Source organism: Misgurnus anguillicaudatus, chromosome 22, assembly GCF_027580225.2.
Source record: "Misgurnus anguillicaudatus chromosome 22, ASM2758022v2, whole genome shotgun sequence".
NCBI lineage: Eukaryota > Metazoa > Chordata > Actinopteri > Cypriniformes > Cobitidae > Misgurnus > Misgurnus anguillicaudatus.
The window spans coordinates 12,518,853-12,640,748 of record NC_073358.2 but is presented as its reverse complement, the minus strand read 5'-3'; the positions used below and the strand labels follow the sequence as shown (position 1 = coordinate 12,640,748).

The 121,896-nt window shown below is 38.6% G+C and overlaps 3 protein-coding genes across 4 annotated transcripts; 2 read left to right on the top strand and 1 right to left on the bottom strand.

Annotated features, from left to right (window-relative positions):
- Positions 1–305: 305 nt before the first annotated feature.
- npr2 (natriuretic peptide receptor 2) lies at positions 306–80,300 on the top strand. Its single transcript, XM_073861019.1, is given in 23 exon segments — positions 306–1,246; positions 17,085–17,269; positions 20,243–20,356; positions 31,201–31,336; positions 32,088–32,182; positions 32,798–32,921; positions 37,365–37,449; positions 45,049–45,169; positions 46,735–46,809; positions 53,324–53,409; positions 55,389–55,485; positions 55,684–55,755; positions 57,709–57,868; positions 57,985–58,140; positions 58,965–59,133; positions 60,243–60,389; positions 60,801–60,924; positions 68,593–68,661; positions 68,766–68,940; positions 74,520–74,618; positions 76,579–76,670; positions 79,791–79,838; positions 79,840–80,300. Coding segments are annotated over 23 exon segments (3,165 nt in total). The 5' UTR covers positions 306–549; the 3' UTR covers positions 79,879–80,300.
- Positions 80,301–85,280: 4,980 nt separating this feature from the next.
- spag8 (sperm associated antigen 8) lies at positions 85,281–96,925 on the bottom strand. 2 transcript variants are annotated; one of them, XM_055200992.2, is made up of 6 exons: positions 96,360–96,925; positions 96,096–96,255; positions 95,414–95,459; positions 88,864–88,978; positions 85,590–85,652; positions 85,281–85,504 (listed from the first exon to the last, which is right to left on the bottom strand). In XM_055200992.2, exons 1-6 carry the CDS (start codon positions 96,471–96,473, stop codon positions 85,373–85,375), a joined length of 630 nt encoding a protein of 209 aa, XP_055056967.2. In that variant the 5' UTR covers positions 96,474–96,925; the 3' UTR covers positions 85,281–85,372. The 2 variants fall into 2 exon arrangements, with proteins under 2 accessions (XP_055056967.2, XP_055056968.2); XM_055200993.2 differs by having other exon boundaries at positions 96,396–96,913.
- A 14,791-nt stretch (positions 96,926–111,716) lies between these two features.
- On the top strand, positions 111,717–112,596 carry pmchl (pro-melanin-concentrating hormone, like). The gene has a single exon (XM_055200994.2). It carries the CDS (start codon positions 112,076–112,078, stop codon positions 112,448–112,450), a length of 375 nt encoding a protein of 124 aa, XP_055056969.1. The 5' UTR covers positions 111,717–112,075; the 3' UTR covers positions 112,451–112,596.
- Positions 112,597–121,896: the final 9,300 nt, after the last annotated feature.

Genomic DNA, 121,896 nt, shown 5'->3' with positions numbered 1-121,896 from the left:
TTTGATATATTATGTTGACTGTATTAAAGAATATTTCTCAAAGAATATTCTCTTCAATTATTTTGAAAAACCTTGTTAATTGGACTATCAAGAAGTAGACCTTCGTAGCTCCTTTGGAATTAAATTGGACATTTGACAAACCATACCTTGCAAATCAAAGCTCTTCTGGTAATGATATAAAACGAATTATACGGAGAAGTAATTGTCCTGACAGACAGAGGGAGCCGTTAACTAGTCTATCGCTTAGTAGCTGTCATGACGTGTTGTGGGCCGTACTGAGGGCTGCACTCCGTTAAGTTGAACTCATCTGGATGGATATTATCACATAGACTGGAGTCTCTCACTAGGGAGTCGGACTCAATAAGTCCATTAATTCAAGCACAAGGGGACTCCATCAGAGGGATTCAATTAAGAAAGACGTTACGAATGGATTGTTTCTTTCACTTAAATAAGGATTTGTCTGACTGAAAAAAAAATCTTGAGTTTGATCTGAGAAGAATAGCCTCTTACCTGGTGTGCGTCCACTTGGAATTGTTTGTTTCACCTAAGATGGGATCAGGATTTAGGATGGGCTATAGATTCATTGTGTTGTTTATCTACGTACTCATACCAGGATGCAGAAGTGAGAAAGGAAATATAACAGTAGCCGTAATGTTGCCAGACAATTTAAAGTATCCGTGGGCAATGCCGCGCGTCCTCCCTGCTATTCGGATGGCGCAAGAGAAAATTCACACAAGCGCACTTTTACGGGGACAAACCATAAACCTGTTAAATTTCAGCACAGAGGACTCGTCAGGTTCTTGTTCCGAAAACGTGGCTCAAATCATCGCCGTGGACACGAAACTTTACAATAAACCAGATGCGTTCATCGGACCTGGCTGCGCGTATTCGGTCGCGTCGGTGGGAAGGTTCGCATCTCATTGGAAACTCCCGCTGATAACTGCTGGAGGACTCGCGTATGGTTTTGATACGGGGGAAGAGTTTAAAACTATTGTCAGAACGGGTCCGACCACAACGAAACTCGGAGACTTTATCAGTTACCTTCACGCACATTTTAACTGGACCAGTCGCGCGCTAATGATTTTTCACGACCTTAAACAGGACGATCGTCCGCATTACTTCCTCTCCGAGGGCATTTACATCACTCTGCGGGGTGAAAACATCACTGTGGATGCCTATCCTTACGAAGATCACCAGTCTTACAATTATAAAAATATCATCACGTTTATTAAGGACAGCGGAAGAAGTAAGTTTAGATTCAATTCAACAAGTCAACAAATCCAGTGAAGCTTACTGTAAATACACTATGCGAATTAAATAACCAAAAGGTACAAACACTGTAGTGAAATATAGACTACACTGTTAAATGATGTGGTGTCTAACAAATTTACATTGCATAAAGATTATATCGAATGAAGCATCTTTTTATGCGCCTTCACATCTCAAATGACTGTATGCTAGCTCTAATGCTATTGACATCCTTTCCATATTAAAGTTATAAGGAATAAACCTTTGATTAGGGGTGACACCACCTGTGTTTCCCCAGGCTGTATTTTTGGCCCTCTTGTGCCCTCTGAGAGTTATTTACAGCACCACCAATTCGGATTCCTTAGGAAAGCATGCACCTTTATCCTATAAAAAAAGACACATATCATCAATCAAGGAATTTTTGTTTTTTAGATACCTACAAAACACATATTTATATGATGCTTTAAAAGTGTTGAGGTTGTAACTAGGTCAGAAATAGCAAGCATTCAATTCAGTAGACTCTTTTCCCATTAAAGTAAAAAATGGTTTAACAGTCTGATGCCATTTTAAAACCTTTCTAAATTTCAATAAGTATTTGTTTTTCTCCTCAAGTACAGGTATGAAAACTCATAAACTAACACCATACACTTTAAATAATAATGGTTCTAAAAGGGTTCTTAACAGCTCTGCCATAGTTCTGGTTCTCCAAAATAACTTTTTTAAAGTTCTTTCTAACCCTAGTCAGTAGAGTCATTCACTACGAAGAACATATTTTGCAACAGAAAGGTTTTATGGATGTTTAAGGTTCTTTATGGAACCATACATGCAGGCATAGACCATCTTTGGAACCATTATTTTTAAGAGTGTATGGCTCGTGACAAAACAATGGTTCTTTGTTGATCTTAAGGGGCTGCAAAGAACCTTTAACCTTTTTTTTAATGAGTCTTTGTTACAGTGCTTTACATTCTTGTAACCTGTCAAAAACAATTATAGTTGCAGGACTGAAAAAATACAATGGATGGAGAGAACACACAAAGTAGTGTATGTCACTCAGACAAAGATTCCTTGAGTCCATAAGCAGTATAGGGATTGAGTCAAAGATAATTAATTTGTTTATTTTTATTTAATTTGGGAAATTTTCCATTCATTTTACAGCAAACAAGAACACATTGAGCTGAGTTTATTATAAATCAATGATGACTGCATAATATTCTAAGGATTTGATGTAGGGATGCATAACGATTAATCGCGATTAATCTATAGCAGAATTAAAGTTTCATCATGTGTGTGAACTGTGTATAATAACTTTGTATAGATAAATGCACACATGCATGTATATATTTAAGAAATATTTACATGTGTATATACATTTGTATATTTATGTATAAATATAAATACTTAATATATAAATATATATTTTTTCTTAAAATTACACATGCATGTGTGTAGATTTATATATAAATAATTATTATACACAGTTCACACACATATATGATGTAAACAAGCACTTTTATTCTGCTATAGATTAATCACGTTTAATCGTTGCGCATCTCTAATTTGATGTAATAAACCCAAATTTCAGATGTCATATGATTTTTCAGAAATCAGAAAACATGTTTTTGTCTCTCATCAAATATACTCCAACTATTTGGAACGCATGATGTAGGCCTATCTTTTGAACAGAGGAAGGAATGCTTTCTAAGAAGTGTTGCAACAAATCAGCAGTTCTGATCAGAAGTTATATATCAGCATCTTTACGAAAATCATTAAATGTTTGTCATAGTTTAAAGGGATACACCCATAGATAAAAAAAATTTCTCTCTCTCTCATGTTTTTACAAACTTGTATGAATTTCTTTTTTCTGATGAACACAAAGGAAGATATTTTGAGGAATGTTTGTAACCAAACCGATCATGAGCCCCATTCACTTCCATAGTAGGGAACAGAATATTATGGTAGTGAATGGGGCTCATTATTGATTTGGTTACAAACATTCCTCAAAATATCTTTCTTTATGTTCATCAAAACAAATAAATGTATACAGGTTTGTATGTAACAACATAAAGGTGAGTAAATTATGAAATATTTTTAAATTATGGGTGAACTTTTAACATGTATCTAACAAAAAAGGCTTTCTCTGAGATGCCTGTAAGCTATTTAGTCTTTATATTTTTTTGTTTGTAAAAACAAATTAACTGTTGAAGAAGGGAAAATTTTAAGACACAAACACTAAAAAACATACGCCACATTTTTTTTTACCTAATAAGTTTATTATCTCTGCAGTGCCCGTCCGTGTTCAGCTCTTTTGGTTTTAGTGAAACAGAGAAAAAAATCAATAGAAGATTTTGTCTCATAAGAGGCTGAAAACAGCTGCAACTGGCAGCCAGGATGCAGCCTATTGAATACAATCTGATAGCATTAATTGGGTAGATGGTTGTCCTGTTCCTGATTTTGTTATGTTTAATGATCGATTCTGTCAGATTTGTCAGGGATCCATCGTTTTCGAAAAATTATCAGATGTGGGTCTAATAAATGCATGTATTTCCGTGATCCCCTGATTTATATCTCATCATATTTTGGGAACATAAATAACATTGTGTAGTTGTGTAAACTTTGTCGTGCTCATAAAACAAAAATGTTCAGTGGTTTTATGCACAAGTTATAACTTCATCAGAAGTCTAGTATTTCTGTGTCTGGTAAGGTAGTCATGCCAAAGTCCTAATGAGTTTCAGATCGATGGCTTTCGTTGCTATGTTCATACTGCCATGGCAACATGCATCCATATCTCTCCCAGTCTCTCCTTTGAACACAAAATGCGTAGGAAAGCCCCATGTTGCTTTTCGCTTTTTAAATACTTTAATTGTCATTTGCCATTTTTCGAAAAATAATATTTATTCTCCCATAAAGAATAAGGTTTAAACAATTATTTTGTGCTGTTATTTGCCTGCCATCAGATTTATGTTCTTATCAGAAACTTACTCAGTTTAACTTGGTTCATAAAGTGCCACAATCTGCCGTCCTACAGTATGTTTACTCAATAAATACGTCACTGAAACAAGTGATAGAATCGCCACATGACATTTATCCGATAATATTTACCTTATCATTTATAGTCTTTGGGAGCCGTTCAATATGTCTAGATTGTTCTGACATTTAACTACCCTATTATAATGTGAGAACATTTCGAGCACTTTTATGGCTAATTGCTTGCAGTTGTCGTTTTACTGTTGGAGCTTGATTGTCCGCTCGCAGTTCCTGATCAGCTATTCGCTTGTAAGGTTCATTTAGTATGCGAGTAAAGCAGCATGTACAACCCTTTGAGCTAGGTTTACTATCATCTAATTTTAAATAAGCATTTCAAACATGCTGCATTTAAAGAACCCTTGCTTAATGTCAGCTTTGGCACAGCAGGTAATGCATGTGTTTATGTTTCAGAAATAGCCGTGTACATGGAATTTATGTTCAAATTGTATTGGTATTAACTAGCGCAGTGGATCTCAAAATTTTTCCGCATGCGGCCCCACTTTGTGTACGGTGCATTCCTTCATGGCCCCCCCAAAGAAAATGTATGACAAAAAAACTGTCCTAGAATGTAACATTTTAATTAAACAAAACATATCAAGTTATACAAAGTAGTGCTGTTGGTTAGTAGCCTTATTTTTTAGGTTTAATTACACAGAATTAATGATAAATGAATGTATTTTTATAAATTTCATAAAACTGGGGCCCCCCTGGCACCATCTTGAGGCCCCCAGTTTGAGAACCACTGAACTAGCGTTAAAGTGCCCATATTATGACTGATGTTATATAGGTGTATGAGTTCCATAAAGCATGTTTCAAAAGTTGTTTGCTCGAAATAGCTTGTAGGAAAAGATTGTTACCCATCTCTAGTAGCCTCTGTTTCAGTGCATTTCAGATTGTGCCGTTTTGAGCTGTCATTACATATTTATGAGCTGCTGCTCCTTTGATCACACCCCACTACTAACGTCATGTGCCCGTGCGCATGCTCAGTGGTATCGTGAGCAGTACAGACCATACTGTGTTATTATTTTTATATATTATTATTATTATTAACGGTTTATGTTGCCAACAGACAGATCAAGCAGAAAAGTATCACTAATAAGTACACTCCAGGAGAAGAAACTCATGGCACACAATGATTCCAGAGTAAATTGTGATGTAGCAGTCTCAACAATACACTCGTTTTCCCTGGACAATACTAACATATTCCCGTTATAAAACATTTTCAAACGCATTATTTTCGCAAATGACAGAAATTTAGACCCGGCGGGGGATGTATACTGCTTTTGGACCGCATGCTAATTGCTAGAAGCTAGCGGGAGGTCCAGACCGTAAAGTTATAAGAGACTCGGGGGTACGTTGGCCTCGTCAGAAAAGCCGGATCGGTAAGGCCTGGTCTTGGTTAGTTTGGCAAAACACTTTTAGTTTGGCAAAGCACTATAACTTAGTTCAAAGCCGGATCGGTAAGGCCCGGTCTCGGTTAGTTTGGCAAAGCACTATTACTTAGTTCATGTAGAATTATAAAATAAAGCCGTTTAATTTTTTTTAAATTTCGAAACCACGCTGCAAACTATCTAGCCTGCAAAAAATATATATATAGCTACTGTCTACAAACAATAACATGTACATTTAAAATGTATAATTTACGGCATTAGCATCAATGTATGATCTCTGTTTTGAGATACAGATGCTCTAGCATCATAAATGTAGTTTGTGACTGAAGATGACAACATGCAAAATATAACGTGACTTCTTACCTTTTGTGTTGATATAAAGATCGCGAATCGAATCAAGTCTGTTTCAGATGTGTGAATAATCCATGAAAGTCCAATAAAATCCAATGACCATTTTTGTCCACAAATGCGTATAATCCATGAAATATAGATACATAGTCTGTTGTTTACATCAGATTTCGCATGAACGTCTTATCGCCTACAATCTGAGTACAATTTGCGTCGTAACACATTGTATATGAGATCACATTTTAGGTTTAAATATAATATAAGTATAATCCATAATATTCAAATAGCGCTGTTATTTCCGTGAGACATGATAACAGCATAGAGGTATCAGCGAAGTGAGTGACTGCTCTGTGCTCTCTCTAGCTCCCTGGTGGGTGGAGACCTGCGAGTGGGGTGGTGGGCGGGAAAATTCAAACGGAATGTGACGAAACGGCTAGTTACGTTACTTCAGAGCTGAGTTTGAACGCGCGCAATCTGAGACTCAAGGCAGAGGACATTCAGAAACCTGTATCTCACTCAAAACAGCATGGATGGATTTTTTTCCAAGTTTGTATGCGTGTGGAAGCATCAGAGACACAAAATAACACCCCAAAACCCAGAAAAAGTGAGTTTTTCATAATATGGGCACGAGCGTTAACAAAGATTCAATGCTTTTACTAATTTTAACAAATACAGCCTTATTGTAGTGTTACAGTTAAGTTTAAAAATCCAGCCTGGTCTCACTGTTAAAGGTAGGGTAACAGATTTGATCCTGAAACATTTTTAATTATGCTGGTTAAAAGTCTCCTCACATCCTGATAGCAATCACTGTGTTAAGTTGTTTAAATGTATTTGTAGAAATTTATGTCATCTGTGAAAGGCGTAGGATCAAAAAATGTTCAACCAATCATAGATTTCGATCCGAACAGACGTTTCCTTTTTTGTCCCTCATACGTAAGCATAATTTGAATGCCCACCGTGCAGCGAGTCCACTCAGACACCATACGTTATCGGCACGTTCACGTGCACTCACCTCCTGTCTGTAAACAGTTAGAATAGCAAACTTTTCTGCTGAATTGACAACCTACACAGGAGGCACAAAACGAAAGGCATCTTTTATAACAACAACAGCAAAAACTGCCTGGATCAGCAAAGAGCAAAAACCCAAATGAACATTGGTAACTTTACTGCTTTACCACGAGATGCAAACAGCTGCAGGAGGCAAAGGGTCTGAAAGGGTCATTGCACTGTTTATTTTGCCAAGGTAGTTACTCGATATGTTTGTATTGAGATGGATTCAGATATTCTACTTTGATGAAAAATTGTGTTGCTTATGAAATTTGTGTTCGTTTACGGATTAGCGTAACGAAATAGTTACTACGTCTACACAACCGAAAGTGTGCTTAAATTAATTCTGATGTAAACCAGTTGGTTATGTTGGTTATTTTGGAAATGTTATTCACTTTGTACTGCAAACTTTTCTCACTGGTGAATGAGACATGAGATGTGACCGTCTGATCTGTGCGTGTTCATGTGTTTTGAAAGAGGCGTGACTTTGGATGGCGATTTGACTGGAGGGTGGGATCGTGATTTCATTGCTAGGTGGCAACCGTTAGCATTTTTCAAAATGTGAAACCCTACCTTTAATAATTAGTATTTACACGTAACTTTTAAAAACAAAAAAACATATTTTTTGTACGTTTAAATAGATGCTAAAACGTACAATGTAGACGTATTTACATAATTTAAACGTAGCATTATTACGCTTTTATAGCTAAAAAAAACGTAAAATATTTACCTATCTTTCATTCCATAAAAATTGCTGTATAATTTCCCTTTAACCATTTTAGCGATATGTTACCACCTTAACCCTACCCCAAACCTTACCCAAACCCTTTTTATACAAAATGTTTAATACGTGATGTTTTTTTATATTATGCAACATAACGGACAGATATTTTTAGGAACATTTTAGTAACAATAGTAACAATATAGCATTCAAAAGATATTTTAAGTCACTACAGTTTTATGCAAACAGTTTATTAAAATCATTTCACGTTACTGTTACAAAAAGCATAACAGACAGACAAGTGTAATCACAACAACTTATTTGTTGCGAATATTAAAATCAGTACCAAAAGTAGTTACAATGACGATGTGCTGCGGCCAAGGTCCTCTCTGGGGTATATGAAGTAAAGTAAAAAGAAGTATTAAAGCAACACTAAAGAGTTTTTTTTTACCTTAAAATAACGTTTCCAAAAAAGTTTCAGTCGTTCATCCACTCAAAACAAGGTGAACGACACTTTCACATTCGCTTTGCAGCCCTCTATCGGCCAAAACCGCACTAAAGAAGTTTCCAACCGTCGGGTCGCGGTCCTGTAGTTCGAGTGAAAACTACAAAAACTTGCCTTACGGCAGCTCTACAATCGAATCAGAGCCAGCTTTGCTGCAGTAGGCTAAATTATTTATGACAGTGGTAATGGACATTTCCACTTCCAATCTGTAGGGGGAGCAAAAAGCAAAAACTCTTTAGTGTTGCTTTAAAGTTATTAATCCAAAAGAAAGTAGATCTGGCTTCCCTCTGTCACGGCGCATTCTTTTAAATTTCAAACATACACCAACGGAAATGACGCAAATATGTCAAGTGCAAACAAAGAGCCAATGAGCTATTGATATAATTGCCGTAAAGCAATGTGCCGTAAAGCTTCTTGAGGCGCGCTATTTGAATTCAAATTTATAACGAACAAATACCACACCAGCTAACCGGTGCATCATACAATGATCATAAACAAAATAGAAGAATCATAGCAAAGCGCTCTAAAGAAACGCTGCCAAGTGTCAACAGTCGGTATTAGCCTGGCATTTCGAGACAAGTTCAAAGGCTTTTGTGGACACAGGGCATTAGTGTATTTTAAAATAATTTAAAACAAATAGTTTTAAATGAAACTATTCTGATTGGATAAATGTTACACCTGCGATGTTCACATTCTTTATAAATAAAGCTATGTGTTACCTGGCAACTGCAAATTTACTTATTAACTACTTTTATTAAAATACTATCACTACTGTTATTACGGCTAATATTACCTTTTAACTACTATAAATGACTACTTTTAATTAGTCTTTGCTTCTTGTATTGTCTGCAATTGGTAAAATCGCACAGTGTTATCAATAGTCTTGTGTTCTTAGTGTTGCTTTATCTTGTTTATATATATTTAAAATCTTATACATACATGCCAAAAAAGTGGTGTTATAATTCAGTAGGGTTAGGGTTCAGATATTAATTATCCAGCGTTGTCTCAAAATTCAGGATGTTTCTTACTATTTTGTGCATGAGTTCTGTTCCTCTGACCCTGAGGTCAGATTCATTAATGTCTTTAGTTGTTGTTGTTTGGGCTTGTTCCGTCTGTGAACTCAAATTCCAAACATCAATGAGATAATGATCAGCCCTTAAGGTTTGTCATCATAGCCCTGCTCTTCATTTCAAAAATACTTTTTACTTGTTCACCGGTCTGTTCACTCATTTGTTGGATAGACACACAGTCAAGGGTGAGGAAATGATGAACTTAATTAAAAAATCTTGCAAACTCAAGCTGCCCAGATGTGCACAATAACTCTACATCTTTTTCCTTTTGCTTTTTACAATACATGTGGAAAAAAAGCAAGAAAACATTTTAATTAATAATAGTGTTTATTACAGCTAAATGTTTTCACTTTTTAAACCACGTATGTCCATTTTGCAGATTTTGAGATTTTTCGACGGATTGAATGTCCAGGTTCATTTCCGTATACAGTATGCGTCACATACCTAAATGGCCAATGAAAAGTTGTGAAATCATGTCATCTGATTTTCACGTATATCCATTTGGTGTCAAAGCTGTCAATCACACCACGTATCTCCCGCCTGTGAAGCGTCTCGCCGGTCTCATAAAGTTTCATAGAAGCTCAGCATTGGATATAGCTGAATAAACATAGCCTGTGAGACAATATCTTTCCTTCATCGAGGTAAACGTTTCCCCCTGATGCCAGACGTACGTCTAGGAGTGACTAAATTACGGTAGGACTGTGCAAACAAAGTATCTGTCTAGCATAGTGCTATTTACGCTGGGGACATCCCACCGCTTTTTGAAGGCGTTTGGTTAAAATGTTCTGAAAAATCAAGCGATGCTTAAGATGGTTTTGTGGTCCAGGGTCACATATGTTGCGTTGTGCTTATGGTGTGTTTTCTTGTACATATGTAATGAAATTCATTGCAATCATTGACTAAACGCGCTGCTGTTTTCTACGGTATGGTGCTTTGGCACTGTTCGGTTAAGCTGGTGTTGCAGGGACTGTTACATGTGTGCAGTCGACATTGTTGAGGGTTTTATGCTGCTGAGTATTTTCTTGTTGTTGACTGGCCAACGCTATGCCCATGTTTGATGCGCCGTTATTCAATATTTTCCCCGTCCTGCAATAATGTTTTTTATCTGATCTTTTGTCCCCACCACTTTTCAACACAAACTGACGCCCCTGCTGTCTAGTATTACCATGTCAGTGTATTGATTCATTGTCCCTTCATAGCTTGCAAGAGACATTTAATACACTTATAATTAATATTAAATAAAGTAAGCGTATTTAACTAAGACATAGGCTATTTAATAAACTGAGCGTATTCATCTGTCAATATGAAATGCGACTTGGGCATTCTAATTAATGATCGGAAGAACGCGTATCGACCACAGTTACTGTAAAATATGCACGTATGTCCATTTAAACTCAATTTTGGTCAAATGTGGATTATATCATTACACTGGCAAGAATATGGTTACATGTAAAGATGCCGTACCAAGTATGACAACGCTACATTTAACTGCTTTTGATATACAGAGTTTCATCGGGCAGCGACGATAAGCTACATAAAAAAATGCTGGGTTATTTATAAATAGGGATCACTTATCAAGTCTAGTTCTTGTCGATACTGTTATTGATACTACTCTCTATAATTTGTGTGTGTGAAATCTGACATAATTCATCTTAGCCGTGGTTGGGAGGATTTTGGATATCATTCAGGAAAGCAAAATGATAAGCATCAGCTTCTAATTCGCTAAATTGAAGCCCCCCCAACCTAAAAAATGCACTTTTAAATTTGTTTCTAGCTGAAAATGAGTCGCCAGTGTTGTTGTGCAGAAACATCCTGTTATTATACAAATCCATATATTTTTCTTTGTGTAATCTCCTTTAAATTTCAACAGTCATACAAAACAGGCTGTTGGGGATTCCCTATCAATGTGATGTCACATTGATTACACCCCAACCGTAACCGCTCACAGACTCCACCTTATGAGCTAGTAGTTCAACCTTTTGCCAGAGACACATGTTTTGATGTAGTCCAAAGCACATGTGTTAGCATTCTACCCCCTACTTTAGATACGGGGAGGGGAACAGAAGCTTTCTTCAACATAATATAATAAAAGATCTGTGATGTATTTTGAGCTGAAACTTTACAGATGCATTACCAGAGGCTATTTTTAAACACCTAGGTCAGGAGCACTGTAACACCAAAGTATACAAAGAAAAAACAATGCAAGTATTGTTAACAGTATCATTTGTCCTGAAGCTTATCAATAGTCTGGTACCCAATTTCTACCCTTTTTTACAGTGTAGATTTTTAGGTTGTCTGGTGGGTGCTACTTGCCCATGTAAAACTCACAACCCCAATGGTTGGTAGGGTGTTGCTTAGGGATACAACGAGTATTCGGCCACTGAAAATTTTCAACCAAAAATGCCCCAAAAGAGCATTTCCGTTTTTCAGCCGAAAGACTTTTATCACCGAATCAATACGGCCGAAATGTTGTGATGAGACAAATAGAAACCGTGACCTGGAGTGCGTTTCCCGAAAGCATCGTTAGCCAACTACTGTTGTAAGTTTCGTCTTTACTAACAAAGTTCAACGATTTGTGTTTCCCAAAACCACAGTTCAAACCAACATTCGCAAGTTGCATCGCAAACTTGTGTGGTTTGAACGACAGCTTTTCACCTGTCGTTAGAAGCATCGTTCCTTGTTATTATCATATGTAGACTTACCTCGATCATGCTTTTGAACAAAATAAGCAAAAAACATGTAGTACAATGTATATCCATTATTCTAAATGTATAAAAAATTTATTTTACGTCTTTAGGTTGGTAAACTATGAGCTTTAAGACCCTGGGGAATCCCTTGGAAGAGTGATGTAAGAGGGAACTAAATGAATTAAATTAAATATCTTGAAAATAAACAACAGATAACTAAATCACGATAACAAATGCAATGTCTTCCGATGCAATATATGTTATTTACAGCAATAATCTGACATTAAATCTATTTGCACAGATTAATTAGTACTTCACCTCCCACGTGACATCATCAACTATGTTGTTAAACCAAGATGGTTCAAACAACGAATGTGCGACAAAGTTACTATGCTTTTGGGAAACAGTAGTGAAAAGGTAGTTAGTTTCTCCAACTATGCATCGTACTATGTTGGTTCAGCAGCGAGTTGCGTCGTTGTTCGGGAAACGCACCCCTGCACATGCTTGTCTGGAGCATGTCTGCGGTGTGGACATATTTCAGTAGGCTATCCCTGTGTCTCTATTTTGTTCCCTAGCTCCTGAGGTCGTGAATCAGTACAGATCGACTCGTATGCAATTCGTGGATTAATACGCAAATTTAAGTAGGGAAAGTTTATCATTTGCATGGGTTTCAAAGGCTTGCAAATGTTAACATTCAAGTAATTTTAAACAATTTAATCACAAAAGGGCACTAAAGTGAGCAGCTTTTTGTACACACAGACGCACATGCCGGTCCAGCTTCAGTCAGATGTGATCATTACTATGCCCTTCAAAAATCAGAACTCTTGATCTGTAAACTTTAGATTGAGTTGCGCTATTATGTCTGTAGTCCATTAACATACATTTGGCGAATAGAGCAATGAAAAACAACGTAATGTTTTTATGTGGAGTAACTGTTTATGCTGCACCGTTTGGAATTCGTCCTCCGTGTGTGTGCGTGTTTAAGGGCACTCAGTAGTGCATACATGGAGAGACGCGTTTCAAAAAGCAAGCAAACATAAAATCTTTCTATTCTTGACAGGGCACATACAAACAAAATGATCTCCACAGTATTCTTTTTCTAATAAAAGCATTTGTTTATATCTTAAATGTATGTATAGATTACAGAAACCAGTCTGTGCTTATTTGCTCTAAAAGAGACAGTGACTTCAATTAACCAACTTAAGTCTGTGTCATTAATGTTAATCAAACAACCCAAGACAAATAGAAAATCACTTCTGTAGCTCTAAAAAATAATAAAGACAGTGTTATGATTCATTTAATTTGATTTCTGTACCTAATGCTAATTTCAGACCTTATAATGTGCAACTTTGTTCTTTTTTTATAAATATTTGTAATTTCTTTATTTGTTATAAGATTTTTCCCACCCCTTTTTTGCTCATCCGAAAAATAATCAGATCCGTTCCTCAAAAACTGTGTGATCTGAACTCTGACTTTTGTGATCCGTCACATCCCTAGTAAAGTACACAGTAATAGCCATGGTACTAATAATTGGCATAATTTATTTTGGTGTTTCGGTTTTCGGTCTTGGTTTCAACTCTTTCTGTTTTCGGTTTCATCCAAGAATTTTCATTTCGGTGCATGCTGTGTGGTTGCTTAGGTCTTTAAAATGTTAGTCGCTATGCTGTTCATAGAGTGTTCTGCTGTAGGTGGTCGTATTCATCTGTAGCACAAATGGTGCTCTGCACCACCAAAATTTAATACTTACCGGTAAGTGATTTTTAAAATGATAGTTTATGAAAAGGTTATTCGCCACCAGTTGCAACAGTTTCGAAAAAAAAAACGTACGTTGCTCGCAAAATGAACTATTAATTTGGCAGCAAAAGAACAGCTGAGCGCAGTCGCACAACAAATCACGCAAACTGCGAGTCTATTTCGGCGCATCGGCGTGCACTGTGGACTCTTGTGTAACAAAATGTTCTCAGGCAGTTTTCATGGACTTTGTATAAGCCAGACTCAGGCAGACCCTTAAAAAATTATATAACACCACGAACATTTTCCTTGCCTTCTTGTATATTTTCTTTGGAGTTTGTCCAGGAGACGGCAGGACGGCTTGGCTTAAGTTTGTCTGCAGGCTGGAGGAGCCTGAGAGGCTTGGTCTAACACTTAAAGAAATGTCTGCTGACTGCAAGCCCGGGCCCCTGATCTGGCGGGCAGCAATGCTGAGAGACACTGCAAATGGAAATAATGCCCATAGAGTAGACCCCAGGGAAAACACACACACAGACACAGATGCTTTGGCACGTGCATCAATACGGTGCTATGCAGAGAGGAAGAGAGCAGTATACTGTGCCTCAATCCGAGTCAGGTACAGCCCACAAATCATGTGAACATCTAGCAGTTATTATTAGTGGTGTTTGCTAAGGCACGCATCACTACTATTATATAAGTACTAAACCCCAAGTATTATATTTCAACATGAAACTTGTCCTGCACCATTTGTGCTGTGTTTATTCAATTCAATTTTATTTATATAGGGCTTTTCACAATTGGTAATTGTTTCAAAGCAGCTTTACATTAATAGAAGCAGGGAAAAGCACAGAAAAATCGACAGATAGCACAACATAATACAGATAGCATAAGCAGCTAAATTTGCTGCGGCTATGAATCAACATTATAAGCGAGCGTATTAATAATATAACGTATAGAAGAGGGTGCTAAGTAAAGCCAATGACTGCTGACTCCCCGGGTTAATAAAACCCCCAAGCAGGGCTTAAAAACGAAAAAAATTAGCAATCGTTTCACTCCGAGCAGAATCGATATTTTAACGTTTCCGTTTTTGCGTTTCTCATTGAACATTTACGTTCCGAAAACGGTTTACCTAGAAAAAATACCGGTTAATAACGTTATTTTAATTCAGGCTATACTTTAACAAATGCATGCATACAGACTAATTTTCACACAAAAATAATAACATAACATGATATAACTAAACTTCAACATTTCATTAATTGTTAAAACCACAAAAGAAATACCTGCATTAATTTTAAGTATAAACAGCTGAAAAAAACGACCCGTTTTATGCCGGTCTTTTACTGGTTGAAACCGCAGCATACTCTGCTGGATGTTTACGTTAAATATGCCTCTGTAAGTTACTTCAGTGAATCCCGGCTACTGTACTTCTCCCCCACATCCTTTAATATTGCAGACAGACAGCTTGTCGTAAGAAAAATAATAACGAAAAGGAATTTCTTGGTGGCGACCCATCTAAAAAGTAATTGACAGTGGTATAAGTCCCCTGGCTTTTTTGAGTTACAGTTTGCATCTTCATATTTCCAAGCAAGTTTTAACTTAAACATACCTCTGAACATTTGATGGGTAGCTTTGTCTTAAATATTAAAGAAAACGATAAAATAACGTTATTAACCGGTTAATGGTAATTTTAAATAAACGTTTCTGTTCAGAACAATTAAAATTGATTTCGTTTTCGTTTTTGTTCCTGTTAAAATTTCGTTCGTTTCCGGTTTTCGTTTTCGTTCCTTGAACCGGTTCAGAGCCCTGCCCCCAAGTAGAACTTTTTAGCCAGCGGAAAAGTCCTAGGAGGAAAATATGTGTGTGTAAACTAAAAAGGAGATTAAGCGGGTTCTGCCAGTGGTTGTTGGACAGGCATCAGGTGGGTATCACGTTGAAGGATGGCCAGTAGATCCAAAGTGTGCCGACTTTCACATTTACAGGAACTGGGTCCGTTTGTCTCATTGTCCTCGGGGTCGAGGACGAGACAGGGAGAGAGAAACAAAATCCTATTAGCGTAGGGGCCATTCACATGTAATGCAAGTGTCACACAGAGATGTGGTTTAAATCAGCTTGGTTCCAGACAGGCTAACTATTGCGGCATAAGTATGTTACCCACAGTTGAGGATTTAGCAAATTGGGGGCCCAAGGTGAAGGTATCTATGGTATCTATGGGGTCCCCATCCGATCTTTAAAAGAGAATGAAACACGCCAACCTGTTTGGCATGTTTTATGAATGATTCCTCAAATCCCGAGGCTTGCCGATAAGTGTTCGCATCACAAATGAGATTTCTCAACTTCATTGATTGTTTCTTAATAATGATAAATGGAGAGCAGATAAACTGTCAGAAAAAATGGTGCTGTCACCCAAGCTGTCACTGTGGCAGTACCCTTTAAAGGGATGATTCACCCAAAAATTAAAAGGAAGATATTTTGAGGAATGTTTGTAACCAAACTGATCATGAGCCCTTTTTTACTTTCATACAGGAAAAACAATACTATGGAAGTGAATAGGGCTAATGAACGGTTTGGTTACAAACATTCCTCAAAATATCTTCCTTCATGTTCATCAGAACAAAGACATTAATACAGGTTTAAAACAACTTGAGGCGGAGAAAATTATGACAAAATTTTCATTTTTGGGGGAACTATCCCTTTAAATAAAGGGTTCCTAATATGTACAGGTATATGTATACATTACATTTGGTATAAGTATGTTTCTTTGAGGTACTAATATGAACTCTGTAGGTGCAACAGTGTACTTTTTGAAAGAGTACTCCCCCAGTGACACCTAGGGTCCATTTTTCTGACGGTGTAGAGACTTTTGCAGTCCTCATGAGAAAGCACCTCAGTAAATGTACGCATCTCTACAAGAGTTTCAGAGAAAATGTCAACTCTGTAACTGTCTAATCCCTGGTTATAATAGAATTACCAATAAAACATTTCAATATTAACCCAATTGTGCCAAAATCTCATAAAAAATCTACACTGTAAAAAAATGCTGTAGAAATTACAGTATTATTGGGTATTGCTGGCAACTAGCTGTCAGTAACTTACTGTAGATTTTACATTTATGTTATTTACTGGCAACAGTTTGTTTAAAGTTAAATGAACATAAAACATTTTCAGTCTTGATCTTCTACAGTAAGTTACTGGCAACCAGCTGCATAATTACAGCAAATTTTTTACAGTGTTAGTGTCTATCTGGATGTTCAATAAACCTATGGTGCTTTCTGTCACAGTTTCCATGTATCTCTTGTTGTTGTTTTGCAGTCGTGTATATATGCGGCCCACTACAAACGTTCCTCCATATAATGAAGCTCTTTGAGGACGAGATAAACAATCCAGAGGACTACGCCATTTTTTACCTTGACGTGTTTGCTGAGAGTCTAAGTGGTGTTCTGGTGCCCTGGCAGAGCTCAGAGATGCAGTGGAATGACCCCATAAAGTTATTTCAGGTATCAGTTTTATTACCCATAAATACTTCATCTTTAAATCACCAACATCAGCAGATGGTTTCTATTGGAATTTGTTGCTGTTGAGGGATCAGTTCAGAATTTACTTTTAAACAGTTTGAATTGTCTGCTGCATTATGTTGTTTTTCACTATTGTGGTTTATGTGAATGTACGTCTACATGCTGAATTTTATTTGAGGGTTCTAGCAAGCTTGTTTTGACAGCTTTTATTCATTAAACTAATACTAGTATTCATATTAAGCTAAAACTAATATTCATTTGGCTAAAAGCCTTCCTGGTTGCACTGATTTAGAAACGTCCATTAGGCTACCATTTATTCAAATTAGCATTTTTGTAGTCATTTCTTTTAAGACGGTTTATTGCAGCTGGCCTTAAGAAACAGGGCAGAACAGGATTCATTTGCTTTTTAATTAATATAAAAACAGCTTTATGTAATAAGATTACCTTTTTGAAGTAACTAAGATTTATTTTTGTTTTCAGTGGATACCTTAGTTACTTTTTTATTTAACATTTCCAAAAGTTTACTGTCAAACTGCTCAGAACACTCTAAAAAATAAAAGCAGAGAAGCTGTCATTGAGGTGGTACCCTTTAAAAAAGTACACTGTAGTGAAAAAGAATGTGTAAATCTGTATTCTTGATGCTTAAAGGGATAGTTCACCCAAAACTTTAAATTCTGTCATCATTTAGTCGCCCTCAAAGAAGATATGATGACGGTAAGCACACAATTGAAGGTACTCGTTGACTTAGGATGGTAGGATACACACAAATAATATACTATGGATGTCAATAGGTAACGTCAACTGTGTAGTTAACATTATTTGTATAAGCCATTAAAAACTTTTGTAAACCACCTTAATTTCTTTGGGGAAACAAAAGTACCCAGTCATTTCATGTTTAAATTCACTCGTTAAAAATATTTGTATTGACAGATCATTAAATCAAATTACTTTAATGTTAAGAGAAGGCCTTTTAAGCATTACCTTGGAGCTTTTCCTTTTGGCAGTTAAATATGCATTACATAACATCCTAATGTTGCAACGGGTTCTTGGATAGAACATTTAGACATTTTCTATGGAGCATTTTCTTGCTTTAAAAAGTCTTAAGGCTTTGAGTGAGTGATGTTGCACAGTCGACGGGTTTAATGTCAATAAATTAACATTAAAGTAAACAAACACTTTAAATGATCAGAGTGAAAAAAGCAACTTTTTTACTAAAGGATCATTGAATTTGCCTACATATATAATTCAAATACTACATACACTCACCTAAAGGATTATTAGGAACACCTGTTCAATTTCTCATTAATGCAATTATCTAATCAACCAATCACATGGGACTTCAATGCATCTAGGGGTGTGGTCCTGGTCAAGAGAATCTCCTGAACTCCAAACTAAATGTCAGAATGGGATTTTAAGCGTGGCATGGTTGTTGGTGCCAGACCGCCGCTCTGAGTATTTCACAATCTGCTCAGTTACTGGGATTTTCACGCACAACCATTTCTAGGGTTTACAAAGAATGATGTTAAAAGGGAAAAACATCCAGTATGTGGCAGTCCTGTGGGCGAAAATGCCTTGTTGATGCTAGAGGTCAGAGGAGAATGGGCCAACTGACTCAAGCTGATAAAAGAGCAACTTTGACTGAAACAACCACTTGTTACAACCGAGGTATGCAGCAAAGCATTTGTGAAGCCACAACACGCACAACCTTGAGGCGGATGGGCTACAACAGCAGAAGACCCCACCGGGTACCATTCATCTTCACTACAAATAGGAAAAAGAGGCTACAATTTGCTCAAGCTCAATAAATTTGGACAGTTGAAGACTGGAAAAATGTTTCCTGGTCTGATGAGTCTCGATTTCTGTTGAGACATTCAGATGGTAGAGTCAGAATTTGGCGTAAACAGAATGAGAACATGGATCCATCATGCCTTGTTACCACTGTCCAGGCTGGTGGTGGTGGTGTTATGGTGTGGGGGATGTTTTCTTTGCACACTGTAGGCCCCTTAGTGCCAATTAGGCAACGTTTAAATGCCACTGCCTACCTGAGCATTGTTTCTGACCATGTCCATCCCTTTATGACCACCATGTACCCATCCTCTGATGGCTACTTCCAGCAGGATAACGCACCATGTCACAAAGCTCGAATCATACCAAATTGGTTTCTTGAACATGACATTGTGTTCACTGTACTAAAATGGCCCCCACAGTCTCCAGATCTCAACCCAATAGAGCATCTTTGGGATGTGGTGGAACGGGAGCTTCGTGCCCTGGATGTGCATCCCACAAATCTCCATCAACTGCAAGATGCTATCCTATTAATATGGGCCAACATTTTTAAAAAGAGTGCTTTCAGCACCTTGTTGAATCAATGCCATGTAGAATTAAGGCAGTTCTGAAGGCGATAGGGGGACAAACACAGTATTAGTAAGGTGTTCCTAATAATCCTTTAGGTGGTGTATATGTTAACATGGGATTCTTTAGGTTTTCATGACTGTACTGGGGTTATTAACAACGATAATAAAATTCATTTTAAATATGGCTTTAAAGGTAACCAAAAGATACGCTTTAAATGCCAGATCTGGAATAACCGTTTTTACAATTCAATATCACTACATACAAAATACAAAAGATTTGAAAGGTTTATATTAGGTAGAAATAAACTTATCAATAGACCTTTTTACTGTACACTAGTATGCTAGTCAACATTTGAAGGGGATCAAAGCTTTTCATAAAACTTGTCTTAATACGAATACCCAAATACTCGTTCTTGTCTTAGGACAACTTTGATTAACTTTTTTGATCCACATTTAATTTTGACGTGTATGATACTACTGTGCTGCAAGTGAAAAATAAATGTATGCACCTGCCAAACAACAAAAAATTGCCTACAGGCCAGATCACTTTGTTTTTTTAAATGAATCTTAGCTGTTTTTCTCTTATTTTTTGTCTCTGTAGTCTGTGTTTATTGTAACATACCGGGAGCCAGACAGCTCGGAGTATGCAGATTTTCGAAAAGATCTCCACAAGAGAGCAACACAGGACTTTAATCTAAAATTGGAACCCTCAATGGTGAGTTTACAAGATCAGTTTTGTTGGCATAAAAGCACGGCCATCTGTCACATCAAATTTAATCAAAACATTTGTCCAGCATAGCATAGTTCACTTTTGGCACTGTATCTCTGTCTTGAAAGCACTGAACACACCATTCAACATTGCATTCTGTGAGGCAACTAAAGTGTGTTTGCTTCGGCTGTAAGATCAGATGTGACACTTAAAAGCGCTTCAATCGAAAGTTTGGCTTCCTCATGTCAGCCTCATTTTCTGAATCAGCTGTATGTCGGACAAAAGTAGGAAACCACTTCTTTAACCCTGGATCATGTGCCAACTGAATCATCCATCCGTCATTAAAAGTAAAGGGATAGTTCATCCATCAATTAAAATCAATGGTTACCAACCTTCATGTCGGTCCAAAACTGCACGATTTTGGAACACCATGAAAGGATCCTTAAATTAATACATGTGACCTGTTTGCTTTATTCAGACACTTCTAAAGACATTTCCATACAATAACTTTGAGACAAAGTTGAAGTCATAATTCTCTAAAATCTTTGCAATGCATGGCACTCTGAAGAATTTATAAACAATTATTTCTTTTGAGTCAGATCTTTTTCATTTAGTTAATCCTGTTGCTCAGACTGAAGCTGTTCTTAGATGCAGTTAACAAACTTAATGATCCAGACACACTGGTTAACAGCTAATTGGAAGGGAAGTTCACTAAGGCTACATTCACACTGCAAACCTTAAAGAGCACATATTTAGCAATTTGAAAGGTTCATATTTGCTTTTGGGAAAGGTCAAAAACACTTTTATTTTTAATAAATATGCATTTGAATTTTACTTACCCTGCTGAAAAAAACAGCATACCAGCAAGACCAGCATATGTTGTGTTTTAGTGCTGGTTTGCTAGTGAACACCAGCTAAACCAGCATCAGCACCAGCATTAGCATCAGCTAAACCAGCACAAAACCAGCATTTGCAACAGCTAAACCAGCACCAAAGCAGCATAAGAACCAGCATCCCATGCTGGTCATACCAGCAAGACCAGTATATTTTGTGTTTTGGTGCTGGTATGCTGGTGACCACCAGCTAAACCAGCATCAAACCAGCATAGACCAGCATCATTTTCATGCTGGTCCATGCTAGTTTGATGCTGTTTTTTTCAGCAGGGTATTGACCCAACGACTCTCAAATGAATCATTTTAAAGATAAATCTCTCTTTGCGTGACGCTACTCTACTCTGATTGGTCACAGTTGCACATTATTCTGTGTCTACTGTGTAAAGGGAGTTAGCAAACCAGGCCCACAGCTTGGAAGTAAACACCTAAACAATAATGTTATATGCATTAGCTGAACAGACACAGAGTAGCCTACTGATAAAGCACAGCAGTTTGTAAACCAACTTCTTGATTTATCTTTCATCGTGACTCCCAAGTAATAAAAAAACGCCAAATATTCTATATTTATCAACACATTTGTAGACAATAGCAGGCCGACAGCAGATTAGCATGGTTATAAACGTGAGTTAGCCACTTAGCTTGAGGCTGAGTTAGCCAGTTAGCTTGTGTGCACACAACACAATGTAAAAAACTACGTATTTAGCACGCCCAACAGAACAATTTTTAATCACCCTTACGAAAATTAACCATGGTTTTACTACAGTTAAGACCAAAAAACCATGGTTACTGTAGTAAAACCATGGTTAGTGTAGTAAAACCATGGTTTTGCTCATAGTAATAAATTGACCAAAAAACCATGGTTCCGTTTCAGTCGGTCACTACGACGTCACGTCGTGACCGACGAATTGGGAGCTCGCTTAGAGAGACCAATCTGCTTCGAATACTACTAAAACGCCAATGAACTTGGCATTGAGATATTTGCATAATGCTGGCGCCGCCCCGCCAGGTGCGTATATAAGGCGCACGTGCAAATAGGGAAATCAGCTTTTTATCGCTTCGAAAGCCGGCAGTATCTGCTACTGAGAAGCTACTTCACTCTGTTGGGATCGATTGCGGAAGTTGGTTGGACTGGCAGTACCACAGCGGACGCTTCGCAGTATTCCACAGGCTCTGCATCTTTTTTGTTTTGAGTTTAGTGTGTGCGTTGCCTTCCCTGTGCGCATCATCAACTGAGCATCTGAGTGAATTTCCCTAAAAGAGTGATACGAGAGAGCTTTGTGCCTTGTTAAAGGCAGCCACTCTCTCGTATATCCGGAGATTAGCGTCCTTTTCAGGATGGCTTTTCGTCCGTGCGATCTTGGATGCGGGAAGTATATGGGTCCGAAGGACGGTCACGAGCGTTGTCTTTCGTGCTTGGGCATCGAGCACGCTGAGGCAGCGTTCGCTGGGGGTAAGTGTTCTCACTGCGAGAACATGTCCCTTGTGGATTTGCGGAGACGGTTGTCTTTCCTCCGGGAAAAACGCAACCCACGTCCGACGAGCTCTGATCGCCGCCACGGTGCGGCTGTGAAGCTCTCGAAGGATGATCTCCGCATCACTGTGCTGAACCGGGCAGGGGATTCGTCCTCTGCCTCTCAGCCTCCTCATCCACAGCCGGTTGATGCGCCGATGGAAACTTCAGAGTCGTGTTCTACGATGTCTGTTGGATCTGTCGTGCCTCCCTCCGGGTCCACGGAGACCGCAGCATCCGAGGGTGGGCCCTCTACCTCTGAGGATCTGGATGTCCTCCCCCCTTCCGGACGGGTCGTGACGCCGGATTTCGATCCAGAGATGGTGGCCGTGCTCTCTCGAGCGGCGGAGACCGTCGGGTTGGAGTGGGTTCACCCCCCACAGCCCGAACCGTCCCGCCTGGATGATTGGTTCTTTGGAGCTGCCCGGGTTTCACAACCCTCTCCGCCGGTACCTTTCTTCCCCGAGGTGCACGAGGAGCTGACCAGGACCTGGAGGTCGCCGTATTCTACCCGTTTACGGCCGTTTCAGCCCTCCCCCCTCACCTCCCTCACCGATGGAGCCGCTAAGGGCTATACGGGAATCCCCCCCGTGGAGCGTGCGGTTGTGATGCAATTGTGTCCGGCCACCGCTTCCACCTGGAAGGATCGCCCAGCCCTCCCCTCCCGTGCTTGCAGACAGTCTTCCGGTTTAACGGGGGCTGCCTATCATGCATGTGGAGAGGCGGCTTCAGCCCTGCACGCTATGGCGTTGCTGCAGGTCCACCAGGCCAAGGCCTTGAGAGATCTGCACGAGGGAGGACACGACTCGCCTGTGCTTTCGGAGCTCCGGGCCGCTACGGATCTGGCCCTCCGTGCTACGAAGGTCACGGCACAGGCGATCGGTCGTGCGATGTCCACGATGGTGGTCCAGGAACGCCATCTGTGGCTCCGTCTGGCCGACATGACGGATGCAGAAAAGAACAAGTTCTTGGATGCGCCCGTATCCCAGGCAGGCCTGTTCGGCGAGTCGGTGGAGTCGTTTGCCCAGCAGTTCTCCGCCACCCAGAAGCAGACGGAAGCGATCGCTCAGATCATGCCCCGGCGCAAGCGACCTGCATCTCGCCCCCCAGCGCCGGCGGCCCCGTCTGCTCCTCGCCGAGGGCGCCCTCCGGCGGCTGCCTCCGCCCCCCCCGCTAGAACGTCTTCTAGACCACGGAGAGGGAACAGCCGTCGGCAGCCCGCCCCGCCCGCACCACCCGCTTCCCGTGGCAAACGGAAATCGAAGCGGCCCTGAGACGGGCGACCTGGAGTTGGATGGGATCACTCTACGGGAGACGGTGACGGCACCGCTCCTTCCACCGGTAGAGGGCCGGGTGGAAAATCTTTTGTTTCGTTTTGTTTCTGTTCCGCCGGCTTCTCAGCCGGCACCCACAAAACCACAAAAAGAGTGCATTCCTATTCCTTCTCCAGGTCTCCAGAGGATCGAGAGAGATGTGAGCGGGCAGTCAGATGCTCTTCCTCCCTCTCCTCTGTCGCCAGTGGGTGTTCTGAGGAGTTCGAGCTCTCCCCTTCGGAGACCGGACCACCAGCAACCCCTTCGGAGTCTGCGTCTTCAGCTGAGGAGACCGGACGACCGTTTACCTCAGCGGGCTCAGGTCAGTGTCACACACACACATACTGTAGATGCTTATGCTGTCACGGCAGACGCACCGGCAGTCCCGCCTGTCCCGCCTCGCTGCCCAGCCGCGGGTACACCGGTAGTGCCGTTAATTCCTCTCGTACGGTCCCTGGGGGCTTGGCTTCAGCTTCCCAGTCCGTCTCGTTGGGTTTTACGCACGATCCGCCTCGGTTACGAAATTCAATTCAATCAGCACACTCCCAAATTTGCGGGCATACGTTTCACCACGGTGAAAGCGTCCGTTGCACATGTACTGCGTGCAGAGGTCGAAGTCCTGCTGGCGAAGGACGCGATCGAGCCGATCCCTCTTACCGAGATGAGATCGGGTTTCTACAGCCCGTATTTCATAGTACCCAAGAAAGGCGGCGGGTTACGACCGATTTTGGACTTGCGTGTCCTGAACAAATCTCTTCAGAAGAGGTCTTTCAGGATGATTACACCGAAACAAATTTTCAGTGCAATACGCCCCCAAGATTGGTTTGCAGCGATAGACCTGAAAGACGCGTACTTTCATGTGTCCATTCTCCCTCGTCACCGACCGTTTCTCCGGTTTGCGTTCGAGGGGCGGGCATACCAATACAAAGTACTACCGTTCGGGCTGTCTCTCTCTCCCCGTGTGTTCACGAAAGTGGTAGAGGCGGCGTTAAAGCCCCTCAGAGAGAGCGGTGTTCGCATTCTGGCTTACCTCGACGATTGGCTTATAATAGCGCATTCTCGGCGGACGCTGTGCGAACACAGAGATCTAACACTTCAACATCTCGCCCGTTTGGGTCTTCGGGTCAACTGGGAAAAGAGCAAACTCTGCCCCACGCAGAGGATCTCTTTTCTCGGGATGGAACTGGACTCGATCGATTTATCGGCGCGTTTAACAGAAGAGCGCGTCCAATCAATTCTGACTTGCCTCGGTTCATTCCGAGGGAAGAATGCGGTCCCTCTGAAACAATTTCAGAGACTCCTGGGGCGTATGGCAGCAGCTGCGGCCGTGACACCGCTCGGGCTGCTCCATATGAGACCGCTTCAGCGTTGGCTTCACGATCGAGTCCCGAGGAGAGCGTGGCGCGCTGGCATCCATCGTGTAACCATTACACCTGCGTGTCGCCTAACATTCCCCCCGTGGTCAGACCCCGCGTTTCTCAGGGCCGGCGTGTCCATGAGACAGGTCTCCCGGCATGCTGTTGTGCACACAGATGCCTCCGACACGGGCTGGGGAGCCACGTACGACGAGCTCACGGCTTCGGGGGTGTGGACAGCACCCCAGTTGCATTGGCATATCAATTGCCGCGAGTTATGGGCAGTATATCTGGGACTCGTACGCTTCGCTCAGGAGCTGCGAGGGAATGATGTACTAGTACGCTCAGACAACACTGCGACCGTAGCGTATATCAACCGTCAAGGCGGTTTGCGCTCTCGTCACCTGTCGCATCTCGCTCGTCATCTCCTCATTTGGAGTCAGAAGCATCTGAGGTCCCTTCGTGCCATTTACATACCGGGCTCGCTCAATACAGCGGCAGACGCGCTTTCCCGAGCAGCGCGCCCCGGCGAATGGCGACTCCACCCCCAGACGGTCCAGCTGATTTGGAGGAAATTCGGTCGAGCGCAGATAGACCTATTTGCGTCACCGAACAATATCCATTGTCGCCTGTTTTATTCACTAACCGAGGGCAGCCTCGGCGTGGATGCGTTGGCACACAGCTGGCCGCGGGGCATGCGCAAATATGCGTTCCCCCCAGTGAGTTTAATAGCACAGATACTGTGCAAAGTCAGGCAGGACGAGGAGAGCCTTTTAATGATCGCCCCATATTGGACGACCAGGAATTGGTTTCCGGAACTAATGCTCCTCGCGACAGCCCCTCCCTGGCGGATTCCCCTGAGGAAGGACCTTCTTTCTCAGGGAGGGGGCACATTATGGCACCCGCGCCCCGACCTGTGGAATCTCCACGTTTGGTCGTTGAGCGCGCGCAAGGTTTAAGTGATTTGCCCCAGGCGGTATCTAACACTATTGACGCGGCACGAGCTTCGTCTACGAGACGGGCTTACGCGTTAAAATGGAACCTTTTCGTCACCTGGTGCTCTTCGCAACGCGAGGACCCCAGAGAATGCCCTATTAACATTGTGCTTTTATATCTTCAACAAAGGTTAGATGGTAGGCTGTCACCGTCCACTATTAAAGTTGATATCGCCGCTATATCTGCGCATCACTCACTTATTAACGGCAGATCAGTGGGCCAGCATGATTTGGTTATTAGATTCCTGAGAGGCGCTCGCAGGCTAAACCCCTCGCGCCCTCCTTCTATTCCTCCCTGGGACCTGTCCATGGTGCTGAAAGCGCTACAGAGTCCTCCGTTCGAGCCTTTGCAGTCTGCGAGTCTGAAGCTTCTATCCATGAAGGCTCTGACCCTACTAGCATTGGCCTCGGTGAAGAGAATAGGGGATTTACATGCATTCTCTGTTGACGATTCGTGCCTTCAGTTTGGTCCTTCTGTCTCGAGCGTGACCTTGAGACCCAGACCAGGCTACGTGCCCAAAGTTCCCACTACTCCCTTTAGAGATCAAGTGGTGAGCTTGCAAGCATTGCCTTTGGAGCAGGCAAACCCAACCGAGGCTTTGTTGTGCCCCGTACGCGCACTGCGATTCTACGTGGACCGCACGCAAAGCTTCAGGACCTCAGACCAGCTCTTTGTTTGTTATGGTGGCCAGCAGAAAGGGAAAGCTGTCACTAAGCAGAGGATGTCTCATTGGATAGTTGATACTATCGCCCTGGCTTACAATTTGCAGGGCATTCCTTGCCCCTTTAATTTGAGAGCGCACTCCACTCGGAGTGTTGCCTCATCTTGGGCATTAGCTCGTGGTTCCTCGCTAACAGACATCCGTAGAGCTGCTGGTTGGGCGACACCTAATACGTTCATTAGATTCTACAATGTTCGTATCGAGCCTGTATCCTCTCGTGTTCTGTCCTCACCAGGGAGGACACAGAGAGCAGACTCGCAAGTCGGCTTGCAGCCTCCGACTGAGGCTCCAAATTGAGTTTCAGTATGGAAGGCTAACAGAGCAAAAATGCGTAATGGTTTGATTTGCTCTCTCCACTGCCTTGACAGCCTTTGTTGCGGAGCATTGGCTGTCAGCCTTTCACTAGTTGTATTCTCACGAACCTACGTGTTTGGCCAGGGCCCCACATTGTGTCCCAACGGGTTCCTTTGTGAGTATTATTCCGTGGGGTTAATCCTACCAGCCCACGTTTCCCTTAGCAGAGCACTGCTTTCCTTACACAGCCACGGCTGTCATTTATACCTCAACTACGGTTGACTTTCGTCCACCATTAGCCCTTAACGGGGCGGTGGCTTCCGCAGCGTCCCTATACCGCTCAGTTAGGGCGCTTCCCAGTCGCTGGCACTACTGTGGGGTTAAAGGAACATCTAGTGCCCGGCCTTCTGCCTTGAAACCTAATTCTCCTATCCTTAAGTGGAACCGGAGGGCTTTAAGCAGACACTGGAAGAGGTCAGCCCCTAGCGGCGTTTTAGTAGGGTTTCCCAATTCGTCGGTCACGACGTGACGTCGTAGTGACCGACTGAAAGGGAACGTCTCGGTTACGGATGTAACCCTCGTTCCCTGAAGGAGGGAACGGAGACGTCACGTCCCGTCGCCACAGGTGCTGCCACCTGCTGTTTAGGCCGGTCACCTTCCGGCTTTCTCAGCGAACAGAAGCTGATTTCCCTATTTGCACGTGCGCCTTATATACGCACCTGGCGGGGCGGCGCCAGCATTATGCAAATATCTCAATGCCAAGTTCATTGGCGTTTTAGTAGTATTCGAAGCAGATTGGTCTCTCTAAGCGAGCTCCCAATTCGTCGGTCACGACGTGACGTCTCCGTTCCCTCCTTCAGGGAACGAGGGTTACATCCGTAACCGAGACGTTACTACACTTTTACCACAATAAAACCATTGTTAATTTTCGTAAGGGTATACTTGCAGTTTGTCAGCCTACTCCTTTGGAGGTGAAAATAAACCAAATTTGCATTCATAGCATAGAGAGAGAGAGAGAGAGAGAGGGAGAGAGAGAGAGAGCGAGAGAGAGAGCGAGAGAGAGAGAGAGAGAGAGAGAGAGAGAGAGAGAGAGAGAGAGAGAGAGAGAGAGAGAGAGAGAGCACAGTGTCTTCTCGACATGATGTTATCCACAGGGTTTGTGTATTCTCGGTAGAATCTACATAGAAAGCATAAGGCAAGATGTAGCAACTTTTTGGAAAAGGGATTCGAACTCTGGATGACACGTTCCAGCGACTCTGAGTCAACTCTTTCTTTTGAAAGCCAATAACTTGAGTTATAGTTCACAGCTTTGCAGACTGTTTCCATTTACTTACAAACACATAACACTGCATGAAAGGTAATTTTGGCGATAGCATAATACATGCTCCATGATCTTTAATGCTCAATTTGGATTTATTGCTCAGATCCATTTTTTTTGTTTGGCTGTTCATATTATGTGGCTGATATCAGGTTCAAGCGTAAACTGGTCATGGTCCTGAACTAGATCGCGTGCACAAAAAAACAATAGCTATCATTTGCAGCATGCTGTCATACAGAAATAAACATGGAGACTACTCAAGTCAGTAGGTATGTTCGAATTTGTATAGCGCAGGTGCGCAGGCGGTCAATGTGCGATCGCGGTTCAGCAGGAGCAAGCGTACAGAGTGCCAGTCCGTCTGCGCGGTGCTGCATGCAGTCGAACACACCTACTGTGTATGTGGGTTTGTATGTGCATAAAGTGATGCACATTATGCAATATTTAATTTTCATTAGTGTTTTTTACGGGGTTTTGCAAACCAGCTGTCGGTGCATATTTCCGCAACTAGGGTGCATACCAATCAAGATTGACGTACAAGTTACATGAATTCCCATTTCGCTATTTAGACTGAGCCACATTGCAAAACATCTGACCTGTATCTGATTTAGGACCACATATGAAATACCTTGTTTACACTGTCAGTCCAAATCCATTTTTGGTGCATGTCCGATTGGAATCCAATCACATTTAGAATGTGTGAATGGCCATAAACCATATGAAATTCGTTTTTTTCTAATCCGTTTTAAGCTACATCCAAAGGTGGTTTGAAATTCTTTTTAAATTGCATTTCCGGATATCCATTTCATCTCTGATCACATTTGTGTAGCTTTTCGGTTAGGTCATGCTGTCGCATCACGTAAAACGTCTCCCTGTACATAATTACAACGCAAATGTCCTAAGCATGTAAATAGTTTTTATTGAAAGATTTTACTTTTTAAACAATAGGTTACTATACATTCATCTTCATTACAGTATGAGATCAGTGGACAGAACGCAGTATTATTAATGACAAATGTGCTCATTCTGAAATCTAAATAAATAATCATGCTTTAAGTATCATATGTGCATGTAATAATTTGCTGGTTTTGTAATTATGTTATACAGTATTGTTTTTGTTCGTACAGTAAAATGCATTAACAAGGTTAATGGCATTTATTTTGAAACTGTTAAGATAACATTGTTAATCTAACACTTGATTCAGCAATATGAAAACAACACCCAATTTCAATGGCGCTGTGCTTATGAAAAGCCATAGAATATACATTTTATTTACTTTACAACTAAGCTTTAAACTTATTCAAAGAACTGACCGTGTACCTGTCAAAAAACAGAATGCAGCAAACACACTCACCTTAATGTTTTCTATAAATCCCTTATCCTGCCCAATTAAAACATAAACATTGCAAATAACATCAGAAGTAACAATTAAATTTTATGTACACATATCCTAAAAATTAATTGTGTGTGACTGATACGCTCCAAACCAGGTAAATTTTGATAATGATTTTGAATGTCAATGATGCCCTTTGCCGGTTGTGCATAGCAGGATGGCGGCTCAAACTCTGTGGTGAGTCTGTCAAATCGGATATGCACTTAGACTGAAAGTGTGAACAAGGTCAAAGTGGCTCAAATCTGATTTTATATACAAAGCAGAGGAACAGGAATAAATTTATATGTAACTTTTAAGCACTAGGATGCTTTAGATAAAAGTTTCTGGGAAATATTTAATTATCAAAGCAAATTATTAGCACCACAGGAGTTGAGAAAAAAATTTGGGTTAGATCACATTTCCCCTGACCAAAAAATATATATCATACATGTTTATTATTTGCCAGTATAAAATTAAAAATTAATCTAAGTAATAATGATAATCTGAAACGCCTCTTTTGCTGTTAAAAAGTGACAGGCGCTAAATTTATGGCAGGAGATTATTTAAAGGGGCCATGGCACAAGACTTTAAGATGTCAAATAAATCTTTGGTGTCCCCAGAGCACATATGGGAAGTTTTAGCTCAAAATACCCCACAGATCATTTATTATAGCATGTTAAAATTGCCACTTTGTAGTGTGTGCAAAAATGTGCCGGTTTGGGTGTGTCCTTTTAAATGCAAATGAGCAGTTTGTTGCAATTGAAACTCAATTGTGCTGTGAATTATTTTCTCTCTCTCCTTTTCTCTGCACTAAATGGCAGTGCTGTGATTGGATAGTGCAGATTAAGGGGCTGTATTATTATAATAAGAGCTCCTTATGACATCATAAGGAGAGCCAAATTTCAACGACCTATTTTCTCATGTGCTTGTAGAGAATGGTTATCCAAAACTAAGTGACTGGGTTGATCTTTTCACATTTTCTAGGTTGATAAAAGCACTGGGGACCTAATCATAGCACTTAAACACTGCCATGGCCCCTTTAAAATACACACTGTATTAAATCTCTTTTGCCTTTTCTTAGATGGATTTTATTGCTGGCTGTTTCCATGACGGTTTTCTGCTATATGCACAAGCCCTCAGTGAAGCGTTAGCAGACGGCGTGTCACAGAACGATGGAATCAACATCACCACGAGAATGCAAAACCGCAGGATCTGGGGTGCGTTGAATGCAATTACTGCAATTATAATTAATGCAATTACTAATGCAATTCACATCTTTGTGATATAAACATTCACAATATGACCCTATGATGCTTTGACGTTGATATTAATAGAGTGATCGTAGATTACATTTGAAGCCTTCACTGACTGAGAAAGTGATGGCGAGTATCCGGTGTTTAGCAACGGTGTCAAGATGAGTTTTGGCAGCTCTTCATAGATTCTTTGTAAAGCGAGCTTGTAAGAGCTCTTGTGAGGTTGATGTTAGTAAACTAGCCGCCTCACTCGCAGGGAGTGTAGAGGTCAGAGCTCTTGATCGAGAGCATGTCCCAGCCAGCTTGTGGATGGAAAATCTGTTTCTAATACACAGCCCATCTGCTGAGCTTTCTCCCACGAGAAGACTACACACAGTGTGCCAAACACACACAGAAACAGGGCAGAACATTGCCTGCTGGGTTCACAGAGGAGAAATGGGGAGTTTGTTGTATATCCTGTCAATAAAAAAGCACCTCATTGGATGTAGAGGGACAGTTCACCAAAATATGAAAAGTATTCACTCCATCCCAGATGTATATGACTTCATTTTCTAAGTTGAACGAGAAACATCGGAGACAAAGTTGAAACTTAACTGAGTAATTTCACAAATGTTCCATTAAAGAGCTAATTTTCTGTTTCTGGCTACAAAAAGGAGCCATGTGAGCTTTGAAAGCTTGTTTGTTTGATCCCTGTGCTGATGTTGTTTTATCTAAGGGGTGACTGGCCTTGTTAGCACAGACCGGAACAATGCCAGATACACAGACTTTAGTCTTTGGGCAATGACTAACCTGAATACTGGACAATACGCAGTAAGTAAAGTGTCATTACCTCGTCATACATTATGTGTCTAAAGCACAAACAATGGGGAACAGGGTATTAAGGTTTATTACTTTAAAATCTTGTTATTGGATATAGTGACAATAAATGGCAATGCTAGAGTCAAACGTTTGTAGAACAACAGTTTACAACAGTCTCCACAGTTATTGTCTGTGGCCTTGCATAGCTTAACACACCAAAATAATGTTGCATGAAAATCAAATCCTTTAATATCCTGTTTGTCTTAATTGAAAGCATATGCCCATTATGCTTATAAGCATTTTGTTAATTTTTCGGTTTGTCCTGTTCATTCGTAACTCTACAGGGAGCCTTGTTAAATTTATAGAGGTTTGTTTGCCATAAAAGAGAAAGAATATAATAGTTATCAAACTGTTTACAGAGAGCTTTATTTATAGTTGTTGCCATAGTTACCCTATAAGAGTGTTAAACCCACAATTTTTGAAATCCCTGATTTTATTTTCATAAAAGACCATAAACTACAATAAAAATGTCTCTATACCTTATTGGCAGACATTAACTGAATTTTGCAGGAAAATGCTTTTTGTTAGATACATCTAACGTGGTTATGCATATTTCCTGTTGTACAGATTGTTGGTCACTATAATGGGACCAGTAAAGAAATCTTGTGGTCACCGACAGAGAGGATTCAGTGGCCAAAAGGTTCTCCACCTTTGGACAACCCACCATGTGCATTTGTACCATGCAAGGAAGGTAACAACATTTCTCAACAGAATGGTTAAAGCATCCATAACATTATCTGTTTCTGCTTATCTCATGTTAAAGGGACGCTTCACTTTTTTTTGAAAATGGGCTAATTTTCCAGCTCCCCTAGAGTGAAACATTTGAGTTTTACCGTTTGGGAATCCATTCAGCGATCTCCGAGTCTGGCGGTACCACTTTTAGCATACCTTTGTATAATCCATTGACTCTGATTAGACCATTAGCATCACGCTCAAAAATGAGCAGTAATATTATGCAGCACCTGAAAATAGTCCCCTTGTTAACTTTCAATAGCTAAGGACTATTTTTGTGCACTGCGTAATATCATTGTGCCTGCTGCAGCCATGGTACGGCAGCAAAGTCCTTGATTATTACGCCGGAATAAGAGTATATTTCCTACCCATATCGGCCTAGAAAGTACACAATGTAACTACAGGAGAGTCAAGTTTTAATAGAAAAAATATCGAGACTTTTTGGTCCTTTTTGAGCGCGATGCTAATGGTCTAATCGGATTCAATGGATTATGCTAAGCTATGCTAAAAGTGGAACCGCCAGAGCCGGAGATCAGCTGAATGGATTCCAAAACGGTAAAACTAAAATGTTTAACTCTAGGGGAGCTGGGAAATGAGCCTATTTTCAAAAAAAGTGGAGTGTCCCTTTAATCTTGAGTACCTATAAAGTAGTATTACATCCTTCATATCTCAGAAGAGTTTTTAGTTTTATCAAATTTATAAAAGACAGATTAGCTCTAGAGAATGTTCCCGAAAAAACACGACCCACCTTGGGCGTGCCGCGGGAGGAGTGAGTCAGGAGCTAGCAACACACACAAACCCACTATCTCTGGATAACTTATGATTCACTACATGTTTGTGTCACCTACATTATCTGCATTATATGCATTTACATGCCGATTTCGAACATAACAAAGAAGTCTTATGCTGCGTTTACACCAGCCACGGTAGAGGCGTCAAGCGCGTGTGATTTTAATGTTAAGTCAATGTAAAGACGCGTTGACTCGCGTCTGGAGGTCTCGCGGATGAGGCGTTTGGTGTGGTGCAGTAAATGCAATTCCGCCTCATTCTCGTGTCTAGTTTGTGGAAATGGAGCGAATTGAGCGTCTGCCGCGGTATGCGTGAATGGTGCTTTTTGTACATTTTGCGTTTGAAGCGAATTTGCGGCTGATGCCCTAGATGAAAAATTTTAACTTTGGCGGAGTTTCGCGCCGCGTTAACCAGTCAGGAGCCTGCCTGCTGCTGTGGCGGCAGCCCCGCCCGGAGTCACTCATTCAACATGAAGGAACGCTTGATATTATCCGTAAGCAGTCAGAGACAGGAATAAAAAGGACCTCGCTTGGAAGAGTGTCAGTGAGGACATTGGGCAACCTGGTAAGTTGTTAATACACATTTCACTTTTGAGTCATGTGACGTTTATCGACCTGTGCCGTTTATTTTCCCCCTATAGTAAGGTGACCAAATACAAACCGGTAACTCTCTCGATAAATGCACAATCAACATCAGCCATTTTGCAAACCGCATAGCACTTGCCCCTCCCACAAGAAGCGGATTTTGCCTCTGACGCGTGTCAAATGCTTGCTTTTTCTGCGCGTCTACTTTGCTCTAGACACGTGAATGCATTCAAACTGTTCAAGCGACAAACTAGGCGCGGTAGACGCGATTTTGACACCTCAAACACGGTTGGTGTGAACGCAGCATTACCGCCTGCAACCCATGAGTCGGTTGGGACTTTTCAACGAAATCCAGCATTAAACAAATAAACACGCAAAACTCCACTGCTACTCCGGATTAACAAACTATATCCGTTGTATCAATAAGGCTGGCTTACTTGGAAAGTTAAACAAGGCTTTCTTCTCCTTACATCCAAAAATACACTTCTTCTTACGTGCTATTGTTAAGACTTAATATAAAAGAAGATGTACTCATGTTGAAAAAAAAACTTTCCGAAACTTCTACGAACCCTGGCAAAGTGCATTTGGCACAGAAACACTTTGTCATATGTCCAACTGCTTTTTTGACACTTTGCCTATGTTTAGCATGAGGAATCCAACTCTTTAAACTGTGTTAATAAGTCAGAATGCATGAAATACCATTAATCTCCCACCTCCCTTTAAACCTCACAACTGTCTGCCCGGCAGCAAGGAATGCGCCACGTTTTTGCTACTTTCATATTACTTGTGGTACCTGTTGTATTTGTAGAATTATGTAGTCTGCAACAGGTAAACTTGCATTAAACATGTTGTATCAGGTATCATTAAGCTCCCTAACATCATCTTTAAACCATTTATTAAAATAATATTGATTAGATTTCATCTTTACGGAGGAGATTTACCCTACAGTTGTGCCCGATTTGTGTGAAGGATTTCAGTGTAAAATGTTTTTCACCGACCACCTGATATCTAGTTATAGTATGCGATAAATAAGCTGAAATACCAGATGCTAAAGTTTTAAATTTAAAGAAATATGATATTGTCTTGTCTCTTTTGAACTGCATTGTCCAAGCTTCAAAGGGATGCCAATAAGCAATGTTGTGAAGCAGCATTTTTTACTGATTTTTCTTAATATAACAACAGATGTTAAATCAAATAATGCCAATAAAAGTTTTATTCTAAATTTTATTCTTACATCACTTCATCTCTTTCCTGCTATCTCTGTATCTGGCTTGTGGCTGAGTGAAGTGATAACTCACAACAGAGTTGAATTTTTCCACATTTCCTGGCTAAAAGAGAGATCTAGTGAGACCCAGAGTGGGAGATATCTAGGTCTAAAATCTAAACCTTGGATCTTTATGATTTGCAACATTACCTTTAGTGAATCTGAATGGTACTAAATGGCATGGAAATAAACAGTGCTATCAATTAGCTTTGCACCTAAAGAGTTCAAATTAGTAACTTACCTACTGGTACAATAAAGAGCTTATTAATACCTCAAAAGAGCTTTTCACACTGCACTTAACCCTATCTTCATTCTAAACCCCGCTTTTAAGGATCGTTTCACAGTTGTAATTTAGAAACGGGGTTATTCCTGAAATTAACCTAGGGTTATGAAACGTGCTTTGAACCCTGCATTGCTGTGCCAAATGCATGCAGTGTGAAACGAAGCAGGGTTAGAATGTTATGACCCCAATTAAACACAGCTGAAGCAGCTAATCAAGGTGTTTAGGGTTGCTTAACAATTACAGACAGGTGTGTTGGAGCTGGGTTGAAACTGAAGTCTGCAGGATGGTAGCTCACCAGGAGCAGGTTTGGAGAAACCTGACCTAGGGTTTAGGAATGCACAGTGTGAAACGTCAGATTATAAATACCCAGGTTTATCTCTTAACCCCTGGTTTAAGGATGAACAGTGTGACACATGAAACAGAAAACCCATGATTTCTTTAACCTGGGGTTTAGAATAACACGGGGTTAACTATTCCAAGTGTGAAAAGTCCTAAATTTACATATTGGTACCAAATGTATACATATCTGTACCTTATAGTACATATTAGGATCTTATTGAAGGGTACTGCCACACTGACAGCTGGGGTAACAATTTTGACGATTTTTTTCTTATTTTTTTCTTTCACTGTGTAGAGGGTATGCATTGCCGTCACTTTTCCACTTGGCCACGTTCAACAAAATGGCCGGTTTTCATAGCGGCTGCTGCGAAAATGCCAGTAAAACGGACTATTATCAGCTTAAATTGAATTTAGTTGGACTTGATAGCAGAGGTGGATAATACTAGTTACATTAGTTACATTTTCCAAGCATCTGTGCTTTATTAGGGTGCTTGTGTTGGGAAAAAATTTACATCACTACGTTCTAAAGCATAGAATCATACTGTGTATTCTTTAATATTGCATATTAAAATGTATTTAATACCTAATTACATTAAAATTGTGTACTTTTACTTGAGTAAAGGTATGTTAATGTACTTAAATATTAAATGTAAAAACAAAAACTTGTATTTATGAAATGTAATAGAGTAAAAATTATGACGTATGTTTTTCTAAGAAATACACTGATAAAATACATTTACTTAAAAAATACTTTTAAGTATATAGTAAATCCTCTGCTTGATAGTGACCCTAGCAACTTGTCAACCCACCTGTGGTCTGTGGACGTTGGCATGAACGATCTATTTACTTATTCTTTCTGTGGTTTTTGGCAGTCTGTAAAACGATAGCTCCGAATTCTTGTTAATCTGTTAGATCAGTCTATCGCACAACAGCTTTTTCCCATTTAGACGTGTTTTCCCCATGTTTTCGCTGATTTCACACTTTATACAAATTCTGCCGCTCTGTCTTTTGCCACTCAGTGGGCGTAACCGTAGTCACTTTCGCCGAAGGTGACGTCATGCATAAAATCTGTTAGATCTGTGGTGAAGCTTGTTCATTAACATTAAGAGTTTAGTTTTATATCATTTTTACTTTATTTTTCAGATCACCTTCCTGTCCTTGGAATAGTAGCAGTTGGGTCTGGACTGGCCCTTATAATATTTGGAATATCCAGTTTTCTCATCTACAGGTAATTTTTAATTTTACTTGTAAATTTATTTTAGGAATCATAGATAGGAGACATGTTGAAACTTGCTGGAACTTGCAGCTGTTTCTTCAGAGATTTTACGGGAAGAGCTTCTATAGGTGCCAAAGTGGAATTTACACGATTGTTGCCAGAGCAACCGCATGGCAGCTGCTCGTGAGAAAGCGGGAAAATGTGACTTCTTTCAGACACAGATGCAAATAGTCTAAATACTGTATTTCACTGCTCATTTCACACGGACAGCAGATATTCTCAACATTTTTTTGGCAGGGCATTTGGCCTCATTGCCTCATTTATAACTTTGTAAGACAATGGAGCCAATTAGAAATTAGTATTGGTTAACACTGTTATTAATTTTAAATAATTCTACTATTAAAATGTCATACTAGTATTATTACTTTTACTACAGTTTTACTAATATTATTAATAATATTACTACAAAAGAAAAAATAAAAAGGGATGTGACATTGCATTTTAGGTCTCTCATCTATCTCTCCAAGTTTTGTATAAAATATACAGCCGTGGAAAAAATAAGAGACAACTTCAAGATTATTTTCCTATTTATAGGTATGTTTAGGTAAAATTATCATTTTTGTTTCATTCTGCAAACTACTGCAAAGTTACTAATAAAAAAAAGTATGTTTTTATTTGGATTTATTTACTGAAATTGAAATGGTGAAAACATGGTCCAAATAACAAAACAAAAAAGATACAGTGTTTTCCGATCTTAAACAAGTTCAAATTCATTTCTCAAGAACAAAAAGCTAATGTTTTTACATGTATTTTTGGAAAATTTCAGAAATATAAATTTAATGGATTAACCCTGAATTTAATCACATCTTTAATGTCTTTGTATCCACTCTTTTACATTGCTGTTAGGTGACTTTATGCCGCTCCTGAGGTTTGCTTTTGTTGGAATTCAACAAACACTGGACAGAAATGGTCATTATATAGAAATGCTGATTAAAGACAAAACCTGTGTTGGGGTCTCTTATTTTTTTCCGCGGCTGTAGATTACACGCAGAAAAGCAGACAGACATATTTTTTCGACTTTTTCACTAAATTTATAAGCAAATTTAATGATACTTTTTAAGTTCTGGTAAAAGTTTAGTGTTTAGTGCATTTTTCTAAAAAAAGAGAGAATCCTACTGAATAGTTTGGAACGATGCCCTGTAGAAAAGTGAACCGTAAAAGCTGACTCATGGGTTATATAAATGGGCTTATGCCCAGTATAGTCAACATTTTGAGACAAATATTGATGTTAGCTTCTCATGGCTACTAGAATAAATATTGCAGTTGCAGCATACGTAGACTTATTCTTGGACTTGTCATTCACTCATGTGAACTCAGTTTCAGAAAGTGTCCCTAAAATGGAAACTTGCACCCACACGCATGCAAAAATGAAAAGTACATTGAGTAGCGAAAGTATATTCTCATCAGAATTATACTGCTATGATTAAGCTTTTCAGCAAGAGCAATTGAACTTTTATGCTGCTGCTGCTTTGAAATGAATGACCTGTTTGGTTCTTGAATAGATGTATTCACTGTTCTAGTTGAAAAAAATATATGAACCCTTTGGATGTGTCTGGATTTCAGCATGTTAGAAAGTTGTTGGATCTACATAATTCAATCAGGTTCAACATGATTAAATCAAATTTTCCTTAAAATAAAATGTCTGGTAATTAATGCTCATTTCATTTTAAGGAAAACTTAATTCAATCATGTGAAACTGGTGTCCACAACTTTTTAGTGTACAGCATTGAGATTTGTAATTTGCCATAATTATGATTTACAATAATATTTCCGTTCATGAAATTTAAAAAAATCTGGTTTGAATCGTTCATTTGAACCCTTTTCTCACAGAGATTACGGAAGATACACAGAAAATGCTTTCGGGATTTGTCCAGGATCGTATGATTTTTGGTTTATTCACACTGCCAGTGATTGTCCGGAATCTTTGCGTGTATTCACACACATACCGTAAAGATCCCGTAAAGACAAGTGGCGTATTTTTTCCACAAAGTCTGAGGTTTGCTTGTTATCCGTGTTTCTCTCACGAGAAACCACATGGTGCATTTTAGTTTATGACAAGATCATAAGGAGCGCGTGATGCGCTGTTCTGTCACTGTGAATGATTGGATAGTGACAAGCTCTTTGATCTCTGCTTCAGTCCAGTTTGCCGACATTTCTTGATGTAAATGTTAAAGGAGATTTTTTTTTTTTAATATGTCAAATAGATCTTTGGTGTCCTCAGAGTACATATGTGAAGTTTTAGCTCAAAATACCATATAAGCAATTTATTGTGACATGTTAAAATAGGCACTTTATGGGTCTGAGCAAAAATGCACCGTTTTGTGTGTATCCCTTTAAATCCAAATGAGCTGCTCAGGTGGGCGGAGTCTCAAGCACTTGCGCTATAGACAAGAAAGAGCATCAAGATGGAGATTCCCTCACAAAAGAAGTTAGTAAGAGATGTTCAGCATTATATATTTGAACAAGTTTAAAAAGTCAATCATCTGTTTTATGCATACTGAATACAATCAGCAGATGGGGAACATTGTGGAATAAAAATAAAGACTTTTAGGTCTCATGCTGCTGCCAGTGTTTTAAACAGGCACAATGATTTTCAGCATGTTACAATAAAATACACTTCCACAAACACTCAGAAGTTTACTTTTTGACCAAACCACACGAGCAAATTTAAATGATCTGTAATAAAACAACACTTTTAATGCTTAAACTTTAGAGAAACAGATCAAATGACATGTTTGAGTTTATTATCTCTCTCGTTCGTTCGCTCACTCGCTCCCTCTCACTCTCTTGCACTAAGGTAACGTTAATCCTCATCTTCAACCTTTAGAAAGACCATTAAAACTCTGTATAAAAGAGCTGAACCATAACTTCTGGTTTCGATGATACGCGTGTCCTCACCCCTTCCGGCATTGTTTTCGGCATCTTGGTCACACAGAATGCTTTCCGTTTATGTTACAGCAATGTTATTAGGTCTTCTTTACGGGAGCGATCCCAGAACATATACGGGACATGTTTGTTTTCACACAGAAGCCTTTCTGCCAATTTTACAGACATTTCTGGGACCATAGTGCTGTGTGAATAGGGTTTTAAGGTAAAGCCAGGGTTAGTACATGACACTGTAGAAAGTGTTTGTTATTTTCTACTGTGCTTTGGTTTGTGTTCCTGTTACATCACAACAACTTTTGTTGCTCTTCAGCTGGTGGACAGGTGACCTCACATTCTTTTGCAAAACTTGTGAATTTTTTCAATAACTGGCATTGTGAAGTATCATGATGGCCTTCTCACCATACCTTACAGTTTGGATGAGGATTTTGTGTTCGTTTGACGTGCCTTTTTCTCTATAAAATAAAGCGCTCTTTAGCAAGCTTTAGACATGCAGTTGAACTTTTTCCGGACCACGTGACATCCTTACAGTGGTGTAGAATCAAGAACACGTAGATGTTTATTTAGTGTATTGGGTATCATTAGAACATCAAAATTTGTGATTTCAAGTCTCAAGTTTACACTATAATTTATTAAGTGGTCTGTTATGTGGGTTTGCAGTCATATTTGAAGACCTGCCAAGCTTTCTCCATTTATACATGATTTTTCTTAAAAACAATTTGATGAACATTATAGCTTTAGAGCAGGGATGCACCGATATAACATTTTCCCACCAATACCGATTATTCAGACTGATATCTGTCAATATCAATGACGATACTGGTAGTTTGGTGATTGTATTAACTTGCATTAACTAAATTATAAAAATTAATTTTTCTGAATTTAAAGCAACACTATGTAGTTTTTTACCTTTAAATAATGTCTCTAAAATTATTTCAGTGATAGAACAACTCTTAACTGGATGAATTCTACTGTTGCTGCAACCTGAGCAGCCTCCTAGCTGCTACAAGCACATTCTGAAAGTGGCGGTGGAGGGTAGGAAACACAGCCCCGCCCCTCCCCCTGCCTGCAGAAGAGTGTCTGATACCAGGCACTGTTGCGCTTTTCAACCACATGGGGGAGCTGTAAGTCATTTTTACATGGAAACTACATAGTGTTGCTTTAATATTAAACATTAAACTACAGGAGTGATGTTTCTTTACATTTTTTATATGCAAAGCTCAATTTCGTTGCATTTTCCTGTTCTCTTTTGATTGACAGTCCATGTCCAGTCCATGACTATTGTCTGTTTTTAAAGCTGACATAACACAAGATGTTTTTGCCAATCTAATGTTAATCTTGCTTACGAGTAGTATTTCATCAGTCATATGTCCAAAGAGTTCTGTGTTGTCAGATTTATACCAGAAAGAAACAGTCTTTCCGATTTTTGGCGGAAAAGGATCAACATTTTTTAAATAACAAGCCTTACATTATACATAACAGGAACAACAGCAGCAATGATTACAGCAGGACGTCTCTATCTGGTAATTAATCCTTGTTTGTTTATTCGCTATTTTAATAAAAAAAGCAACGTAATCCAGTTTTTTATACTGCATTTGCCTGTTTTAAAAGGTGCAAAGGTTGTAAATGCAGTACAATGCCAACTGAGGCGAAAAATGTTTGTTGTTGTTGGTGTTGTTTACATTACATGCACGTATGCGCGATTGCAAACAAAACACGTGAGATTTTGATTTACTTACGCCTGTGGTTATGACTAGGGCTGTCACTTTTCGTTCGAAAATTGATTGCACAATCGATCGGACCAACCAAAAAACGTTTCGAAAACGAAAATAGGCAATCGATTTTAACCAAATATGTACACTATTAATTTAAAAGAATTAAACAGTTAAAAATATAGATGTAACAAAACTCACAAACAAGCAGAAAAAGAAAATAAAGAATTCCGAAAGTGCAGTAGGTGTGCGAAAGCTAGACAGAAAATACCCAGCAATTTTACGCACCTATAGTTTCACGCTTTCAATCGCTGCATCTAGTGTTTTGCAAAGAAAATGGAGGACAACGTCAATAAACCTGTGCAACACGAGACAGCGTCGAAATTGTGACCTTACAGGAGATGATGAGTTATGACAAGGAGCCACCCTTGCGAGCTGACAGCAACCCGCTTTTGAGATGGAAGATTGGCAGTACGAAATACGCAGCTGGCAACAAAGTACCCGAGTTTCCCTGGGACATCAGTGCGGTCGGAGTGCGTCTTCTCAACAGATGGACATATAGTGAATGAAAAGCGCTCTGCTCTTGACCCCTAATATGTTGATCGACTTGTTTTTTTCTGACCAATAATTTGTAATGGCCCTAGTCTTTTTGCGCATTTCATTATGCCTGCTTAGTGCCGCCTAAGTATCGGTTACGTTTAATAAAAAAATACACAACATGTTCTCAACTTCAAGTAAGTCTATTTAAAGTTTCATTTTTGAACAGTTGTTTGAAATGGATCGAATCATTATTTAAAATAATTTTTGAATTGCCTAAATCATAAAAGCAGCCGGTTGAACCTGCAGTAATGTTTTTCATTTATGGCAGCAGTCCACTCTGCATATTTTTTTAGAGAATGTTTCACTACTGTTGCTGTTTTTTATTCTGCACGAAACTTAATGACAATGAATAAGAAATATTGCTGACTTGTGCGTTTCAGGCGCTCTCTTTACATTTGTCTGTTATTTGGCGTTAAATGGAAACGTCTTTTTTAGACATGGAAAATCGATTTTACAATCGATTCAATGAACACTTATTTATTAAAAATCGAAAATGATTTTTTCACAAAAGTGACAGCCCTAGTTATGACCATAGATATGTATAAAGGCTAGATGTCTTACGGCCGAGTCCCTAACGGCATCACCAGGCGTCCATCTTACCACAGGGTGCTCGCTCACTCGTAGCATTGAGTTTAATGGTGCAGGTACTTTTAAATTACCATAACTTGCTAAATTTTCTACCGATTTTCAAACGGTTTGGTTTTTTAGAAACGTTATTAACGTGGCTATAATTCTGGATGCTTTAACATGTTTCATGAATTTTTTATTTATGTTTAGTATAGGTATGCAGTGTCATAGGTACATCTTTGACATTTATAACAAACCAAACCGTTTGAAAATCAGACACCCCTCCTCCATAATTTCTAAGTGGGAGAACTTGCAAAAGAGCAGGGTGTTCAAATACTTATTTTCCTCACTGTAAGAGCACCTTGGACTCTCTGCTAATAATAAATGAATTATTATTTTGTGTAAATCCCCATTTAATGGAAAAAATACACAATATACAGTATACACACAAAATACGGCACTTTGGTAAGACTTTGGCTACTGTCAGTTAAATTGTAACAGCTACTTCAAATCCTACAGTACATAGCAGTGCTAACAAGCTTTCAGAATAAAAACGAGCCGTTTGGGTCCTTTTTCTATTTTTTGATTAGTGTGTTATATGGTTTTTCAGCTTAGACGTATTGCTGTGGTCAGACTATCCCCTGTAAGTCAAGCAATTCTCTTCAGTCAATGCTTCATGGAATTTAGACATTTTAGAACCAGGATTTTCCCTTTGGCAAAGAGCTGAGCATAAATTTTTGAACCTGGCTCTTTAATATAAAAACCCCACCGAGGATTTTTCCACCTATCAGCCTCCAAATTCTGGTCTGCAAAAACAAATAATAGTGCTTGTTTTGGGGCTAACCAGGGCGGCTGTAAGAGCGAGTTAAAACCCTGTTGAAATGCAGACGTTGCATTACTTACACTCTGCCATCTGGAAGTGTTTTACACCTTTTAGATTGTAATGGAATGTTTGGGGGTTGTTCTTTTTCGTTCTTTTTCGTTTCGGTTTGGGCGCATTGAAGCTTAATTGCGATTCTTCTAATTATCCTTCTTTCATAATGCTCAGACATCGCTCAGACGTTCAGAGATTGTAATTTGTAAAAAAGTTTTCACTGCAAATGGAAACTGTTGGGAAATAGCAGGTCCATAGAGAGATCCACCAGATGTGTTGATTCGCTTGGAAGTTGCTCACGTATTTATCCACATGGCTGGCTGGACTGCTTGGTTTACTTGCTGTTAAAAATAATATACTGGAAAGCTGCGCAACATCAGTGACCCTAAGATTGGCTTGCGTTTTATCTTCCCATCGGACTTCAACTTGGTCTGCTGCAAAAATTGTTTCCACCTTAGTTTAATCTCACACTTAAACCTTTTGTGTAAGGGCTATTTAAACTAATTGTGCGAAATGAAATAGTATTGCCAAAAAACAATTACTAGTGCTTATGCTTTTGCTTAGTCTGTTTATAGAATGGTACTTCGTAACGTGTGGCTTGTTGACAAATTGGTGGTACAAATTTCTGTAACAGACGTCTAGAGAATAATGAAATGGGAGGGGACCCAATTCATACCTTTGAGGGATACAGTTTTAACCTGGGCTAAAAAGTGGTAACATAAAGTACCTAAAACACCCTAATAACCACTCTAAACTCCCTAGCAACCAAATAGCAGTCTTATACTTAGATCCACTTACCAGCCATATGTGTCCTGGCAACTACCCATCAAGTCTTTATTAAGTACTCTAGTATTTATTGTTGCCAACTAATTTTTTTTGTTGTGATTGTCTTTAATGTGATCTGTTGTCTTGTAGAAAACTGAAGTTGGAGAAGGAGTTAGCCGGGATGCTTTGGAGGATACGCTGGGAGGAACTGCAGTTTGAAAGTCCTAACAAATTTCACAAACGTGCAGGAAGCCGTCTCACTCTCTCCCAGGTAAAAGCCATTCCGCTCTGGAATTCTCATATCTGGGATAAGGCTGCGTTTTCCATTTGGCAACATATAAACCAGATCTAAAATACATTTCGAACGTGCATTAATTTTAAGGTGTAATATCTTTAAGTTTGTGTTCTTATAAACAGTGTTAAAAGAGGTTTCCTCATGTTTCAAACAATATTCATCTGCTTTTAATTTATATAATAGAAATGCATTTTGGCTGTAATACCTGGAACTGTTTTACCAGTTAAAATGGAATTCCTTGGATTTTACAATGATGGCTTAGTCTGTTATAGTCGGCCGCAAAAGGTAGCTACATTAGCTAAACTGATTTCCAACAGCAGAATTCACCATGTATTGAGACTATATGGATACACAACGGCATTGAAATATAAGCAAAGAGCTTTTTCTAATTTGGTCCAAGGCTCCCCGTAGGAATTTTCAGAGGTTATATAAAAATATATAACTTTTTGAGAATTTCTGTATCTTTCCAGTTCACACATTCTTGACTTAAGTCCAGTTGGTTTGTTGAAGGTAGGTTGAGTTTGAAGTAGCTGACTCAAATTAACTGATTGTTCAAAGCAGTCTGGCCGCCTGCCCTCCAACAAAAAATCAAACCCTGTGCTCCCATATCAGGTTCTGCTTCGGATTATTAACACATTTATTCTTTTCCAACATAAAGCATATGGGTAAATACACACAATATTTTTGAGTAGGCTTTTTTGGCCAATGAATTTTCCACACTTCAGTATTACACATTTTAGGATCTGTTTCTATGTGTTCCACATCAATGGACAAAATGTATGATTCATTCTGCTGCTCTCATATTAGTTTAATGAAGCTATTTATTTTATTTAAATTAACTTTATTTAAATGTGAAAAATACACTGTAAAAAATTGCAGCATGAAGTTAAACAACTTTTTTCAAATCAACCTACTATTTTAAGTTTTGACGTGTGATATGTTGACATAATTTGACATAAGTTTTTACAGTGTATGTTTTTTGCCAGTTTTAATAAGTGGTTCATTGCACTGTGAATTAATCAATTATTTTGAATAGGCTTTAAAAATGATCTGTTTTGTATTTAAATGTTGGTTTAATGTTCCGTGGAGTCCAAAATACAAAAAACATTTATCATATGGGAATGTTTTATTTATGTCGGAAAAAAAACGTTCTAGGTCACTCATCTAATGTAAGCAGATTTGTGACATTGACATTGTTAACTGCTTTGTGCAAAAGGTCAGTCCTTGATTTTGTTGAAGCATAAGAGATGCTCTCCAGAATTTTCTCACAGTATGCTGGGATAACATGGATCATCAGGCTTGACACAAGTTTGTGGACTCTATTCCAGCTTGAGTACATGCTGTCATTAAAAAGCAAAATTCTGGGATTCATAATTTTTATAGTAATGCTGACACTATCATTTGTAACGAAAATCTGAATGTCAAATAGAAGCACTTTTATATTCAATTTGGATCCCATCATCTATCGGATGGGTGCAAGAAACCTGCTTCGCCATGAATGATCATGTAAGTGTAACATTCTCTTTTTCTTGCTTTTCCAGAGAGGTTCCAGCTATGGCTCCTTGATAACAGCTCATGGAAAATATCAGCTATTTGCAAAAACAGGCTATTTTAAGGTGAGGCTGAGTTCTTTTGACACCCCCCCACCCTTTGCTGCACACCCACACACATGTGAATTCACTGGAGGAATGGAGAGTGGGTGCACTACCAATGTGTTGCTTTAAGACCAGACCATAATGCGGAATTGCAGCAGTCGATTGACACTGCCATGTATGCTTTGCCATGATAATTGGATCACAAATCTCAGTATTTCAATCTTATAAACTAGAGCTGTGCTTAATAATCTTGGGAATCCACAGAATTGCACAAGTAAACCTTATTTAAAGTACCTCATTCACAGAAATACACCTCATTTGTTATTAGCAACAATGATGAACTGAACTGGGTGTGTCAGATAAAATGTCAGATACAAAATGTAAAGTTTTGTACAAAAATGAAGAAAAACTAAGCTAAAAGGAAGATTTTGTGGTGTGTGTTTTTATTTTATTAAACTGTTTAAAATGTTTTTTTTTTTTGTTATGCTTCATGACACCTTTGTTGACTCCCTGGCTCTGCACCAAACTCTAATGAGCTTCCTTACTGTTTACTGCCTACAAAGGCAGCTATCTTCTGAAACAGTACTCTGAAGCCTTGTATGCAACCGGATTAAAGCTTTCTTCATAAGAAGCAAATTTATAAGCATTAGCACTCCTCACACATGACTAATGCACTTGACTAATGCAGACACTCGCAGATCATTCTTGTAGTGTTGGATGTTAGCATGTTGCCAAGCTAGCAACTCTAATGCTGCGTTTACACCAGCCGCGGTAGAGGCGTGAAGCGCGAGTGATTTCAATGTTAAGTCAATGTGAAGACGCATTGACGCACGTCTGGAGGTGTCGCGGCACGGATAAGGCGTTTGGCGTGGAAGACGCGATTGCGCCTCATACGCGCGAATGGCGCAGTACACACGAATGGTGCTTTTTGTACATTTTGCTTTTGACGCGAATTGGCGGCTGACACCCGAGTTGAAAAATTTTAACTTTGCCGGAATTTCGCGCTGCCTTAACCATTCAGGAGCCTGCTTGCTGCTGTGGCGGCAGCTTCACTCATTCATCCTGAAGGAATGCTTGATATTGTCCGTAATCAGTCACCTGGAGCTATACGACACAAGTTCTTATTTCTATAGAGACAGGAATAAAAAGGACCTCGCTTGGAAGAGTGTCAGTGAGGACATCGGGCAACCTGGTAAGTTGTAATACAAAATACGAAAAACATTTATTATATGGGAATGTTTTATTTATGTCGGAAAAAACATTTGAATGAAAAACATTCAAACTGTTCAAGCGGCAAACTATGCGCGGTAGACACGATTTTGACGCCTGAAACGCAGTTGGTGTAAACGCAGCATAAGGCTAAGAAATTCTTGTTACACAAAATACTTCAGGTTGAAATACTTTCATCCAAAACTTAACATTCTGTTAAAATGTACTTTACTCTCATGCCATCCCAGATGTAGGACTTCATTTTGTTAGCTAAACACAAGCTTTAAACTTTTTTGAATAAAATATGTATATGTGAATTCCTAAAAAGAAAAAAAATACACGTCTATAAAAAATTGTCTAAAAATATGTAAAATATGTCTATCATAAAAGTAATCCTAATGACAGAAAGTTTAACTCCCATTGTGGATGTGCACTATAAGCGACAGCGCGCTTTAAAACACGTACAGTCAAAGCACGAGCTTGATAACATTAAGCAGCTTTTGCTATCATTTTAGCGATTAGCGTTGTGTCGTCCTCTCACTTGTTTTCAGTCAGAATGTATGCTCGTATGGCTCTCTGGTATCTCTTGACATTTGATGTTTAAACATGAGATGATATGAGGGAACTTGTGACGGCGCTGTCACAAGTTACATTTTACATCTGACTGACTGTTTTTTCGTCCTACCGAAGTGAATCCCAAAATCACGACATCCTTTAAACCATAGTGCCTCAGTGATGTGAAGTGTGTTCGGCTCCACATTGCGCGGCCGGCGGTTTGCTGCAACGCGGGTGAGCGGACTTTATGTGTTTGTTTTTGAATCATGCATGTTAACGTTACTGATGTCATATGCAGTGTTGGGAACGTTACTTTAAAAAAGTAATTAGTTATAGTTACTAATTACTTCTCACAAATAGTAACTGAGTTAGTAACTGCGTTACATTATTATAAAAGTAACTAATTACCAGGAAAAGTAATTACTCCGTTACTTTAAAAATTTTTACTATTTCAAATAACTTGAATGCCCCTTACAAAATTAAATATGGTAAATGACTAAAATGGATACTAAAGAGAAATCACTAATTTTGTGGCAGCATGTGATGATGTGAGGTGCTTTATTAGATCAGAATTACTTGCCACAGACGTGGAGAGACTTTTTCTTCATGGGCATAAGTTGCACATTACACAAACATTCTTTCCTTTCACCTCAACAATGGAAAAGTAGTGCTTTATACTTCGTGTTTGCTACTGCTACCTTTGAGCTTGTTGTACTTGCCATCGCCCTGTCGCCAGTGCTTTGAGATGGGGCACAGCAGCAGCACCGCTGCTCGTTGAGAAGAGAAAACGATGCGTATATTCATGTCAGTCTACAAAAGTCTCCAACCATGCCAAAAAAGATGGCTAGATTTTTCCTATAAAGTCGCTAAAGTGATAGAAAGTTGCTAGATCTAGCGACAAAGTGACCAACACACACACACCAATCATCATCAGTTATGTTTCTGCCAACACACACACACATACACACACCAATCATCATCAGCATTTTAAAGTCAGTAACGATAATGGCGTTATAACGGGGGAAACTAATTTATTTAAAGTAATTTATTTGATTACTCGTTACTGAAAAAAATAACGCAGTTACTAACGCAGATTACTTATAACCACAAATAAATAAATAAATAAATACACATGATCATCGTTTTCGTGATCGATCATCGATGCCACGTTCGAGTACTCAAGCAATCCAGTACTCGTGCCCATCCCTAATGTAAATCACTCGCACTTAACGCTTTTTTCGTGTCTGGTGTGAAAGCACCATTATGAAGACATAGTGCAAGAAAAACTATGGTGTTTTTCTTTAAACTACTTCAAATCTTAAAAACCCTTATGTGAAAAAATGTGATTTATAGTACTGTGTTCATTACATAAACAAAGGAGTGACTGACACATCTTTGTCTTTGTGTAAGCTGAAAAGGACACTCGAGCATCAGATGTCCACTGAGCCAGCTAAATATTTCTGCTATCGTTGTGGTCACAGACAAGGACAAAACAAATGTCGTAATTTTTGGTTTCATTTTAGCATGTCAAAAACAACATTATTTCACTGTTTACCTCAACCTTAAATATTGCCAGATGAAGATTTTATTGCAAGATTGCTTTATCATAGGTCTGAAAAGTCCTGCTATTTATGTTTCCTTAACGTATTAACTCATGCCTTAGATCATATTTCTCCTAAAATTACCAGGGGAAATTAAACTAGACACAAATTAGACAATTGTTAACATAGGCTACAGACTAGTTTCCATTTTCACCATTGTCACAAAATGTGACACTCAGATATGTCATGACATCAAATCTGCCATCAAAATGTAAACTCTTATTGAACTCAATATTCACTTTTTCTTATCAAATTCCTTTTCTGCTGTTAAGGTACATTGGTGCTCATGGACATAAATGTTTGGTCACATTGGCTTTAAATGTAGGTGTCAGACCTGTGCTCTGCTAGCCTGGCGTTGCCATACTCAATTCTAGTCAGAATTTGAGTCTGATACCGCTCCATTGAGCTCTAATTATGAGGCGTGTCTCAACCGAAAAATGCCTCTGCACTCAATTGGATAGACCTACGACCAATCAGAGCAACGGAGTGTGTGACGTATGATGAAATTACGTCTTTGCAGCCTGACCGAACTGCTAGTTATTTCGCTACAATGACACTAACATTGTGATTATACTGAGTTAGCGAATGTACATCAACACCTATTATGTTTACAACATTTCGTTTATATCACAACATGAAGTATTTACTAAGTCATAGAGTAAGACTATCTCTTACCATTTGTACGTTAGGTGAACTTCATCCACGACGATACCCATTACGTTTGCTTGAAAATATTGGAGCCTAGCATGTCCCTCCACTTATTCAGCAACCACGATTCCGGGCTTCCGAAAAGAAGCTGGCAACGTTCGCTAATTATATCCATCTCGTCGTGCACGCTGAGTTGCATCGCCGTGATAATGTTAGCCATTTAAGTTGCGACCAACTTTTGCCGAATAGGAAGGACGGCAAAAACATCAACAAATGCCCTGCTCGCGTTTCTCTGTTCCTCTTTTAAAATCAATGCTCTGTCGATATCTTTTAGAACAGACTCAATTTCAGAATCCACACATCTGAACTCTACAGCGGCAGCCATTCAACACACGCACTCTTTGGTGACGTGGTTCATTACGTTACTGTTGATTATCTGTCCATCATTGTATAAAGCCCGCCCTGACAATTTGATTGGTTCGACCAGCATTTGTCCTAGCATAGTAGCTCCTCAACGCAGAAACCCCAGACCCATCTTCCCGTTTACAAAATCTTGTGGGCGTGGCTAAGATCGGCTGGCACCCAGGCTAGTGCTCTGCCAAAATGTTTCCAAATCAGCTGAACTGACTGTGGGTGGAGTCGCCACTCGCCGGGGCGCGCTGCTCGTGAAAGCGCTTCTGCCGCTGTGTTGAGCAAACCCAGAATGTGAATGGCATGAAGAGACTTCAGGTTCTTGTGACTCTAGATGAGGAGGCGACGGGCGAGTTGCAACAGGTGACAAGAGCGTAAACCGTCTTGGTGATTGATATATGCAACAGTTGCAATGTTTGTCAGTACGAACTAGTACATCTTTGTCTTGAAGCGCGCTGCTGAAGCGGAGAGAGCAAGATATACGACCAACAACTCGAGGCATTTTATGTGCCAACACATCTGGAGTGCTGTCCAAACATCCGAAACTGCAAGCCCGTCGTACGTGGCTCCCCACCCCGTGTTGGAGGCATTTGTGCACACAATGGCATGCCTGGAGTCCTGCCTTAGTGATAGCCCTGCTCTGAGGAATGACGGGTCTGACCACGGAGTGAAATTCAGATGGCACGTCGGTGTGATTGTTACATGATGCGCACAGGTGAGCCACGCTCTCCTCTGGACTCGGTCGTGAAGCCAAGTCTCATATGGAGCAGGCCGAGCTGTGTCACCCGACGAGAGGGACTAACGGCACAATCGGTGTAACCGCGACTGGCAGAGCGGTGGTGGTTGCCGATGCGCTCTGTGTGAGCACAGCGACATTGGAACTGTTTGAAAAAGCCGGTGGAACAGACAATTAAGGAAAACCAAGGATACCCCACGCAGCCCTCCACCCGGGGCGAGTGGTGTCTTTACCATCTCCGAGAGCGATCCCCTCCATCTCTAGGTCGCCTGACCCAGGGCCGCGTAGGTTTCGTTTTCCACCTCACATAGTGGGCTGAGCGGGCAGGGCGGAGTGCTTATGGCGGGTTCCTGGACCTGTCGCTTGAGTGGTTGGAGAAACGAGAAGTACCATAGCGGAATACACTCAGCGAGGAGCAGAACGGTCGGTTCCGGAAGGAAAAGTTTTTCCATGACTGCGTCAAACATCATGAACCTCGGGAAAGAAAGGTACAGGTGGCTGGGACTGCGCTGTTCTGGCAGTCGCGAAGTACCAGTCATTGAGGCAGGACGGTTCGGGGGGAGATAGTTGTTGGCACTCCAGTCCGACTGCCGTCCGAGCGAACATGGCCCTTTGAACAAACTGTTGCCAGTTAATAACATAAACTTAAATCTACTGTAAGTTACTGGCAAACAGCTCCGAGTAGCCTAATACTGAAATTTCTAAAAAAAAATGTAACAGTGTATATTAGATGCAACCAGCATAACAGGCAGCCAATAGAAATTGTTATCCAGCCAATAGACATCCACGTTTATCCTTTTCTGTCCAATCATCTTTTAGTCTAATTATTCATCTCTATTTCATCAGCCAGTCGGAGACGCATAGCCTTGCTTCATATAAAATAAATAGAAAATAACGAAACCTGAAGGAATTTTCTTAATATTTTAAGTTTATTTCAGTCTTGTAAACAAACAGTACAGTTTCAATTAGTTATCTTTTTGTAAAGCTTAATTTTTAAACCTTGCAATGAATACCAAAAATAAACTGAGGGGGACAATTCAGATCTGAGGGGGCAATGTCCCCTTTCGTCCCCCCGTGTGCACCAGGCCTGGTCAGATCGACTAAAACTCATATTAATATGTGATGTAAACAGGACCTAAACTCTTCTGTCCACTTCAATTTATAGATGTATAAATGAAATGTAACCAATAAAATCTTTGTCTCCTAAAAAAGCAACCTCTGAGAAATGAAATGTTCCTCCATTTGGTCACGAGTATGTAACATTCCGATCCAAGGAGCCAAACTACACTGATTTCTCATGTCATGTCAGCCGTGTTTGAGTCAACATTGCTATTCAGATCAGAATCATTGTAACATGTGTTTTTATTTACAACAGGGCAACCTGGTGGCAATCAAACATGTGAACAAGAAACGGATTGAGTTGACCAGACAAGTGCTGTTTGAACTAAAGCATATGAGAGAATATATTTAATCATAAAGGACATGTTCTGCATGTGTGTGCGTGCGTGTGTGTGGGCGTGCATCTATCAGTGTCTGTCTTTCAGAGAAAAAGGTAAGGTATGTGTGTTATGTGTGTTAAGACCACCGTTTATGACTCAACTGGACAACCCAAAGGTGGTTAAAACATCCTCCCCCTCTTCCTGCACACATATAAACACACATTCTTATGAGGGAGTGGGGGGTGCCATTACAAGGCTTTCGAAAAGGTGGTGTGGAGGGAAGTGGTTGGATTTTTACAGGGAAGGTGTTTTTATAGAGAATACTGATTATGTTTACATGTATTGCAGAAGAGAAAGCGACATGTTGCGCTTTTAATATAGTGTGTTGTTTGGTATTTGCACTCTGTTGTCTGTAATTTTTGTATGAGTATCTTCGTATTTGTTATCCTACAAATTCGTCACACACACAAACCTTGCACACTGTATCCAATGCGTATTAATTCATCCGTTACAAAAAATTTGCAAAGCAATACAAAATTAAGTGTTTCGTATTGCATTTTCTGAAAACACAAACTTTTAAAAATGGTTTTCAGCGTTTTTGAAAATGATATCGTTTTCATCACCTTTATCATCTCAAAACGGTAACATGATGCGGACGCATGTGTGTTCAGACATTGTGTGACATCGCCAACTACTGGCCTAGCATGCATAATACAGCGTTTTAATTCGTTTTTGCAGATTCGTATGAACGAAACCTTTCGCTAATGCAAAGGAAAAACATTTCAATTTATTAATTTAGCAGACACTTTGTTTCTATTGTTGTCATACGACCTCATTACACTTCATGTTTAATTCAGTAAGTGGCATCCAGTTATCATCTTAGAAATAATGGTGCTTCAGTGTTTCTGTAACTCAACTGGTGGAGCATTGTTTAAGCAGCGTAATTGGTCATCATGGGTTTGATTTCCAGGAAACGCACAGAATGTATAGCTTATAAAGCACTGTAAATTGCTTTGGATAAAAGTTTCTGCCAAATGTATAAATGTACATGTAGTGTTGGTTATTTAGAATACAAGTTTGTGAAAAAAAATCCCTTAACTTTTGGCTGCCTAAGTCACATGAGTCAAGAAAAAATTGAGTGCATCGCGTTATGGTAACAGGTGCAATACACATTATTATTAGGTCATCTGGGTATTGCATGGATATAGAAAATGATCAAACTATGCACAATATACACACTGCATGCTACAGAAATAGAAACGGTAGAGGATTGTACGTTTATTGGAGTATTACATTGCAAACATAGCTCTTTTCAGCTCTTTAGCTCTTTCATTTTCATCTCTTTTTATCATTTTGAGTCCATTGTGATTAAGGTTCATCCCTGAAAACCCTTACATGCTCAAGATGTCCAGGAGCTTTATACAGTAGTCTTACATGAAGCCCAAGTTTGTTTTGATGGTGTTATCCCGTGGAAATGCACATAAGTCCAGCTACTTTTGCCAGTGCTAACTTGCCAGCTTGGATTGGAAATGTACTGTAAGGGCCTGCCTGGCAGAGGCCCTGTAGATGTGTCCCTGATTAGCTATTAGGGCAGAGCAGATTAAAGGTCCAGACAGATGGGTAGGGGTTGGGGTTATGCATTGCCAGTAGAAACTTGTCTTACTCTTTCCAAATAACTTATGCCTTAAGTGCTATGTAGGTCAAAGGTTATGCTAAGTAAAGTTTACATGGCCTCATACAAAGAATTTTCCACTTGTCTGTGAGTTATGGTAGACGTCTTTGACTCCCTGTAAAGAAAAGAAGTCCCTGTGTAGACTTCTTTGACTTCCTGTAAAGAAAAGCAACACTGATGTCACTATATGTACCCTGTGCGTCATTATGATCAAAGTGAGCTCAGTAATACTGTGCTGAAAAATAAAGGGTTGTTTCAATCTGTTTTGGGGTAACATATGGGGTTGGGTTTAAATTAACCTCGTCTTGTTGCTTTTTGTAGATGAGAGATGTACAGTTCAACCACCTGACAAGGTTTATTGGTGCCTGTATTGATCCACCAAACATCTGCATTATCACAGAGTATTGTCCCAGGGGCAGTCTGCAGGTAAACAACACTCCATACTTTAAGTCCATATGCTAACCAAAACATTGTTTTTAACCATTTATTTTATATTATTATATGATCGGCGTAAAATTTTATGTCTTTGATTATTTGTATTTTGGCACTGTTAGGGCTGTTGGTTGTAAACACAAGCCAAAGTAAGAGATTTCTCAGTGTTAAATTCCAGTTCATATTTTGTAGGACATACTGGAAAATGAGAGCATCAACCTGGACTGGATGTTCCGATATTCACTGATCAATGACGTTGTGAAGGTTTGTACGAAAACTGAAAACCCTATAAAAATGATTCTGGACCATCTGCCTGCCCTATTCAAATGCATCCATTTTAATATTATATTTATGCAAATTTCTTCAGTCATGTTACTTGTAAAGTATTCAATACAAACATAAAAAATATCATAAGCCCTGGTATAAAGATGCATTTTGGGTAATCGGACCACAAGTGAACAAGAAAGACGCACCAGGGCTCAGATTCACAAAACATACTTAAGAAGAAAATTAACTGCCATTTTTTGGATGCTCTTAAGAGTGCCCTTAAAAAAAACTTTTCAAATTCTCATTCAAATTCTCAAATAGGAAACATAACATCTTAAAAGTTCTGATAACCTGACAGTAGTCTTATTGTGGGTTCACACCAGCCGCGTTTGAGGCGTCAAATTCGTGTCTACCGCGTCTAGTTTGCCGCTTGAACGTTTTGAGTTTACTCGCTTCATTCACACGTGAAAGCTGCACGTGAAATTCTAGTCATCGAGACATCATTCGCGCAAACTAGACGTGCGAATGAGGCGGAATCGCGTCTACCGCGCCATGCTAAATACCTCATTCACGCCGCGAGACCTCCAGACTCGCGTTAGCGCGTTTTCACATTGACTTAACATTGAAATCACTCGCGCTTGACGCCTTTACCGCGGCTGGTGTGAACGCAGCATTAAATCTCAAAATATAAGATACTTTTTTAATTAATTTGATTGTTTTAAATGTGACATGTTGTATTGTGTTGTGTTGTAAAATGTTTACTTCACAAAGGATTAGTTTAAAGAGGAATTGTACACAAGAATTAAAAATGTCGAAATAAAGGGAGGTGCTCGTTGGTCGCTGGAGACATCGGTCGGGCATCACAATGATGGGTGGCCAGTAGATCAGTGGTTTGAAGTGCTTTAGTGGTTTGAAGTGCTGTTAGTCTTATTAGTCTCCTCGGGTTCGAGGATGAGACAGGGAGAGTGAAATAAGTAGGGGGAGAGTTGGCTGTCCTTTTTGCCTAAAGCAATTAAAGCAATGTGGTTCGACGACTACCTCTGAATGTGGTCAAAAGTGGACGAGCACAAAACGTTTAACACCCCGTTTACACCTGTATACAACTAAAATGCATCTTAATACCATGTGTAAACAGAGAGTACCTGAGGTCATAGAGTCCTTTAATACTGACCAATTTGTGATGGCTAATGAAGGCAGGTAAATACAGGGTGAGGGTTTATTGTTAAAATAGTCACATGGGAAACAGAATAATAAAGCAGGGCCGGTTTGATTATTTGCATTTCTTAGACGAGCCCCATTAGTCAGAGTAAATGGACTGGCACCAAAGATACCATGACATTGTTTTTGAAAAAGATGTATGAAAGTAATTTCACTCTAAATTCCCCCTCCATTAATGTAAACCAATCTTCTGTTCTATGGCACAAGTTCTTGAGTGCCAAAGGACTATTTCGGGCTAAATTGGACTGCAGTGGCCTGAATATCAAAGTGAAATGCTTTTCAAATACACAGAACCTCATTTTGCTTTTAAGATGGCAAATTGCTGACAGATATTCTGACAATAGGGTTCATCTGTAAAAAAGAATTTTGTATGGCGAGGCATTTATTATGGACAGACCAAATCGCCTTGATGCCCGATTTGATGCTCCTGACAGAATATCAGGTAGCTGTTTTTTGGGAATACAATCACTTTTAATCATAATTTTAGTTTTGTGCCTTCCAAAGTAATCATAAAGTCAGTTCTTTGGCTTCTCCGAACCTAGCAATTTTCTTATTGCTTTCAGCATGCAGGGAAGTATTATTAGTAGGAATTACAATACCCGAATTAACTATGGAAGACACACATTTACCACTCATGTCCAGCAAGAGAACAGTGTTTTTGGCTCCATTTGGTAATTGCTCCATAAACTAAAGACAAAGACATAATGTTCTGTTTAATGTTTGTGCCGCCAGGGAATGAATTGTCTGCACAACAGTTACATCGGCTCCCATGGCAATCTGAAATCATCCAATTGCGTGGTGGATAGCCGCTTCGTTTTGAAAATCACCGATTATGGTCTGGCAAGCTTCCGTTCATCCTGTGAAAACGAAGACTCGCATGCGCTGTATGCAAGTAGGAGTGATTTTCAGTTTCCAGATTTTCATCCATTTATTACTGGGTACAGACTGCTATGGAAGTGTTGATTAAGTATTTATTTTTTGACTGCTTATCGAACTGGATTTTTTCAGAAAAGTTGTGGACAGCTCCAGAATTGCTGATATATGATAGGCATCCGCCCCAGGGAACGCAGAAGGGAGATGTGTACAGTTTTGGGATCATACTTCAGGAGATAGCTCTCAGGAATGGCCCATTTTATGTTGAAGGCATGGATCTCAGTCCCAAAGGTAAGCCTTAAATGTTGATTTAAATTTATTTAAAGGGGGAAATTGTTTTATTTGTATACATTTATTTTCATTTATACCACGGGCCTGTTGAATGCTTTATTCTGATTGGTTAATGCCAATATTAGTTAATGCCAATAGTTGTAATTGTTCATGTTAGTTCAGTGTGAATTAACTAATGTTAACAGTTACAGTTTTTTTATTTTAGAAATGTATAAATAAATGCTAAAATAAACATAAACTAAGATTAATAAACGCTTTATTGGTAAATCGTTTTAGCTAATCCATTAACTAATGTTAACATATATAACATATTTGTAAAGTGCTACTTATAGCTTTCAATTTGTATTAGAACAGAGCACAAACTTTAAGATCATAAACTAAACAGCTATATAATGCTTACACTAAGTGAATTGGATTTATTTGGCCTGTCAATGGCATTTGTATCTTAAATCAAACCTAATGTCCAAGATGCTTTTCTCAAACAACAAGTAAAGGTTTAATACAGTTTTTATGGGCTTGATAAAAGCCTGAACTGCAAAACACTATATGAAAAAATTGCACTATACTGCCTTTTCAACACACACAATGCAAACTCTGCTTGTTCATGCCGCACTGCCTAAACATCTAAATCATTACAATCCCCTTACATATACAACGTAAAGCAGGCCTGTTTATCCATCTCATAAACATTGTTAGTAATTTATTATATATTTACATGCAATTGCAAACAAGTCTCCTTATTTAGAAGCTACGCAAAAGCAACATCCACTCATCTCTTTACAGTACATGATAACCATGTTAATGTATGTGGGTATGCATTACAGAGATAATTCAGAAGGTGCGGAATGGTCAGAAACCATACTTTAGGCCTACCACAGATAACACCCGGCACTGCGAGGAGCTGACCATCCTAATGGAAGGTTGTTGGGCTGAAGACCCCACAGATCGGCCGGACTTCAGCCATATTAAGATCTTCATTGCAAAACTTAACAAGTAAGTACAGCCTACTACCAGATAAAGGTTGTTTGAGGAGATGTTCTTAGAGCATTTAGAGATGTTAAAAGTATACAAAAACAAAAAGATACACAAAAACAAATGATCTTTGTGCAAAATTAAAAGATTACTTTTAATAGAAATCCTTTTTGACACAATAACTTGTGGTTTACTGAAAGTAGCAGTTGTGTAAGGCTCGCTTCTATTTTGCTCTTGACAGCTCATTGATAAACTGCTTGCACTGATGTAAGTAAAGGCTTTGTGATTAATTCCCCAAAGGGGCACTTAAGTCATATGTTACAAACACTGACAAAGTTCTACTAAAATGCCTGATGTAAAAGAGACCTTAAAGCACAGACTTCATTACATAAATGCATCTTAGTGACATTTGTAGACTTAGTGATTGGTGCAAGTTTGGATCAGGTTTACAACCAGGCAAATAGATCTGATGCAAACATTTATTATTACTCTACTTCTTGCTTGCATATTTTTCTATTTTAATCAATGTCAGGGAATAATTTAACAAATGAGCACTCAAACACTCTATCTTCAAACATTTCATGAGAAAGATGAATATAGGTCTCCATGAGTGTACTGGATGTAGGAGTGAGATCTGACCTCTAAAAGTATATGATTCAGCAAACCACACACCAACAGTACATAATTCAACCAAAAGCTACTAGACTCAACATAAACCAATTCATAAAATGACAATACACTGAAAATTTTTTTTATTCAATTTACTCAATTTTTTAAGGTAAGTGGTCGCAATCAATTTATTTAAGCTAAATTTAAACAAAAAAAATTAGAAATACAAAACAAAACAAAAGACTTTTGTTTAAATGTAGCTTAAATAAATTGATTGCAACCACCTACCTTAATCAAAGGTGAATGAATCATTTTTTTCAGTGTATATATGTTGTGACATGGCTGCAGAACTAATTACTATTGAGTATATGCACTGTTTTCTGTTCTTAATACGATTAGCTAACACTCAAACAATCAGTCATTAAATTACTATTTATTCTATTCAGCTTGTTAAATAAATTCACATTTGTCTCAGTTTTAATATTTCACCTCTGATGTATGTCCATTGATTTGTTTGGCAGAGAAGGCAGCACCAGTATCCTCAATAACCTGCTGTCCAGAATGGAACAATATGCCAATAACCTGGAGAATTTGGTAGAGGAGAGAACTCAAGCCTACCTCGAGGAGAAACGGAAAGCCGAAAATCTTCTTTATCAAATCCTTCCACAGTAAGAACCATGCTTTGTAATGTTGACTAATTGTAACTAATGAAGCTAATTATAAAACAACTTAATCAAATAAAAGCTAGAAATAATCTAGATAGAAAATCTCTTTTCTTCATTAGTGAAAATAATTATCACTATTGATCTTTGCATTTATTGATCTCAAAATGATTTATGTTGTTATTAACAGTAAATCTGAAAATGCTTGCTGAGACAATATACAGTATGTAGATTCTTTGGAATAATTCCCTACCTTGATTTACTATGTAGATTAGTTGTTTTTTTTTGAGATAAGGATTTATTAAATGAAATTATATTTTGTTGCTATATTTATACTTGTTTGCTTATGCATGTCTACTATTGTGCTTGGAAATAATTTGATGGTTTAGCTCATCGTAAACCAAATTCCTCCCACAGTTCAGTGGCGGATCAGCTCAAGCGAGGAGAGACTGTACAGGCAGAGGCCTTTGACAGCGTCACCATTTATTTCAGTGACATTGTGGGCTTTACATCAATGTCTGCTGAGAGTACACCATTACAGGTTTGTGTGTTCTTGATACAAAAATGTATGATAGTTAGACTGTAAATAATGTTGTAATGTAATGTAGGACAGCTATTTAAAGAAAAACACCTCGTTTTTTTAATATATTGCTTTGTTCATACCTTAACTTAGACAAATTAATACATACCTGTCTTTAATAAATGCGTGCACTAGAGGTCTTCTTGGGTCCAAAGAAATGTACCCGACCTCAAATGACCGGAATCACCTTATACCTGAACCCGACGTGCATGAATAATTTTTTTTAAAGAAAGACCCGACCCGAGACAAACCCGAGAAAATTAAACCAGAGTCCGACCTGAACTAGTGGCAATTTTTTTACCCCGACTGGACCCGAATGTAAACGGCACTGACGTGTGTGCATTCTGCAGACCCACACACAGCTGTCAGACAGAAAGAAACTCCGGTGGCCTCGCAACCATTTGTTTTACTTTGTTATCTGACGACGACACCAAGTTAACCGCTAAAATGTACATTTAAAATTGACTGACATGTCTCTCTCAATGAGAATTAACCTACCGTCAGTTACACAATGTCGCAAGCGCTCTTGGCAAACATATGAGAGGTTTGAAAAGGACATTGACGCACGCGAGAGAGTTTGGGTCTTCTCGGATCCGTTCAGCAAAAACACATTCATTTTAAATTACCCGAGACCCGATGACACTATTATGGTACACGACCCGTGTTCAAGGCGCACATGAAACTTTTAGACCCAACCCGATCGGGTCTCGGGTCGGTCCTCTGGTTTTCGGATCTAAGTGGACCCGTGAAGACCTCTAGCGTGCACTTAATCTTTGTACAGCATGTCGTGAATGTGTTAGCATTTAGCCTAGCCCCATTCATTCCTTAGGATCCAAACAGGGATGAATTTAGAAGACACCAACCACTTTATGTTTTCAAAGACGATGTTGTTACATGAGTAGTTACACGAGTAATTATGGTGGCACAAACCAAAACATTGAAAAAACTGTGGTGTTTTACATAAAAATATGTTTCATAAAATAAAACAAACATAAAGTATATCCTTTTAAGGAAATTAAAAAGAATATGCATATAGTACCTGTTAAAAATACTTCATTTTTTTGCATTTTTTTATCTGTGGTAGGGGTACTTATAACCATATTTAGTATTCCCTGTCAATTTTTAAAATAACACAACTGCTATGCATCATTATTTTTAAGCAACATATTTGCCCTTCCCAATGTCAGATAGAAATATAGGCTGCCACAGAAAGCATACAAATCTCTCCCTGGGTTTGGATCATCACGACATTAAGATTTCTTTTTGATGCCCTAAAATGGTCTTGTGTTCTGACTTCAAAGAAATGGTCAGAAATTCCACGAAGGAGCATTTAGTAAATGGGAACTTCAACGCTCATCAGGACAATGTCTCCGAACAGCAGTGCAGTGTGCTGTCAACTCTGTCTATACAGCCTCATACAATATATTTACCTTTAAAGTCCCTGTAAAGTCAATCTTGAAAATTGTTTCTAAACACATTATAAATGTTAGAAATGCATTTCTTAAACACACCAAAAAGACTGTAAACTATGTAGTACTGAATTGCAGAGTTAGTTTTTCACCATTTTACTAACGCGATTGCGAGCATCCATTCAGATTGTAGTGGTATTTGAAAGTTGTGAGAGAGACGGCAAATTTCCTTTGAGTGAGCGTGGTTTCAACGCAGATAGCAGACACGCCTACACTGCTTGAGAGCAGAGAATGCTGCCTATTTTTCCAAGATTTGATAACTTATATTATTTACTTGGTAATTTTCCATCATTCAAATTTGGTTGAGTGGTTAATAAAAGTTTTTCTGTGGTGTGACAAACGTCTCGGTTACGCATGTAACCACGGTTCCCTGATGGAGAGAATAAGACGTTGTGTCGATGACGACAGTATGGGGTGTGTTCTTGGAAGCCAATCTGGTCTGACTTGTGTGTAAAATGCCAATGAAATTGCACGAATGATATTTGCATATCTCCACCCACACTTACGTGTATAAAAGGAGACAGCGTGCACCATTCAGATGCTTGTGTCTGGATAGACGTCTCGTTCCCTCCATCAGGGAACCATGGTTACATATGAGGAGGAGGAACAGACCTCTCACCAGTAACACCAGTGGGGTGTTTTAAAGCAGATAGCATTGACTTAGGTGCAGGGTACTGAAGTATACTGAGAATGTGCCAGAAATAAAGGGTATAGCAAAAGGAGGCACTACAGAGACCATACCTTACCCACTGGGGGAGCTTGTATGGAGATAGACAATGGTCTCCCCTGTTGGGGAGATAACATGTCAAAACTGTGTCGAGAACTCACAATGTGGAGGAGACAAAGAGCGGGTATACCACTGGGGAACACTATCTATGTGGGGTATTGGAGAAAAAATTGACTGGAAATGAATGACAGTATTGGCAAATTCAGACGAAAATACTAAACCGATAAAGACCACTCTGCTATATCCGAAAAGCCGATGATGGAAAAGGTACCAACCCATTCACTAGAAGAGCATGTTGGTATAGGACCCTACTCACTTAGAAAGGGGAGAGCGCACTATGCAAGCAAGATGCCTAGTCAGTCACCGGGCTAAGTGTTGTTACCCTGGAGGACCCGGGCCGACACTGGTTCCACCCGAAGATTGTAAAATCGGGTGAATGGGTTTGGCATTGCCCAACCAGCAGCTCTACATATACGAAGGTGGCATCATGCACCATTGCCAAAAAGGAGGCAACACCTCAAGTGGAGTAAAAGGAGACAGCTCCAAATGGGCACGGCAGCTCCTGGAAGCAGTGCTAAAGTGATGGTGTCCACTATCCAGTGCGCCAACCTCTGTTTGAAGACAGCATTCCCCCTCTGCTGTCCTCCAAAACAGACAAAGAGCTGGTTGGAAGATCTTATGTTCTGCGTGTGATCCTGGTAAAGGTGCAGTGCGTGTACCGGACACAACAATGACAGGGTTGGGTCATCTCCCCCGGAGGAGAGCACTTGCAGGCTCACTACCTGATCCCTGAAGGGAGTAGTGGGAACCTTGGGCATGTAGACGAATTCTAGGCACTCAGGAGAAACAGAGAGTGCCTGTAGGTCCCCCACCCTCTTAAAAGAGGCGAGCACCACTAAGAGAGCGGTCTTCATCGTGAGATGAGAAAGAACAGTTTCTCCTAGGGCCTCGAAGGGAGCCCTCTTGAGGCCCAAAGGGACCACTGAGAGGTCCCAAGAGGGGAAGAGGTGTGGTCTGTGTGGATTTAACCTCCTTGGGCCTCTCAGGAACCAACAAATCAGCTTGTGCTGTCCTAACAATCTACCCCCTACATTGAAGTGATGGGCTGCCAAAGCAGCCACATACACTTTAAGGGTAGACAGAGAGAGTTGTTTCTCTAAACCTTCCTGAAGAAAGGACAACACCACACTGATGGCACATCTCTGTGGGTCCTCTCCTCGAGAGGAACACCAATATGAAAAAAGACGCCACTTGAACGCATAAAGCCACCTGGTAGAGAGGGCTCTAGCCTGAGCAATGGTTTCAGCCACAGCAGGCGGAAGCCCCGCTAGAGCGTCTTCGTCCCGTCCAGAAGCCAGACATGGAGGTTACAGAGTTCCGGCCTCGGGTGCCAGATCGTGAGAAGGTCTTGTCTCAGGGGAATCAACCAAGGAGGGGCAGTTGCTAATTGCGAGAGCTCCAAGTACCAGGTCTGGTTGGGCCACAGGGGCGGTTCCAGGAGAACCTGATGCTCTTCCTCCCTGACCTTGCTCAGCACCTGAGCAATGAGGCTTACTGGGGGGAAGGCGTACTTCCTCAGATGACGTGGCCACGGATGAGCTAAGGTATCCATGCCGAGGGAACCCTCGGTCAGGGCAAACCAAAGCGGGCAATGAGTGTTGTCCGTTGAAGCAAACAGGTCGATCTGGGCTTCAGCGAGCATTTCTTAAATGCCCCAGACCACATTGGGCTGGAGTCTCCACTCTACATGGGGCGTGACCTGTCATGAAAGCGTGTTGGCCGCATGAGTGAGGTCGCCCGTGATGTACACCCCAGCCCAGTTTTGCGATGTCAGTAGTGACCACCATATGTCTTAAAAACCTGTCCCATAGGCACACCTGCCATGAGGAACGAAATGTTTTTCCAAGGGCTGAGGGTGCGTAGGCCCTACTGTGTCAAAAAGACACGTTGAGTGCTCGTGTGCCAAGCCCACCTGGGGACCCGGGGGTACAGCCATGTTGAAGCTGTCTCATGTGCATCAACCCAAGGGGAATAACCATCAACAAGGATGCCATGTGCCCCAGGAGCCTCTGAAAGAGTTTGAGCGGGACCGCTGTACTGCGTCTGATAGAATTCAGACATGTCAACATTGACTGAGCACATTCATTGGTGAGACACGCTGTCATTGATACAGAGTCCAATCTGATCCCGAGAAAAGAGATGCTTTGCACAGGGGAAGCTTGCTCTTTTCCCAGTTGACCCAAAGACCCAGACGGTCTAGATTTTGTAACACCAGGTCCTTGTGAGTGCAAACCAACTCCCGCGAGTGAGCTAGGATAATCCAGTCGTCAAGATAATTGAGAATGCGAACCGCCTGCTGCCTGAGAGGTGCTAGGGCTCTCTCCGCGACCTTGGTAAAGGCACGGGGGGACAGGGACAGACCAAAGGGGAGGACCCTGTACTCATATGCCTTCTCCTTGAAAGCAAACCGAAGAAAGTGTCAAGGAAAAATAGAAACATGAAAAAATGCGTCAACCAGGTCGATTGCTACGAACCAATCCTGGTACTGAACCTTCGCCAGGATGCGTCTCTGTGGTAACATCTTGAATGGCATGCCATGAATATATCTGTTCAGAGCACTCAGATCCAAGATGGGACACAGTCCCCCTCCCTTCTTCAGCAATATGAAGTATGGCCTGTAAAAAACCCGAAGACATCTCGGTTGAGGGGACGGGTTCTATTGCATGTTTAGAGTCACGGCCGGAGCCCAGAAACCATTCATCCAGCCTCGAGCGCTTGGGCGAAGGCGGTGCATTGCCTTCTGAATGGTGCACGTAAATGTGTGCAGAGACTAATATGCAAATACCATTTGCGCAATTTGCGCAATTTCATCGACACAACGGCGAGTGAACGTCAGAAAGGGAACTCAGAACACATTTAATATCTGACTTTACAGAGACTTTAAGCACCGATATATTTCTTATAATTAATTTAAATATGTTGGTTACACTTTTTTCTGTGCACTGTGCAGACCAATCTGCATATGGCATCAAAATATGATGGCTTTAAGCCGACTTGGACTTGTGTGACTGTTTATGCTTTTAAACAGCACTGAAAATACTGTTCATTTCTTTTTCCATTCGCAGTGGAAAAAGTTACATGCACTTTAAAATGATGAGACATTTGAGGCTTTTGTTGCTTAAAATTTTTGACTTATCTGTGCTTGTAGACCAACTGAGTTTGGAAAGTTACATTGAAATTAGAGCATATGCAGACAACAAATCTGATCTGTCCTGCGGATTTCAATGGTGTTTGGATCACAGCCCGGTTCGCAACAGCTGTTCAGAGACATACATTTAAAATCCCGCAGTTTTGTCTGTATGTAGCTGTGATTAGGTTTCTAGTATGACAATCTCATAATGAAGTTGGCCTCTGTGTTTAATTCATCATCCTTTTGTTTTCTATGTATGCAAATGTAGTTTGCTGTAAGGCCTCATTCTGGGCAAACATCCAATGGGATGGGATTGGGGAATGGGCAGAAAGTATTTTAATTTAAGCGAGCCTTTGGGAGTTCATGCAGAAATACATCACAGCAGTCATTTCTTTCTAAACCTCTATTGAAATGCTTAAAGTAGAGATGAAAAATATTTTTGAGGGGACTATTTATGACAGGATCTCATCACACCTGCATTAAAGGGCAAAAAAGCCTCAAGTTAAGCTAATGTTGTCATGTAATCACACTTGTAATAATTTAGATGTATTTGTTAAACATTGATGTATTTGGTAACACTTTATTTTACAGTGGTTTTATTACACATGTTACTGTAGTAATAACAGTAAATTATGCATAATTACATGCAGCTAACCCTAAGCCAAACTAATCCTAAACCCTATAATAAGTACATGTTGTTAATCATTATTACTCAGTACGTAAACATATAATTACACTGTAACAAGGATACTTTAAAAATAAAGTGTAACCACGTGTTTTATTGCATTGGACCTGGCACCACTGTAGAAAAAAGGCACTAACATGATGTGTAAAGCCTTTTCCACACACACATAACGGAAAATACACAGAAAATGTGTCCAGAATTTGATTTTGCTTCATTCACACTGCCAATGATTTCCTGGAATCTGTGTGTGCATTCACACACATCCCATAAAAATCCAGTTAAGACATGTAACTTGTGGTGTAATGAATTTGTAATCATGCAGTTCTTTTCAGTTTGCAGACATTTTTCGTGGTGAATGTTGATCTGTATATAAAAACCCATTGTCAAACAGCCGAACAATGTTCAACACATGTGTCCTCACTACGACATGCGGCATTGTTCCTGCCTTTTGTTCAAACAGAACGCATTCCAAAAATGTTTTGACAATGTTACTAGGTCCCCATCCTGGGAGCGATCCCAGAATTAATTCAAGGACGTGTTTGCATTAAAGGACAAGTTCGGTATTTTACACTTAAAGCCCTGTTTTCAGATTGTTTGTGATGAAGTGGAGCGGTTTTGACTGGGGTTTCGACATATGCGGCTGCCCACGAGAGTTTTCGGGTGTTTGTGTTTCACCTCCCACCTCTGCAATGGGTTTGTGGGTGCACTGGCACAGTCCTTCCTAAAATGCATTAAACTTTCGTTTACAAAGACATGAAACTCACCGAGTGGTCAGGGGTGTTCACTGATATGCTCACACAACAATCGCTGCAAAATACGCATTCCAACAGGTTTTATCGTAGTTTTTGTCAACTCCATTGACTTGCATTAGATGTGCTGTGAGGTACGGTATTACTCCGCGCCGGGAACTTTGTTTCTATTCTTGCAATTGGATTAGCACCACCACCTGGGCTGGAGTGTCTATTATTCAAGCTCTCGTCAGAAGAATGTACGGGTGTGAGGCGTTTGGAAAAATAGCTCCACAAGTTAACAACGAATGCTAAAACACCTGTTGGAAAGCATATTTTGCAGCTATTTTTGTGTGAGCATACCAGTGAACACCCCTGACCACTGGGTGAGTTTCGCGTCTTTGTAAACGAAAGTTTAATGCATTTTAGGAAGAATTGTTCCAGTGCAACATACACCCATTGTAGAGGTGGGAGGTGAAACACACACACCCGAAAATTCTTGGGGCAGCCGCATATGTCGAAATTTCAGTCAAAACCGTTCTATTTCACCATAAACAATCTGAAAACAGGGCTTTAAGTGTAAAATACCGAACTTGTCCTTTAACACAGAAGGCACACTGGCATTTTTTTTTGTTGAAAATTTTTGTGAATCAACACGCTATGTGAAAGAAGTTATTAAGACCAAATGTATGTGTTTAGAAAGTCACATTTACTATAACTGATGAAATCATAGTGTCCTGCCAATGTTTTTTTTAACGTCTTACATAGAGTGAATGGCATGATTCAACATATGAATGTGAAATGTGCTTCTAATGATCTTATCTGTTCAGGTGGTGACATTGCTGAATGATCTCTACACTTGTTTCGATGCCATCATTGATAATTTTGATGTATATAAGGTAAGTAAACTATGATTTAGTTGTGCTTTAGTTGCTATTTCTTCACCAGTCATAATAGAAACTGATTTTTACAAGCTTAAAAAAATTTGTTCTTTCAATTTAAGGTGGAGACGATAGGTGATGCATACATGGTGGTGTCCGGTTTACCTGTGCGGAATGGGAAACTACACGCGCGTGAGATAGCTGGCATGTCACTGGCTTTACTGGAACAGGTTAAAACCTTCAAAATCAGACACAGACCAAATGATCAACTACGATTACGGATAGGCATCCACACAGGTATTGTTACTGCAGTGTCAGTGGTAGCAAACTTGCAAAATTGATAGGACAGCTGTGTATGCTCTCATCAATAAAATGTGTAGTATCACTGATATTACGAAAATCTTCACACAGAGATTACAAAAAAATACACGGAAAATGCAGATTTGTCCGGGATTGTTTGATTTTTGGTTCATTCACACTGCCAATCATTTTCCGGAATCTGTGCGTGCTTTCACACACATACCGTAAAAATCCCGTTAAAAAACATGTGACGTATTTAAAGTCCTGCACATTTATCCAGGTTTTTTCCAAAGCGTCTGAAGTTTGCTAATAATTCGGGTTTCTCTCTCTAGATACAACGCACGTGCTTGTTTGTTTATGACAAGATCACGAGGAGTGCGCGATGCGCTGTTCTCTCATGCTGTTGAATGATCTCAGCTTTAGCGTGGATAGTGACAAGCTCCCAGATCTCTATTTCAGTCCAGTTTGCCGACATTTCTCCTTGTGAATGTTGATCTGTGTGTAAATCCCTGTGTCAAAGAGCTGTACCATAACTTCTGGTTGCAATGACACACGCGTCCTCACTACAGCACGCCTCTTTCGGCATTCTACGGTTTCAGCGTCTTGTTTATAGCAATGCTTTCCGTGTATGTTACGGCAATGGTACTAGTTCCTCTTTCCGGGAGCGATCCCAGAACATTTACGGAACGTGTCTGAGTTCACACAGATGCTTCTCTGCCAATTTTACGGATATTTTCTGGTACCAAAGGGCTGTGTAAATGAGGGTTTTAAGTATCAAGCTTATGTGTCAGATGTTATTTTAAATTCCTCTTGGCATTTTCCTGAAGTGAAGAAATTAAAATAGACAATAGAGGAGCTCAATTGCAGACAGGGGCGTTGCACAAGATCTCGGGCCCTATGCATAGGCAGTCCTGATGGGCCCCCATGCCCTACCCCATAATATATTTCCGACTTTTCAAGGGCCCTCTCTTCCTTTGGGGCCCTGGTAATCAGTACTGGTTTTACCCCCAGTCCGACGCCCCTGATTGCAGAAGTCTCAAAATGTCATCTCGTCAAAATGTTCATATTTAATAGATTTTAAACAGTGGTTCTGGACCAAAAAAAGTATTCATTGGATTAACTCAATTAAATTGTGGGCAGGATTTCCATCCAATATGAATATGTACCTCTAACTCATTAAAAAAATGCTTTTACACATTAAAATTATGTTGAGTGTGTCCAACTCAATTTAAAGTAAATGGCAGTACTTAATTAAGTGTAGTCACCTCGACTCAATTTAGTGTACTTTGAATAACTCAATTTAGAGTAGTCTGAAGGTCTGAATATTTTCTATATTATACTAATTAGCATAAGCACATGTTAGCATGCTAATAATAATAACACATGATACATTGGATGAGCATGTGAGAAGAGCCTGATTAGTTAGTGCTCACAGTTAGTGCTCATTGAGAGAAGTACATCACATCCACAACTTAACCAAAAGCACCACTCTTCTGCACGATGGTAACCAAACAATTTGAAAAAAAAAACATAACACAAACTCTTCTAAATCAATAAGATAAACAAAAATTAAACACTATGGGGCGGTTTCCCGGACCAGGATTAGCTTAATCCAGGACTAGGCCTTAGTTTAATTAGGAAATATAACTAGTTTTAAACAACATGCCTTACTAAAAACATTACCTGTGTGCATCTTGAAGTAAAACAAAGGGCCTTGATGTATTTTAAGATCTGTAAGTGAAAGTTGTTTTCAGTTTGGAGAGCTCTTAAAAGTGTTTAAGTCTAGGACTGGTCTAATCCCTGTCCGGGAAACCGCCCCTAAAAAGTCTTTCTCTTTACCTAAAAATGCATAAAACAACACTTAATTTTAAAAATGACTCTCCAAAGGCAGTTGTATGCAAAGCATGCTGGGAATAAATTAGTGGATTGAACATGATAAAATTAGGTTGAGATAAAAAATGTGTTGTATTAACTTTTTTCATTTAACTAAATTAGACAAGGTGCAAAAATAGTTTTTTTGAGTGTATATTTAATTCATATGTATGATATACAAATTCTCTGATAGTGGAAATAATCGAATACTCACCAATATTACATCCAAAAACTAGATAATCCTCCTAACCACAACACCAGGGACGTTCACAGACATTTTAAGGGGCAGGGGCTCAAGTGAAATAAAGGGCACTTCTCATAATTATGTTTTTTTTTCTTTTTTTAAACAAAACAGTATATATATTAATGCAATTCTGACTTCTTATTTAAAAAATTAATTAAAAAAGTTAATTAATTTTATCTTCCTCAAACTCACGCAATTGTTTCATTTTCAAAAGATGTCTACAAAATATTCAGTTCACACAGAAACCATGGTCTCCTTAGTCTTCTAGGTTTATAGAGCAGCAAAGGAAACCATTGAACAATGTGCATGTTTTGAAAACATTAAATTACACATTAATTACAAATTTGTTAAAATGCTAAAAACAAAGTTGTGACTGCTGAGTTAGCGCTACATGCAAATAAATGATATATGCTAGCGTTAAGCTGAAGTTCTACTAGTTAACAATTAGTTGTTACTCAAAATCTGTCTGATAAGGGCTCAAAATATAAGGTCTGTTTACTAATGTGAGCTTCTGGCATGAGCCTCAAAGCAGAGCAATCAGAGCAGAGCGCAACATTATTATTTATGAATCTTTCAAATAGGGCAAAAATACACCATTTAATTCAAATGACAAATTCTAGGGTTGTAAATGGACATGTAAAAACGTTTCTGGATAATTTTTGCACTTAATAAAGCCACAAACCTTCTATGTAATTATCAAAGAACAATTTAACATATTATGTCAATGCATTCTTTGGCACCTTTAATCTTAGGTTTCATATTTATTAGGGTTGCACATGTCAGAAACAACAAATATAGACCTATTTTATTTGTATTTTATATTTTACTTTTTTGTGATGTCAGTGAAAATTCTGACTGGGCAAGTAAAATACTGAACCATCAGATTTCTTCCCAATCTACTCCAGCACTCCAGTATAACACATTATAGGCTACTTATTTAACTCAGCATTTTTCATGATTTTCACAAAAGTTTAATGCCTTCCAGAAAATGCTCCTTTTTAAATATATAAACATATAATATATGAAATAAAAGAACAGACCATCTGCTTTCAAACAAAAAAATCAGTTTCATCCTACCTTCATGTGTTCTGTTTTTATCACCTCTCAAACATGTGTAGGTTTCATCCAAAACACCAAATTTTGAGTAAAAAGCTGAGATAATTCCATTTTTGTGAAGGACTTTTGATATAGATCAGATGCAGAGCGATCTTTAAAACATACACGGACATACAGCTGTTTGCCCTAGAGCAATACTTCCGGTTATTATAAGCCACCTGGTGGATAATAGCGGTATTGCAGATTGATGAGATAACTCGTCAATGGCGGGGAAAGAGTTAACAGCCATTACAAAAAAACGCAAACAAAATAATCTTACTACTGTAGTCAGCAAGGATATTATTGTTTGTGCTTTATTATTTTATGAGCAGTCTGTTTAAACTACATACACTACACTGTTACAAGTTTGCAACTCCTCAGGTTAATATGGGATTGCCGCGGAAAACAATGTCCCTGAATCGTTATGTGTACAACGTGTCCAATATTTTGTGCATAAAACTGTTAATAAGAATGCTTTCTTCCTCACACACTTACTGGGTAGCCTGCCTGTATAATCATGCACATCGCGTCTCATTCAGGCTGAGCTTTGGCGCTTCTTACAAGCGCAAATACAGCCTAAATTACACGAGTAAAGACAAAACCAATCATAAAGCGAAGTAGGTTAGAGAGGCGGGACCTAGGAAAGGGAAAGCCAATCATATAAGCAATGTGAGTTTTGGAGGCGGGACTCACCGGTTAACCGTTTGTGTACCACAAATAGTGCTATTTTTATTTTTATAAGAGTTTAAATCTCATTTAAATGATTCCTGAATAAATTAATGTTAAATTTAATAAGTAATAAGTAAAAAACACAAGAAACAGACAGACATCAGTTCAAGATCATATTATTTAAAAAAAATAAAAAAGCACCCCCAAAAAAAAGGGCACCTTCTCTCCAGGAATTAAAAGGGCAGGTGCTGAAGCCCCCTTTGATCTCTATGTGTGCACGTGCCTGCACAACACAGATGTTAAATTTAAAGAATCGTTAGAAAATTAACCTGGAATAACATTTATTCATGTTGTATATTTTATTTATTTTAAGAAATACAGAGTCTATGATAGAGCAACAATATTATCCTATAACGATTTTAAAAGCAGGATAACATGTTTTAAACACATTACAATCCAGCTTGAGAAAATGGCGGTCCGCGCTCTGGGCTTTTTTCCTAGAACCCAAACTCAAACTATTTGTCTTAATGCAATTAAAAAGAAATCAATAAATTATAGTACTATATACAATTTGTGTTAGACTAATTAAAGGTCACATTCTTTCTGACCCCATTAGTTAGTCACATTCCCTAGTTAGTGTGTAATGTTGCTATAAAAGCATAAATAATACCTGCAAAATGATAAAGCTCAAAGTTCACTGCAAGGCGATATATTTTCTTTAACAGAAGTCCCCTTTCAAAGCCTACAGCGAACAGCTGGTTTGGACTACAGTCCTTCCGGCTTTAATGACGTCACTAGAACAGTTTTTTGACTTACCTCCGCCCACAGGAATACGTCAGTCGCAAGCAAAGCTAACGGCAAGCAAAGCTGCTATCAAATCACAACACACTAAACAAACTACACAATTAGAACTCAATACGTATTTCTGAAGGAGGGACTTCATAAGGAAGACATCAGCAATTTGAGGATAGTGAAAACAGCGATATTCAGATAAGTAAATTGTGTGAAAAATACTGTGGTTTTTTACACGTGAAACATGAACACACGTAATAATATAATATGCACACTGTAAACACAATCAAATCTTCAAAAACACAGAAAGAACGGGACCTTTAAATATATATATTTATATATATATATATATATATTAAAGGTCCCGTTCTTTTGGAAACTCCTGGTTTAGAAGATTTGGCATTGGAAGAATTTAATGGGAAATACTTGAAAGTTATATTGCCTAGATGAGAGATTACTGAGATGTTTTCCTAAAAGAACAATTAAAGAAGCACAATACTTAATTAAACTTAATTATAATTTCTGTTTATTCTCATTGCTGCCTTTGTAGAGATTTTTATTGGATGTGATTTCCCCCCCTGTTTCTTATACAAGGTCCTGGTGACTATAAATCTATTTTGCTTGAATACCTTTTCCTCTATGCAAAGCCGATGTTTACAGAATTAATATTTTCTGCATCTGGAAAACATCTTTTACTGTATCCTGCAATTTTCCACTGTAGGATCTGTATATTTTTTCTGAAGTTTCTGTATACACAAGTAGATGTACAACTGAGACCATTGTAAAAAGCTTCAGTCAAATATGATCTAATTGCAGCCTGATGTTCTTATTCTGCTGATTTTCACAAGTCAGAAAGCATTAGAGCTTACTGGATATTAATACGCTACATGTGTGTGTTTCACAGGACCTGTCTGTGCTGGTGTAGTGGGTCTGAAGATGCCTCGGTACTGTTTATTTGGAGATACTGTCAACACAGCATCCCGCATGGAGTCTACGGGAGAAGGTAACAGATTTTTGAAAGTTTTGTTCTTTGCTCAAGATGGCAGTAATTTACTCGCTGTTTTCACTGTCCTAGGTTTAGGGTTAGATTTCCATAAAATGACATCCCTACCCAAACCCAACTCTAACCCTAATGCCAGGCGACATATAAATAAATAAATCAGAAAAAATATATAAGCCAATACATAAAGTGACATTCTAATGCAAGCACCAAATCTAACCCTAAACCGAAGCGACAATGGTTTAAAAATAGGAAAAATGATTGGCTTATATGATTGGTGGTTAGGGGTTGTAATTTGTGAAAATAATTACATTTCGATGAAAGATTATGGAGGGAAACATTTTATTTTTGTGATAATACACACTGATCACAATAAGACCCAAAGCATGTATTAAAGTAGGCATCAGTAATATATATATATATATATATATATATATATATATATATATATATATATATATATATTACTGAGGCCTAATTTAATATATTTTATATACACACACATATATACAGTTTCACCCATCCACAGATGTTGTTCATGCTACTTACCACATGTATCAACTTACATTCTACTTTTTGAACTGTGCTTTATGTACTCATTAATAATTAATAACTTGTGACTGGGACACTTAAACTCTATCCTTCATGATTTATAGCATGGGTTACTAATGCTTATAGCTTTCTATTTCACAAACAGCAGATCTCAACCTACATCTTCACAGTATAGACAGTGTGCCCTCCGTTTTTGACAGCAGTATGTTGTTATTTAATATGGGACAGATTGTCTATTAGATGGGGTCCATATGTGTAGTGTTTGTACAATGAATCATCAATATTTCATCAAGCTGAGTGTATTCTGTCATTCACAGATGTGCACTTAGTCTGTCCTCTTGTTTTATATATCCTTACTGTAGTATGTTTAGGTACAGTAGATCTAAACACAATAATAGCAATTATTATAAGAAATAAAAATGTTGATGAATCAACCAACATTTTGGCGTTAAATTACAACTGTCGGGATTTACAAAAGACGCGCAGTGGATAAAAGGTGCTGGAAAGGTGTGGTGTAGTTATTTTTGCGACTGAACTTATTGCATTTGCATTTCTAAGAGTTTCCCTTTCAGACCCAAATTTTTTGGGAGGAGATTATTTATCTGATTCACACAACGCGATTTACTATTGTTTGCACGTGTATTATGAGTGGTATTTGCACCATTTTTTAACACCAAAAAGCATGTCTTAAATTACTTTGCGCTTGAAATGGCTGCAATTATTGCTAAGGAAAGAGGCATCACAGAGAGCAGAGAACATAATATTAAAAAATATTGTTTGCCAAGCCATGTTATTTTTTATTTGCTGAAGTAAATAAAATAGGAGTCAATAGGAGAAGTCACACAATACCAGACGTTTCAAAACATCTTGTAAACCTTCATTTTTTTGTCCTCCAGTTTGTGTACTATGGCTTCGTTAGCATGGAATGTCCGTGGTGCTGAACTCAAGATTAGCTTTGCTTATTTGCAACCCTGAACTAATTTGCGCTGCTCTTAGTAAATTGCGCTGATCATTATGATAATCAGCTGTTGTGCCTGTGTTATTTAATTTGCGGCTGTTTAGTAAATAACCCACAGATATTACCACTCCCATCTGCGCTTTCTTGGAACTGCGTGCTCGCACTAATTTGCCCCTTTTAGTAAATCTGGTCCTAAGACTCTTATGGTATATTAAATGTCACGCACTAAATATTTAAGATATTTTTTATTAATAAAAAGCTCTTACATATTATCTCTTTAATTATATTTAGACTAGCAACACGTTGTAACAGGTTTACATCAATTAAGCCAAAATTGTATTTGTTGTCATGTCTCACAGCTGACAACAATGCACTATAAAAAAATATATGATTCTGTTCTAAGTCACAACTCATAAATACAGATTTGTAACATTATGATAATTTTGTCCACAGCTCTGAAGATACATATGTCCTCAGCAACCAAAGAGGTGCTTGATGAATTTGGCTACTTCGACCTCCAGCTGCGAGGAGATGTAGAAATGAAGGTATAAAGTTTTCTTTGTTCATGCTTTAAGATATCGAAAATTATTAACATAATATATTATTTTTATTCATTTTAAACATTCCAAAGAAACATGTCCTAATTAATACTGACTACAATACTAAGGGGTATTAATTGAACATTTTATAAAGGTTTTCAACATGATACAAAATATAAAACTGAACTTATTACACACCACTGAAAAAACGTTATGTTGAATTTACTTAATTTTATTATGGCAAGAAAATGCATACAATAAATTTATTTAACTCCAGATATATTTTTTAAGTTGAGTGTACTTATAATTTATCAATTGAGTGTACTTATTTTTATAAGTAATTTCAGATTAATTATATTCATAATTGTAGCTAAACTATTTTCAGTAGAATTTACTAAAATTAATTATGTGCAACCAGATCAATTTAATAGTTTAATTTCTACATACTAAAATGAATTTAATCCAATCTTTTTTAATCTCTTATTCTATCTTAACCTTCCACATTTAACTGCCACATTATGAAGAAGTAAAGTAAGAAGAAACTCAGTAGGTCTCAGTACTGGAATAAGCACAGTTACTGCTTACATAATGATTTTCATCGTGATACCTATTGTCTATATACTGAAAAAACAACTTAAACAATTTACTTAAAAAATCCTCGTACCAATTTGCACAAACTTTTTTAAAGTAAAATTTACTGCTTTTTAAGTACAACTTACATACTAAAATCCAATAAAATACTATTATTACTACTTAATAATGCATGAAAAACATATTTTTTTAGACGTTAGATTTATTTTAATCGTTTAGGTAAAGTCTATTAGTTGTTGTTTTTTTAAATTGAAGCATTGCTGTCCTAAAAATATTAAATAAATCGTATTTACTGTGTTATTTTCTTTAACATAGTTCTATGGACTTAGTTATTTTTAGTGTTATAAATGGCATTATAACACAAAATTCTAAAAGTCAGCCATTGAATAAATTTAATTCTGAACAGAAACGCACAAAAACTGCGTTTTTGACATGCATTGTCAGCACTGTGGAGAGAAATACAATATGTTCCGAACAGGGTTCATGTAAAGAAACACTGATCACCTGAACGGTGACTTCACAAAATTATAATTTACAACAAAACAAGATCAATAATTTAAGAGCCTAAACCTTTATGACATATTATTAACAAATATTTAAGTAGTTAAATTCCTATCAGTTCTTATTCTGTGATAAAGCTTAAAAATAAAAATATTTAGGCGCAAATGATTGTGGGTATTCCTTTCAACATGTGCAAATAAATTTAAGTTAATTTTACTTGATTTTTTGTTTGTTTGATGGATTTCATATTCTTAAGTTACTTGAATCTGCTAAAGATTTTGATTAAAATGTACTTAATTATTTTATGACTATGTGCAGTGACTATAAAACAGTTAAATAATACAAGAAAATGTCTAATATGACTTACTATTCCCACATAGTTCATTTAATCAATTAATTGTGTATTTATCATCATTTTACTTAGGAAAACTAGTTCTCAATAAATGTTAATATTATTATGTAGAAATTATGATAGTTAATCTAATGTCTATTACTACACCAAAAAGTTAGTTTTTTCAGTGTAAACAAGCACCACTCTTCTGAATGATGGTAACCTCAAAACAGAAACTATTCTAAATCTCAAATATAATTTAACCTGAAACACTAACAAGTCTTTATTTTTGGTTAAAAACACGAAAACTAGCGCTTAATTTCAAATTTTACTCTCCGAATGCAGTCCCATGCAAAGCATGCTGGGCAGTACAAGTCCACTGCCTAGTTAGTTATATTTACTTAAATAATTCAAGTAGTTTCAACACAAAATTATTAAGTTAATTTCCTTCTTACAATTTTGTGTGGATTTTACATTATACAATTAAGTGAAATGTACTCACTAATTTGTTAATTTAGAATTACTTAAATGTTTTGTGTTATTTTTACTTTTTACATTTTTTTATAGAATTTAATCACTTTTTAAAGTTAAATTTACTAAGGCACAGAATAATTTTTTTCAGTTCCAAATAGGGTTATTATGTATTCCTTAAAATAAAGGTTCTTAAAAGGTTCTTTGTTGGGCTTTTAAGTAATAAAGGTGCTACATGAACCATTTTAGGCCAAAGAAATTGTTTCTTTTATTAGGTTCTTTGTAGTGGAAAACAGACTATAAAAAGTAAGATTTTTCTTTTTAACTAAATGGGGAACCAAAAAATTGTTCTTCTGTGATGACTATAAACATTTTGTAGTATATTTTTTTAAGTGTGTATGGTTTAACAGGAATAAAAAACTCCTGTAATTGCTGTTTTTTTTTCTCTATAGGATATAATTAGGGGCAATGTTTAAATCATAAAAACGCATTAAATGCCAGTCTGATTCTGTATTATGGGTGAGAATAATCTATTTGCTTTGAGCATCTTAAATTATACATTGTCTGCTATTACAAGGAACTGTCTGTAATAAAAATGAGTCCTGTGAAATCCGATCTTTTGACTATGATTGCATTATGTTGATGTCAGCAAGTAAGACTGAATTAAGTCTATAATGACATCCTAAGCATTGGCATAAGAAAAACCATTTTGCTATCTGTTAAACATATAGGATTAATCCAGGACTAGGCCTTAGTTACATTATGACAGACAAAAACAATACTGGTGTACATCTTGAGACAAAACAATGGCAGTGATATATGTTAAGATACGTCAATGCAAGATGTTTTTAAATGAAGGCAGCTCAAACATGCATTTTAGTCTGGAACTAGGATAAGCCCTGTCCGGGAAAGCGCCCCTTAGGCATTTTAAATTAGTAGATGGCATAATAAATTTTGAGTGAATGACTGCTTGGTGACATCACCGACCAACAGCCTCAGTCACTGTTTACACTAATAGACAGCAACATCAGCATTCTTCAATGCGTTTTCTCTTCATGTGTTTGAAATATCATGACGGTTAGGGTTGCCATAGAATGAATGATGACAGAATTTAAATTTTTGGGTAACCATACCCTTTAAAAGCGTATTGCTCATTGAGAATTGGTTTCTGCAGTGATCTTGCTGAGTGCTCATTGATGTGTGTATTGATCCGCATTGTTCCTCTCTTCCAGGGCAAAGGCAAAATGAGAACATATTGGCTTCAGGGAGAGAAGACAGAGGTCTATGTTATCTGAGAGCACTGCTGATGACAGGAAGTGACCGTGCAAAGAGCCACTGCTTCATATATATTTGTTCTGTGCTTGAAAGGGTGTTTCCCACTCTCACATAGAACAGCACATTATAAAACCTTTTAAGGGAGGTCAATTCAGGTATATTTCATACCTGCTTAAACTGCAAAAATTGTAAAGTTTTTTATAATAAAGTTCTCATGTGCCTATTGTTAAGTACGTCTTTTCAGGGGAAATTCGTATTTTTTGTGCTTTATATATTCAGATTTGTATGCCGTGTTTTGGATATCGGTGACACGTACTTGATATATTTCCATAAAGCACTAGAAAGGAAAGTGTAGGGCGAAAGGTTTCGTTGGATGCAAAGTGAAGTTATATCGTAATGTAATATTTGTATATATGTATATCCAAGACATTGTAAAATATTTTGTTCAATAAACTTAATTAATACCAGTTGGCTGCGTTCGTCATTATTATTAAAATGCTTCTTGTAAATATGGTCTTGACTGCCGTGGAGATATTAAAGGGGCCATGGCATAAAAATCTGACTTTTTCCATGTTTAAGTGCTATAATTGGGTCCCCAGTGCTTCTATCAACCTATAAAATGTGAAAAAGATCAACCCAGTAACTTAGTTTTGGTAAACCATTCTCTACAAGCACATGAAAAATAGGTCGTTGAAATTTGGCTCTCCTTATGATGTCATAAGGAGCTCTTATTATAATTATACCACCCCTTAACCACAGCACTGCCATTTAGTGTAGAGAAAAACACAATTGAGTTTTAATTGCAACAAACCACCATCATTGTGATCAGTGTTTGATTTTCATCAGCTCATTTGCATTTTAAAGGACACACCCAAAACGGCACATTTTTGCACACACCTACAAAGTGGCAATTTTAACATGCTATAATAAATTACTTATATGGTATTTTGAGCCAAAACTTCACATATGTGCTCTGGGGACACCAAAGATTTATTTGACATCTTAAAAAAGTCTTGTGCCATAGCCCCTTTAAATATGAGTTAAAGGTAGGGTAACACATTTTGAAAAATGCTAATGGTAGCCGCCTAGCAATGAAATCCCGATCCCACCCTCAAGTCAAATTGCCATCCAATGTCACGCCTCTATCAAAACACATGAACACGCACAGATCAGACGGTCACATCTCTCATGTCTCATTCAGCAGTGAGAAAACTTTGCAGTACAAAGTCGAATAACACTTCCAAAATAACCAAACAACTGGTTTACATCAGAATTAATTTAAGCACACGTTCGGTTGTGTAGACGTAGTCACTATATCGTTACGCTAATCCGTAAACGAACACAAATTTCATAAGCAACACAATGTTTCATCAAAATAGATTATCTGAATCCATCTAAATACAATCATATCGTGTACCAAAATAAACACTGCAACGACCCTTTCAGACCCTTTGCCTCCTGCAGCTGTTTCATCTCGTGGTACAGCTGTAAAGTTACCGATGTTAATTTGGGTTTTTGCTCTTGCTGATCCAGGCAGTTTTTGCTGTTGTTGTTATAAAAGATGTCTTTCGTTTTGTGCCTCCTGTGTAGGTTGTCAATTCAGCAGAAAAGTTTGCTGTTCTCACTGTTTACAGACAGGACGTAAGCGCACGTGAACGTGCCGATGACGTATGGTGTCTGCGTGGACTAGCTGCGCGGTGGGCATTCAAATTACGCTTACGTATGAGGGACAAAAATGGAAACGTCCGTTCGGACCGAAATCTATGATTTGTTGAACATTTTTTGGTCCTACGCCTTTCACAGATGACATACATTTCTACAAATACATTTAAACAACTTAACACAGTGATTGCTATCAGGATGTGAGGAGTTGTTTCAAACTTTTAAAATACATACAAAGGAAGATCCTAAAGAATCATTGACAGTACGAAAAAATAATACTATGGAAGTGAATGGTGCCCCAAATCTGTTTGGTTAATAACATTTTTAAAATAACTTCATTTGTATTCAGCAGAACAAAGACATTTATACAGGTTTGGAACAAATAATGACTTAATTTCCATTTTCAGTGAACTATCCCTTTAATTGCTTCTGAAATTATCCTTTCCACTCAACACACAAGAGCTTGACAGATTAGCACAAGATATATTTTTATATTGCACACTTTATTCAACTATGTTGAAATATCTAAAATAAAAGAAAGAAACATGACGTAAATGCATAATGAAAAATTAAGAACAATGCTGTACATATTGTACAATGCTCTCCCTTTGAAACCATAAAATCTGCTTGAAGAACAGCCCTAATGATCCTCACTCTACAGTTTGGTTGTAAATAGGCATGACATCATAGTCCCATCATTATAAATCCATCTCGCATCTGTGCCTTTAGTGCACTGCATGTGTGCTCATGACATGTTCAGAGTCGCTTCTCGCCACCAACATTCTTAATTACCACCCATTCGCAGTTCTGCCGCTGTATGCTGCTGCCGAGAGGTCATTCTGGAAAGCTTTGCAATCATATGTACTTTTGGCCATAGCTTCATATACTCTGTTTATAGAAATTATAACTATGCTAATTACAAAAAGCAGCTGCAAGTGTGCGATAACCACAATTTACTCACCCTCAAGTTGTTCCTAACCCGTATAAAAAGATTTGTTCTGCTGAACACAAAGGAAGATATTTTGAGCAATGTTTGGAGCACTATTGACTTAGCATTTTTTGTCACTATGGAAATCAATGGTCCTCCTGCTTAATTACAAATTTAAATCAATTTGTTTTGAAATCAAATCAAAACAATCTAATCAAGTTGTGTGATAACGTTTTCTGAAAACAGAGGAAAACTCTCTAAAATTACTTGTTGCCATAGTTACCCCATGTTATCCCAGCTGAAAGCATAAAGATGTGCAGCTTGCTGATTGACAGGGCAGCTGTGTGAAAGTAAGTCAGTCTGATCTAAAGAAACCCAGGGCATCACTTGATATTCAAGCATATTGTTAGAGCTCCACTCCTCATTGTAAGAAAATGAGATGTCTGAATCAAACTACACTCACCTTAAGGATTATTAGGAACATCTGTTCCATTACTCATTAATGCAATTATCTAATCAACCAATCACATGGCAGTTGCTTCAATGCATTTAGGGGTGTGGTCCTGGTCAAGACAATCTCCTGAACTCCAAACTGAATGTCAGAATGGGAAAGAAAGTTAATTTAAGCAATTTTGAGCGTGGCATGGTTGTTGGTGCCAGACGGGACGGTCTGAGTATTTCACAATCTGCTCAGTTACTGGGATTTTCACGCACAACCATTTCTAGGGTTTACAAAGAATGGTGTGAAAGGGGAAAAACATCCAGTATGTGGCAGTCCTGTGGGCGAAAATGCCTTATTGATGCTAAAGGTCAGAGGAGAACGGGCTGACTGATTCAAGCTGATAGAAGAGCAACTTTGACTGAAAAAAACACTCGTTACAACCAAGGTATGCAGCAAAGCATTTGTGAAGCCAAAACACGCACAACCTTGAGGCAGATGGGCTACAACAGCAGAAGACCCCAGCAGGTACCACTCATCTCCACTACAAATTGGAAAAAGAGGCTACAATTTGCACAAGCTCACCAAAATTGGACAATTGAAGACTGGAAAAATGTTGCCTGGTCTGATGAGTCTCGATTTCTGTTGAGACATTCAGATGGTAGAGTCAGAATTTGGCATAAACAGAATGAGAAAAAGAATCCAGCATGCCTTGTTACCACTGTGCAGGCTGGTGGTGGTAGTGTAATGGTGTGGGGGATGTTTTCTTGGCACACTTTAGGCCCTTAGTGGCAATTGGGCATCGTTTAAATGCCACGGCCTACCTGAGCATTAATTGTGACCATGTCCATCCCTTTATGACCACCATGTACCCATCCTCTGATGGCTTCTTCAAGCAGGATAATGCACCATGTCACAAAGCTCGAATCATTTCAAATTGGCTTCTTGAACATGACAATGAGTTCACTGTACTAAAATGGCCCCCACAGTCACCAGATTTCAACCCAATAGAGCATCTTTGGGATGTGATGGAACGGGAGCTTCGTGCCCTGAATATGCATCCCACAAATCTCCATCAACTGCAAGATGCTATCCTATCAATATGGGCCAACATTTCTAAAGAATGCTTTCAGCACCTTGTTGAATCAATGCCACATAGAATTAAGGCAGTTCTGAAGGCAAAGAGGGTCAAACACAGTATTAGTGGTGTTCCTAATAATCCTTTAGGTGAGTGTATATTGTCATTGGGACAAAGTTAACAGTCAATTTGTTCCATTAGTGGAAAATCAATTATTTGCTTATTAGTAATTATTATTAAAACATTTTGGAAGCATTGTGAGTTAAATGACTGTAGGGAAAGGTAAATTAAAGTTGAAATGAAAAATGTTATGCAACACTATATATAATATACAGTCAGGTGGTTGAAAGTCTAGGGATAAATGGATTATCAAGTTTTGCAGGTTAACTTGTGGAGCTTTGCCACATAGCATACATGCAATCAAAGCAAACGGAGATATACTGTAGCAAATACTAAGAAATTATATTTGTAATATCTTTGGGCATGATGTAACAAATAAGCTAAAAATGCTGTTTCCAAATACTTTGAACTCTGTAAATAAGCAAAACGAAAACAACATTAAAGTCATATTAAATAAAACTAAGTGCAATTAGTTGACAATCGCTTTTTCCACTAGCTCCGCCCACCAATGTTCTTTTGGACCACATAAGTTTGCTAATAATGTGGAAGTCAGCAGCTTCAGTGGCACAGGCTATAGAGCTTGTTTATTTATTATTTATTGGGTGGTGGTCAGTGTAGGAAGCTTTTATTCTACCAATAATGCAGCATCCATTTAATAATTTAAATAAATATGATCAATTAACTTTGTTAACTATTGGATCAATTCTACAAAAATACTGAGGTGTAAACAGTATCTGCTAAGACAGCATCTAATTTACACTTATTAAAGGAACAGTATGTAGAATTGTGGCCAAAACTGGTATTGCAATCACAAAACTGGTGGCCAATACACAAAATGACAACATAAACATCAGTTGAGGGCTGCAACTGCACTTTTTAAATGACAATATCCTGGCCATACCACTGTTGTGAGTGATATAAGTATTTGAAATGAAAATGATTTCTTAATGTCTAGGGCCATTTTATGATTAATTGATATACATTTCTTACATACTGTTCCTTTAAATAAAAAGTTATTTTCACCTACTGTAAATAAAATATTGCTAACAAAATGCTGATATTGTCACTTAGTGTAAATAGGACATATGTCTATAACATCTATCATTAAGAACATATGCTATTTTAACTTAATGTAAATAGCATCTAACACTATTTTGACTTACAGTAAATAGCAGCTATTGCTATTTGCACTTAGTATACTTGTAAAATGCAAAAAAGTGTTTGGTTACAAATTAATATTTATTAATTTGCGAATAGATCAAAATCCTACAACATTCTGCATAACACACTAAAACATTCTTTTACAGTATATTTACAAACGACTATCATTTGCAGAAGGGTTCAGCATGGCGTCGTCCTGGCAATCCATTCGTTCAGTTATTGGTGTGCTAAAGGTGGCATTTCTTTTAAATGGACTATCCTTAGTTTTGATTGCTGTCATACCCTGTTGAAAAAAAACATTGTTTAAAACCACATCAATATTTTCATTACAACAATAAGCTTTATGATAGAGTGCTAGAAATGCTGACCTGAATCTTCTGATAATTCTCACTCCAAAATGTGATGGCCTGATCTGTTGTGTAATTATGATCCTATTTGAGATAAGCATAGTAATAAACAGTCAAGAAACTAACCCACATATATATTTTTGAGATGTTTTACTAATATTACTGATAATGATATTTTACTCATCTGTCACACAGCCAGACAATTTTAAATGAACTTATAACGGGCAAAATTGTGATAAAAATGGTGAGATACTACTTATAAAACCCCAAAATACAGGTGCTGGTCATATGATTAGAATATCATCAAGGGCCCTATTTTAACGATCTAAGCACATGGTCTAAAGCGCACAGTCTAAATGGGCGTGTTCGAATCCACTTTTGCTAATTTAACGATGGGAAAAATGGTTTGTGCGCCGAGCACACAGTCGAAAATGGTTGTTCCTATTCCCATAATGAGTAATGAGTGTGTTTTGGCCGTAACATGCAATAAACCAATGAGAGTCTTATCTCTCATCCCCTTTAAAAGCCAGTTGCGCTATGTCTAATTCCTACTTAGATGATGGTTCGCTGTAAATAACGATGGGAAAAATGGTTTGTGCGCCGAGCACACAGTCGAAAATGGTTGTTCCTATTCGCATAATGAGTAATGAGTGTGTTTTGGCCATAACATGCAATAAACCAATGAGAGTCTTATCTCTCATCCCCTTTAAAAGCCAGTTGCGCTATGTCTAATTCCTACTTAGATGATGGACTTTGTAAACTGAAAAAAAAGCAGAGGAAGAAGACCACCAGTTTAAGATTAATGTTAAATAATTGTGTTATTTTTATCCGTATTGAAATGTATATTTTTTGTTGATTAAAACATTTAAAAGCCGTTTTCTTGTAGTCAAGTAAAAATAACAGGCTTTTAATTGTAAATGTATGGATATCTAACATCAAAAACTAAATTCTTTGTAACAAACAGGAGATAATTAAAAAAATGTGCGGAGAGCCGTTTCAGCACTCGGACAGCGGCATGAGTTTTTTTTAAAGCATTACTTTAAAAAGGTTTCTCATCTCACCATATCCACAAGTACAGAGTCATCATACAATGAATCCGCGTGGTAGCGTAGCATTTAAAAAACATTTAAAAATAGATGCAATATTTGCATTTGTTTAAAGCAAAACTTTTAATTACTTACCAGGCTACAGCCGGTGAAGCAGCTCTTTACGCCTTCTAAAGTTTCGTAATCGATCTTCATTTATGTCCAAGAGACTCTAATAATAATAATCTTACATTTTAATCCTTTAATTTTTCATATTATAAAAAGGGTTGTGTTCTGCTGCGCATTCATGTGTGTGATAAGCAAGCGTGCATTGTCGTCCGTTATTAAGAACGCGCTCATAAAATAACAAAAGCAATATTCCACCATTGACTTTAGACCAGGTTTTAGTTGGTCAATGGGGCAGTCTATTTTAGTTGCCTCAAAATAGCAACCCGCCAACAATGCACCTGAACACACCTCGTTTTCAGACCGGAACGCTATATAAATAACGTGGCTCTAAACGCGAAAATGATCATTGCGCCGGGTTGAAACTAGCAAAAGACACTTGCGTCACGCATTGTGCTGCATTGCGCTGGGTGTATGATAGAGCCCCATAAGTTGATTTATTTCACTAATTCCATTCAAAAATTGAAATTTGTATATTTTGTATAAATAAGTAATATATTTATTCATTACACACAGACTGATATATTTCAAATGTTTATTTCTTTTATTTTTAATGATTATAACTGACAACTAAGGAAAATCCCAAATTCAGTAACTCAGAAAATTAGGATATTGTGAAAAGTTTCAATATTGAAGACACCTAGTGTCACACTCTAATCAGCTAATTAACCCAAAACACCTGCAAAGGCCTTTGAATGGTCTCCCAGTCTAGTTCTGTAGGCTACACAATCATGGGGAAGACTGCTGACTTGACTGACAGCTAGCACAAGGAGGGCAAGACACAAAAGGTCATTGCAAAAGAGTCTGGCTGTTCACAGGGCTCTGTGTCCAAGCACATTAATAGAGAGGTGAAGGGAAGGAAAAGATGTGGTAGAAAAATGTGTACAGTACAAGCATTAGGGATTATCTCACCCTGGAGAGGATTGTGAAACAAAACCCATTCAAAAATGTGGGGGAATTCACAGTGTACTGCAGCTGGAGTCAGTGCTTCAAGAACCACTTCTGCAATTACTTGAGAAATCAGGGTCCCAGAGTCTGAAGGAAGAGAGGAGAGGCACACAATACACGTTGCTTGAGGATCAGTGTAAAATTTCCCCAGTTAGGGATGGTTTGGGGTGCCATGTCATCTGCTGGTGTTGGTCCACTTTGTTTTCTGAGGTCCAAGATCAACACAGCCGCATACAAGGAAGTTTTAGAGCACTTCATGCTTCCAGCTGCTGACCAACTTTATGGAGATGCAGATTTTATTTTCCAACAGGACTTGGCACAAGCTACCAGTACCTGGGCCATGGAATCCCTGTTCTTAATTGGCCAGCAAACTCGCCTGACCTTAACTCCATAGAAAATCTATTGGGTATTGTGAAGAGAAAGATGCGATATGACAGACTCAACAATGCAGAAGAGCTGAAGACCACTATCAGAGTAAGCTGGGCTTTCATAACACCTGAGCAGTGCCACAGACTGATCGACTCCAAGCCACACCGCATTGCTGCAGTACGGAGCCCCAACTAAGTATTGAGTGCTGTACATGCTCATACTTTTCATGTTCATACTTTTCAGTTGGCCAAGATGTCTAAAAATCCTCTTTTTGTATTGGTCTTAAGCAATATTCTAATTTTCTGAAAAGAAATTTGGGATTTTCCTTAATTGTCTTATAGTCATCAAAATTAAAAGAAATAAACATTTGAAATAAATCAGTCTGTGTATAATGAATGAATATAATATACAAGTTTTACTTTTTGAATGGAATTAGTAAAATAAATCAACTTTTTGATGATTTTCTAATTATATGACCAGCACCTGTATATACCTTTCCTTATACATTTATAAATATTTTCAATATATAAAGGGTTAAGCCATAGGCATGTTATATTCTGACTGCCAATGGCTGTGTTTTTGTGATCTTCTATATAATACGAAAGTAAATCAAACTTTAATGCATAATTATAGAATAATGGATTTTCGATTACAGTATTTCACATATAGTATTTTCTGTCAAATGTTCTTTCACTTTTATTATCTATATGTCAGATTAAAGTGTTAAATCCAAAAGAGAGTTTTACTTTGTAGAAACAGATACAGACCTTGGTCAGTAGTGCTTGGACTGACTTGAAACCCTCTACCCTGAAGTCTGATTTGCTCACAGAGCTCCACTCGTTAGCCGGAGGGTCTGGGTTCAACTCGGCATGTATTTGATCACTAGAATACAGATAAAAAAATCAAATGAAAACATTGTCTGGCGTATTTGCTAGTGTTGTAGTCAAGACCACCTAAACCGAGACCAAGTCATGACCAAGACCAAGACAAGCCGAGACCGAGACAAGACAAAGACTTTAAAGGGTCGAGACCAAGTCAAGACCAAGACCAAGTCAGGCCGAGACCAAGTCAAGACCAAGACCAGTGCAAGTCACTGCATTAAAACACTTAAATGTGATCAAATGTGGAATATGCATATGATTGGGCACTTCTTGTCTATGTGTGTGCGTGCGTGTGTGTGTATATGCCATCAGAGAAGTTGGTCAAATAGAGACAGAGAGCAGTTATGCCAATCTGAAAACCACGCCCACCGGGGGGGGGACAATCCAACCGTCTCCACTGACTTTGTATTGCGAGAGGCGCCTCCTTGTCATTTCTGGCTTATAACAAAAAACAGAATAATGCCTAAAAGCTGCTGTGTGACAATATGCACAGCTAACAAGCCAAAAAACCCAGAAATAAGTTTTTATAAGTTGTCGAGCCGTTTTTTGAGCTCAACCACTTATAAAAACTTATTTCTGTTTTTTAGGCTTGTTAGCTGTACACCTTGTCACACAGCAGCTTTTAGGTATTATTCTGTTTTTAAGTTTAATATGTAAATAAGTTTTTATAAGCTGTCGACCTCAAAGAACGAGCGTTTAAAGACACAAAAGTGGAAACGGGCAACTTTTCATAGTGCTACTATTGACGAAACTGCGTCCACTAGGAGAGGCGTGGTCGGCGATTCACTTTTTTTCTCCTCGGGGGCTGGGATTTGCGGCTCGACGGCTTGTAGGGACTTGTTTCTGGGTTCTTTGGCTTGTTGGCTGTACATATTGTCACACAGCAGCTTTTAGGCATTATTCTGTTTTTGTTATAAGCCAGAAATGACAATAAGGCGGCCTCTCGCAATACAAAGTCAATGGAGACGGTTGGATTGTTTTCCCCCCGGTGGGCGTGGTTTTCAGGTTATGACGTGCTGCAATCTGTCTCTATAATCAATGGCATTGCAGATATGTGGGAATTTATCTTTGTCTATAAGCAAATAAAAGTGAACAAATACTAAAGAGCTGAAATAAACTTAACCATTCATTCTGAAATGTCTTTCCATGGCTTGCCATCCACTTAAAATTAGATTAATAAAATTAGAAAATTGTCATTGGGAGAAACTTAAACAATGCCAACATCATATGCCAAACCTGAATAAACTGCATAAAATTAATAATAAAAAATAAATTTGTGATGTGCCATCAGTTGTGGTCTTGATCGGTCTTGAAATAAAATTCAGAGTCCTCTTTGTCTGAGAACGAGAAGAGACAGAGTAAAAAAGCGGTTGATTCCAAGATGAGACCAAGACCTTTAAAAAGTGGTCTTGAGGCCGATCTCAACTACAACAATAGTATTTGCACTGTTCAAGTGGTCCTTATGTGTCTGATACTAGATATTATTTTATGTGATGATCATACTGCCCTGGAATCTCTTTCTGCTTGCTTAGAAGTGTTGAAAACACAACAGGGGCAGTTGTAGCCTAGTGGTTAGAGCGTTGGGCTTGTAACCCGAAAGTTGCTGGCTTGAGGCTCATGGCTGGTGGGTTGCAACTGTGGTGCCTTGAGCAAAGCACCTTACCCTGGAATAGCTGCCCACTGTTCCAGGTGTGTGTGTGTTCATGACTTACAGTGCGTGTGTTCACTACTCACTAGGATGGGTTAAATATAGAGGTCACATTTACTTGACAAGCTTGTCACTTTCTCTAGTAAAAAATAGAGGGGACAAAGCCTTTGCGGTTGCAGGGCCTACATTTTGGAACCAGTTTTCTCACTGGTGTTTGATACTGTGTATACAGATTTTTGTTATTAGTTTATATCGTTTGTGTTATTCGTTTCTTATTCAGAAATAGCCAACTGTTTTATAGACAGAATCCATTAAGAGTCTGATAATCAACAAGAAATCATGCCAGATGTACTTATATATTTTATTCTTATTCATCCTTGTACAGTACTGTCTGTGGGCTGTTTTTAAATGTGCTCTTTAAATAAATAAACTTGAACTATTTTAGCATTCCTATTCATTTCAATGGCAGTGGCTCAGCTGGTGTCTGTCATGCACTCGGAAATTTAAACAAAGCCATCTTTGCTGCACTGACATTCAGTTTTAGAGACATTTTTTCAATGACCATAAATGTCACGTGATCACTCTATACTAGAACATTTAGCAGGAGATAGGAAACATTTTCACTTTGACTTTCATACTGTTAAGAGCACTTAAAATGCAGGCTCTGGTGAAACTTTAATACACTAATATTGCATATAAAATCTAATACTGATATATATTTCTGTAGGAGCTAACTGCTAAAACAAATCCCAAAACCTTTACCACCTTTAATACACCAATATGTATTAAACTTTTCGAATACTTGGGAATAATGTTGTACTGAAGCTCATATAATAAATCTTAAATAATATGCTTAAAAATATATAATAATATAATGAAATTTAAAGTGGCTTAAGGTAAACACTACAGAATAAACAGTCCATGATGTCTGAAAAATATGATTAATGACTGTGGGCTGCAGGATTGATCTTTCCAAATCAACATAAGGAAGAAACAAAACAAACTGCTTTATCTAAATAACATTTAACATTAACATTTATTCACATGATTCTCCAGTGAGAGAGATCTGCCATAGAGAAGCAGCCAGAACAGTTTTCACATGTTATGATTATATAAAAACAAAGAATAAATTGTGACGTCGAAACTGAGCTCTAACTCCTAAATACTTTTGCCATTGTAAATTGTGGCAAGAACCGCATAAAGCAGTAATAATAAACCCGATAAACAGACTTAAGTGACCACTTTTCTTAGACATTTTGTAACAGCTTTTAACAAACTGCTCTCAAGGTCATTTAATGAATGTATGAAATCAGTTTCCAGAGAGTTTCACAAGTATTCTAACAGAATAACCATCACTGTAGTTTATCACATTAAAGGGGACATTCCACAAGATGTTTTAAGATATTAAAAAAATCTTTGATGTCCCCAGAGTACATATAAGTTTTAGTTCAAAATACCCTATAGGTAATTTATTGTGGCATGTTAAAATAGGCACTTTATGGGGCTGAGTAAAAATGCACCGTTTTTGTGTGTATCCCTTTAAATCCAAATGAGCTGCTCAGGTGGGCGGAGTCTCAAGCGCTTGCGCTGTAAAGAAGAGCATCAAGAGGAGGGTGATTTTCTCACAAAAGAAGATAGAAAGCGATGTTCAGCATTATATATTTGAACAAGTTTAAAAAGTCAATCATCTGTTGTTTGCATACTAAATACATGTTTATCAGCAGATGGGGAACATTGTGGAATAAAAATAACTTTTAGGTCTCATGCTGCCAGTGTTTTAAACAGGCACAATGATTTTCAGCATGTTACAATAAAATACACTTCCACAAACACTCAGAAGTTTACTTTATGACTAAACCACACGAGCACATTTAAATGATCTGTAATAAAACAACACGTTTAATGCTTAAACTTTAGAGAAACAGATCAAACTATATGTTTAAGTTTATTGTGTACACATATTGAACACGTTCGCGTTTCTGTCAGTCTCTCACTCTCTATCTTGTAACTCCTCGTATTCATTTGAAACTTGAGAGAAACATTAAACAACATATTTATGCTTATTGTGTATGATAGTGAATACGTGTTGTTCTCTCACTCCAGTGGCGGCGCCAGGGAGGAGCTAGGTGGTGCTGTAGCTCCCCCTATAATATCCATAGCACCCGCCCAGCACCCCCAAGAAATGTCTGTAATATTTTATATGTTTATATTTTAATGTCATGTTTGAATAGTCTTTTTCATGTTGTTAAAAAGGAATTAAATAATAATTTAAAAATATATATTTTAGTGTAAAATAACAAGGCCCAAACAGGTGATCATCTTTGGCCAATGGGCGCAGCGCCTGGTGAACCTTTGACCTTAACGCACGACAATTTGTTTTTGATAGCAAGTTTGGAAATTTAGCAAAGACCCTTAATTGCGACAACATCATTGATGCCTTCGCACTCAATCAAAAGTTGTGAAGACTTCTATGGTAAGTGCTTGATTTTCCCCAGCTGTTGGCTATTACAAATTGAATTAAAGGCGGAGTCCACGATGTTTGAAAGCCAATGTTGATATTTGAAATGACCTAAACAAACACGCCCCTAGCCCAATAGAATCTGGACCTTCTGTTGATAGACCCGCCCCACACATACGCAACCCAGGCAACGATGACGGTTAGTAGACACGCTCCTTACTGCTGATTGGCTATAAGTGTGTTTTGGTAGTCGGCCCGTCTCCTTTTCCAAAGCGCTTTTCAAACATCGTGGACTCCGCCTTTAATTTGGTGGTTAAAGCAGCAGAAATCTTGGCTCTTCATAGTTACATCTATAATGCTCCAACCAGAGGAATACTGCTGATTCATCATAAGATTAGTGTTGGTAACTGGCTGTGCGATTTCGTGATCTGAGCATAAGCCTGCACAGTTTCTGTTGGATTGTGTTGTTGTTGCTCCGTTGTATTCAGGGCTTGACTGTGACAGAATTGTGAAATATTATTTTCAGAGCTTTACATTGGCAGTCTTATGTATATTGTATCTATAGCCCTTGTGTTGAATACTTTTACATAGTCGCGAAAGGAGTATAGGTCAGTTAATGCGGGCGTGTACGTTACGCGTGTATATAGACTCTTTTACTGTTTGTACACAATTACGACATGTCACCGTATGCACGCGTATTTTGGCATCGGAAGTATGGCGAGAATCAGCATTGAAGCAACACAGACAGAGAAAGTTATTTTAAAAAAGTTGACTTTATCAACATTTTAAACACAGCTACCAGATCCGTGTACTATAGTGGAGTGCATAGATGACGTTAACAGATTCCCAAATTTAAAGTGGCCAGATACATATATACGTATTTTAGTGTATTATATTAGTGCAACCAAACGCAACAACCAGACATTTTGATGCCGGGAAACCGTTTTAATAAACTTTCTGAGTTGCTAACACGTTAGAACCAATGGGGAATAACACCACTTCTGTTGCCAAAATGCACGAGCAGGCTATTTGGTCACGGGGGCTGTAAAAGGGTCTATATATATATATATATATATATATATATATATATATATATATATATATATATATATACCAAGGGTGGTCTAATGCGACCTCCATAATGAAACGCCCCCAAAATTCAAAGCACCTTCTCTTAAGTGTTGAGCATCCCCATAGCACCTGCATCAGAAAATCTCTGGAGCCGCCACTGTCTCACTCTGTCTCGTGCAGTGCATTAATCCTCGTGTTCATTCATATAAACTTCAGAGAAACATATTAAACAACATACTTGTATTGATAAAAGTGAACCGTCGCGTTGCTCTCTCTCTCTCTGGTTCGTTCGCTCTCTCTCTCTCTCTCTCTCTCTTGCACTAAGGTAAAGTTAATCCTTTAGAATGTTAATTCAACCTTTAGAAAGATTATTAAAACTACAAGTTATAAGATTGTAGGCTACTGTTAGTGTTTGAGGGAATACAAACGCGTCGTGGTGTCAGTCATTCTTTCTCTCTGACTCTCGCACTCAAGGCAGCGTCATGGTTGGATAGGGCAGATGAAGGGGCGGTATCATTATAATAGGATCCCCAAACTACGTCATGGGGGGAGCGAAATCCCAATGACCTATATATTCACATGCTTGCAGAGAGAGCCTTACCAAAACAAAGTTACAGGGTTGCTATTTTTCATGTTTTCTGGGTTGGTAGAAGCACTGGGGACCCGATTATAGCATTTAAACATGGAAAAATCTGATTTTCATGGAATGTCCCCTTTAACTATGGCCGTTGTATCACCAATGAAAACCAGAAACATCAGAATATGTTTGTATTCATTTTAAGTTTTTTATTTAAAAGCAAACAAATCTATTTTTTTGAAAACTATGTTAAAAGGCGTACTTGTGCTGTCTTAAAATAAACAACACTTGGATATGTTGCTATTTAATGCATCAACATTAATTTTTGGTTTACACCCAAGGTTTATTAGCATGAGGCACTCTCTCATTTAAGAAATATATTTTTTGTTTTGTCTCAAATCTTTCAGAAGTATATTGCAATCACTTGTCTGGGGTTAGAGACTTATCTGGATACATTGTGTAATCCCTCAAAAAATGCAAAGTGGTATGCAAATAATAATTAAGCTTATTTAAGATAATTAAAGTGACCATGGTGCAGTCACATCATTCCCTTACCACTGTTTCCTTTGCTCACACATAAATAAAGATATAATGGAAGTTAGTAAAATGTCATTTGAGTTTTACACATTATGAGGTCATTGGACATTAAATGTAAACGTTAAATTCTTGTTTATTTAGTTACCTTATTCTTTTGATGAGGTCCTTTTCCAAAAGCTCAGTCCGTCTTCCTAAAATGAAAACCAATGAAAATACTTAATAAAAGATGTGTACAGCAGGAAGACACTTTCATTTGAAAGTCTGCTTCAAAGAGGCACTGTGGATATTTTATAACATTCAAAATAAAAGTTGTAATATAACAACATTACAGACAATAAGCCAATAATGCAAAAATGACAAAACCATTTTCATTACTTGCAAAACATCACTGTTACAGGCAGTCATTATATAATAAAAATGATTTCCTACAGTGCTTACACTTGTTGATCTTGATGTGTGTTTAGGCCTTGCAAACTTAAACATTTGGAGATCGCAAAATGTAACAATTTCATAGCACTTAAAGGGTAACATGTGCTAAATAGCCATTATTGTGAATTCAAACCTAGTTTGTTTTCTTGCAACAAAAATGGTTATGTTTAATAAAAGGCATACAACTTAATTTGCATTTAGGCTACATTAATATAAAATTAGAAAAAAGAATGCGATGTTTTCATACTTTTCCTAACACGATTTATTAATAATAAAATATCATACAAATATGTTATTGAAGAATATATAACTATATAATATGTGTGGTACAGTGCCAGTCAGCACTGGACAACCGAGAGTTATTAAGACTATATTAAGTTATATAAAACTTAACCTACCTTTCTTTCGCACCCCAAAGCTTTGTGGAGTATCGAAGGCAGATCTGAATGTGCTAACCCCCTGCACTTTAGCAGTCACATCCATAGTGAGGATTCCCATATGTCCATTCTTATTAATACTGGAATCAGGTCCTGACCTGTCCAGTAATGCAGTAGCCCTCTAAAGCGCATAGGAGAAAGCATATCATGTCACTGATCACTCAAATTGAGTGTACGAGCCTGCTAACACGCACAGAGATATGATGACACTGTAAAAGTCTCGACCTGCTTTTGGATCTTGATGAAGGAATGATATCTTACCTCCTCGACCCAGTTACCCAGTAAACTTCTTCCATCAGTCTTGTTTTCCTCGTTTACATCTAGGCTTAATGCGCTCATGTTTGTGTGACGGTGTTTGATAATAAGTCCTGAGTTAAAAGAAAGTTTCCACCGTTATAAAATGTGAACGGTACTAATGTTTTATCGTACGTTGTTTGCAGGTTTCTCCTATGCAAAGCTCCACCGAGCGGATCTCGCGCTGTTGTTGCCATGGTAACGTGAAAACAAAAGCATGGAGGTTCCTCCGTTTCAGTGTTGCCCACTCTCATTGATCAAAAAAATAACATATTTGAACTCTTTATTTGCGAAACGAAGAATGCATATTAGACAAACATTCTCTATATATAAAATACAATTTATTTTTAACGATCCCAAAAGAGGCATAAGAGTCTTATCAGGCACGTTCGGGTAAAACAGTAAAAAATAAATAGAAAATAGTTATCTAAAATGCACACTTCGTTTTACAAATAAAGAGTTCAAATATCTTTTAATTAATAAATGTAATCAATAAGAGTAGGCAACACTGAAACGGAGGAACCTCCATGCTTTTGTTTTCACGTTACCATGGCAACAACAGCGCAAGATCCGCTCGGTGGAGCTTTGCATAGGAGAAACCTGCAAACAACGTACGATAAAACATTTTACCGTTCACATTTTATAACGGTGAAAAACTTTCTTTTAACCAATGGACTTTATTTATCAAACACCGTCACACAAGCATAAGCACGTTAACCCTAGAGGTTAACGAGGAAAACAAGACTAATGGCAGAAGTGTACGTACTGGGAACTGTGTAGAGAAGGTAAGATTCCTTCATCAAGATCCAAAAGCAGGTCGAGACTTTTACAGTGTCATCATCATAGCCTGTGCGTGCTATAAAAAAGGCTCGTGCGAGGGGTCTTATCTAGCAAAACGATAGTCATTTTTGACTAGAAAAATACAAAATAAGCACTTTTAAACCAAAACTTCTCGTCTTGCAATAGTCGTGTGATGCACCCATGCAACTACGTATTTGCGTAAACACGTTGAAAGGTCACGTGTCACATATGCGAACGCACATTTGCGGACCATTTTCAACAATAATGGCCCTGTCCCAAATGGCGCACTTCATGTGGACTTTCGGTCTCGTGGCCTTAAATTGCGCGTTCTCGCTTAGTCTATGAGTCCGTAGGGTGTCCCATCTGTCATTTTTACGTTTTGAAGTGTGCTCATCAGCGCCTCCTTTCCCCCCTTGATGCGGTCTTCGGCGAAGGCCGCAGTGGAGCTTCGCGCACTTTACCAACCCAGAAGTCCTTGCGAAAGGGCAATCAGACCAATCAGACGATGGAAGGGAGGAGTTCACAATGACGGGCAACTTCTCTATTTCCGGTGTGATGCTCGAGTCTGTCCCAAAATACGACTCCGGTGCACCCACGTGGACTCTTAGGGTCCCTAAAGACTGGACTACGTGATGTTATCAAAGTGTGGACTCTGAGGAGGACCACAAGTCCGGAGTGTGCCATTTGGGACAGGGCCAAACTGACACAAAGACATTAAAGGTATAGAGGAAGATTTTCCCGAATCATTTAAAAGAACCGCCCCTCCACATTTTTTAAAAAATGCACATGCGCCACACTCTACCTCCTCCCGAGAGGGAACGCCTGTTAAACGCGTGCACGAGACAGAGAGAGAGCATGCAGGAGCGTAGTTCTTCTCTTCACTCTGTTTACAAGTTGCTGTAGGCATGTTTACCGTGTTTGTGCGGTTCGTGACTTGTGCCAGGGCTAGCATCGCTAATCATAGCTTAAATCAACTTTTACTTGCAGTGGATTTCTCTAAATAGCATGACAAAACGTACCTTTCCAGTAGAAACTTCGCGTGGGCAGCCCAACCTGTCCTATTAGCTCACGCCAGCGGCCAGCATGTCTCCCATAAACACTCTGGTCTTGTTTCTTTCTTCATAGGCCTTTCTCTTCTTGTCATACAATTCGTGGACACTTTTTCTCTTGCGACCCTCAGACATTTTGAAAAAAAAAACACAGTGAGAACGCGAGCTTCAATGAATGGTTGAAACCGTAGCACAACACACATACACGTAAAAGTGCGCATGTGCAGAAAGCGAACCTAGGGACGAGCTATCAGAATGATTGACATCTGGGATGACCACTAATATAGGTGATCCACCCGGAAAATGAAAATCTTCTGCTATACCTTTAATTATCATTCCACATACGACAACGTCAGAACGGTCCTCTTTCCCCACACTTGTAAACACTGGGGCGGTAGTTTCGCATACGTCATGGGTGACCTTTCGACGTGCTTACCAATGGGTTAGGTTGCGCTGGCTAGTCACATGGCTAGTGCAAAGCGAGAAGTTGTGGTTTAAAAGTACTTTTTTTTGCTGAAAATGACAATTGTTTTGTTAAAGACCCTTATGCCTTGTTTGGGATTGTTTGAAGCTGCGTTGAAAATGCTATTTTAAACTGCATTGAAACTGTAAACTGTTGAGGTCCAATAAAGTCTATTAAAATGAGAAAAATTCTAGAATGTTTTCCTCAAAAAACTTAATTTCTTCTAGACTGAACAATATAAGGGGCTAATCACACCAAATGCGCTTTAAACGCTTAAAAACGCAAGGCGCGACACACTGCCTTTTTAAAAAAAGAGCAGTGCGACGCGGCTTTTTATATTGCTAGGCAACCACAGAATCAGATGTTTTGTCAATCAAATATTGAAGCATGAGCACTCTTTTGCTGTTAACTGTCATATTAGCAGAAACTTTAAAAAGAGGGCGCTTTCTCTGACCTTGTTTGAGGGTGAGAGGTGCACAAACACGCAGGAGAGAGTGAACGAGTGGAGTCCGGTTCTTCAAAGCAACTGTGAACTTCCCTCACCACAACGTAAGCACACCTCTACCCTCATTCGATTCGACAATGAAAAGATGCAAATGACGTCGGCTGTTTTTTTTGCTCTCAGCACTCAAAAACATGTGCCGTGACCGGCGGCAAAAACCGCAAGGCGTTCGACTCGCATAAACAGTGCGCATACGCTCACTGCCCATAGAATATAATTCAAAAAGGCACCTGTAACCGTTTGGTGTGATTGGCCCCTAAAACCTTAACATTTTCGATGACATGGGGGGAAAGTAAATTAACATGATTTCTTTTTTATGAAAGTGTAGTAATCCTTAAGTGCGGCTAAAAATTTAAGAAACACTGTCTTTGTTTGTTCACCATTTTAAAACTCAACAAAAATCTATTTTTGAAGAGGTGTTTTAATGTGATGTGGGGTTTGATTGTTCCTTAACACTTTTAACATGCACTTGGGAAAAAGTAAGAGATATGTTTACGAGCTACAGGAAACAGTACGGAATAAGGCTATGTTTACCGAACAATGATGTAGTGAAAAATTGAATGTAGTGAAATAATGAAAAAGTTGTGAAAGTTTTTTTTCTTTGCACTTTTTAAAAATTTTACGCACACACAACAACACTGTCAAAAAGATCCAGTTTTTCACGGATCCGCAAAGATGACTGAATATGCTATATGCAGGTTGCCACTTCGAGTCTCATAGCCGGCAGGTTGCGAATGTGGTGGTGCCCTTGAGCAAGTCACCTTAACCCAGTTTCTCCATGGGCACAGCAGGGATTGTGGCCCCACTGGTCCGCGTGTGTGTTCACGACTTGTGCGTGTGTTCACTGCCCACTAGGATGGGTTAAATGCAGAGGTCACATTTTGAGTATGGGTTACCATACTTAACAAAACATTTCACACTAGGCCTGTATTACGCATGCCAGGCCAGTAGATGGTGATGTATTTCCTGTAAAGAAACAAAGAAATACACCTGTGCAAACAGGCATTCTTTTACAGAGTGATAAATACAAACAATCAAGATGGCGAAAGGACCTGTCTTCAAAATTTATCAGGCCCCCAAATCACTATTTTTGTGTAAATAAACCGCCAAACCATATAAAAACTTTACAGTTTACAGTTTAAATCGTTATGTAAACAGATTGATGATTATGAAGATAATAAAAGCCTTTCTTCAATATGAAATTAACCCTAGAAAGATTTTTCTTTTAACATAACACAATGATTGCTTTTGTTGCTTCCATATAATACTTTCATGGTCCCTATACTCGATCAATCGCCCAGTCATATTAAAGAAACTTAGTACCACAATTTCAACCCCTTCCAGGTCTAATAAAAGTTCAAATTTGCTATGTATTCGTCATCAAATGCCGTACCGCATTTTACAAGCCATGTTTTCAAAGTCTACCAAAAAATCATTACCTGTGATCCAATCTGACCAAGACTCAGGAAGTTCAGACTTAAACTCAATCCACTCAAAAATGCAACAAGGCATTACTATTTTTCCAGGTTTAAAAATAGCATGTCCATTAGCAGAAGAGTGTGTTTAAGAAGACCTTCTTAAAATGCACAATTTCCAACACTCACTGCTCCAGGGTCCTAAAACAACATTTCCCCACCCAGAATTTACAGTGTGTCCTATGTGTGGTTCTCTACGCTGAAGGGATCTGGAAAGAGATCAGATGTACTCAATCTTAATTAATTCTCCCATCGCTTCACGGATAGACAAGTCAGACACTTATTGAGTCTTATGCTCATCACCTAACACCCTCCACTAGGTCACATTTCTGTGACCTGTTGCCTTTCTGACCTAAGTCAAACTGTAATGACTCGAGCTACACTTGTACACACGCAAGAAGGCATCCCTGTTCAGGGAGCCGTGAGATTCTGGGCGATGAGATGCGAGCACGCGTTCCAGGACTGTTAGCCATGGGTGCCTGTTTCGGGATGGCTGTGTTGGTGCCGGTTCTGGTTGGGGAGCAAAGGAGGAGTTCCTGCTTCCCAGACGACGTGCTGCAAGTGCCGGTTTTCTGGAGGGAGAGTTCTGGATGCCTGTTACTGGTCGGCGAGCTCTGCGGGAGTGTTCCTGGTTGGCGAGCCCCGTGGGGCGTGGCGGGCCGGTGAGCCTAGAGCAGCGTAGGAAACCAAGCCCACCTCCTTGCGGTGACAGATGTCCCTCTCTTGTCTTGGGGGTCCGGATCCCTGGCACTGTCTTGCCTTGTGGACTTTTATATTGTGTTATCTGTAATGCTTGTGTACCTGTTTCCTGGGGGGGTACTGTCATGATCCTGTCAGCCCTGTATGTCTTATGTGTTTCATGTGACAGGGTCATGGCAGCCCTCACTGTTGTCTTGTTTTGTGTGGAGTCCATGGCCTGTGTTTGTTTTGTGTGCCTCGTGCTCTCCTGTCTTAAGTCTTGACCCCACCCCCTCGTTTCCGTGTTAATTATTCATGATTAGTTTAGGCCTTTCACCTGTGTGTCCTTTGTTTCCTAGTTTAGTTCTTCCCTATTTAAAGCCATTGTGTGTGATGTCCTGTGTCAGATCATTGTGTGTGTCACCGTCAGGAGTATTTGTCTTGTTTTTGCCCTGTCTGTTATTTAATTATTGCCTTGTTTACCCCCTTGAGGGAGTTTTTGTTATATAATAAAAGTATTTTTGGTAACTTGAGAGCTATCTGCACTTGGGTTCTGTCTTCCCCAACCCTGACAGACTGTGCTCCATCTGAACTTAGTTGAGTAAACTTTATAAAAAATTACATGACTGAAACTGTAACATAGTTTGATCATTAGATTACTTTTTAGATTTTAGTAACCCAATCTGATTACTTTCAAAATAATGATCTACATTTTTTTTATTTGGTTTTTAAAATAAGTCAAACATATATTAATATATCAAATAATATTATTATTTGATGTTTGTTACTAACAGTTATTCATGTTAGTTTATTGTGCATTAAGTAAGGAATAATTGACGACAGGCTACTGAATTATAAGAAAATAATGCACACCAAGGTGGTAATGCACACGACGCGAAGCGGAGTAGAACAGCTTTTTTTTCACACCCTGCGTCAACGCCAGTCACTGTCGCCTAATTTTGGTCAATTCACCATGTCGTATGTGAAAACAAATCAGATAATTCTATGTCATTTCAATCCGTGCTCAATAATAAAGAAAGTAAAAAGGCAAACAAATTACGAAATCAAGAAGGAAAGCAAGGAACACTTAACTCATTTTCCCATCTCTTACTCAAATGTGTGAGTATTTTATAACCATATGGGACATAATACATTACGGATATCACAAATCCATCTGTGATGAGCGGGATTTGTGGGAAACTGGTAAGCGAGCGCTGCTTCATTCATGGTTTGAATCCAATCTGTCATAAGCTCTTCTGGTTACCTGTTTTGAGTATTGAACACCAACTGAGACAATCTTATAGTCTGCTTGGTTTGGTGTGTCCCTACCTTTACAGGCAAAACTGTAAGCTTTTCTTTTAAAAATGACCTTATAATCATGATTGGTGACACCAAAGAATCCCAGCATTGGAGAAAAGAATATGTGAAAGCAATTATAGATCTAAAAAAATATGCAGCTCCTGTGGAAGAAATGTTCACACATTTTTGCTGATATATAATGACATTTCATTCAAAATATGTCGTTGTGCTCCATTTTTGATTTTAGAGTCTTCAGATTCCACCAATGTAGGTTACACAAACACATTATTGAGCAAACTGGAAAACCTGAAACCTGGAAAAGTATTTTACTACTGTAAGGCCTATTGTGACTAGACCGCTGTGGTACGATCTCTGGCAGAAAATTGTACAATGCTTTACATTTAAAACATAAATCTACCTTTTAATGGTTTTTAATGCAGTCTTTGTAATTGTATCAATAAATGTGTCCCATAAACCAATGACTACTAGCTGTCAGAGCATATACCTCATATAAACATACGATCCTGCTTCACCCTTGAAGGACACGTTTGTTTATTGTGTGTTCAGATATGATTACAATGTGAATACAACCTGAAAGCACCAGAATGGAATGGTGGTCTCAGGAAGATAATTCAATTTTTGCTTGTTAATAAGCTGTTCATCATGTTAAGAAGGTGACTCTATTATTTACCTAGCTGGAATAACACTTCAGCACGGACAACGGTGTGGGCTGCTTCTTCGTGTTGTTTTAACAAAGTCCTGCCGCCATGGGCCGAGCGGAGGCTCAGGTTATGTGAGAGGCACTGTCTGCTCTCCAAGTGAAGCTAAGTTGCCTTTCCTCGGGCCTCTAAGCCGGGGCCTCGTGTTTTGTTTGGCAGAAGCTGGTATAGTCAGCTGCTCTGCACATTTCAGAGTTGAGTCTGTGACCTCGAAGGCTCCTTTATCTAATTGGGATAGGTGAGGTGCGGAGACTGTTACAGGGCAATTCTTTAGCACACAAACACCTTTTACTGCAGTCTGCAAGTGGTCAAGGTGCCAAGGACTTTGGGGTCTGTGCATCCTTTCTTATTAGTAAAAAATGGTACAAATCTGTCTCAGGAATACTCACATTTTCTATCCATCTGTTCTGTTCATTCTATGACGTTCGTTCACATGTACTGTACACGCTTTTAATAAATGATCATAAGATCAAGTTAGGATGGTCTTTACGCAGTATTTTATAAATAAGGCCCCTGAATTTTTAATGCAACACCTGACAACTTCCTTGTACTGTACAAAATTTGCAACCATTGTAATCTGATTTCTGTACAAGTACACATAATTTTAGATTCCAGTGCCCTGCATCCAGTTATGCTCAACGGAGGCAAGGTTACTGTCCAGATGGATTTCAAAAACCTCTGCATGGTTAAAATTCTTCAACTGTTCCATCCTCAATTTATAGTAGTAGAAACAGCTCTGTTATGGGCATATGGCCGACAGCTGTCCTCAAACAACCAAAGATCAACCCACTAACACCTGTGCAGGGCGCACACACAAGCTTCACACTCTTTTTAAAAATACTGAGATCTGTTGTGACAACAGTAGCCATAACATGCCTTGATACACAAGGGTCAGTACCTGTGTCTACCCATAACCAACAAATACATCAGACACATGAGCTTTTAGACTACTTTCACATTTTCTGAAGAAAATCTGTGGGGGTTGTGAGTGGGCTTATATTGTTACTTGTTTTGTGAGGTTGCTAGGGTGTTGCTATGTGGTTGCCAGGATCCCAACAAAAACTTATTGTATGTTATCATCCACAATGTGATATATATTCTATATATAGCTATAATGCATAAAAACACACTAATTTGTTGGTTTATTTTCTCATCACAAGTCCTACTGGGGTGCTATTTGATGCTTCATAGCACATTTAAAAAAAGCTTAAAACACAGAATAATACAGTTTTTGCAGCCAGTGCAGACCTCATCTTCTGAGACTTTTTTCCATTTTCTTCCAGTAAATTAAAGTTATATCATGGTGCCATTGTTTTATTTCTTTGTGTATTGGTGCAAGAGGTCTGTCATCTTTATCCGGTTCCATATTCACACTGATTTTTAAGACGGATTGTTGTTCCACAGTGAAGAGAACATTTGTCATGTTTATCTATTTTCTGCATCCTTTATCTGTTTTTCTGAGTAACAGTTTCATTTCACCTACATGTATTAAGAAGTCTGTTTATCACAAAGCCACAGAAATCATTAAAATGGTTGAGTAATCCAGTCTGAATCTGAGGCAATTTAAAAAATGTAGCATAAAATATAAAACACAAGAAAAATACATACAGCGCGATACCTGCACAAGTTAAAAGACTTGTGAAGTCACATCACTTAAAAACATATACAGTGAGGAAAATAAGTATTTGAACACCCTGCTATTTTGCAAGTTCTCCCACTTAGAAATCATGGAGGGGTCTGAAATTGTCATCGTAGGTGCATGTCAACTGTGAGAGACATAATGTAAAAATGTATTTGTATGATAAGTATTTGAACACCCGTCTATCAGCTAGAATTCTGACCCTCAAAGATATGTTAGTCAGCCTTTAAAATGTCCACCTCAACTCGCAAGCTGCATAAAGACACCTGTCCACCCCATACAATCAGTAAAAATCCAACTACTAACATGGCCAAGACCAAAGAGCTGGCCAAAGACACTAAAAACAAAATTGTACACCTCCAAAAGGCTAATAAGGGCTACGGGGAAATTGCCAAGCAGCTTGGTGAAAAAAGGTCCACTGTTGGAGCAATCATTAGAAAATGGTAGAAGCTAAACATGACTGTCAATCTCCCTCGGACTGGGGCTCCATGCAAGATCTCACCTTGTGGGGTCTCAATGATCCTAAGAAAGGTGAGAAATCAGCCCAGAACTACACGGGAGGAGCTGGTCAATGACCTGAAAAGAGCTGGGACCACCGTTTCCAAGGTTACTGTTGGTAATACACTAAGACATCATGGTTTGAAATCATGCATGGCACGGATGGTTCCCCTGCTTCAACCAGCACATATCCAGGCCCGTCTAAAGTCGGTGACTATTTGGATGATGAAGAGTCATGGGATAAAGTCATGTGGTCAGATGAGACCAAAATAGAACTTTTGGGTCATAATTCCACTAAACGTGTTTGGAGGAAGAAGAATGAGTACCATCCCTACTGTGAAGCACGGGGGTGGTAGCATCATGCTTTTGGGGTGTTTTTCTGCACATGGGACAGGGCGACTGCACTGTGTTAAGGAGAGGATGACTGGGGCCATGTATTGTGAGATTTTGGGGAACAACCTCCTTTTCTCAGTTAGAGCATTGAAGATGGGTCGAGGCTGGGTCTTCCAAACTGACAATGACCTGAAGCACACAGCCAAGATAACCAAGGAGTGGCTCTGTAAAAAGCATATCAAGGTGGCCTATAGTCTCCAGACCTAAACCCAATAGAGAATCTTTGGAGGGAGCTCAAACTCCGTATTTCTCAGCGACAGGCCAGAAACCTGACTGATCTAGAGAAGATCTGTGTGGAGAAGTGGGCCAAAATCCCTCCTGCAGTGTGTGCAAACCTGATGAAAAACTACAGGGAACGTTTGACATCTGTAATTCCAAACAAAGGCTACTGTACCAATTATTAACATTGATTTTCTCAGGTGTTCAAATACTTATTTGCAGCTGTATCATACAAATAAATATTTAAAAAATCATACATTGTGATTGCTGGATTTTTTTTATTATTGGAGAAAAGAGAGATTATGTCTCTCACAGTGGACATGCACCTACGATGACAATTTCAGACCCCTCCATGACTTCTAAGTGTGAGAACTTGCAAAATAGCAGGGTGTTCAAATACTTATTTTCCTCACTGTAAGTACGCTGTCAGAAAAAATGGTCTCTTGCTGTTATTGTGGTGATACCCTTTCAAAAAGTACACTTTTGCATCTAAAGAGTTCATATTAGTACCTCAGAGATACATATTGTTACCAAATATATACATATCTGTACCTAAATGGTAGGTCCTTTTCAAAGAGTACTGCCCCAGTGACAGCTAGGGACCATTTTTTCTGACAGTGTACAAACAAAACATTATTACATATAAAGAAAATGTTAATAAATCTTGCCTATTAAAAACTTGCCAACAAGATGCTTGGTTGGTGATATGGCTTGTGTCCTTTCTCCAATGTCAGTTGTGTTTTTATTGCTTGCCAGGTAGAAATCTGCAAAACTAATAGCAGACATCTCTTTTCTCAATAAAATCCACCTGACTTGTTCCTGAATGCATAACTCTCACCAGATGATCTTGTTTGCACAATACCAAAATAGTCCAAATAAATTTTTGGATTTAAATAAGGTATTCCTGTCCAAGATTATGTAATTGCAATATTTAAAACCAATCCAAAAGTAATTCTTCATTCTCAATTGCATTTGTTTCCTACAAGCAAGTAAAAACTATATGGAGTTCAGATGCACATACGGTACCTCTAAGTGCGTTTGACATGTTTTCTTGTAAATGAGCATTTTTATCAGGCTGTTATGTTGAGTAATTTCACTTTATTGGCAATGAAAAGGTTATTAGTCAGTAATTAAAATGTCTTTTTTTCACAAATGCTTTAGTCACTGTAGTCATTTCATTGGTATTTAACAAATCTGACTGTCTTTTGCTGCAAAGCTCAGTTTTTTGCAAAAACATCTACTTCAAAAAATTCACTTCTTTGGACAAGACAAGTAAACAATTGGGTAAATCACTAAAGATGCAAATAGAAACATTGTAAATGATGAAAACCAGAATGTAAAATTAAAGAAACTGAACCACACATTAGGGGGTGCTGTGATCCATGTGGCTGCCACATTCAGGTTATTTTCAGGTCTTACAAGGGACTCAAAGGTTTCGCATGCCGTCGTTTATCCACTTCATCTTCTGTGCACTTAGGCCTCCACTGTCAGTGAAATGTGACCCAATTCGGATTTTTTGCTTATATAGAGGACTTTGAATGGCATGTAGCATATTCTGCCAATGTAGTAGCAAAGGTACTTGATGAACATATGATACGCACTGAGAGTATTCGGTTAATATCACTGTCTCATTTTTAACAGAAGTGCCGTTTAGCGGCTTTTGCATCTGAGCTTCTCATATAGCCTCTATAAATTTCACAACATGTTCTCAAAAGTTAATTGTTCCTGTAGTCTTTGATATGAGTAATTCTCTTTAAAATGTAGATGTACATGTAGTCTTTCATCTTGAGTCTGAAAGTAAATTATCTTGTCCTAATAGGTTGATCTTTAACTTCCAATTACTTCTGACATTTCTGCTTTCACCGGAAATGTACTGTAGCCTTTGATAAGAGAGAACAAATAAGCCAGTCAAATTGCCAGAAGAGGTTCTATTGGCTTATTTAAGACCAGAGCGGAGTTCAACATACATATAAAGTGATTGTCTAATTGAGAGCATCTTCAGAAATATAATAAGGGATCTTATAAATTTTTCGGCTTTAGACAGAAGATAGATCAAAGAAAAAGCTGCATAAATTGGATATGTCAGATCCTAGTTATATTCACGCAAAACACATGCTTTCTTTGTGGTATAGCATATACAGGGTGTTTGTTTACACTCTCAGAAATTAAGGTACACAAGTTCTCACTGGGACAGTACCCCACTGGGAGGTACACCTTTGTACCCAAAGAGTGCATATAGTACTTCAAAGGTACATATTGGCAGTTCAAAGATACATATTTGTACCTAAATGCTACATATTAGGACCATTTTAAAGGATTAATTAACTTTCATAAAAAATCCAGATATTTTGGTAAAGTGACATCGTTGCATACGCTCTATTGAAGACACTTGGTGCCACACTCTAATCAGCTAATTAGAGAATTTAGTTCTGTAGGCTACACAATCATGGAGAAGACTGCTGACTTGACAGTTGTCCAGAAGACGACCATTGACACCTTGCACAAGGAGGGCAAGACACAAAAGGTCATTGCAAAAGAGGCTGGCTGTTCACAGAGCTCTGTCTCCAAGCACATTAATAGAGAGGCGAAGGGAAGGAAAGATGTGGTAGAAAAAAGTGTACAAGCAATAGGGATAGCCTCACCATGGAGAGGATTGTAAAACAGATCCCATTCAAAAATGTGGGGGAGATTCACCAAGAGTGAAAAGCTGTCGCATTCCATGTGTCAAGCCACTCTTGCTTCTTGCTTCTTGCTTCTGGACCAAAGTTATGTTCTCTGATGAAAGTAAATTTTGCATTTCCTTTGGAAATCAGGGTCCCAGAGTCTGGAGGAAGAGAGGAGAGGCACACAGTGCCAAAGCTACCAGTACCTGGTTTAAGGACCACAGTATTCCTGTTTCAAATTGGCCAGCAAACTTGCCTGACCTTAACCCCATAGAAAATCTATGGGGTCTTGTGAAGTGGAAGATGCGATATGCCAGACCCAACGATGCAAAAGAGATGAAGGCCACTATCAGAGCAACCTGGGCTCTCATAACACCTGAGCAGTGCCACAGACTGATCGACTCCCTGCCACGCCACATTGCTGCAGTAATTCAGGCAAAAGGAGCCCCAACTAAGTATTGGGTGCTGTACATGCTCATACTTTTCATGTTCTTACTTTTCAGTTGGCCAAGATGTCTAAAAATCCTCTTTTTGTATTGGTCTTAAGTAATGTTCTAATTCTGAATTTGGGATTTTCCTTAGTTGTCAGTTATATCATTAAAATTAAAAGAAATAAACATTTGAAATATATATGTGTTATAAATAAATATAATATACAAGTTTCACTTTTTCAATGGAATTAGTGAAATAAATCAACTTTTGATGATATTCTTATTATATGACCAGCACCTGTAACTAGTTTTAACAAACATGCCTTACTAAAAACATAACTATGCATTTTGAGGCAAAACAAGGGGCACTGATGTATTTTAAGATGCAAGTTCTTTTCAGTTTGGACAGCTCATACATTTATTTTAGTCTAATTTTAGTCTAATCCCTGTCTGGAAAACCGCCCCATTACGTTTACAGGCTATAATGTAAACAAAGTTTTTTTTCCAGTGCAACGTGAATATAAATGCTTAAAATAGATTTAAAATAATATACAAAAATTCTCCATAAATGCCCAACAGAGGCATAAGGGTCTTATCTAACGAAAGACTCTCGTCTTGCACTATAGCCGTGTGACGCACCACAAGACCTTACGTATTACGTAAGCACGTCGAAAGGTCATGCGTTACATATCGAAACGCACACATGTGGAAACACATTTTAAACAATAAACTGACTCAAAAACATTATTGCATACAATTCCACATCGAACCAGTCCTCTTTCACCGCCCTCTTAAAGACTAGCCGTAGTTTTGCATATGGTGAGAAGTTGTGGTTTAAAAGTACATATTAGATAAGACCTATATGCCTTGGTTGGGATTGTTTAGTGCCCTTTGAAGCTGCATTGAAACTGCAATTTTAAACTGCACTGAAACTGTAAACTAAAACCACTAAAGTCCACTATATGGAGAAAATTCCTGGAATAGTTTCCTCAAAATGACTAAGAAAGACATAAACATCTTGGATAAAATGGGGGTGAGTAAATTATCAGGGCCCGTATTCATAAAGAATCTTAACGCAAAAAGTAGCTCCTAGTGACGCAATTCTAAGAAAATTCTTAGAAATGTGGGCGATTACTCTTAAAATTAAAAGAAAAAAATCCTAGTAAAGAAAAAAGTAATTCAGAAAGCCTTATAACCCTTAAAAGAGGTCTTAAGGTCAAAATTGTTAGGAGCACGGACGAGGACTTTTAAGAGGCTTAAGAGTTTTTTTAGCAACCGGGAAAGTGGACAAAACAGGAAGAGGGAGACAAAAAAATGTTGCACACAATGCATGACAGTAGTTAATAACATGCAACACATTATTGTACAGGAATCATGTTTGTGACCGATCTTATTAGAGATAATAATATAATATTTTCTGAGAGGACTCTTAGAATCTTTATGAATACGGGCCCAGATTTTTTAATGAAAGTGGAATATTCCTTTTAGCAACAAAGAAATTAACATGCATGTTTGGAAAGGGGAAAAAAACAGATGGTTACACTACCCTACTGAAAAATCCAGCTAAGACCAGCATAAGCTGGTGAGCTGGTTTTAGCTGGTCTCCCAGCTTGGTTTTGCTGGTGTAAGAAGCTGGTTTTGCTGGTGTAGCAAGCTAGTCTAGCTGTGTTTTTGGTCACTTTTTAAGCTGGTCTAGCCGAACTTAGCTGGTCAGGCTGTAAGACCAGTTTACCCACCAGCATGACCAGCTTTGTCAGACTGGGAGGACCAGCGTAAACCAGGTAGTGCTACCTTAAACCAGCTAAAACCAGCTACCAGCTTATGCTGGTCTTAGCTGGATTTTTCAGTAGGGTGGTTTGCCTTCTTAGAGTTGCTCAGTTGTAATCTTGTACTCTATGCACTAAAAACCTTCCATTGGAAGCCTTTGGCAGTAAGACTTTAAAGGGCACCCATAGTTTAAGACTTATGCCCTTTTTGTTCAAAATTTCTCCTCTGGCTGTTTGAGAATTTGGAATACTGGTCATATATCTCAAGTCAACAGTCAATGCAATATGTGAGGGTAGAAACTAAACTGTTCAAGAGTACCACATATGGATTACCATTGTGTAATGTTTTCCCAGAAACTCCACTTCAACTAAAGGGTTTTAATGAGTTTATACAGAATATTATTAACCTACTGATGTCCTCTTTATCAAGTAGCATTTACCAGCGGTAGCAGCATTCAGCTTTAGGTCTACGTGGTGCCTCATAGAAACTGAAGCACCTGCAACATTGTCATGAACAGTCATGTTTTTGCAAAGAAAATAATACAATCTCCTGCCGAATGTTGATCTTCATTTTGGCCTGCTGAGAATTGAGCCTCTTGATGACTTTGCCTTGTAGTTTAATGAGAAAAGTGACAGTCATCATCAAACAGCTATTAACCACTTGAAATTTTCAACAGGTCTTTAATCCTTACATATTGTTTCAAAATGTGAAGATTCTGGAATTACATCTTCTCTTAAGATGCCCACTTAAGGGAACCCTGCGGTCTACCCGTTGAACACAACATACACGGCAGGAAATCTTAATCAACTTTTGACCAAACAAAACACTTGAGCCCTGCTCGTGGTCTCATCAGTGTCTCAGTGACTTTTTTGGGTTGTTTTTTGCTATTTGTCATATACCTCTGACCTCATGACAACGGTGGATCTGAGGCAACGTGGCACATTCCAAAACCATATATAAGGGTACTAATGTGCCACCATCATCAAACCAGCTCGCAAGACAAGACAAGGAACAGCAGCTGAACATCGACTGCAAAAGCTCTAAATCAAGAATGAAGATCTCTTTCGCAACCATCCTTTTAACTATTGCACTTTTGTCCGAGTGCCACTTTACATCCATGGCGATTCCCATGACCAAAGCTGACGAGATGGATCCAGACCAGCAAAGCTTGAGCGAGAGCTTGGAGGAGAACGATCTGAGGTCCGGACTAGGCAGCTCCAAGATCATTGTGGTGGCTGACTCCAATCTTCTGAGAACCCTAAAGTCTCTGGACAGAGGAGTTCCTCGTCTCGGACTCCTTGAGAACATGCTTAGCACCGAGCGCAGAGACGTTGGTTCCGACTTGAGCCAAGGAATCGCCATCATCAGAAGGGACACCATGAGGTGCATGGTGGGCCGAGTGTATCGGCCATGCTGGGAAGTTTGAGTTTCCTGGGATGCTGAGGAGAAGAAAAAAAGCTGCTGACATCAACCGATTTTACCTTCTTTGATCCACTGTTGTTTAGAGAAAATACAAATGTTCATGCCTTTTAGTTGAACTGTATGTCTTGAAAATAAATGCTGAAAAGATTACTCTACAAGGCCTTGTCTTTACTCATATTTCTGATCTAACGTATTTTTCTGTCCTTCATTCATGTCATGAATATTTCATCAGGGAGTGTCATGTTTAGCATTTGTAAGAGGTTCAAGAAGTGCACACATTATAAAACACATTATAATAAAGAGGTACGCACGTTTAGCCATTTATTTTTATATTTTGCATTACTTAATGGTGAAGCACATTATTTTTTATGTAAAATACCTTCTTTTATCCTAGTCGCCTAGTAATATAGGGAGACAACTGTAAGTAAGGAATTTGAAGGTTGACTTTATAAACGTGTAAACACTGCGGTTCTGTGGCGTTATGAAAATATTGCTCTGTTTATTTAAGCGGTCTGACATATCAACCTTTGGCTCGGCCAATGGCATGAATTTGGGGTGTAATGATGCAGAATAAAGGACCCTCCTGAAAAAAACTGAATTTCCAGACTGGTCCACGTTCCTTATTGCAGTTGATGCTGATACTTGCTAAACAGCGGGGGCCTCATTTATAAAATGCTGCGTAGAAACCGTCCTACGTTTGATCTTACGATCATTTATCAAAAATGCGTACGCGTGATTCATAGGGCTCGTTATAGTCGTGCGTAGGTCCTACGGTGTAGCAGCAACGGCGTAGCTTCCGCGTCGGTTTTCATTTATACTTTTGCGTCGTCGTTCGCGTCGAAGTGCAAACACATGCGCGACCGCTGGTAGGCAGTATCCACGCGTGTAACCACAATAGCAGCACAAACGTGAAAGAAGAAGAAGCTTAGCAAGTTAACCCACAAACGAAGAAGAAACAGCAACTTGTTGTGTATAATTTGAGAATACCAGCAATGATGGAAGTAAATAAACAGCGACTTTTGATGCAGTCTGAGTTAAATCACTCCTCAACTTGGCTCATCTTTGTTTTCACCGTCACAAACGGAAATACCTATGACGCAGTTTTTTTACCTGACGGGAGGGGTTCTGGTGGACCAATCACAGCGCTTGCGGTCCGCGTAGATCTGGCGCGCTGTAAAATTTTTTGTGAGGTGCGCGTCAGGCTACGCAGAGCTACGCACAGGCTACGGATAGCCTACGCCGTAGCTACGCCGTAGAACCTACGCACGACTATAAATCGCCCTTAACGCGCAGAAAACGCGCGTACCCCTTTTTTTCAGATGTGAAATTTATAAATCCCAAATGATCTTGAACTTGTGCGCAGCTGAGCAGTTTCAGATCTCCGCCTTTAAACGATGCCTAAGTAATGTCATAGACATATAAAAGAGCATTCTCAATGTTTAAATCCTTTTCGAGCAGCATGAATGACTTATATTTCCCAAAAACTGCAGCAATCGGACAAGCAAAAGTGCCTACGTCTGCTCAGACCCTGACGTGGCACTAAGCACTTTTCCACGTCAAAGACAGTTTTTATAAATATGGACTTTGCCGTGGATTTTTGCGTACGCACACTTTACGATCAAATCTGTGCGTACGCATGCTTTATAAATCAGGCCCCTGATGAGGCCAATTAACAAGCATGGATTTTTTGGTGAGGTGAATTTAGGTCTCGCTTGTTCCTGTTAAGGAAGTACACCATGATGCCATATTGTGCACCATTCTACTATACTATAAACAGGGATGTGTTTACTGCCACGTAACTATATGGCACAGTAATGACCCACTATATAGCTATAATCATGAGATAATTTACCGAAGCGCCACTGACTGATCTAATGTCTCTATTAAAGATGATGTTTAAAATAACAATAAACACAATTTCGCTACTCTTTTCGCAACACATTTAAAGAAAATGAATTCTTGTCTGTGGCTGTCTGAGACATTTTGTCATTTCCAGGAAATGATTATTCTTTTTGGCAGCATTTGTTCAGCCTTCCCTAGTTATGCTGTGCTCCTGGCTAACCGCTTTAACCTTATGGTTTTGATTAGTGCCACTCTCTTCTGCATCCAATTACTTTTGTCCCTGTTTGTCTGATTTGTGACCTATTTAATCTGTGTTTCCTATCCCCTCTTATAGACTCTTAGAGGTCAAATGAAAGAATGGCAGGGGAAATTATTCCTCATGTGATTTCCTCTGTTAATAACGTGGCGCATGTCACGGGAAAGAATCTTAAAATGGTAACAAAAGAGACACGTTTAGTGCAAAAGTTTGCAAACAGCAGCAGCATTTGAGTGAGGAGGTAACAATAGCAAAATTAATAGCTACAATATGGTACAGCGATGGAAAAAATTAAGAGACTGCTTTAGTTTTTAAAATGTACTATTTATATGTATGTATTTAAGTAAATTGGTCGTTTTTGTTTTTTATTCTGTCAACTACTGACAACATTTCTGCCAAATTCCTAATAAAATATTAATGTTTAAAATTTATTTGAAGAAAACTGAAACTAGACAAACTAACAAAAAGATGCAATTTCAATCCTGAATACTGCAAAGAAAACAAGTTTATATTAATTTTTCTACAACAACAACAACTACTACTATTACACAATATAATGTTTTAGTTTAAAAATGAATATTTGAAGGAATAACCCTGCGTTTCTAATTACATCTTTTCAAATGCCTTTCACATTTTTTGTAGGCTACTTTACTTGGTACAGATGATTTTATCAGACATACATGCGTTATGAGGCGTCTGGGCGAATTTTACTTCCGGTCTCTGTTTGTTTGGCTAGTGTCTAAATTGAACTTAGGAACAATACCTTTTTGATAAAGAAATGTTTTGGTTTCCTAAAGGCGAGGGGAGACGGCGATCATGAATCACCACTATGTGAAGGGAGGTTTGGCAGTCGATCTGTAGTAAACATTGTTATTTTACACATAGCTCAGTGTACTTTTGATAGGCTTGATTTGAACTAAGGTAATCTACTTGTTATTTATTTTGCTTGTTAAAAATAAACTTCTCTTAAAGTACTATTACTCTTGTTATTGATTCTTTGTGGAATTATTTGTTTTTATTATTTGGCGCCGATGCCAGAAATGTTCATCTGATGTGTACTTAAAGGAGATAACTACAATTTCCCTGCTGAAAAAAACCAATAAAACCATTACAGAAAATTATAATGGTTTCAATTAAAATACCAATAGGAACCATTAGCTTTTACCATTAAAACCACTACACTGTAGTGTGTTTTGGGCCATATTCCATTAAAACCAATACATAGTACCAGTAGAACCAATATATACTATTAGAGACCAACAAAGACCAATACACTGTAGTGTGTTTTGAGCCATATTCCATTAGAACCAATAAAATTCCAAATAAAACCAATAGAATTTCTGTGATGGTGTCTATTGGTGTTTTAGCAGGGTTAACTTAGACAAAATAATTACAATAGTGTCCTACTCAGAGTCGTATAAAGAGAGAGAGAGTTACAACACGCTTTGATCTCGCCGCCGCGTGGTCACGTGATTTATGTAACGTTCTACAGTTCCAAACCAAGCAGGGCTGTCAATCTGTTTGCATAGGTTTTCAGCTATTTTAGGTAAATATTAGCTTGTAATGTGAATTGATTACTATATTTCCTATGTGTATAACTTTTTTACTAGGGAGTGATGGAAATACAGTAAATCAGTTAATAAAGATAAACAGTTAATATTGACATTATTAACTGTTTATCTTTATTAACTGATTCACTGTATTATAGTGACCCAAAGATAACTGTGGTTATCTATAGCCACTACAGCAACAGAGTTTATCTTTTATTTTTGTAGCAAAAATAAAATAATAAAAATATTTTTAAAAAATGTGTAAAAATATAAATTCCTACACTTTTACTATATTAAAATCACAAAAAAGATTGCCGACGCGGTTATTTGTAACAGTGAAACATAACAGAAACACACTAAATTCATATTTAATTATGTTTATAGTACACATTAAATGTTAATATAATTATACATTATTTTCAAGGATTCATCACTCGTATTACCTACCAAACACAATGAAACACATAGCAGCATTGTGAAGCAGTGTGACTTTCTTATGAGGCATTTAGCTATTGCCCCCTAGTGTTACTCGTAATAGATATAAAAGATATGATAAATATATATTAAAGTAGATGGCCACCTGTAATAAAATATTAAACAATTAAATCTATATTATTCACACATTATACACAATTAATTAAAATATAAGAATTTAACTAGTTATTATTAACGATAATCATTACCTACAGCTGAGTTCATAAAATACCACTGTTGACTATATTCATGAAATGTTCGAAAATGTAAAGAGAAACAGTAATTTCATCGATTTACCAGCAGGTGCCATTGAAATGAATGGGCTTTAGTGCTGCGTTTTGAATGGGTCACTCCATGAAACGCTGTTACTTCCGCATTCCATTCTTCCAACGAACGTCTATGTGAGTGTCGTAACTCTCTTATTACACGGCTCTGGTCCTACCTAAAAGTATTTTAGTTTTGGCTATAGTATTTTCAAGAACATTCACATTGACATATGATTATTATTTAGACTAAATTTCTCAACTATAAAAATATTTAAGTAATTGGTGTTATCTTTCAAATATATTTCTACCTTTATATAAACATTTTTGACCTAAAGCACAGTTAATTTAGACCGTACTGCATTACAAACAAGTTTCGGTTATACTTGACAAAACATTTTATTACATTAAGTTCCTTGGGGCTATGTTAAAACAAAACCCCCAGCCAATTGTTTTAATTATGTGTGTCCTTCTCTATGATGGGTTCCACTTAGATAGGAATTAACCTTGCGTATCTTTCTAATTAAAACGTCTGCCTTAATCAGATGAGATGAGAGCATTCCTTATCCTGTCAAATGCAATAAAAATGCTAGGCAAGCTTTGAATAAGATTCTCAATATCGACTGTGAGATGAAAACAGTAGATGCACTACTTTTTTTGGTCGCTAGGTATTTTGGATGGTTCATAAGAGCCTACTCCCAGTGTCTACTGATTCTCAGATATGCCTTGACTCCCTCCTTCAGTGTAAATCAAAATAAAACGTAGCACTTTTCTAAGCGGATTTAAAAGAGGAACTATATTTTATGGCGTAATAGCACTTTTGGGAGTACTTCGACTCGCCTGAAAAGTCCGCTCCCCTTCTCACTCTCACAATGGGAGAGGGAGGGTGTTACTGCGCCGAGTCAAAGTACTCCCAAAAGTGCTATTACGCCATAAAATATACTTCCTCTTTTAAATCCGCTTAGAAAAGTGCTACGTTTTATTTTGTACCACCAAACTTGCTCGTATAACTACTCGTCTTAAATAGGAAAAACGTTGATGTGTTTGGTCACTTCTAACTTTATCTCTAAATGGTACCATTGAATAAATGGGGCTAAGCTAAATGCTATCGAAGCGTTGCAACGCGCCCCAGCGCTTACGTGCACGCACACAAATGATAGAGGGATGTATCAACAATTCTTAGTTAAGGTAATAACATATTTTAATATTGAAAATGAGTAGACTATTCCTTTAAGAATTATCCTCACGCCTGTTAATATAGTATAACATTACAGATTTTTGGCTAAAAGATTGGCTGTTATGTGGTGTGGGGGCCAAACCTCTGATTAGGTGGGCCAGGCCCACTCTGGCTCCCCTGTGGAGCCGGGTCTGCCCACGTCCCGCAGTGACGCGCGGCCAAGATGGTGACCGCATGCCCTGCCTACTTTACGCTTCTAAAAAGCTCTTTACAAACATATGGGTAACATCACGGACATTACGTCCATATATTTTTACAGTCAGTATTAGGCTTGTTTGAGATTCACCTCGCCTTGCCTGAAATTTAGACGAGAGCAGACGGCTGCAGTGAGGGGAGGAGTGAAAATAGATCTTATTTATAGGGATTTTTTTATTTATTTTTGTATTATTTTTTTCAAATGTCAGTAAAAATACTAAACTTTGATTTACATATGCTTACAAATACTACATTTAATGATAAATAAAACATTTAATGATTTGCAAGAATGCAGACAGAGCAAGTTTGTGTGTATGGAGATAACCAAAACACTAGTACATGTAAAATGACAGAAAATTACCTTGGAAACAACCCAACATTTCTTTATATAATTATACTTTTTAACAGCTTATAAGAAAAAATTTGACATCTGGAACCATTTTATTCTTCTGTTATTTGTCTGTCTGCTAGAAGGAATCGTGGAGCTTTCAAGGAAAGCTTTTTACTAACATCATTTTAAGTGAATCTTAAGTAATAATAATTTTTATTCAGATGACATGTGATGACTTAGAGCTGTTGATAATTCAATAAGTAGTACCTAAGCTATAAGAAGTAAATCAAGCTGAGAAATTTCTACTTTGTGTGCTTTATTATTGATTAATACAAATGCACCCAACAAAATTCTTTAAACATTTGAGATTACATCCACTTTTGAAGAGAATCTGTCTGTCACCAAAGTGATACCCTTTCAAAAGGTACATTGTCAAACTTAAAGGGACAATGTGTAGTTTTTTAAAATATTGTATTAGTCAAAATCAACGTCTTTATTCATAAATATGTCCTCATGGGGTGTCAAATGACCTCTGCCAATGATCTGACTTTTCTTTGTGAGCTTAGAATTTCTTCTCTTTATTTACATTGAACAGGTAAGTCCAAGAAGGCTTCCATGAATAGACAGTAAAAGAAATGGACACAGCAACCCCATTGGATTCACTAAGAAAAGTAAAGTCAATTAGAAGCCTGCACTTCCTGGGGGTCGGTGTACTGCGCAGACTCAAACTGAGCTTGATGACGTAGATGTCACGTGACAATTGTAAGTCTTCTAATAGCTGTGCCAAGAGAAATCTGAATCACCCATAGACAGTAAAAGCAACGTTGTTGAACAATTTTGTCCCGTTGCTTTTATGGACCTTTATGCCTCCACGTCCACCCGATTGCCTCATAGACAGTTAAAGATTGCCTGCGAGCTTCTCTTCCTGTCGGTAATTTCTCTACTATGCGACAGAGAGTCGCAGGTTATGACTCAATCGTTAGCCTGTTTTTACAAAAACTGCTTCTACTGGGCCATAACGTAAAGATACAAAGAAATAGAGCCTCGTGTTTCTTTAGTCAATGGAATGCTAACAGCAGGTGGGGGTCCGCTAATCAATGACAGCGCCCGGGAAAGCTTTAATAAAATATGAAACCCTCCCCCTCTGCTCTCCTGTCGTTCCGCCATATTGAAAAACTATAAAAGGGACGAAAAGCTCTAGCCTACCGCAACGCGTTTTCGTTCAGAACACGTGAACCAGCTGCAACGGACAAGTAGATCAGTGAGTACATAACGGCTACGTGGTTGCAACACGCATTTGGAAAAGCGAGGCACTAGAGAGCACTATTCCTTTGAATGCAAAATACAGTTTAACCACTAGATCCTATTAAGAAAAAAGAAAATCCTATTACTGTCCCGTTAAATAGTTCATATTACCAAATGAATGCATATATATGTAAATAAATGGTACACATTAGGACCTTTTAAAAGGGTACTGCCCCAGTAACAGCTTTTACCATTTGTACCATTTTTTTTTCTAGGAGTGTAATATGATATGTAATTGTGCTAACATCATTTTAAATCCATTAAACATCCCCATCATCATCATCTATACAGCTTGACTGTGCACATGGCGCCATAGTCAACAGCCTGTGTTATCTATCTATCTATCTATCTATCTATCTATCTATCTATCTATCTATCTATCTATCTATCTATCTATCTATCTATCTATCTATCTATCTATCTATCTATCTATACATCCATTCATTCATCTATCTCATTCATGCAACCTTGAGTGACTTCTATAGATCAGCACCCCCACACTATATCATTACGTCCCATGGGATGGCATCTAGCTCTGTGGGTTTGGGTGACATCATTAATGGAGGTCTAGGCAAAGGCAAGGCTCCTGCATAATTTATGAGCTTTGCATTCTGCTCTGTTATGACCTGGCCAGCCAGTCAGACAGACAGGGACCTTCTCCCTGAGTGCCTTAGGATCAGTGAAGAGGAAACTAGCCCTTACTGACTTTACTGAAATCAATAAGTGCTGTCAATGTGTGCATGGGGGGAAAGCAGACGTTTAAAGAACGGAAGTCAGGGCTGGGGTATAACAGAATTAAATTAACACCGTCCCTCCATTTTTTTCCTTTTTGGCTTGATCTTATGTTAGTTGTATTGTTTGAGCTGATCTAATGAAATCATGATGGTGCCAAGTGACCGAAGCTCATGGATCGTATTACATGCACCATTTGTGTTGAATACGAAAATGGGGGATGTACAGAAACAAAATACTAGGGGGAGGAAATTTGATTCATTTATTATGGTATCTATTTTGAGATGGTGTCTTACAAATGGGAGATATGTGCTTATGACATAAGAATATGTCTTGTGAGGTCATGCCGTTCAGAAAATGAATGAATCAGTTAGGGATAACATCATTTAGGACAGCAGCTGAGATTGATAAATAATGCGTAGATATTTTTATGTTTATGAATGAAAGAAACCGATCATAAACAAATTATGTAGATTTTTGAAGTAATGTCTCTTTAAAAAAAAGAAACAGCAGATAACTTGATGATTACACAGGTGACCCTGTCAAGCAATGTAATCTACACACACACGCGCGCACCATGTATATTCTATTCCCCTTACCTACCCCATTCCCTAACCCCAATCATCACAGAAAACTTTCTGCTACTTCACATTTTCAATAAACATCATTCTGTTTGATTTATAAGCTTGTTTCCTCATGGGGACATCAAAATGTCCCCACGAGGTCACAAAAATACTGGTATTCCTATCTTTGTGGGGACAATTGGTCGTGATAATTACCACACACACACACACACACACACACACACACACACACACACACACGCACACGCACACGCACACGCACACGCACACGCACACACACACACACGCACACGCACACGCACACGCACACGCACACACACACACACACACATGCACACACACATCCAAAAAGATATGACATTATCTAAAAATGTGTCTTTATGAAACATTTAACATTTTTTTCCAATATTTAGTTATGCATTAGGCACAAAATAAATAGTTGCATGTTCGTTTTATTCATATGGAAGTTTTTGTTATAATGTTAAAATATATTTTTTCATTATGTTGCCACGTGGTTGTTTCTTGTCTGCTATGGGAAAAAATCTTTTCCTATACACAGACTAATCTTTTCAATATGCAACAAGGCCACAATGTTTACACAACAGAGCTGGGAAAGGATAATACTTTTTTCAGTAAATTGCAGTATTTTTCTGTCGCTTTGCAGCATTTCTCAAATCATTC

What these genes read in the sequence shown, in the direction of transcription:
- spag8 (XM_055200992.2), bottom strand. Translation starts at nt 96,473, where the DNA reads ATGAGCGCATTAAGCCTAGATGTAAACGAGGAAAACAAGACTGATGGA. An exon ending in TCATCAAGATCCAAAAGCAG is followed by an intron (nt 96,256 to 96,359) that starts GTCGAGACTTTT and finishes TATGCGCTTTAG; the next exon opens with AGGGCTACTGCATTACTGGA. An exon ending in AGAATTATCAGAAGATTCAG is followed by an intron (nt 85,505 to 85,589) that starts GTCAGCATTTCT and finishes TTTTTTCAACAG; the next exon opens with GGTATGACAGCAATCAAAAC.
- pmchl (XM_055200994.2), top strand. Translation starts at nt 112,076, where the DNA reads ATGAAGATCTCTTTCGCAACCATCCTTTTAACTATTGCACTTTTGTCC.